General features: G+C 46.4%; 1 protein-coding gene across 1 annotated transcript; it reads left to right on the top strand.

The window, feature by feature from the left end:
• The first annotated feature begins 19,697 nt into the window (after positions 1-19,697).
• Positions 19,698-115,431, top strand: grip2b (glutamate receptor interacting protein 2b). The gene is made up of 20 exons (XM_069942410.1): positions 19,698-19,856; positions 20,424-20,461; positions 20,711-20,895; positions 21,018-21,098; positions 24,592-24,727; positions 26,121-26,266; positions 29,962-30,048; positions 38,607-38,682; positions 44,096-44,241; positions 55,352-55,499; positions 59,307-59,476; positions 64,820-64,954; positions 70,555-70,707; positions 82,190-82,376; positions 89,601-89,746; positions 92,152-92,232; positions 104,624-104,693; positions 110,415-110,560; positions 112,803-112,947; positions 115,124-115,431. The coding sequence occupies exons 1-20, from the start codon at positions 19,698-19,700 to the stop codon at positions 115,326-115,328; spliced, it is 2,640 nt and encodes an 879-aa protein (XP_069798511.1). The 3' UTR covers positions 115,329-115,431.
• The last annotated feature ends 28,748 nt before the right edge of the window (positions 115,432-144,179 follow it).

Below are 144,179 nucleotides of genomic sequence, written 5' to 3' on the forward strand. Positions count from 1 at the left end.
TTCCCCTTCACTGTGTATGCACCATCCAGCACTATTTAGGACCACGCCCATAGGCCAACTGGCACTGTTTAGGGCCCCTTTAAAATAAATGCTACAGGCCCTGCAATACCTTAAACTGGAAACATCAAGAAATTATTTTGTGTTTCAGTGATTGCCTCCTTCAGTGAAATGCTGAACTGCTTGCGGCTAATATCTTTGAGAGTCTAAATGGTTAAACACATATAAAGTCATCCAGCATGCTTTTGTGCAAGGAAAGATGTGGCCCATTTGCTTCATTTCCTAATTGATTCATTGCAATGTTCCAGAAATAAAAGGCTTTACAACACCCAAATTTTAAGCCTTGATCCCCTGATGAAATAGTTTCTTGTAGAGTCCAGTTTTCCATAAAGAAGAAAAAAAGCCCTTCAGCATTAAAATCCTGTAAAGAATAAAACCCATTTGCAATTAATTAAGTGTGCACATTACAGCATTGGGGCATCACGAAGCAATTCACAGCCAATGTAGTACTTTTGAAGTTGGAATGCAAGACACTCAATGAGCAGTTTGTGCACATCAAGTTCCGGGGCAGTGGGTCTACTGCTTTGGTAATGAATGCCAAAGAGCACATCACCAATACTTCTTCACTCTTTTTCCATGTAATCCATCGAGCCGAGGGGTCTGGCACATTGAGCAGTGCTTGGGTTTCTCAAAAGCCCATATTCTGAAGTGACAAAAGTGTTACCAACCACGTGATAACTGATATACTATGGCATGGACATTATGGGTAGGTCGGGCTGGAGGGCCTGTTTGACTCTAGTGATTCAATGTCACACAATATACTACAACGATTAGTTGAGGACCGAGATTTCGATTATACGGTTTGTCAGAATCGGAATTTATTGTCATAAACATTAGGCACAAAATGGGTTGTTTTATGGCAGAAGTGTTGTGCAATAGATGTGCAAAAATTGCTGTTATATTTCTTGAAATAGACAATTTAAATAAACTATTAGTGAAAAAGAGAAAAAGTAGAGGTGGTTTGGTGAACGGAGGTGGTTAGGGTGGAGGTGGTTCAGTTGACAGAGGTGGTTAGGGTAGGGATGGTTTGGTGAATGGATGTAGTTACGGTGAAGGTGGTTCGGTGAATGGAGATGATTAGGATGGAGGTGGTTCAGTGAAGGAGATTGTTAGGATGGAGGTGGGTCAGTGGACGGAGGTGGTTAGAATGGAGGTGGTTCGATGAACGGAGATGATTAGGATGGAGGTCGTTCAGTGAACGGAGGTGGTTAGAATGGAGGTGGTTCAGTGACAGAGATGGTTTGGATGGAGGTGGTTGGGTGACAGAGATGGTTAGGATGGAGGAGGTTAGGTGACAGGGATGGTTATGATGGAGGAGGTTGGGTGACAGAGATGGTTAGGATGGAGGTGGTTGGGTGACAGAGATGGTTAGGATGGAGGTGGGTGGGTGACAGAGATGTTTAGGATGGAGGTTGTTCAGTGAGGGAGATGTTTAGAATGGAGGAGATTCAGTGACGGACATGGCTAGGATGGAGGTGGTTCGTGAACGGAGATGGTTTGGATGGAGGTGGCTCGGTGGCAGAGATATTAAGGGTAGAGGTGGTTCAGTGATGCAGATGGTTAGGATGGAGGTAGTTTGGTGAATGGAGTTGGTTAAGATAGAGGTCGTTTGGAGAATGGAGATGGTTAGAAGGAAGTGGTTCATTGAACGGAGATTGTTTGGATGGAGGTGGTTCGGTGAACGTGTGGTTAGGATGGAGGTGGTTCGGTGAATGGAGTTAGGATGGATGTCATTTGGTGAACGGAGATGGTAAGGATAGAGGTGTTTCAGTGACGGAGTTGGTTAAAATGGAGGTGGTTCGGTGACGGAGATCATTAGGATGGAAGTGGTTCAGCAAACAGGTGGTTAGGATGGAGGTGGTTCGCTGAACAAGTGGTTGGGATGGAGGTGGTTCGTGGAACAGGTGGTTAGGATGGAGGTGGTTTGATGAATAGAGATGGTTAGGATGGAGTGGTTTGATTAATGGAGATGGTTTGGATGGAGGTGTTTCGGTGAACAGAGATGGTTAGGATGAAGGTGTTTTGGTGAATGGAGATGGTTAGGATGGAGGTGTTTCGGTGAACAGAGGAGGTTAGGGTGGAGGTGGTTCAGTGACGGAAATGGTTAGGATGGAGGTGCTTCAGTGACGGATATGGTTAGGATGGAGGAGGTTCAGTGAATGGAGGTGGTTAGTTATGGATGTGGTTAAGTGAATGGAGATGGTTAGGATGGAGGTCTTTCGGTGAACGGAGGTGGTTAGGATGGAAGTGGTTCAGTGACAAGATGGTTAGGATGGAGGAGGTAAGGTGACGGAGAGGGTTAGGATGGAGGTGGTTCAGTGACGGAGAGGGTTAGGATGGAGGTGGTTCAGTGACGGAGAGGGTTAGAATGGAGGTGGTTCAGTGACGGAGATGGTTAGGATGGAGGAGGTTCAGTGAACAGAGATGGTTAGAATGGAGGTCGCTCGGTGAACAAAGGTGGTTAGGATGGATGTGGTTTGGTGACGAGATGATTAGGATGGAGGTGGTTCAGTGACAGGTGGTTAAAATGGTGGTGGTTCGGTGAACGGAGATATTTAGAATGTAGGTCGTTCGGTGAACAGAGGTGGTTAGGATGGAGGTGGTTCAGTGAATGGAGATGGTTAGGATGGAGGTTGTCTGGTGACGAGATGGTTAGGATGGCGGTGGTTCGGTGACGGAGATGGTTAGAATGGTGGTTCGGTGAATGCTGGTGTTTAGGATGGAGGTGGTTCAGTGAATGGAAATGGTTAGATTGGAGGTGGTTCAGTGACGAGATGGTTAGGATGGAGGAGGTAAGTTGACGGAGATGGTTACGATGGAGGTGGTTAGGCTGGAGGTGGTTCGGTACGGAGATGGTTAGGATGGAGGTGGTTCGGTACGCAGATGGTTACGATGCAGGTGCTTCAGTGACGGAGATGGTTAGGATGGAAGTCATTCGGTAAACAGAGGTGGTTAAGATGGAAGTCGTTCGGTGAACGAAGATCGTTAGAAGGAAGTGGTTTGGTGAACATGTTGTTAGGATGGAGGTGGTTCGGTTAACATGTGTTTATGATGGAGGTGGTTCGGTGAACGGAGATGGTTCGGGGGTGGGCGTGGCAAGATGACATAGAAGAAAGACGTGTATTCCACCTTTCCCCAGCTGGATTACTGAATACCTGGTATTTAAAAAGCATAAAAGTTTTAAATAAATAATATTTATAGCTGTTTAAATAACAGTGATTTATGATGGCATGAAATGTAAAAAGAATTAAGCCTCAACTTCAGAAAAAATTACCATACAAAAGTGTGGAAGAATTGAGGCCTACCTGCATAGCTGAATCCATGGAATCGTCATTGGGAGTCTCGAAGCCTCAGAGGACTCCAGTCCGTTCGATTTTGACCTCGGCACCGATCTTGCCTCCACAAGATGGCGCAGGCACCTTGATGAGCTTGGCCATTGCCGACCTGCGTTCATGTGAAGCCGTGTGTGCAGGCGGCATGGCCAACAAGGGGACTTACGAACCCGTGATCTCGTTGGGTGGCCCGGGGGCACACAGTGTAGCATTGGAGGATGCTCCTGCGTGTCCAGCAGCTTTGCTTGGCTTGCGTGGGGCATCCTGGGTCCGAGAATTCCTGGACAAAGTATGGGCTGTAGGGGAGCCCAAACGCCGATGTCCCGATGAGGTAGGGGTGCCAGCATTGGGTGTCCAGACCCACAGCCGTTCAGCTAAAGGAGCTATGATGACTGAGGAAGAAGAGGAACTTACCTTATTGGAATTTGTCCAGGAGGAGGAGTCTGTAGTTAAAGGAGGTAGACCTCAAAAAGTGGAGGTGGAATCTGGAATTCAGTGTTTATCGTTTTGGAAGGGATTGCTTGTCAAATGCACAATATGTCCAAACAAATATCAACTCAAGTGAATCAAGGATTTATGGAGATGAAAATAAAAATGAATACCCTGTGTGATGAAATGTCAACTGTGAAACAGGAAAAGACTAGTTAAGAGTGATATTAATAGATGTATAAAATCAGTTGATACTGTGCAAGATAATTTTAAGAAAATTGAAACAGCTTTTTCTGAGTGTCAAACTCAGGTCGAATATAATAGAGAAAAAGTGGAAGGTTCTTTTGTAGATTGGGGGATTCAAAAAAGAGATTTATTGAAGAAGATTGATTTGTTGGAAAATCAAAGCCGAAGGAATAATATGAAAATAGTTAGTCTTCCAGAGGACATTGAAGGTTCTGATCCTTTAAAATTTTTTAAGCATTGGATTCCAGAGGTGTTGGGTAAAGAGTTTTTTCCTCAAGGCTTGGAATTGGATCAGGCTCATAGAGCTCTGAGAAGAAAACCACTTCCAGGACAAACACCGAGAGCAGTCTTGGTTCATTGTTTAAAATACCAAGATAGAGAAAAGATTCTACGTATGGTGGTACAGAAAGCACGGCAGAATCAGTCTCCATTAATGGTTCAAGATAACAGAGTGTTTTTTAATGCCGATTTGAGCCAAGAGGTTATTAGAAGACGACGAGAATTTAATATGGCCAAAGATGTTTTGTGGTGAAAAGGCTTTTCATTATCCTGCAATTTTGAAGGTTTTTTATGGAAACTTTCAATCTCAATTCTTTGAGAATGATCACGATGCTTTGGGTTTTGCTAATTCTTTGCCGGAATTGCAAAGAAATGGATCTTCTCCTCCGTTGTCTCCTAAGAGGAGGGGAAATGGAAATGGACATGGATATGGAAAGAATGGAAAATATGGAAAGAAAGAAGACAAAGTCTTCTTGATGTTGAAGATCCGGAGCAGTCATTGGGCTGAATATATGGACTATGTTTTATTGTGTTTAACTATATTATGTACCTATATTAAGACAGATTAAAGCGGATTTGATTAAGTGGAAAGATCTTCTATTAACTTTGATTGGTCAGGTTAATTGTATGAAATGAATATTTTTCCTCGAATTCAATATTTATTTCAGTCAATACCTTGTTTACTTCCTCAGGGTTTTTTTCAAGATTTGAATAAAGCAGTGCGAGAGTTTTTATGGAAAGGTAAATTAGCTCGAGTGGCATTGCATAGACTTACATGGAAGTATGCACTGGGCGAACTACAATTACCACATTTTCAAAACTATTATGAAGCGGCGCAGTTGAAGTTTATTCGTAGATTGATGGATTTAGACCAGCCTCCTAGCTGGGCTAAAGTGATGGTGTGTATTTCTAGGGTTGAGATACATGAATTTATATTTCATTGGAATTTGATTTTGTTACAGCAATATGATATGCCGATATTGAAATATCTGTTAAAGATTTGGATTAAAAAAACAGGGTGTTAGGGTCGAAAGATAAATGATCAATTTTAACTCCATTGTATAATAATCAGCTTATTCTTTTTTCAATGTTTAATAATCATTTAAAGATTTGGGATTCTAAAGGTATAAAGACAATACAAGATTGTTTTGTAGAGTGGCAATTTTTTTCTTTTAATCAATTGAGAGAAAGATTTTATATACCTGTAAATTCTTTGTTTGTGTATTATCAACTTAGAGCTTTGATAAAAGATAATTATGGTAGAGAAATAATTTTACTTACTTTGTCGAGATTTGAATCTTTGATTTCCTCTATGTCGATAAAGGGTTATGTTTCTGTTATGTATAATTTGTTACAAGATAGTATGGATAAGTCAGATTGGGAGAAATCTAAACTTAAATGGGAGAGTGATTTAGTATTTATTTTTCCCAAAGATGATTGGATGAATATGTGTCGGGACAATGTAATTAAATTGATTAATGTAAGATATGGAATGGTTAATTATAATTTTTTACATCAATTATATTTGACCCCGGAAAAGCTGAAAAAAATGGATTTAGTAATTTGGATTCTTGGTTTAGATGTGGCTCATGTATTGGAACTTTTTTACATGTCGCTTGGACTTGTGTTAAAATTCAATCATTTTGGGAAGGAATTAAAGTAGTTTTGGAAAAATTATATAATTTTATATTACCGTTCGATCCAACAATTTTTTTTGTTGGGAAATTTGTATTCATTAAGGGGAATGGGATTGGACAAATTCAAATTGTTTTTGTATGGTTGGTGTTATCAGTAGCGCATAAATGTTTTGCTAGTACCTGGAAAGATGATACTGAGATTAATATAGCATGTTGGCACAATGAATTGAAAGTATGTATTGTTATGGAAAAAATTACTTATAATTTATGTGATAATTCTTCTTTTGTTAGTAAGTGGTCTCCGTATTAGAAATATATGCATTTAGATATACTTTGAAATGTTACTAACATTCGTAATATTTTCTTTTTAAATATATAATCTATATATTTTTTGGTTCCGTTAAGGGAGTTGGCTGTAGGCATGGGAGGTGGGTGTGGTGTTAAAGTAAAATCTTTTCTTGATTATTTCTATACTTTATGTTATGTTTTTTATTATCTTTTAAATAACATTTGAAAAGAAAAAGAAAGGAGGTGGTTTGGTGAATGGAGATGGTTAGGATGGAGGTGGTTCAGTGAATAGAGATGGTTAGGATAGAGGAGGTTCAGTGACGGAGATGGTTCAGATGGAGGTGGTTCAGTGAACGGTGATGGTTAGGATGAAGGTGGTCTGGTGAATGGCAATGGTTAGGATGGAGGTGGTTCGGTGTTGAAGGTTAGGATGGAGGTGGTTCAGTGACGGAGATGGTTAGGATGGAGAAGGTTTGGTGACGGAGATGGTTAAGATGGAGATAGTTCAGTGAACGGAGGTGGTTAGGATGGAGGTGGTTTGGTGAATGGAGATGACTAGGATGGAGATGGTTCAGTGAACGGAGGTGGTTAGATGGAGGTGGTTCAGTGAGAGATGGTTAGGATGGAGGTGGTTTGGAGAACGGAGATGGTTTGGTGGCAGTGATGGTCAGGATGGGGTTGGTTTGTTGACACACATTGGTAGGATGCAGTTGGTTTGGTTATGAGATGAGTAGGATGGAGGTTGTTCGGTGATCGGTGGTGGTTAGGATGGAGGTGGTTCGGGAACGGAGATGGTTAGGATGGATGTGATTCAGTGAATGGAGGTGGTTAGGATGGAGCTGGTTTATGACAGAGATGGTTAGGATGGTGGTAGTTCACTGAATGTATATGGTTTGAATGGAGATGGTTCGGTGATGGAGATGGTTAGGACGGAGATGGTTCGGTGACTGAGATGGTTAGGATGGAAGTCATTCAGTGAATGCAGGTGGTTATGATGGAGGTGGTTCAGTGAAGGAGATGGTTAGGATGGAGATGGTTCAGTTAATGGAGTTTGTTAGAAGGAAGTGGTTCGATGAACGGAGATGGTTAGGATGGAGCAGGTTCAGTGAAAGTGATGGTTAAGATGGAGTTGGCATGGTGAATGGAGATGGTTAGAATGGAGGTGGTTCAATGAAAGAACGTGGTTAGCATGGAGGTAGTTCAGTGAATGGAGTTGGTTAGGATGGAGGTAGTTAGGTAAACTAAGGTGGTTAAATGGAGGTTGTTTGGTGAACGGAGCTGGTTAGGATGGAGGTGTTTCAGTAAATGTAGGTGGTTCGGGTTGAGTTTGTTCGGAACGGAGATGGTTCAGATGGAGGTGTTTCGGTGACAGAGATGGTTAGGATGTAGGTGGTTTGTTGAAAGAAGATGGTTAGTATGGGTGTGCTTCGGTGAACAGAGATTGTTCCAATAGAGGTGCTTCGGTGAAAGTAAGTGGTTAAGATGGTCATGGTTTGGTGAATGGAGATGGTTAAGCTTGATGTGGTTCAGTGACGAGATGGTTAGGATGGAGGTGGTTGAATGACGAGATGCTTAGGATGAATGTGGTTTGGTAACGGAGATGGTTAGGATGGAGGTGGCTGGGTGACGGAGATAGTTAGCATAGAGGCAGTTCGGTGATGGAGGTGGTTTAGCGACAAATGGTTGAGGAGGTGGTTTAGTGAATGGAGATGGTTAGAATGGAGGTGGTTCAGTGAACAGAGGTGGTTAGAATGGAGATCGTTCGGTGAATGAAGGTGGTTAGGATAGAGGTGGCTCAGTGACTGGACTTGTTCAGGAAGGAGGTTGTTCAGTGACAGATGGTTAGGATTCAGGTGGTTTTGTGTCGGAGATGGTTAGGATGGAGGTGATTCAGTGATAGATGGTTAGGATGGACGTGGTTCGGTGATGGAGATGGTTAGGATGGGGTTGATTTGGTGTTGGAGATGTTTAGGATGTAGGTGGTTCAGTGAAGGAGATTGTTAAGATGGAGGTGGTTCAGTGAATGAGATGGTTAAGATGGAGGTGGTTTGGTGAATAGAGATGTTTAGAATGGAGGTGGTTAGGTGAACGGAGGTCGTTCGGTGAATGGAGATGGTTAGGATGCAGGTGGGTTGTGACAGAGATGGTTCGGATTGAGGTAATTTGGTAAACAAAGGTAATTAGGATGGAGGATTGTTCAGTGAATTGAGGTGGTTAGGAAAGAGGTGGTTTAGTGACGAGATGGTTAGGATGGAGGTGGTTCGGTGAATGGAGATGTGAAGGATGGAGTTTGTTTCGTGACGGAGATGTTTAGGATGGAGGTGGTTCAGTGACAGATGGTTAGGATGGAGATGGTTCAGTGAAGGAGATAGTTAAGATGGAGGTGGTTTGGTGAATGGAAATGGTCAAAATGGAGGTGGTTCGATGAATGGAGGTGGTTAGCATGCAGGTGGTTGTGTGAATGGAGATGGTTAGGATGCAGGTGGGTTGTGATGGAGATTGTTAGGATGGAGGTCATTTGGTAAATGAAGGTTGTTGGGATGGAGGATTGTTCAGTGAATAGAAGTGGTTAGGATAGAGGTGGTTCAGTGATGAGATGGTTAGGATGGAGATGTTTCGGTGAACATGTGTTTAGGATGGAGGTGCTTTGGTGAACTGGTGGTTAGGATGGATGTGGTTTGGTGAAAGGAGATGGTTAGGAAGTAGGTGGTTCAGTGAATGGAAATGGTTAGGATGGAGGTGGTTCAGTGACTGAGAGGGTTAGGATGGATGTGGTTCAGTGAATGGAGATGGTCAGGATTGGGTTGATTTGGTGTCGAAGATGTTTAGGATGTAGGTGGTTCAGTGACGGAGATGGTTAGGATGGAGGTGGTTCAGTGAAGGAGATGGTTAAGATGGAGGTGGTTTGGTGAATGGAGATGGTTAGGATGGATGTGGTTCCCTCAACGGTGATGGTTAGGATGGAGGTGGTTCAGTGAAGGAGATGGTTAAGATGGAGGTGGTTTGGTGAATGGAGATGGTTAGGATGGATGTGGTTCCCTCAAAGGTGATGGTTAGGTTGGAGGTGTTTCGATGAAGGAGATGGTGAGGATGGAGTTGTTTTGGTGACAGAGACGTTTAGGATGGAGGTGGTTCAGTGATGGAGATGGTTAATATGGAGGTGGTTTGGTGAATGGAGATGGTTAGAATGGAGGTGGTTCGGTGAACAGGTGGTTAGGATGGAGGTGTTTCAGTGATGGAGGTGGTTACAGTGGAGGTGGTTTGGTGATGGAGATGGTTTGGATGGAGGTGGGTTAGTGAACGGAGATGATTTGGCGGGGTGGATATATAAAGGGTGGGTTGTGAGCATAGTGGCGACGAATGGCTGAGTGGTGGGTCTGGTAGGTTAGGTGTGTACTTTGTTGTTTGGGTGAGGATGTGCAGTTAACTGGCTAGGGTGTATTTGGGAATAGATGAGCTGATTGGGCATGGAGATTTGGGTGGGGATGTGGTTGGTTGAGTGGGTGCGTGGATAGTTATGCGTAAGGATAGGTCGTGGTGAGAGTCGTGTGGTGAGATTGACGGAAATTGATTAGGGTGAGGTGAGTAGGTTGTAGTTAGGGTGAGGTTGGGGGCTGTGGTTAGAGTGGTGGACAATACGTAGCGTTGAGTTTTGATTAGACTGAGAGTGAGATGTGATTAGGGTAGGGTGGGATGTAATTAGGGTGGGGTGAGCTGTTGGTAGAGATGGGTTGTCATTTGGGTGGGGGTTGGTGAGCGTGGGGTGGATTGTGATCAGGATGGAAGTTGTGGCCACGTTCAGAATGAGTTGTGGTTAGGGTGTGGCTGGGTGCCATTCCTCAAGTCCATGGCTGATATTGTTTCTCAGCGCCACTATCCCCCTCAATGTCCCCACAGCAATCCATCTCTTTCTCTGCAGTTCAGAGGCCAGGGAAACCTGAAGGATTCACCATGATGTGAGAGAAGAAATTTCTCATTATCGCAATCCAGGAGGGGTTTAACCTCTCTGCTCCCTGGTCCCAGGATCCTCAAATAGGGGAAACAACTCCCTGCTTCCGACCTCCTAATTCTTCATGACTCTTGTTGAAATTTCTCATCTAAACATTGTCTGAAGGGACTGTTATCAATGCAACCAGGGGTCATGATTGAAAACCCAGGAACCTGTATTTGCTTTGGCAACTTCTGAAGGGTTCTTCACTGCAATTCTTGCATATGCCATTGTAGAGCAAGCAAACAGCGAGGTGCTGTAGGAACTTTGGAAGACAGCTTCCAGGGGACTGAAATTTCGGGTCAGGGCCCTTTCTATATTGTTACAGCAATATTAGCAGTGACCAGTGGCAGGGGAATGCTCCGATTGTCCAATGTGGGAAATCTGGGACAGCCCAGCAAGAGATGCATCCAACTCCAGCTCCTGGAAGACTGAGTTAGGGGAGCTGGAGCTGGATGAACTCTGGATCATTCGGGAGGCAGAGAGGGTGATAGAAGCTTCAGGGAGACAGTCACCCCTGGATGTCAGGAGGCATTTTGGGTGTCTGTTAGGCAGTCAGTGCAGAGCACCCCTGTGGCCGTTCCCCTTAACTATAAGTATACTGTTTTGGTTACTGTTGTGGCGGGGGGGGGGGGGGCAAGAAACGACATACCAGAGACCAGTCATGGTGGTCACAACTCTGGCCCCTCGGTCAGAAGGGAAAGTGGGGAGAAGAGGAGAGCACATGGGAACTCTTGATTAGGCGAATGGATAGGAAGCTCTGTGAATTAGATCGAGGTTCCAGGATAGTATGTTGTCTCCCAGGTGCCAGATTGAATTCATAGCATTCTGGAGGGCAAGGGTGAGGGTGGACCACATGGGGACCAATGACTATAGATAGTAGGGATGAGGTTCGGGAAGAGGGAATATAGGGGAGTTAGGTAAGAAATTAAAAGCAGGACCTCAATGGATTGTAATCTCGGGATTGCTGCCTGTGCTACTTGCCAGAGAAGGTAGGAATAGGAAATTGTGGCTGAAGAGTTGGTGCAAGGGCTCAGGTTTGTGGATCATTGGGATCTCTTCTGGGGAAGCTCTGACCTGTTTTTTTAAAAAAACGGGCAGGCTGCACCTATACTGGAGAGGACCATTATCCTGGCCGGCAGGTTTGTTAGATCTATTGGGGAGACTTTAAACTAGTTTGGCAGGGGGTGGCAATCAGAATGTGAGGGCAGGGAAAGGACTGAAGGTCAAAAGTGCAATGCTATCTGTTCTGAATTTGTGAGCCAGGGGACAAAACATAAATGTAGCCATTTAGAGGGGTTGAAATGTGGCTTTCAACAGTTGGAGTATTTGGAATAGAGGGGATGAATTTAGAGCATGGATTAGCACATGGAACTACGATGTTGTGGCTGTTTCAGAGACTTGGCTGGAGGAAGGGCAGGATGGAGGTACTAGGGTTTCAGTGTTTGAAGAGGAATGGGCAAGGCTCCCTCTCGACTGGGCGCATGTGTGCGCGCACAAACCTTTTGCCACACAAAGAAAACTAATGTGTGCCCAAAGAGTGAGTTAGGTACTTATTAGTCTAGATAAAATTTATAAAGAATGGGTAAGTACCCAAGACAGGAAAGGGAGAAAAAAATAACTGAGTGACTTTAAATGCCTGTTATTCTGCTGTTATTCTGTGGAGTTTTCAGTCAAATATGTTGTAAACCTACATAAACTGCGCTATGTGTAAAGATTTTCACATTAAGCATCTGGATAGTTTGTCATCTAGCTTTGTAATTGAATGAGTTTTGATTTAACCATTTCCAGCAACTGTAATAATAATAATCTGGATGTGTTTAATTTATTTAGATATTGCGTCACATAAAAGTAAGAAATACTCATTGATGTTTTATTTAACGGAACAGCAAAATGAACAAAGTAGTTCGAAGTATAGAATAAAATCTTAACTAAATGTGTTATTTCATAGAATGCAATCCTACTTGTATTAAAACATGCCAATACAGGTTTATTAGCCATGAGAGCTAGGCTGTGCCAAAATGATCTTGAAACAGTTTCAAGTTTACATTTGCAGAAGCATTCAGGGAGCACAGGAAAAAAATTGCACAGCGTAAGATTTTTTTGCGCACACTGACTGCTAAAAATGAGAGGGAACATTGGATGGGAGGTAAGAGAGGAGGGGGGAGGGAGTAGCATTAATGGTCAGGGTTAGTATCACAGCTATAGAAAGAGGATGCTGCAGAGGGGGTGTTGACTGCGATGGGGCGGGTGGAAATCAGAAACAGGAAGGGAGCAACTACTGTGCTGGGACTAATCTACAGGCGCCTAAATAGCCTTGGGATACCGAGGAGCAGAGAAGTAGGCAGATGTTGGAAAGGTGCAGGAAACTTCCCTAATATTGACTGGCAGTTGCTAACAGCAAGAGGGATAGATGGGGCAGAATTAGTCAGGTGAGTTCAAGAAGGATTGCTGACACAGTATGTGGACCGGCCGACGAAAGGAGGGGCCACTCTGGATCTAATTCTGGGTAATGAACCTGGTCAGGTGGTGGACCTCTTGGTGGGGAGCATTTTGGTGAGAGTGACCACAGCTCCCTGATCTTTAGCATCAGATTAAAAAGCAGACATGAGGAGGATGTACAAACTCTTTACAGACAGCACCTGATTCGAACCCAGGTCACTGGCACTGGAACAGTGTTGCGCTAACTGCACCGCCCTAAACATCACCAATGGTGGGGGCTAACCTCAGCCGCCAGATGGGAGATGATGGGTACAGGCCCCCGGCGGATGTTACATACTGCATCTGTATGGTCAGGAGCAATAAAGCAGGGTTTAATCATTATGCACAAAGCTCTCTGGAATATTCTTTCGAAGGTACCATGAAGTGGATGCAATACATTCCTTTGTTCCGTAGCTGAGATTTGCTTCTGGTTGCAATTTGTCTTAATTTATAGGAATAAATTAATAGTGGCATCAGCACATCTTTTTGTTCCTCTGAGGCTATGCCATTGTGCAAGGGGCCAAGAATGGGAGGGAGAGGGGTTTTATTAACAGAAACAATAGATCAGCTCTGCCAATTTACCATCCTCTGAATCCGTCTCTTTTCAGTGCCTCAGTCTTTCTGCAGAAGAATTCCGATTCATTGTTATAATTACACGCCATCCTAGTGGGACAATAAATGAATCTTGAAGATTTATCAGCTAAGTTTTTTTTCCCACAGATTGGTAGATTCCTGGGACGTGCTGCCACGGGAGTTGGTAGAAATAGATATGATGGCAATGTTCAATGGGCATTTAGATGGAACACGAGAACAGCACGGAGTGGAGGGTGTGGACCATGTGCAGGCAAATATGCAGTTTAAATTAACATTCGGGTTGGCACCGACAGTGTGACCCTTTGATGTTCTCTGTGGCTCCCGTCAGAGACAAGAACACCTTGGAATGGAATTTCAGACCTCCGTCTCCCGCCTCAATCCCAACTCTTGCCATTGGTCTGGGCTCCAGGCTCCTGTCTCAGATATGACCCTATCTCAGATCCTGTTGAGAAAATTAGAACCTGGGGATGTAGCAGGAAAACAGTATGCATTCCCCAACCCCTCCCCCATTTGTGACAAGGGTTACAGGTGCTGGTAACAGAACATGACTGCACAATGTTAATGTGTCAAGACGCAGCAGCATTTTGTACTCTGGGTATCTATGTCGCCCATTCTCAGCCTTTTGTTGCTATGGCCCCCTTAAGACTCTGTTCAAAGTTTATGGGCCCCCTTCCCTTTGAAGCAATAAAGTTTAGCTAGTTTCTACCATACTTCTCTCCAACCAACTGCAGAAAAAACATCAAAATTATTTTATGATTTCAGTCCGTGGGCCCCCTGAAATGTGGCCCACAGTGGGGCCTGTATAACCCCCTTTGAGAATGGCTGATCGATATCACTAGCTGAATGACATAGAGATTGCATGATGGACACTTGGATCCCTCTCATTTCCCATTCTTTTCCACCTTTCATGTTCCTTCCCCCCACCTCATTGTCAGAGATTAGACACTCTGTGTCAGACTCGAGTATCAAGCTACTTTGCAGAACGTGGTAAATTAGCAATCTTCTTATGAACCTCTTTAGAGGCTAATCCACAGGTGGCCAACCTTTTAATTTTTCATTTAGTGTTACAGGTTATATTAATATGGTTATGAATAAATATGTCCTTAAAAAAGATAGATTGTGTGGCGGGGGGGTGGGTTTAGTGTAGGTCACCACAAACACAGTAATACTTCACAAAAGGCATCTCATTTAAAATGCAAGAGCTTTGCTGAAGCTTGATGTTGAGGCTCTGGTTGGCTTTGCAAAAGACAATGGAACTGCTTTAGAAAGAATTTCCAAAGCAGGTGCAAATGGAAAAGTCTGGCCTCAAGTGCTGATAAGATCTTTTAAGGATTGGGTCTGGAGCCTTGGGAGAGGTTTCGGTTTGTACAAGCAGAGAGAGGAAAGAACAAACAGGATTCTTCTCTGTGTGAGAGAATTCAGTTCTACAGCAACAGTTGAGGCCGCAACATGACATGCTGCCAGCTTGTTGAAAAACCCCATTTTGAAGATGGGTTGTGAGTTCTGAGTTCAACCTGTTCAAAACCCTTGTAGCCCTTACAAGAGGAAATGTCTGGCTAGAGTATTTCTCCTGAAATAAGGGAAACAAGGGGAACTCTGGTGACCTGGAAGAAGAGGTTATCATTTGGAAAACCCATGATGGGGTAAGTTTCTTCGGCAAGACACTGAAGTGACTGATTGGAGGAAATCAGTTTGTGTGTGTCCAACAAGCAACCAATATCTCTCTGAAACCAATGAGAACCTTCCTGAGTGATAACCATTTAACTTTAAGCACCAGAACCTGGTGGAGATTCATAAATGTTGAATTCTGTGCATAATATAAGAATTGCCTGATACCGGTGAACTTGGAGAAGTGAGAAGCTAATGAGTGGACTGTGAAACAAAGACCTTTCCTGAACATATATGCATTACATACATGTATTTTTAGAATTAGAAGGGGTTAAATTAAGTTAATGCCAATAGGTTAAAGTTTGATCTTGATTTTATGCTTTAAAGAAAAGCAACCTTTGTGTAAGCAAACCATTGTCTTGGTGAATTTCTATTGCTGCTGGGTTTTGGAGTCCTTTGGACTCGTAACATTAGACATACAGCACGGTAACAGGCCATTTTGGCCCATGAGTCCCAGCCGCCCAATTAACCTACAGCCTACAGTATGTACTCGTGGGCCAAAATGGCCTTTTACCGTGCTGTATCTTTAAATGAAAAATTAAAAGGTTGGCCACCCCTGGCTAATCCATCCAAAGGAACATTAACAAACACACAGAAGAGAATCCATCACGTCTCCAGGGAGAAGGGATAAAGGGATCTGATAACAAATAGACTTGATCAATGGAAATAGGGCTGGTTACTTGAGCGCAATGACCTTTTCCTACTCCAAAGTATTGTTGGATTGACACATGTTTATGAGAATATTCTAATTGCAATTCTGTTAGGAAACTATGGTGAATTTCATCAGACACCTGGGTGGAATGCAGATAAGTAGAAATGAAAGGCTGCCACTTTTATTTAACACTTCTCACGTCCTGAAGACCTGACAACTTTACTGTTGATGTATTAAGTGTGGCAATTGTTATTCTCCTACTTTACACAAAGAGTAGTGACAGAACCTATCTATTTATTATGAAATGAGTGTATTCTGCCCTGTTTTGTGTTTACTCTTGATAGAACAACCACATCCCCCTCTGGTGCCAGACCTTCTTATCTGTCGCCTATCCATCCATCCGCTTGCTTCCCGCCCCCATCCCCAATCCCTTTTTTATCGTTAGGCTCGCTCTTTCCTTTCCCCTCTGTCTTTTTTTCTCCAACTCTGCATTCACAGATCTACCCCCTCCCCGATCAGTTCTCATCTTTCCTCTCCTGTCCTTCTCTCCATATCCACCTTTTGTCAGTTGGCCTGTGCCTTTTCTCCCCAGCTTTTTAATTCCGGTGACTACGTGCCTTTTACTCATACCTTGAAGAAGGGCTCAGGCCCAAAATGTTTTTTTTTCATCTCCTATGGATGCTGCACATCTGGCTGAGTTCAGAGCATCTGCAGTCCTACACATTTTTCCCCACTTGCCTACACTGAGGGGTCACTTACACAAAACATTTAACATACCTTGGTGCAGAAGGAAACTGGTGCACCTGGGGGAAAGACACTTGGGGTGGCCCGGTTAGAGCAACACTATTCCTGCCTGTCCCGCATCGGACTGGTCAGCCACAAACGAGCCTGCAGCTGACGTGGACTTTTTTTACCCCCTCCATAAATCTTCGTCCGCGAAGCCAAGCCAAAGAAGAAAAAGATTCCTGCATCAGTGACCCAGGTTCGCATCTGGTGCTACCTGTGAGGAATTTGTACGGGGATAGACAGAGTGAGTATAGATAGACTTTTCCACTGAGGGTAGATGAGATACAAATCTTAGGAATGAGGAAACGTTTAGGGGAAACATGAGGGGGAATTTCTTCATGCAGAGAGCAGTGGGGGTGTGGAACGAGCTGCCAGCTGAAGTTGTGAATGCGGGCTCTGTTTTTATGTTTAAGAAAAATCATGGATTGGAGGAGTATGGAGGGATGTGGACTGGGTGCAGGTCAGTGGGCCTAGGGCAGAATAATAGTTCAGGACACTCTAGAAGGGCCAAAGAGGCCTGTTTCTGTGCTGTAATGTTCTATGGTTCTAATACTCTATGACACGTGTTCATGACAATAAACCTAATTCTGATACTGAAATTAAACAAAAACATACTTCAGCACTTCAATAAATTGCTACATTTTAGTTTATTTTTACAAACTGTAAATTACCTTGAAGATAGTTTCCTCAAATACTGAGAAGCAGCTGCTCTAGTCACAGTCATACAGCACGGAACAGGCCCTTCAATTCATCTTTTCTTTTTTTCATAATTCTTTATTTAATATCACTGTGAACCACGTTAGTAACAATATATACAAATAATCTGCGTTAAAATATGCACAGTGACATTTTAACTCAACTTATCTATGCTGTCCATGTTGGCATTCTCTGCCAATCCTATTTGATCAGTCCCCCTAACTCTCACCCCTCTAGTTTGAGCACCGTTCATCCCTGGAGTAGGACTCCCAGCACACCATGCACACAGTCCAGAGCAAGTTCCTCCAATCACACTGATTCCCAATCCAACGCCACTCAAGCATGGAATCCCACTGTCCCCACTGTGTTGCATTTTGGTGGCTCCAGAGCCACAAGGTCACATTTCAGCCTAACTCGTCCATGCCGACCAAGTGGGCCCTCTGAGTGAGCCGTATTTGCCTGTGTTCGGACAATATCCCTCCAAGCCCTTCCTATCCACAAATCTGTCCACCTGCTTCCTCTGGCGGATCATTCCAGGTGCAGATTACTGCAGGGTTATTTTTAAATTCAAAATCGACTCTGTTCACAATTAAAAAAAAACATACTGTGCAAGGTTTTTACACATTGCAGTGTCATATATACACAAAAGGAAAACTGCACAGTTTTTTTTAACATTCATAATGTCCAATTTTCAGATTGTTACTGTTTACTGCACCATTGCCACTACAGATTCAAGATTTCTTTGTTGTCATGTAATAGTACAGCGCATGTAATATTACACAAAATAGCCTTCTGCCTGCCTTAATGCAGACAAAGTGTCACCATCAGTGTTGCCCGGCGCCCCTTACAGTAAGAGAGAAAGAGAAGCAAAAGGGAGTCCCTTCAGAGTCACTGAGTGTCCATGGATTCGCCTCCAGCCCTCCCGCAGCCTCTGCAGTCTGTTCGATCCATCAGTCCAAGTGTTATCCATTTATAGGACTGTTGCCTCTATGAACTACTGTGCTGGTTCCATGTGGATGAAGCTTGTTGCCCCTGCACAACCTGGTTCGTCTCCTCTTCACCCAGGTTCACAGCAGGCGCGTCCTTTCTGTGCAATGCGCAAATATGCTGGAAAAACTCAGTGGGTCTCCAGCACTTTGGCAAATTGCACTACATTAACAGCATCTGCAACTTTCATGTTTGACAGTATCCTTTCTGTCATGTGAAGGGGTGGTGGGGGTGTAAGCGGAGCTGCATGGTGCACACCAAAGATGGGGTAACTCATGTTTCATATCCCTGCTCTTATATTCTGTGAATGAGCTAATGAAGGCAAGTGTCCTGGATTTCTGTTTATATTTAATGGTGAATTCAGTGGCCTTTTATACCCTGGTTGTAATTCAACCCAGATAATGTTTCATGGGTTGGGACCATTAGTATTGCGCTGTTACTGGCATTCCCAGAAAAGAGATGGCTGAAGAATTCCTGTAAAATTCCCACGGGGACATGATCCCATTGTCAGTAGTGAATTATAGCCAGGTTCATATTGTCAAGCATCATTGTAAATTGTTGACTACTAACCTCATCGTGTTCTTTCCCCAACGAAGCACTAGAGGCTGTTTAATTAAATCTATTTAAGACCCAAATAGATAAGATACAGTAAGTCAGTCACAGAACCCAATAGAGTTGCACAGACCCAGTGGCCACCTCTTGCAATTCCCCATCCCATTCCCTTGATGGCCTCATGCACCATGAGATCAAATTGGAGGAACAGCACCTCATCTTCTAACTGGACATCCTCTGACCAGATGGCATTAACATCAAATTTTCTGGCTTTTGTTAATTCCCCCGTTACCCTTCTCCGCCCCCCCCCCCCCCGCCCCCACCACCACTCTGTCTCTTACCTCCGTCTCCTTTAGCGCAGACATAATAAATTCTCCCCTCTTCCCTTATATTTCCAATGAACACCTTTTGTTGGTCTGAATTCACAAACCCCGCCCCAGTCCGCATTATCTGAATTCTGAGATTTTCTGCTTCTTGCTCATTTCACTTATTCCTTGAAGGAGGGTTCAGGCCTGAAACATCTGCAATATATCTTTGCTTTTTATGGACGCTGAAAGACTGACAAAGTTCCTTCATCATTTCTGTGTATTTTTACATTGTCTAAGGCACATTTTATTTATTTACCCTTTATGAGGATGTACTTGGTTTCAGCTCTATTTCATAATGACCCTTCAGGAGCCAGATCAGTGTTGAGGCTCCACAGTGGGAGTGTTGGAGATTTTGTGCCATGCCTTTTCTGAGCTCCAGCACTGCTGGCCAACACTGATCCCCCGATCCCCACATGTATGAAGTTCGAGACAGCATGGCTCATGGGGCAGCCCCTGGGATCAGAACACTGAGTCCGTGCTCCATCTAGTGGTTGCAAAGATTTTGTGCGGCCCAAGCTCCTGTTGCATCCCTTAATATTCCCACACATTCCTGCTCCACTCTTAGGGTGAGGCCAACACCAACTGCAGGGACAGCACCTCATATTCCACCTGGCAGTCTGAAACATAATGGCTTTTTATTTTCTGGTCATCGACTAGATGACACCTCCTGTGTCCCCATCCCTCTCTCCTGTCCTATTTTGTCCCGTTTCCCATATTCCACCTCTCTCCCCCATCCAGGCCCTCATCACCCACTTCCATCCCTCTCCCCTTACGAGTTCCATCCATCACCCTAGCCAGTTCCTGTTGTCACCCTCTGTATTTATCACATTTTAGTTTTTATCACCCTCCAGCTTGACCCCCACCATCACATTCCCCCACCTGACTCCATCTGCCCCCCCCTTTTCTCTCCCTTTATTTTCTCTCTCATTTTATGCCCCTTCTGTCTGTCATCCTTCCCCAGTCCACCAATCACTGACTGGCCCCTGTGTCATTTTTTTCCCCCTCCCATCTTTATACTGGCAATCTCTCTCAACATTCAGTCCAGATGAAGGTTCTTGACTTCCTATTTCCTTCTGCACGTGCTGCCTGACGCGCTGAGATCCTACTGCAACTCTATGCGTAGAGATATTTACACTATGTATGCCTCTCCGATGCAAAGCCTCCTCTGTTGAGGCAGATATTGTCTCGTACCATGCAGAAATATGTTCCTTTGCATTCTTTGGTTCATGAAAAATAATAAAATTTAGTTGTATATTCATTAAGGCTGTATAGATTAAGCCATCTCAATACAGGTAATATTCCTTGGTATAGATGCCTTCATTAGAAAGTATGACTTCCAGTATGGGTAATATCCTGCAATACATATACTGTCCCTCAATATAGATAACTTTCCTCAATACTGGGGACATCCCTCAGTCCAGGTAACGCCCCTCAGTCCAGGTAACGCCCCTCAGTCCAGGTAACGCCCCTCAGTCCAGGTAACGCCCCTCAGTCCAGGTAACGCCCCTCAGTCCAGGTAACGCCCCTCAGTCCAGGTAACGCCCCTCAGTCCAGGTAATGTCCTTCAATGACCTACCATATAAGAGACGGTGGGCCTTTTTGGAAGAACTGTGTTCCTGTCTCCCCTCTGAGGTTCAGAAATGATCAGGAGAACTCTCCTATTGTCCTAGCCAGTGTTGGTTCCACAATGATATCAGGCGAAGCATTTCTTTCACAGGGCCTGAAATGAGTGTCCCATCCACCATATCGGGCTGGGACCGTGGGCTAGCAGACTTGCTGCCCTCTTTGCTGGGGAACCTGTGCCTTCCAGCTCAGAGACCAGGCCATGCCCTATCGGCAGTCAGCTGGCCGTGCAGTGAATGGCAGGCAGCTGGGCTGCACATCTACTTGAATCACATCTACTGCCCCAATGAAGAGGTACAAAGCATGGAGACCGCTTACACCATTTAAACCCTCTGCCCTGTGCTTCCCTTGCAGATGATGTCCCTTACACCAAGGGGAGAAAAGAAACAGCAGCTACGGAGACGGCAGTGTGCACGAGGAGGCAAAGCATACCAGGTACTGCCTGAACCCCCCCTCCCATCCTTCTCATGGCTCCTGCCCAACCATGGAGCAGTTGCTACAGCCTGCAGATGAGCTGGCATGGGAACTGGGCTATAGGCAGAATTATCTGGGCACAAACTGGAGGCTGAGATGCAGTGCGGAGCATGGAACGCCGCAGACTGTGGGTGGGAGCTGGTGCCTCCAGTTCCTCGGAGTGGATTGGGCACGGGGTCCTGGCCTGTATCATGCCGGCAACTGGGAATTGCATCACTCTCTGCCCCACTTCCTGTGGCATGTGCAGGGTGAAGTCAAATGGCCAGTTATTGGCTAGTTCTCAGTCCGGCTACCGCCCCTCAGTCCGGCTACCGCCCCTCAGTCCGGCTACCGCCCCTCAGTCCGGCTACCGCCCCTCAGTCCGGCTACCGCCCCTCAGTCCGGCTACCGCCCCTCAGTCCGGCTACCGCCCCTCAGTCCGGCTACCGCCCCTCAGTCCGGGTAACCGCCCCTCAGTCCGGGTAAACGCCCCTCAGTCCGGGTAACCGCCCCTCAGTCCGGGTAACCGCCCCTCAGTCCGGGTAACCGCCCCTCAGTCCGGGTAACCGCCCCTCAGTCCGGGTAACCGCCCCTCAGTCCGGGTAACCGCCCCTCAGTCCGGGTAACCCCCCCCCTCAGTCCGGGTAACCCCCCCCCCTCAGTCCGGGTAACCCCCCCCCCCTCAGTCCGGGTTAACCCCCCCCTCTCAGTCCGGGTAAACCCCCCCCACCTCAGTCTGGGTAACCGCCCCTCAGTCTGGGTAACCGCCCCTCAGTCCGGGTAACCGCCCCTCAGTCCGGGTAACCGCCCCTCAGTCCGGGTAACCGCCCCTCAGTCCGGGTAACCGCCCCTCAGTCCGGGTAACCGCCCCTCAGTCCGGGTAACCGCCCCTCAGTCCGGGTAACCGCCCCTCAGTCCGGGTAACCGCCCCTCAGTTCGGGTAACCGCCCCTCAGTCCGGGTAACGGTCCCTCAGTCCAGGTAACGGTCCCTCAGTCCAGGTAACGGCCCCTCAGTCCAGGTAACGGCCCCTCAGTCCAGGTAACGGCCCCTCAGTCCAGGTAACGGCCCTCATTACAGGTGACGCCCGATGTGATAGTAAGGACACTCCAGTGGCCAACCACTGCAGGCACTCCATTGCCTCACTGACCTGTCTATACAAGACCTTGTGTCCTGCCAAGTCGAGGTTACCCACAGATTGGAGGAACAACACCTTAAATTCCATCTCTACAGCCTCCAGCCAGGGCATCAATATTGACTTCTATAATTCCCATTAGCACCTTCCCCTCTGCCTATCTCTCTCTCCTCCTCTGCCTTTCTTCCTCCAGCTCCCCCACCTCCTTCCTTTCCTACTCCATCTTAGCTATCCCTCTGCCTTTTCCCATCATTTCGCAGATTCTATCCTCCCACCTGTATCTGTTTATTCCTCCCCCTCTCCCCACCTTTTCATTTGCCAGCTGCCTGATTTTGGCACTTCTGATGAAGGGCTCAGGCCCGAAGCTTGACTGGCCTCTTATTTCATGACCTGCTGAGTTTCTCCAGCAAGCGTGTGCACTGCACTAAACCCCAGCACACCACAAATTTCCCTGTCAAGATGCTTTTCATGTATTTTTAAAAATATTTTATTAAAAAACAAAGTAATAAACCATAAGTACAGAATTAATATTAACAAATTATCAAAAAGCAATTTACATGGTTACATAGAAAAAAAACTATAGAATCTAACATTTAAAAAAAAATCTACAACCTAACCCCCCCTCCCAACCGCCCCTCTACCCCACCCTTTAACCTAAATCCACCCCCCTATTCCCCATATAAAAAGAAAAAAGAAAAGAGATAAGGAGAACAACTTCAATCATTTATTTAATATTCAATGTGGAGATCCAGCCAGACACAACCAGTTTCAGATTTTCAAATTAAAATCATCCAAATATAGGCTCCAAATCTTTTTAAATCTATAATATTGATCTCTGAAATTATAAGTGATCTTCTCCATTGGAATGCATGACCTCATTTTTGAAAACAGCTCGACATTTCCTTGCTGCAGCTTAAGCCAATCTCAAAATTGCCATTTGAAATTTATATACTTTATGTAATAAAGCCATTTCAGTAAGGTCCCCAATTAAAAAAAGCTTTGAGTCTAGTGAAAAATATATTTTCAAAAATTCCTGCAAACGGTCTTTTAATTTAGCCCAAAAACCTTTAATCTTATCACATGCCCAAACTGAATGCAAAAATGTACCCTTCTGCTCATTGCATCGAAAAGACAAATCTGCAGCACTCAATTTATATTGTTTCAAGGGTTCAGGAGTTAAATATAATTGATGTATAAAGTTCTAAGTTACCAACCTATACCTAACATTAACTAACCTTGTCACAGTATCTTTATTAATCTTAATCTTCCTCCAATTATCTATATCAAACTGAATCCCCAAATCTTCCTCCCATTTAAGTGGTTGATTTATGCACTAAACCCCAGCACACCACAGATTTCCCTGACAGATGCTTCTCATGTTCACCATTTTCAAAATTCTGAAGTTCATATTGATTGTCAGAGTACATACATGGCATCACATACAACCCTGAGATTCTTTATCCTGTGGGATAGACAGATTTTCTAATCTCTAGTAACTAAACCGTGCTCAAGAAGAAAGAAATGTTAAACTGACTGTGCAAATACAGGAAATAATAATGAGCAAAATATGAGTCCTTAAATGAGTCTTTGAGTTGTTGTTTAGAAGTCTGATGGTAGAGAGGTAGTAACTATTCCTGAACCTGTAGATGCAAATCCTGTGGCACCTAGACCTCTTTCCTGATGGCAGTGTGTGCTGGGTGGTGTGGATCCTTGATGATTGTCGCTGCTCTCCAGCATGACATATAGATGTTTTTGGCGGTGGGGCAAGTATTGCACGTGATGTACTAGGCTGTGTCAATGACCCTTTGCAGGGCTTTCTGCCCCCATAGCAGGCTGTGATGCAGCCGGTCAGCACATTTCCAGTTACACATCTGCAGAGGTTTGCCAAGGTTTTCGATGTCGTACTGAACGTCCACAACTCCCAATGAAGAGGAGGCACTGACGTGCTTTCTTCACGACGACATTTGTATGACGGGTACAGGAAAGCTCGCCCGAGATAGTGACTCCCAAGAACTTAAGCTTACTAACTCTCCCCACCTCTGATCCCCCCAATGATCACTGGATCGTACACCTCTGGTTTTCCACATTCAGCTTCAGGTTTTAGAGACAATGAATGAGAGATTGTTGCTCATACTCCATTTAGCCAAGTTTTCAGTCTCCCTCCTGTCCTGCTGACTCATCGCCTCCTTATTATACAGCCCACCACTGTGGTGTCATCAGCAAATTTGTAGATGTGTGGTTTGTCGTATCAAGCTACACAGCACATCATACTGCACTGCTGGTGCTTTTGATGGTCCGGTTGTGAATGGTGCAGCCTTTCACCATTGTGTCTCTGTGACAGAGGAGCTGAGGGGACTTACTGTGGTGGAACTCATCAAGAAGGAAGGCTGCACACTTGGCCTGACGATCTCTGGTGGGACCGACAAAGACGGGAGGCCACGGGTCTCGAACCTACGACCTGGAGGGCTGGCTGCCAGGTAAGATCTGATCTCCGCCATTCTCCATGTCTGTGCGGACTCCATCCTGCATTGTGAGGAATCCGCCTCTCACTCTGCCACTGCCGATAGCCAAAACATTCTGAGTTCACTCCAAGCTCGGGAGGGGACTCTCTGCCTCTCCAAAGTCGGAGAGGAAGAGGGAAGGTGTGGGTGCACCAATCAGCCATAAAATTCCAACCACACCAGTTGCATCCTGGGAGAAATGGCCAACTTGCATATAGCAAGTTCCCAAATCAAGAATGAGACAATAATGAGATAGCGTGCTCGTCAGGAGTGACTAGATTTAAAGTTTAAGGCTCCGTTTCTTGTCATGTACATAAATCCGCAAAATGTATTCCTTATTCTTGCCTGTACAGGCACACAAAGAGGCACCACTAGTCCTGACCCTCTATTCAGAGAAAGGTTAGGACTTTGGTAGAAAGAATAAAAGAGCAGACTATTATTTGGATGGGGAGAAAATCCAAAATTTGGAGGTGCAAAGGGATCTGGGGGTCCTCGTGCAGGATACCTTAAAGGTTAACCTCCAGGTTAAGTCGGTGGTGAAGAAAGCAAAAGCAATGTTGGCATTCATATTGAAAGGAATAGGATGAAAGAGCAGGGATGTAATATTATGGCTTTATAAGGCACTGGTGAGGCCTCACGGAGTAAGGGGACAATTTTGGGCTCCTCATTTAAGAAAGGATCTGCTGTCATTGATTGGAGAGGAGGAGGCTCACAAAGATGATTCTGGGAATGAAGGGATTAGTGTATGAGAAAGGTTTGACAGCTTTTGGGCTGTTCTCCTTGGAGTTGCCATTAGTGTTGCCTGCTGCCCCTTACTGTAAGAGAGAAAGAGAAGCAAAAGAGTGCCCCTTCAGAGACACTGAGTGTCCATGGGTTCACCCACTGCACACCCGCTGTCCCTGCAGCCGCACAAACTCCTGCTCGATTCATCGGCAGCCTGAGCTCCAAATCCAAACCTCCGAATCGATCAGGAAGCCTTCAGTGCCCAAGACCCTTAGGGAGCTCCTGCCCTCAGCACCTTCTCGAATCCAGGCTCTGATGCCCGCTTCCCATGAGAATGAAGGTACCATGATGGGAACCCTCGGGGAGCTTGCACGGATTTTGTGGGCGGAAGTTTCTCTTTGTGAAACCTGAGATTGTAGGGGCTTTCTCTGCAAGAAGCCCACAGGTCCACAAGAAGTGGATTGGTAGAAGATGGAATTTAGGACAGATTGAAGATCTGCAGAGGACCACCCTTGGTGAGAAAGTTAAATAGATGATGCCTCAGCACCCAAAGAGAATGCAATCACAAATGGGTCTGCATCTTCTGATTCTTTCTTTCAACCACCTTAGTAAATCTAATAATGATTGGTCCACTTGGTTCTTGCAGGAGTGACCAATTAAATATCGGTGATTACATCAAGTCAGTCAATGGGATCAACCTGACTAAACTGCGGCACGATGAGATTATCAGCTTACTGAAGAACGTGGGAGAGCGAGTGGTCCTTGAGGTGGAGTACGAGCTTCCCCCTGTCGGTGAGAACAGCTTCAAACATTCTCTTACAGGACAGAGTGGGTCAGACCAGGCCGGGAGTGTTTGAGGCACCCTTTTCTAATGGGTTTGCAATGATAGTAGAGGAACGAACATTCCCTGGCTTTCAGGCATTAGCGTCAGACCTTTATGCTTCCTCTAATGTGAATTGATTTGCTGACAAGATCCAATCATGTGTTGTGTGTGCAGAATCAACCATGACACATCTGAACTTGAAGGATGACCCCTGGCAGAGGATTATCTCTCGCTGGGAGAGACCTCTTTGAGATAAATGTGAAAGAATTCATTGCCTCTGGGGCTTCTCTGAAATTGGTAATGCCCTTTTCCTTGTTGCTGAAGGAAGCCAGACGCACCTATTCTGCAACATGGGGGAAGTAATTTTACAGGAACCTGAAGGGTAACTTTTTTTTTTGCACAGAGGGTGGTGGGTGTATGGAACAGGCTGCTGGATGAGATGGCTAAGACAGGGACTAATGCAACATTTAAGAAAGAAAAGGATAGATGGTTAGGATGGGTTTAGATGGGAAAAATTCAAAGTTCAGAATTATTGTCAGACATCACATAGAACCCTGAGATTCTATTTTTCTGTTGGCAAAGCAGAATTTCTCCATATCGATCGTGCAAAAATCTGTAGGCCAAATGCAAGTAGTTGGGACTAGTGTGGGTAGGACCTTTGGGTTGTCATGAGCAAGTTGGCCCAAAGGGCTTGTTTCCACGCTAGGTGGCTGTCCGACTCTATGACTGTGAAGAAATGTTGGAGACACAGAGGAGACTGCAGGTGTGAAATCTGAAGCTAAAGTCAACCTGCTGGAGGATCTCAGTGGGCCAGGCAGCATCTGTGGGAGAGGAAGTCTGGGCAGTGTTGTGGGCCGGAACCCTTCATCAGAACGGAGAGTTTTGAGGAGAAAGAGCTGGCAGAGTGAAGTCAGGGTGGGAGGGCTAGGACTGGGGCCAGCGGGGCATGGGTGGGCAAGAAGAGGTAAAGGATGCCTGATAAAGGGAAAGGGAAGCAAGGCAGAGAGGTGGAGGAAGGTGAGTTATACAGGGTAGGGGAGGGATGGGAGAAATGCTGCCATTGCCTCTACACTCTCAGTCCTGAAGAAGTGTTATGGCCCACAGCGCTGACTGGTTTTCTCTCTCCACTGATGCTATTTGATCTGTGAGTCCCCCCCAGCAGATTGTTTAGATTGTATGCCAGTTGTTCTGGGCCCAGGACAGGCCTCTACAAACTGAATATGTTCAAGCCCACCAAAGGTCAAACTGCTAGGAGGACATAAACAGTTGGTCCAAGAATATCCTGTCACAGGGTGACATTGAAGCCCAGCAACCAAACGTTTGTGGTTTCATCAAACTTTCTTTTGAGTAAGAAAGAAGTTTCCGGAGAAATTCAGCAGGTCAAGCAGCATCTGTGGAGGGAAAAGGATTTCAGGCCAGGACCCTTCATCTGGTCTGAAATGACAGAGGGGTCTGGATCTGAAATATGAAAGAGGGGCTTACGAAGCTTGCATCAAAGTTGAATTCCTTTGGGAGAAACTTCCCAGTGGGGCAGGAACTGGAGACACAGGAGACCTGGGATCTGCATTGAAACACCTCTTTGGGCCTGTCAAAACAGTTTCTCCAGCACACTTGCGTGCCATTGTGCCTCGAGGTATCTCCCAACAGTGCATCAGGTCTGGACCTTTGGACCTCCAGTGCCATTCTCATCTCCACCTCTACCTTCTTGCTTCCCCTCCTATCACCATGAGGTCAGGAAGCTTCAGAGCGGGTACTTTGCCTGAGGAGCCTTCTTTTTGCAGGTAGATCACCCCAAAGCAATCACTAGGGACAACTGGGAAAGGCGATCCAAATGTCCCTTGCACTGAAAAGTTGCCATCACTGTGCGTCCAAAGGGCAATGGTTCCACAATAAAACAAGAAACTCCCATTGTTAATGAGAAACCCCAGAAATGAATTCAGAAACAGACTCCATGAATGCATTGACCTTACGAGCACAAGAGCAGAAGTAGGCCAATCCATCCTGAGCTGATCCATTCTTCCACTCAGTCCCATTCCCTTGCTTTCTCTCCATAATCGTTGATACTCTGATTGCTTAGATACCTATCTGCCTTTAATACACCCAACAATGTGTCCTCCACAGCTGCCCGTGTCTCCAGAGGTTCACTACTCTCTGGCTAAAAATATTTGAAACGTACTGGGATGGAGGTTAATTGGGTGTAAATTTGGGTGGCACGGTCTAGTGGGCCAAAATAGCCTGTGCTGTATGTTTAAATTTAAATTCAAATTCCTCATCTCTGTTATAAATGGGCATCTTTCAATAGTGAAATTGTGTCCTCTTGTCCTGGACTCTGCTACCATGGGAAATAACTTTGCCACATCTACTCTGTCTAGGCCTTTTAACATTCAAAATGCTTCCATGAGGTTCCCCCTCATTCTTCTGAAACATTGAAGTTTAACTCATCAATAAAAGCAGTAATCAGTGATTGTAAATGACAAACAACTACCTTATCAGATGTGGTTGTTAAAGTGTATTTTCATAGTCCCAAAAGCAGTTTATATCCATGTGGCCCATTCATCGATATGATACTTGCGAGTAAGATCCATACTGGAAAGGTTCTACGGCTCTGATTAATGGAGTGCAGCACCAGGCAGTAGGAATTGGATTCACAGCTTTTAATTATTCATTATATGTTACAGGAGAGAGATTTATCTTTACAACATTCTTAATTCACCAAGACGCTGCCTCGTAGAAGAAAATATAAATATGGTTATTTAAAAATGGGGTCTTTTTACAATAGATCAATGCAGGAATGCCTGAGAGAGGAATTATTGATAGCATGAGTAGACAAAGCCAACGTGTTTCTGTGGGCTAAGCTGTCTCATAAGAGAGGTTATTGATGTAAGGTTGAAATGAAAAGCGAGTCAGACACCGTGGGGAGGGCTTTGGAGAGGTGCACTTCACTTCCTAGGCAAATGCTCAAACCAGAGATTCTGTTGGTCGCATAACTGATCCCCTGTGTTACACTCCAACTTCAGAATTCAATGGCAGCAAACTTTGTAAGTGGAGTTGATTTCAGAGCATTGCTTTGGCTGGGAAACCTACTTTTTGGCTGGCAGCTTTCCAAGTTAGGTTGAGTGAATGTGGCTTGAAAGGGTGAGGACTGCAGGAAGCAATGTGGGCAAGTGCTTGGGACCACGGCAGGCACCAAGATCGACAGCTTGAACAGAATAGGCCTTGACGTAACGACGCGTGGAGCTGGTGACTCACTGCTCCGGGGACCCAGGCTCGATTCCAAGGCGATGAGTTTACACATCTCCCCATGACCGTGTGGGGTTTCTCCAACTTCTCTGCTTTCCTCACATATGGATGGACTGGTAGATATTTGGCTATTGTAGAGAGTGTCCCGAGGGTGTTGGCGAGTTTTTGATTCTGTGCAGTGGAGGGCAGGAGCACTTGGAGAATAAAATGGGATTAGTGTAAATGGGAGGTTGTCAGTCAGGGAGAGCGCCATGAGCTTTCCTTGCTGCATGACTCTATAACTCTTCCCTCTTCAGCCTCCTTGGGCGGGTTGGACTGGAAGCTGGGACCATTCCTTGGGTACTGACTATTCTGTGGACACCTCACTCTTTATGTTCTTAGCCTGGGGCCGTGAGGGAAGTCATCTCAAGTGTTTTCATTTTAGTTCCAGAAAACAGCTCAAAAATTATTCCAAAGACCGTGGAAATCTCACTCCATAGAGAAGGCAACAGCTTTGGATTTGTGATGAGGGGTGAGTCTTTTGGTTGTCTCCTCCTTTAGATTCTCATTGTTTTGGGCATGGTCTAATTCAGAGTGCTGGGATACTGTAAATTGCTGTTCATTGAATGTTACGATAGCTTTCAAGATTCATTTATTGTCATTTAATAGTACAGAACATGTAATGTTACACAAAATTGACTTCTGCCTGTCATGAGGCAGACAAAGAGTCACCATTGAACAATTACAGCACAGAAACAGGCCACTTCAGCCCCTCTAATCTGTGGGTGTTTCCCTGAATAACAAGTATACCTTTCTGGACACCGTTGAGAGCAACGTCCTACCAGGCACATGCCACAGTAATCGGCTCTCTGGCATGGAATCTGATCCCGTGGCTAAGAAGGGAAGGGATGGGGGAGAAGAGGCAAGCTGTAGTGGGGGGATAGATAAGAGACCCTGTGGAGGAGATTGAGTATCCCGGATGGTATGTTGCCTGGTACCAGGGTCCGAGATAACTCCGATCAAGTTCACGGTATTCTCACGAGGGAGGGTGAGCAGGCAGAGGTTGTGGTCCATGTAGGGACCAATGATGTTGGTAGGAAGGGTAAGGAGGTCCTGCAAGGAGAGTTCAAGTTGAAGGAAAGGACCACAGAGCCAGCAATCAGTCCATATCCCTCCATTCCATCCATATACCTGTCCAAATTTCCCTTAAGGGTTAAAATCGAGCCTGCATCCATCACTACAGCTGGAACCTCATTCCACACTCCCACTACTCTCTGAGTGAAGAAGTTCCCCTAAATCTTTCCCTTTTCACCTTTAACCCATGTCATCTTGTTTGAATCTCACTGACCCTCATTGGAAAAAGCCTATCTACATTTACTCAGTATATCCCCCTCATAATTTTAAATATCTCTATCAAATATCCTTTCATTCTTATACGCTTCAGGGAGTAAAAAAAAAAAGTCCAACCTGCTTATCCTTTCCCTGTAACTCAGTCCTTGAAGTCCGGGTAACATCTGAGTAAATCTTCTCTGCACCCTCTCTATCTTATTGATATCCTTCCTGTAGTTAGGTGACCAAAACTGCACACAATACTCCAAAATTGGTCTCACCAAAGTCTTATACGACTATAACATAACATTCCAACTTCTGAACTTAATACTTTGATTTATGAAGGCCAATATACCAAATGCTCTCTTTACAACCCTGTCCACCTGTGACACCACTTTCAGGGAATTCTGTGTCTGTATTCCCAGATTTCTCTGTTCTACCGCACTCCTCAATGCCCTAACATTCACCATGTATGTCTTTTCTTGGTTTGTCCTTCCAAAATGCAACACTTCACACTTGTCTGCTTTAAATTCTATCTGCCATTGTTCAGCCCACTTTACCAGCTGCTCCAGATCCTTCTGCAAGCTTTGAAAATCTTCTTCATTGTCCACAACACCTCCAATCTTAGTGTCAACAGCAAACTTGCTGATCCAATATACCACATTACTATCCATTACAAACAACAACTGTCCCAGTACTGATCCCTGAGGCACACCACTCGTCACAGGACTCTAGACTAATGAGCAATCATCCACCACTACTCTTTGGCTTCTCCCGTTCAAACATTGTCAAATCCAGTCCATTACTTCACCATTACCTTGCATCTGAACCTTCCTGACTAATGTCAAATGTGGAATCTTGTCAAAGGCCTTACTAAAGTTCACGTACACAATATCCACAGCCTTTCCTCAATTTTTCTGGTAACCTCCTCAAAAAACTCTCTAAGATTGGTTAAACATGACCTACCATGCACAAAGCCATGTTGACTATCTCTAATGAGTTTTTGACTATCCAAATAATTGTATATTGATCTCTTAGAATATCTTCCAATAATTTACTTACTACTGACGTCAGGCTCACCAGCCTACAATTTCCAGGGTTAGTTTGGAGCCTTTTTTAAACAATGGAACAACATGAGCTACCCTCCAATCCTCTGATTTGACACCCATGGAGAAGGACATTTTAAATATTTCTGCCAGAGTCCCTGCAATTTCTGCACTAGCCTCCCTCAAGTTCCAAGGGAGTATCTGGTCAGGCCCTGAGGATTTATCTACGCTTATTTGCTTTAAGACAGCAAGCACTTCCTCCTCTTTGATTTGTACCACTGCTTCCCTTTCTTACTTCCCATGACTTTATGCCCATTTCCTTAGTGAATACTGAGGGGTTAAAAAAAAAATTAAGATCTTCATCTCCTTTGGCTCCATACAAAGCCGAATGCTGTGATCTTCAAGGGGATCAATTTTGTCCCTTACTATCCTTTGCTCTTAATATACCTGTAGAATTCCTTTGGATTTTCCTTCACATTGTCTGCCAAAACAACCTCATGCCTTCTTTTTGCCTTCCTGATTTCTTTCTTGAGGTTTCTCTTGCATTTTTTTTTACACTCAAATACCTCATTTGCTCCACGTTGCCTACACCTGTTAAACACCTCTCTTTTCTTCTGAACCAGATCCCCAATATCCCTAAAAAACCAAGGTTCCTTATGCCTTCTAACCTTGACTTTGATCCTAACTGGAACATACAGACTCTGTACTCTCAAAATTTCACCTTTGGAGGTTCTCCACTTAACTCGCACGTCCTTGCCCAATAACAGCTTATCCCAATCCATGCATTCTAAATCCTTTCTCATTTGATCAAAATTAGCCTTTCTCCAATTTAGAATCTCAACCCAAGGCCCAGACCTATCCTTCTCCACAATTAATTTGAAACTAATGGCATTATGATCACTGGACCCAAAATGTTCCCTACACATACCTCTGCCACCTGTCCTGTCTTGTTCCCAAACAGGAGATGAGGAGATCTAGTAGTGCACTCTCTCTAGTTGGTACACCTATATATTGGATTAGAAAACTTTCCTGAACACATATGACAAACTCCAAGCCATCCAACCCTTTTGCAGTAAGGGAGTCCCAGTCAATATGTGGAAAGGTAAAATCTCCTATTAACAAAACTTTGTTTCCTGCAACTGTCTGCTATATCTCTACAGATCTGAACCTCCAAATCTTGCTGACAATTGGGTGATCTATAATCGACCCCATGAATGTTGTCATTACTTTTCCCATTCCTCATCTCCACCCATATAGTCTCAGTAGACAAGCTCTCTGCTCTGTCCTGCCTGAGCACCGCTGCAATTTTCCCTGACAGGTAATGCCACTCCTCCCACTTTCATCCCCCCCCCCCATTCTATCGTATCTAAAGCAACGGAATCCCAGAACATTGAGCTACCAGTCCTGTCCCTCCTGCAACCAAATTTCACTAACGGCCACAATATCAATACTCCATGTGCCAATCCGTGCTCTAAGCTTGTCTGCCTTTCCTACAATACTCCTTGCATTGAAATAGATGTACCTGAGAATATTTCCACCACGTTCAACCCATTGACTTCTAATAATGCATGCAATTTAACATCATCTTTTCCCTTCTCCACCTCTCTGTCTTTTCTAACACTCTGGTTCCTCTCCCCCTGCTAATCTGGTTTAAATCCTTCAGAGCAGCCCGAGCAAACCTGCCCGCAAGGATATTTGTCCCCCTTCAGTTCAGATGCAAACCATCCCATCGGAATGGGTTCCACCTTCCCTGGAAGAGAGCTCAATGATCTAGAAACCTGAAACTCTCCCTCCTACATCATGTCTTTAGTCATGTGTTAAGCTGCATTATCCTCCTATTTCTAGCCTCACCAGCTCATTAGTGTTGCCTGGAGCCCCTTACAGTAAGAGAGAAAAAGAAACAAAAGAGTGTCCATGGATTGGGCTCCTGCAGTCTCTGCCACCGCATGGTTTCTTGTTCGATTCATCAGCGACCCAAGCATGGGATACAAACCTCCAACATGATCAGGAAGCCTTCAGTGGCCTTCAGGAGCCCTTCTTTCCCTTAGTGGCCTCTTGAATCCTGGCTCCGATACCTGGTTCCCATGAACCAGTCTCCAGCAGCCTGCATCCCATGTTGATCCAGCAACCACAAGCTGCCCGCAGCCTATGTGGATCCCTCAGATGTCGAGTCCCTCACTGGTCTGCTGCAGCGGTCACTGTCCTGTACAGTGGTCAGGCTTCTCCTGTCATCAGGTGGGATGGGGGTGTTTTCCCCATTTCTGGTGCCCAGTTGAGGTCAGCTGGTCCCCAGAGTCGGCAAACCCTTGTGGCTGCAGCCGACCACATGCACCGCCATCTTGGTCGCAGACGCCATGGTTGCAGAATTTTAGTTTAAAAACACTGACAGCTCCTCTAATAGGCTGTTTAATGCCTGTACGGAGCTGCTGACATTGGAACTGGGCGGATAAGCCCTGCCATGGAGTGCTGTGACTCCGCTTTCCATTTTCCCGAGTCCGCGTGGCTGATACAGCAGCTCCAGCAGTGCTGCCATTTTTAGGACCCGCTTTATTTACAAAAAGCCTTCCACCAAGCAGCAGTTGCAATTTTAAAAAAGTGCTTTGCTAACACAGTGTGATGCGGTATTAAATTCATTATCCAGCAACTTTACTCGCCTTGGGACATTTCCAAAGGGTTTGCTTCTGCACTGTGTCTGCTGTTTGAATGTGGGAAATGCAGAATAGCAAGTTCACTAACTAGGAAATCAAGGCTTCTTGCAGTGAATATTGACAGGGCACAAGATGAAAAGGCAGTAGTGGGCCAGCAGTACCTCAGTATAACACTGGTCTGAGAGATTACACGCTGATTATTGAGGGACTTGAACTCACAGTTTTCTGCCCATGCAACACCTCTAAAAGCAGAATGAGAATATCCCAAATGCGAGACTTAAGCCCCAATGTTATGAATGGGGGGTCCACTCTGTGTACTTTTGTGTAACCTGCCCTTGGTCTCTGACTCTGAGTTGGGCCAAAAGGCCTGGTTTTGCACTGTATAAATCTATGGTTCTCTACCTCCAGTTCCAACAGAAGACGTGGGAATAAGGCGACATGGTTGGTGTCGTGGTGAGCGCAATGCTATGATGGTGCGGGTGACCTTAGTTCGTATACACCATTGTCTGTAACGAGATAGTATGTTCTCCTTGTCTCTGCTCGGGTTTCCTCCCACCTTCCACAACATATGGGGTTTGTAGGTTAATTGGGGAATCTGGGAGTATGGGCTCGTGGGCCAGAAGGGCCTGTTACGGTGCTGTATTTCGAAATTTAATAAGCCTTGTTCAACAGTCCAAGCAAACGCAGAGAGTTCCCACCTGTGGCTATTGGAGCAAAAACCTTCGTAGGATACAAGAGTTTGCAAACACTGGAAAGACTATTTTGTACACCATCCCTGTGAATTTATCTTGCTTACAGAGCTAGCTGATTTTGTCATCACTTCATAATAATTTCTTCATGTATTGCAGTAATAGGTACAAAGTAAAAGTTACAGTGTTGGTGCAACAATTCAAGGTATAGTGTTAGTGGAACAGTACAGGGAATACTATTAGTGGAACAGTACAGGGTATACTGTTAGTGGAACAGTACAATCTGAGGCGCCTGCAGGCTCACACCAAGACACAAGAGCAACTTGTCCGTGAACTACTCTTTGCAGACGATGCCGCTTTAGTTGCCCATTCAGAGCCAGCTCTTCAGCGCTTGACGTCCTGTTTTGCGGAAACTGCCAAAATGTTTGGCCTGGAAGTCAGCCTGAAGAAAACTGAGGTCCTCCATCAGCCAGCTCCCCACCATGACTACCAGCCCCCCCCCTCCCACATCTCCATCGGGCACACAAAACTCAAAACGCTCAACCAGTTTACCTATCTCAGCTGCACCATCGAATGCAAGGATCGACGAGATAGACAACAGACTCGCCAAGGCAAATAGTGCCTTTGGAAGACTACACAAAAGAGTCTGGAAAAACAACCAACTGAAAAACCTCACAAAGATTAGCGTATACAGAGCCGTTGTCATACCCACACTCCTGTTCGGCTCCGAATCATGGGTCCTCTACCGGCATCACCTACGGCTCCTAGAACGCTTCCACCAGCGTTGTCTCCGCTCCATCCTCAACATTCATTGGTGCGACTTCATCCCTAACATCGAAGTACTCGAGATGGTAGAGGCCGACAGCATCGAATCCATGCTGCTGAAGATCCAACTGCGCTGGGTAGGTCACGTCTCCAGAATGGAGGACCATCGCCTTCCCAAGATCGTGTTATATGGCGATCTCTCCACTGGCCACCGTGACAGAGGTGCACCAAAGAAGAGGTACAAGGACTGCCTAAAGAAATCTCTTGGTGCCTGCCACATTGACCACCGCCAGTGGGCTGATATCACCTCAAACCGTGCATCTTGGCGCCTCAGTTCGGCGGGCAGCAACCTCCTTTGAAGAAGACCGCAGAGCCCACCTCACTGACAAAAGACAAAGGAGGAAAAACCCAACATCCAACCCCAACCAACCAATTTTCCCCTGCAACCGTGACTGCCTGTCCCGCATCGGACTTGTCAGCCACAAACGAGTCTGCAGCTGATGTGGACATTTACCCCTCCATAAATCTTCATCTGAGAAGCCAAGCCAAAGAAGAAAGAAACAGGGTATAGTGTTGGTGGAACAGTACAGGGTATAGTGTTGGTGGAACAGTACAGGGTATAGTGCTGGTGGAACAGTCCAGGGTATAGTGCTGGTGGAACAGTACAGGGTATAGTGTTGGTGGAACAGTACTGGGTATAGTGTTATTGGAACAGTACAGGGTATAGTGCTGGTGGAACAGTACAGGGTATACTGTTAGTGGAACAGTACAGGGTATAGTGTTGGTAGAACAGTGCAGGGTATAGTGTTGGTGGAACAGTACAGGATATAGTGTTGGTGGAACAGTACAGGGTATAGTGTTGGTGGAACAGTACAGGGTATAGGTCGGTGGAACTGTACAGGGCATAGTGTCGGTGCAACAGTACAGGGTATGGTGTCGGTGCAACAGTACAGGGTATGGTGTCGGTGCAACAGTACAGGGTATGGTGTCGGTGCAACAGTACAGGGTATGGTGTCGGTGCAACAGTACAGGGTATGGTGTCGGTGCAACAGTACAGGGTATGGTGTCGGTGCAACAGTACAGGGTATGGTGTCGGTGCAACAGTACAGGGTATGGTGTCGGTGCAACAGTACAGGGTATGGTGTCGGTGCAACAGTACAGGGTATGGTGTCGGTGCAACAGTACAGGGTATGGTGTCGGTGCAACAGTACAGGGTATGGTGTCGGTGCAACAGTACAGGGTATGGTGTCGGTGCAACAGTACAGGGTATGGTGTCGGTGCAACAGTACAGGGTATGGTGTCGGTGCAACAGTACAGGGTATGGTGTCGGTGCAACAGTACAGGGTATGGTGTCGGTGCAACAGTACAGGGTATGGTGTCGGTGCAACAGTACAGGGTATGGTGTCGGTGCAACAGTACAGGGTATGGTGTCGGTGCAACAGTACAGGGTATGGTGTCGGTGCAACAGTACAGGGTATGGTGTCGGTGCAACAGTACAGGGTATGGTGTCGGTGCAACAGTACAGGGTATGGTGTCGGTGCAACAGTACAGGGTATGGTGTCGGTGCAACAGTACAGGGTATGGTGTCGGTGCAACAGTACAGGGTATGGTGTCGGTGCAACAGTACAGGGTATGGTGTCGGTGCAACAGTACAGGGTATGGTGTCGGTGCAACAGTACAGGGTATGGTGTCGGTGCAACAGTACAGGGTATGGTGTCGGTGCAACAGTACAGGGTATGGTGTCGGTGCAACAGTACAGGGTATGGTGTCGGTGCAACAGTACAGGGTATGGTGTCGGTGCAACAGGACAGGGTATGGTGTCGGTGCAACAGGACAGGGTATGGTGTCGGTGCAACAGGACAGGGTATGGTGTCGGTGCAACAGGACAGGGTATGGTGTCGGTGCAACAGGACAGGGTATGGTGTCGGTGGAACAGGACAGGGTATGGTGTCGGTGGAACAGGACAGGGTATGGTGTCGGTGGAACAGGACAGGGTATGGTGTCGGTGGAACAGGACAGGGTATGGTGTCGGTGGAACAGGACAGGGTATAGTGTCGGAGGAACAGGACAGGGTTTATTGTCAGTGGAACAGGACAAGGTTTAGTATAGAGTATAGAGAAAAGTTCAGTTAAACAGTTCAAGAGCATCATCTTTTACAAACAAGAGGTAATTTCAAGAGTCAGATAACAACAAAAAAGAAACTGTCCTTGAATTTGTTGGCCTGCGTTTGGAGAAGACCTTCATCAAAATGCTTGAAAGCCAGTTCATGATAAATGTTCAAAGGTAGACTCAGTCACCACTAAAAATCGCAACAGGGAATCTGCAGTTTCAAGAGAGTTGGCGGGAGGGGTTTGCCCTCTGATATTGTCGCCATGTGGTAGACTACGCTTTATGTTTTTCTCATGGTTTCTCTGTTGAGTCTTTTTCCTTCCTATGAGGGACTGACCATCTACATGACTCTTTGCCGGAAGTGTTTTGACAGGGGTCTCGAGCAGCTGACCTTCCCGTACACCTGCTCAGCCCGGTGGCTCAACTGCTAGTTGAGGTCACCGCTGGTGCGGGAGAAGGAGGGTACCTCATTCAGGATATGAACTGAGGAAATTATTGTTGCAGGTGGAGCCCATGAAGATTGGAACAAGTCCCGCGCACTGGTAGTGACTCATGTGCGGCTCGGCGGACCAGCAGACAGGTAAGCGTGTTTGTTGACAAATCCCCCAGCGTTAGGGATGCAAACTGCTGGCATAGCCCAATTTGCCTTTTGGATATCATTTTTTCAGGTTGTTGTTGTTCTGTGGTGTTTTTGAGGAGCATGTAATTAGTCACGATACGTGGCAGAAGGATATGCTGCCCTTAACACCACGAATATACAGAAGATTCAACAGTCAAGGTGCCTTTTTGTCATGCAATGTGTAGTGTTGATAAAAGCTCACATTCGACTGGAGGGAGCACTAACGCTTTTATTAGCTTACAACACAGATAGGATTCATGAACAGGCTTCAGTGGGGGATCTAGGTTTAGGCAGGAAACCAGGGTTATATACGGGCCCCCAGGGGAGGATCTGGGAGGCGGGACCAGTCGTCAATACAGGACACTTCTAGTGAATCCCAGTTCACTACATTCACCCCTTCTTTCAGAATTAAGGGTCTGTGGATGAAGAGAACAAGGATCAGAAGCCGGGAATAGACACAGAAGAGAAATATTTACAATACTATTCACAGATTCAGGCAGTCCGGGGGTCTGGAGATCCTGGTGGAGCGCCTTAGCACCGGGGGACCTTTGGCTCCTTGAGTCTGCTGGTCCACCTGTGATGGAAGGATAATGGGCTCCGGCTCAAGGATAGAGGGGGGGGTTCACTCTCCTGAATGGGATCCCCTGAGGCCCTGAGTGGGAGTGGGGAGAAAAAGCTCTGTAGCTTGTGGCAGATCCCTGATGGAGACGGTGTCCTCCCTGCCATCCGGGTTCTCCACGTAGGGGTTGGCATGGAGCAGTTTCACCCTCTCCACCAGGGGTGGGTCTTGCTTCTTCTCACGTGCCGGACCAGGACTAGTGAGCCAGTCTGGGAGTGTAGTCCCTGATGCTGACCTTCTGTCGAATGTACACATGAGCTCATGAGGAGTAGCAATGGTTGCAGTGCAGAGTAGTGACTGAATTGAGTGGAGCACGATGGGGAGGACATCGTGCCAGTGTGAGTCTGGAAGGCCTTTTTGCTTCAGGGCAATTTTGACATCCTTCAGATCGTGGCGTTCTCTTTTTCAACCTGCCTGTTCTCCCAGCAGTTGTAACTGGTTGTCCTGCTGGACGCAATGCCCCTCACCAGCAGGTACTGATGCAGCTCGTCGCTCATGAAGGTTGAGCCCCGGTCGCTATGAATATAGCCAGGATACCCGAACAGGGTAAAAATAGAGTCTAGGGCCTTCATAACGGACGAGGCGGACATGTCTGGGCAAGGGATGGCAAACGGGAAGCGGGAGTACTCATTGATGACCGAGAGAAAGTAGATGTTCCCGTTCGTGGAGGGGAGAGGTCCCTTAAAATTGATGCTGAACTGTTTGAAAGGCCTGGATGATTTAATCATGTGCATTTTCACGGGGCAATAAAGTGTGGCTTGCACTCAGCGCAGACCTGGCAAGACCTGGTCATTTCCCTGATGTCTTCTATTGAGTTCAGCAAATTGCGGGACTAGGCAAAATGAGCCATGCGGGTGACCCCTGGATGGCAGAGCTCATTGTGAATGGTCCACTGTTGACTGGTGTGTGCAGAGGCACAGCATCCCTTGGCCAGTAGGCAATGTCAAAACTATAGGTGAAGAGTTCGATCCTCCACCTAGCAATTTTGTCATTCTTGATTTTGTCCCTCTTGGCGTTGCTGAACGTGAATGTGACAGAGCACTGGTCTGTGAGGAGCATAAATCTTCTACCAGCCAGGTAGTGCCTCCAGTGGCTTACAGGTTCAATAGTGCCTGAGCCTCCTTTTCCACAGATGGGTTCCAGAGCTCGTGGCCTTGAAGCGTTCATGAGAAAAAGGCAACAGGCCTGCCTGCCTGATTGAGAGTAGCGGCCAGGGCTGTGTCCAAAGCATCGCTTTCCACTTGGAAAGGTACATTCTCGTCCACCGCATGCATGGTAGCTTTCGCAATGTAACTTTGGAGGTAATTAAAAGGTGTCTGGGCTTTGGTCAAAAGGGGAAAAGTGGTGGCCTTTAAGAGGGGATGAACCTTGTCGGCGTATTGAAGGACCCACTGGGGATAATATGAGAAAAACCCCAGGCATCTCCTCAAAGCCTTTGTGGTTCCAGGGAGGGGAAGCTGTAACAGAGGGTGCATCCTTTCAGGGTCTGGGCCAATGACGCCATTCTCCACCACGTAGCCAAGGATAGCCGGTCGTGTAGTCCTGAATACACACTTGTTAGAATTGTAAGTGAGATTCAGGGCTCTCGCCACTTGAAGAAAGCTCTGGAGATTGGCGTCATGGTCTCCATGGTGTGGCCACAGATAGTAACATTGTCGAGGTAGGGGATGGTAACTTTCAACCTGTACTCATCTACCATCCTGTCCATCTGCCGCTGGAAATAGACACCCCAATGGTGATACCAAAAGGGACCCTCCGGAACTGATAAGAGACTAATGTTAGCCTCAAATGCCATGCATGGGCAGTCCTCAGAATGGATTGGCAGCTGGTGATAGGCAGCTTTCAGGTCGATGGTTAAATAGATCTGATACTACACGATATTGTTCATCATATCTGAAATGCGAGGGAGGGGTTATGCGTCCATGAGTGTGTATCTGGTAATTGTTTGGCTATAGTCAATCACTAACCTGGACTTGTTTTCCCTCTTTACTAACACCACTTACGCTCTCCACGAGCTGGTGCTGGATTCAATGATCCCCTCCTCCAGCAGGCGCTGGGTCTCCATCTTTATAAACTCCCTGTTTTCCGCGCTGTACCTCCTGCTCTTGCTGGCGATGGGTTTACAGTCGGCAGACAGGTTTGGGAACAGGGGCGGGGGGTCGATGTTCAGCGCGGAGAGGCTGCCAGTGGGTCCTGGTTTTGAGGGCCCTCTGTTCTGGACCGTTACCAGGGGAAGAGGACCAGAAAACTCCAAGGTCACACTTTTAAGGTGACACAGGAAGTCCAGACCCAACAATACTGGAGCACACAATTCATCTAAAATGTACATGCAAAACTTACAAAATTCCTCCCCTTCCAATGACTGATGAACTATACAATGTTTCTGTCCTTGCACTGAATGGGACTGGAACACTAGGAAGATTTGGTAATTAGACGTGTACATTTTTAAGTTATATTTTTGCACAGTCCGTGAGTCTATGACACTTTCCGTGAAGCCTGTGTCAATCAGGCACTTGGTCGAATGTCCGTTTACCTTCACCGACACCATCGAGTTGCTGAGCTGCTGCGGTCTGTTCTGGTCGAGGACCAGCGATGCCAGGTTGCCAGAGACACCATGTTCTTCCCTCAAGTAGCCCCCTCTATCCTGAGTCGACCTGTACGGTAAGATGGTGCTGACCTCATGGCGCGGCAAGATGGCCACCCTCCTTCCTCCTCTGACGATGATGATGGCCGCCAAGCCTTTACATGCCATTTCCATAGGTGGCAGGTTGCGCAGCAAGCGATCTCAGGCAAGTCCGGGGCAGATGGCTTGAGGCTGGAATTGGATCCAGGAACGGCACAGGCCGTGGACTTCCCGGACCTCGCTTCGCGCGACAGACCCTCGCCCAATGTCCCTTCTTCCCACAGCTGGAGCACGCCGAGTCATTGGCCAGGCAGTAGACACGGGGGTGCTGTCCCTTGCCACGGATAAAGCACTCCTGGGTTCGGGAAGTGGCAGCCATTAGAGTGGGTGCCCCTGGTCCTTGGAGGTGCTCACCCGAGTGCGCGAGTTCGCTGGCCTCGAGGTCATCGTTCTCAAGACTGGCATGTACCAGTGATCTGGCCAGCTCGATGTTGCTTGCGAGATCCTTCCTTCCTTACTCGAGCAGTCACTGCCTCACATATCTCGAGCAGGCCCTTGTGACCAGAGTGTCCCGGATCTGTTCATTTTCCCGGACGCAGCCCGAAGTGGCCTCTTACCTGCACTTCTTAGCCAGCATCCGCAGATCCAGCAGGTTGTTGTCAATTGACAGTGTAGGGCGAGCCGGTACCTTGCTAAGACCTTTTTTGGGCCTTCAACCTCGATGGCAGCCTCATATGTCGGGCAGTCTTGGAAGACTACGTACCCCTTCATCCCTATTCTTGAGATGAGCGTCGACCTCCGGAGCTCGGCTGTGTGGAAGACATCCCTGGTCGCGTTCAGGTAGGCCTGGAAGCAGTCTAGCCAATATGCGAACTCCTCAGCAACGCCTCCATCCTTGTTTGTAAGCTAATAAAATTGTGGCGTAGATAAAAGCTGACACTCGACTGGAGGGAGAACTAATGCTTTTATTAGCTTACAACACAGGTAGGGTTCATGAACAGTCTTCAGAGGAGTTCTGGGTTTAGGCAGAAAACCAGGGTTATATACAAGCCCCGGGGGGAGGAGCTGGGAGGCAGGACCAGTTGTCAGTACACCACACTTCAAATGACTCGCAGTTCACTACATAATGATAATACAGAATATGTAATATTACCCTACGACTGTCGTAAGACAGACAAAGAGTCGCCATTTGTACCTTGTACTGTTTCTAACTGCTGTACGATCCAGGTTTCAAGTTTCCTTTTATTGCCACACAACAATACATTAAAAATGTAACTTTTGCCTACCATTAGGCAGACAAAAAGTTGTCATTAGTTTTGCTGGCACCTCTTACAGTTCGAGAGAAGGAGAAGCAAAATAGAGTCCCTTCCTAGTCACTGAATGCCCATGGATTCACCTCCAGTGATCCCACAGACGCCAGTAAGATCCATCGGAACCCGAGTTCCATGTACAAACCTCCAACATGATCAGGAAGCTTTCAGGCCCCAGGCCCTTTGGGAGCCCTTCTTGGTCTCAGCACCTTCTCAAATCCTGGTTCCGATACCTGGTTCCCATGAGTCACTTGCCAGCAACTCCCAGCTCGTGTGGGTCCTTTGACCACAGGTTGCCCACAACCTGTGTGGGCCCCTCAGCCATTGTGCCCCTCACTGGTCCACTGCCGCGGTCACCCTTCTGAAGGGATGTCTCCTCTCCTCCTCCTTCTCAACAGGGGATTTTCTCCCCATTTCTGGTACCCTGTGCTTGTCTGAAGAGTCTGCTAACCCCTCGTGCCTGCTGCCCAGGACAGATGCTGCCATCTTGGGCACAGACCCTGCAGTTGCAGAATTTCAAAATAGAACCCTGTTAGCTCCCTTAAAGCCTATATGGAACTATTGGCAGTAGGATGGGAAGGTTGAACCCTTTGGTGCAGCGCTGTGAATCCATTCCCCACTCTCCTGGGTCTGCACCAGTGGCGATGCTGCCATTTCTTTTTCGAACTCACGAGCAGAGCGGACAGGCTCCAATGTCTGTGGTAGTCCCAGCACTGGGGTGTTAAGGCTCCAGGCACCAGTGACCCAGTCCATGCTCAGTCAGAAAAAGCAGAAAGCAATGGCAAAAAAAAGACACGTTATTTCCTTTCTGTTTGTCTACAGGGAGGGGACATTGAAGGTCGGCGACAGATTGCTGAGTGTGGACGGGATTCCACTTCACAACGTCAGTCACGGAGAGGCCATCAGCATCCTCCGACAGTGTGGCCAGGAAGCGGTCTATCAGATCGAGTATGACGTGAATATGATAGGTGAGGAGCACGGAACCTGCTGGTGGGGACCACCTTTTAATTCAGGGGGATGGGGGGGGGAGTGGTTTTGGAACAGTGCGCTCTCCGCTGGCAGAGGCTCTGTGCAGAGAACTTTGGCTAAACTGCAACCAACATCATCCAGAGAAGGTACATCGGTCTAACCAACTGTGGGCCAAGACAAGGTGGTGATGAGCTTACACCAGAGAATTCGGGGGCAAGGGGAGACCAGTGGCCAGTCACTGCTCATCCTCCAAAACATCCAGTGGAGTGCAAACAAAGGATTTGCCCCAGTGGAGCAGTGAATAGCCTCCCCTTCGTCTGGAGAGCACAGAGCACAAATGTGCCAGAGGAACTTAGTAGGTCACGTAGCATCCACAAAAAGTCAAAGGCAATCAATATATTGGGCCTGAGCCCTTCCTTCGAAGTGCCTGGATATAAAGGTAAAGGGGGAGGGGGCAGAAAGGAAAAAGGGGAGGACAAGAGGGAGGAGCACAGGTAAGAGGTAACAGGTGATAAGTTCTAGGGGGAGAGGGCAGAGGACTAAGATAGGAGAAGGAAAGGAAAGGGTGGGGACAACCTGATACAGAACCTGTAATACAGTAGGCCAACATGAAGCCTGTGATATTGTGCTTCAAGAAAGAGCCTGTAATACATACCCTCTAATACCATTCTCCCAGGAAGGAGCCGATGAGATAGAACCCCAGCAAAGTGATGCAGTATTGTAACAAGGAGTCCATAAAGAAGGATGTGACGTTGCATCCCATCAAGGTTCTCTGGTGCAATAACACAGCAGGATGCTTGTGATGCAGTGTTTTAAGAGTTTGTGATATGGCTCTCAAACAGGAAGCCTGATAATGGGGTCCCAGCAAGGAGCTGTGAATGAGCATTCCACACAGGCTTGTAGTTAGAATGATTTCTTTGGGCATGAAAGCAGCACTTGATGGTGCATAATATCAACCAGACCTTAGTGAATGGAAACTAACTTTCTGGAGTCATACTGGGGATGCAATGCAGACCCTATAATACAGTACCTCAAGACAGAACCTGTAATACCCAATGTTCTGGCTTCTTCAATGGTTTCCATCCATTGAGCCAAAAGGAGGCATTCCATTCCATTCATATCTGCGCACTGACGGAATCCATGTCAGTAAGCAGCAAGGTTGAGACAACATTCAGGTATATGCTGATGTAGCACTGTAATATTTGTGTCCCACACGTGCTAGGCAATTAACTTGTCCCATAAAATCTAACCACTTACTCTTGATGCTTGATGGGAATCCATCGCAGAACATTCCTGATGGCCACCTTTCTCCTGAGCATCCATTCTCCAGCAACATTTAGGCATTTAGTTTTGGTCAGAGGGTGGGGTATCCTGTGGGATGATCTCAACCCCTGAAGCTGATTCACCAATCAGTGGGTGGCATCGTTAGTGCAGCCATAAATGCCACATTACTACAGAGCCACCAACCCGTGTTCGAATCTGCGCTACCTATAAGGAGTCTGCATGTTCTCCCTGTGTCTGCATGGGTTTCTCCAGTTTTATCTCACCCTTCAAAACAGACAGGTGTTGTAGGATAATTGGGGTATTTGGGTGGCACAGGCTCAAATACCCAGGCCCATAAGGGCCTGTTACCATGCTGTATGTGTAAATTTAAATTTAATATAAGATGGAGTATTCTCCAGTAGCCTGAAATGGCATCAAGAAGATAACATGATCCAGGAAAAGGCTCCTCCCTTCCATGGTACAACTAAGACCTTCCATTACCTGTCCCTCCCTCACCAGTGCACTCGGGGTGCAACTTACCGAGGCTACTTTGACAAAACCATGAGAGGAATAAATCAGCGTCTTTTGCCTAGAGTAGGGGAACCAGTAACTTGGGGATACAGGTAGAAGGTGAGAGGGGAAGAGATTCAGTAGAACCTGAGGGGCTACTATTTTTACACAGAGGCTGCTGGACGAAGTGGTCGAGGCAGGGACTTTCGCAGCATTTAAGAAACAATTGAACAGATACGTGGATAGGATGGATTTTGAGGGATACAGGCCAAATGCAGGATTAATCTCCCATTCCCACATTGCTTGGGAAATCCCAGTGAATTTAAGAGTTGGGAAGTAGGTGAAAAGGCCTGGGTATTGAAGGAAATAAATCACTGGATGTGGGGCCACAGAGAAAGTTGGTGAGTGTGTCCTTCAGGTGGAATTGGGAGCAATGAGAAGGAGTAAAAAGGCTGAAAACACTCTGCAAGGCAGACGGTCTCTGTGGAAGGCAGAAACGGGGAAACACGGTGTCTGAATTGTCAGTGATTTTCATCACAGGGAAGCTTTTGAAGAGTTTATTGTCATATACACAAGAACAATGAATAAATGCAATTAAAGTCTTATTGCTGTAGCTTCCCAGGGGACATAAAACACACAACACATAATAGAAAAGAATAGCAACAGAAAAGGAAGATAATGGTACCTATGAACATTATTGGTTGTCCTTCTGTTCGAAGAAGACACGTTGTCGGGCAGTTCATCTGTGGACACGAAGGTCACTTTACCGTCCCAGTCTGGAAGCGCAAAGTCGAGCTTAATGGGGGCACTGAAATCCGTTTTTGTAATAATCGTGGCTGCTGCTTTGTGACGCCTTTCACAGTTTTCCATCAGTTTTTGGCAGCGCCTGTCTCCAAAACTGGTGTAGGCTTCATGCACAGGGCTCACCAACGGGGTCTGTCAGCAGCTGCAGCTTCTAGTTCTCTTGGCTGGATGCCATAGAGGTGTAGGGTTTCCTTCACAGTGTCTTTATAGCGCCTGCGTGGATGACCTTGAGGTCTCCTTCCAGTTTCCAGTTCACCATAGAGCATCTGGCAAGGCATACGGTAGTCATCCATTCTGATGATGTGTCCCTCTCACTGTTTCTTGGTTCTGATGATCAAGGACTCAATGCTGGTGGATTTCGTGTGACCCAAGAACTCCAGGTTGGAGACACGGTCTTGCCAAGGATGGAACAGAGAGCGCGCATGTGGAATTTCTCCAGTTGTTTGATGTGACGTCGGTACAGAGTCCAGGTCTCACATCCATATAGGAGAGAAGGGAAGACTACAGCTCTGTCATTGTGTTGATTGAGCACTCTGTACACAGCCTCCCCAGAGGCTGGCTGGCCTTGTGGATCCTGGAGTCAATTTCTTTGTTCAAAGAGTCATCACTCGAGATGATGCTCCCCAAGTATGTGAAGCTGTTTACATTTGTCAGCTGGGTGTTGTCAGCAGTGATTTTTGGTTCTATGGTGTTTGGCATGGACTGATGGAGTACTTCAGCGCTGTTCGAGTTAGTGGTCAGGCCAAAGAGCATAGCAGTGTCTAAGAATTTGTTCAGCATTAACTGCAGATCACTATCTTTGTGTGCCAAGAGCGCACAGTCATCAGCAAAAAGGGTTTCTATCAACTAAGAATATTTATCATCTATCTCGTATATTTATTATCTCCTTTAATTTAATTGAACAAAAACTATTAATATTAATATTTTTTACAAAGTACCTGTTTGGCTGCAGCAATTAAGAATTTTGGTGCATGTGTACAGTGTACAAGTTCACGTTTATTAACATCCACTTGTACCAGTACAACCCGATGAAACAGTGTTCTCGGTACAAAAGCAGTAAAAACACACATCCAGACAAATAATACAGATGCACAGTACTTATACACAAATACTAAAATAAATAAACATTGTTTAATAAATAATGGCGTTTGTCTGAGCAGTCTCACTGCCCATTGGGAAGGAACTGTTTCTCAGCTTGGTGGTTCTAAGCTTATCGAGCAGGCGATAAACTAATGATCATCTGTGGTGAATGTCTGCCAAGCTGCCTGTCTCCCCTCTGGCGAGCCTTGCTGAACTAACATTGGCTGTGCATTATCTCGACTGTTAAGGACATTCCCCTTGGATATAACTGTATATGCACCTATTATATAGTCATGCCCAGCGCGGAATGCCACACTGACCACCGGCTGGTTCTCTGCAAGCTCAACCTTCACTTCAAGCCAAAGTCCAGGAACAGTAAAGCCCCCAGAAAGAGGTTCAATGTTGGAAACCTGCAGTCAGACGAAGTGAGAGGAAACTTCCAGGCAAACCTCAAAGCAAAGCTCGAGGATGCAATCCGCCTCACAGACTCGTCCCCTGAAACCCTCTGGGAATAGCTGAAGGCTACCATACTGCAATCCACTGAAGAGGTACTGGGCTTCTCCTCCAGGAAAAACAAGGACTGGTTCGACGAAAACAGCCAGGAAATCCAGGAGCTGCTGGCAAAGAAGCGAGCTGCCCACCAGGCTCATCTTGCAAAGCCGTCCTGGCCAGAGAAGAAACAAGCCTTCCGTCGCGCATGCAACCATCTTCAGCGCAAACTCCGGGAGATCCAAAATGAGTGGTGGACTAGCCTCGCCAAACGAACCCTGCTCAGCGCGGATATTGGTGACTTCAGGGGTTTTTACGAGGCTCTAAAGGCTGTGTACGGCCCCTCACCCCAAGACCAAAGCCCGCTGCGCAGCTCAGACGGCAAAGTCCTCCTCAGCGACAAGATCTCCATCCTCAACCGATGGTCAGAACACTTCCAATCTCTTTTCAGTGCCAACCGCTCAGTCCAAGAATCGGCGCTGCTCCAGCTCCCTCAACAGCCCCTAAGGCTAGAGCTGGATGAGGTCCTCACCCGGGAAGAGACATATTAGGCAAATGAACAACTGAAAAGTGGCAAAGCATCAGGTATGGATGGAATCCCCCAGAGGTCAGGAAGGCTGGCGGCAAAACTCTGCATGCCAAACTGCATGAGTTTTTCAAGCTCTGCTGAGACCAAGGAAAGCTGCCTCCGGACCTTCGTGATGCCATCATCATCACCCTGTACAAAAACAAAGGCGAGAAATCAGACTGCTCAAACTACAGGGGAATCACGCTGCTCTCCATTGCAAGCAAAATCTTCGCTAGGATTCTCCTTAATAGACTAATACCTAGTGTCGCTGAAAATATTCTCCCAGAATCACAGTGCAGCTTTCACGCAAACAGAGGAACTACTGACATGGTCTTTGCCCTCAGACAGCTCCAAGAAAAGTGCAGAGAACAAAACAAAGGACTCTACATCACCTTTGTTGACCTCACCAAAGCCTTTGACACGGTGAGCAGGAAAGGGCTTTGGCAAATATTAGAGTGCCTCGGATGCCTCCCAAAGTTCCTCAACATGGTTATCCAACTGCACGAAAACCAACAAGGTCGGGTCAGATACAGCAATGAGCTCTCTGAACCCTTCTCTATTTACAATAGCGTGAAGCAAGGCTGCGTTCTCGCACCAACCCTCTTTTCAATCTTCTTCAGCATGATGCTGAACCAAGCCATGAAAGATCTCAACAATGAAGATGCTGTTTACATCCAGTACTGCACGGATGGCAGTCTCTTCAATCTGAGGCACCTGCAAGCTCACGCCAAGACACAAGAGCAACTTGTCCGTGAACTACTCTTTGCAGATGATGCCGCTTTAGTTGTCCATTCAGAACCAGCTCTTCAGCGCTTGACGTCCTGTTTTGCGGAAACTGCCAAAATGTTTGGCCTGGAAGTCAGCCTGAAGAAAACTGAGGTCCTCCATCAGCTAGCTCTCCACCATGACTACCAGCACCCCCCCCCCCCGCCCCACATCTCCATCGGGCACACAAAACTCAAAACGGTCAACCAGTTTACCTATCTCGGCTGCACCATTTCATCAGATGCAAGGATCAACAACGAGATAGACAACAGACTCGCCAAGGCAAATAGCGCCTTTGGAAGACTACACAAAAGAGTCTGGAAAAACAACCAACTGAAAAACCTCACAAAGATTAGCGTATACAGAGCTGTTGTCATACCCACACTCCTGTTCGGCTCCGAATCATGGGTCCTCTACCTTCATCACCTACGGCTCCTAGAACGCTTCCACCAGCATTGTCTCCGCTCCATCCTCAACATTCATTGGAGAAACTTCATCCTTAACATCAAAGTACTCGAGATGGCAGAGGCCGACAGCATCGAATCCATGCTGCTGAAGATCCAACTGCGCTGGGTAGGTCACGTCTCCAGAATGGAGGACCATCGCCTTCCCAAGATCGTGCTCTCCACTGGCCACCGTGACAGAGGTGCACCAAAGAAGAGGTACAAGGACTGCCTAAAGAAATCTCTTGGTGCCTGCCACATTGACCACTGCCAGTGGGCTGATCTCGCCTCCAACCGTGCATCTTGGCGCCTCACAGTTCGGCGGGCAGCAACCTCCTTTGAAGAAGACCGCAGAGCCCACCTCACTGACAAAAGACAAAGGAGGAAAAACCCAACACCCAACCCCAACCCACCAATTTTCCCCTGCAACCGCTGCAACCGTGTCTGCCTGTCCCACATCGGACTTGTCAGCCACGAACGAGCCTGCAGCTGACGTGGACATTCACCCCTCCATAAATCTTCATCTGCGAAGCCAAGCCAAAGAAAGAAATTGTACCATGAGTTTCTGCTAATAAAAGCCATGATTATTGTTTGACCACTTCGACTTTGTCTACTTCATCAACTGGCACCTCAATTTTATTAGCCGAAATGGATGCAGCACTCGAGCCAGAGCGGCTGATAATCGACCAGTCTGCCCCGAAGGCCAGAGAAATCTTCAACCACTGGATTGCTTGTTTCGATTACTACATGGCCTGAAACAACGTGGTCGATGAGGCGATACAGTGGGGCCACCTGAACTCTCTGCTGGGTGAGGTCCCTTTCGCCGTAACGCAAGGAGCTACCGCTCTGACTATAGCCCGGGCACGTCTGACTGCTTACTATACAGCGCCATGGAATGTGGTGCTTGCTCGACACCAGTTGCTGACTAGACGCCAGAAACCCGGGGAAAGTGATGCTGCCTATGCATTGGGCCTCGACTCACTGGCAAACAAATGTGATGTCAGGGCAGTCAATGTGCAACAACACTGCAATGCCTTGAAGCTGGATGCTTTTGTCAACGGGATTGACTCCAGTTACATCCGACAGAGGCTGCTGGAGACGGAGCCCTTAACCTACGACCGGACAGTCACTCTACCCAAAACACTGAGGAGTGCCATGCGGTCCACTGAAATGCTCGAAATTGAAGAGGAAACATCCAGGAGTGTTGGAACTCCGAAGGAAAGAAAAGGGCAAACTCCTGAAAAATGCTATTTCTGTGATAAGAGCTGGCACCCCAGACAGAAGGTCCCGGTTCAATTTGCTACCTGTAGCTATTGTGGGAAACTTGGCCACTTCGCTAAAGCGTGTAAAGCGAAAAGTACTCCCACTGATAAGAAGAGAAGCACCAAGAAAATGCATCCTGGAGTTGCAGGAACGGAAGACAACTGTGAAAAGGGGGAATCTTCAGATGAGCAGGTTGAATCGACTTCAAGTGACGGCGAGGTGAGATCCCCTGTGATAGCTCAATTCACTGTAAAGCTTGGGGGATGTTACAGACTGGAACGGTCGACTATGAAGGAGGAGGTGAATGGTGAGACTCTTGATTGTCCAATAGACTTGGGGAGTACTGACAGCTACATACATGAGAAAATTGCCAGAGCCTTAAATTTGTGGAGGTATCCAGCGAACTGAAAGATACCGATGGCTTGTAGTGAACTTACAATAACTGTACGGGACAAGTGGAAAGTTACTTTAAATTTGCAGGGACTTTGCCTTGCTGATGTGTGACTCTTTATTATGCCGGAGCTCTGCGCCCCTGTGTTACTGGGGTTAGATATTCAATCTCAGATGAATAGTGCAATGTTAAATTTCGGTAGGCCACTACCCACACTTACCATCCCCCGCGCTAGTTACTGCGGTCTGACCGCATTAAAGATCAAAGCTCCTTCCCTTTTCAGTGAATTATCCCCTGAGTGTCAGCCGATTGCCACTAAGAGCCATTCTTACAGTAAAGAGGATCGTGAGTTTATCAAAGTGGAGACCCAGAGACTGCTTAAAGAGGGAGTAATTGAACCTAGTAAGAGTCTGTGGTGGGCCCAAGTGGTAGTCGTGAAAAATCACACTAAGAGATGACTGGCTATTGACTACAGCCAGACAATCACCCGTTACACTAACCTGGATGCCTACCCCCTGCCATGCATCAATGAAATGATTAATCAGATAGCGCAATATAAAGTGTACTCCACTATCGACCTCAAAGCAGCTTGTCACCAAATCACCATTAAGAAAAGGGAATGGCCCTATATGGCTATATGTTTCAGAGGGAAATGGATAAGATTGTTAAGACGTATGAGTTACAGGGTACGTTTCCCTATCTGGATAATGTCACAATCTGTGGGAAAACACAGACTGAGCCTGACAACAACTTAAAGAAATTTTTAGCACCAGCTAAAGAACTCAACCTTGCATTTAATGAGGGCAAATGAGTGTTCAACACGTCAGAGCTACCCATTCTGGGCTACATTGTCTGCAAGGGCAAAATCCGGCCTGACCCGGAAAGAATGGCCCCCCCCTTAAGAAGTTACCACCCCCAGACTCAGCAAAAGCCCTTAAAAGGTGTATGGGATTCTTTTCCTACTACTGCAAATGGGTTCGGGACTACGCCACAAAGACACACCCTCGTTTGAAACTAAATCTATTCCTCTCTCTCCAACAGCCTTGAAGGCTTTCGAGAGAATTAAAGCTGATATTGCCAAAGCTGCACTCTCGTCCATTGACAAGGATGTCCCATTCCAAGTGGAAACTAATGCCTCAGATTGTGCCTTGGCAGGAACCCTTAATCAAAAGGGCAGACCTGTGGCATTCTTCTCCCGCACGTTACGCAGACCTAAACATAAACATCCTGCCATTGAAAAAGAGGCCCAGGCTATTATTGAAGCTGTTCGCTATTGGAGACACTTTCTAGCCGGCAGAAAATTTACTCTTGTTACTGATCAGAAATCTGTAGCCTAATCTTCGTCCGCGAAGCCAAGCCAAAGAAGAGACATGTTCAGTACTAAACACAAAAGTAAAATCAAGATCGATAAGATGGCACGCTGGTGAATAGAACTCTCAACTTATAATTATGAGATCGAATACAGACCGGACAGGATAAATGATCCCTCTGACGCATTGTCACAATCTGCTGCTGGTGCTCAGCTGGAGGGGCTAAAAGAGATCCATAGCAGATTGTGCCAGCCAGGAGTCATGAGATTCTTCCACTACACAAGGGCTAACAACCTTTCTTACTCTCTGGAAGAAGTTAGGAAACTGACTAAAAGCTGTCCTGTTTGCGCAGAATGCAAACTGCAATACTTCAAAGCTCCGGAGGCCACTCTCATCAAGGCAACCCGACCTTTTGAGAGGATTAGCTTAGATTTTAAAGGACCGTTACCTTCCAACAACAAAAATGTATATTTCCTCACTGTAATTGATGAATATTCCAGATTTCCCTTTGCGATACCCTGCTCTGACGTCTCATCAGCCTCTGTCATTAAGTTACTTGACAGAATTTTCGGCATTTTTGGTTTTCCCAGTTACATTCATACTGATAGGGGCTCAGCATTCATGAGAGCTGAACTGCGGCGAGCCCTGCTACGGAAGGGGATTACCACCAGCCGTACCATGAGCTACAACCCGTAGGGCAATGGGCAGGTCGAAAGGGCTAATGCTACAGTCTGGAAGACTGTTAATCTTGCTTAAACACACATGGTTACCCTGTTACCCGGTGGCAGGAGGTGCTGCCTGAGGCACTACATTCTTTTCAGTCTTTATTGTGTACTGCAACAAATCAAACACCTCATGAAAGTATGTTTGCCTTTCTTAGGAAATCAGGAACTGTGATGGACTGGCCAGCCTGTTAATCTGAGCCTGGAACCGTGCTGCTGAAGAGCCACACTCGGGCGCGTAAAACAGACCCCCTAGTCCAACCAATTCAGCTACTGCATACTAACCCCAACTACACTCATGTTAAATTCCCAGATGGGAGTACTGACACTGTACCCCTAAGAGATCTGGCCTCACCTGGTTTGCCCCTTCCTCACACCCCTACTCAAAGTGAGCCTGAGAGGTTGGACTCACCCCCCACCACCAAGTAAGCTTTCAGATGGCCATGCTGAGGCTCCACTGCCTCACGCTGGCGATTCTGGAGCGGGTCCAGAAGTCAGTCCTTCCCACACTACAGACCCAGGACCTGTACCAGTTCCCAAGGTTGCAAAGGAGCCACCTGTTTTGAGATGAAGCAACCTGATAGGCTGACATGTTCATAAAGCATCTCATTATATTTCGATTGCTTGCTAGATACTGGCATATATTGGCTATTAGAGTATTCTCAATGCCAAACATGGTATCCATGTATTGCTTGCTTCAGTCTTTCCTAGCAGCTGTCCTTTTGATTTTAACCCTTTTTCTGCCAGGGGGAGACTGTGGTGAATGTCTGCCAAGCTGCCAGTCTCCCCTCTGGCAAGCCTTGCTGTACTAACATTAGCTGTGCATTATCTTCTACTGTTAAGGACACTCCCCTTGGATATAACTGTATATGCATCTATTGTCTTTCATTATTGTACCATGAGTTTCTGCTAATAAAAGCCATGATTATTGTTTGATCACATCGTCTTTGTCGACTTCATCAACTGGCACTTAATCATCACATTACATCATACATAAATAAATTATTCATATTTGATTGTAGTGCCAAAATAATGTCTTTATCAACAGAGCAGATCAATGGACTGTTGATGGTCCTGGACCAGAATTCTGGTTAGGGTGGTGTAGGAAGGTTCAAGAACCTGATAGCAGTCGGACAAAGAAAACTGTTCTTGAACCGAGATGTGTCCGACTTGAGGCTTCTGTACCTTCTACAGTACACCAAAGTTTTTCAGAAACTCAGCAGGTCCTGCAGCATCCGTAGGAAGTAAAGGGTAATTGATGTTTCAGGCCTGAGCCCTTCGAGAGTAACCCGTGACTTCCTCTGAATTCTGGGTGACCTGCTGAGCTTCTCCAACGCGTTTGTTTAGTGCACTCAACCCCACCATCCACAAACTCTCTTCTACCTTAGGGAAGTGACGGGAAGAGGTCATGGGCGGGGTGACGGGAGGCTTTAGTTGTGGGAATCAGAGACCCAGGTTGAGACATCCCTGTGGTTAAGCCAGTAGCCGTTCTGCTTTTCAGATTCGGTGATCAATGCTTCTGGCCCTTTGCTTGTGGAAATCACCAAAACTCCAGGATGCCCACTGGGGATCTCACTGTCCAGCGGGACGCATCGCAACAAGCACGTCATCATCCTCGACAAAATCAAAGCGGCAAGCATCGTGGACAGGTATGTGCTCTCTAGTTTAAGTAAGGGCCTTGCCTCTGGTGGCTCTTGGCCCCAAGTCCTGATTGGGTCAAGTTCAGGAGTCCAGGGTACATCACCTCCACTGACTGCAGAGAGGACTGGCCATCAAAGGTGAATCAAGGAATCTGAGCTCTGCACCAGGTGAGACTACTTTGGAGATCTCTCTGGAGATGAGAAAACAGCAATTCTCATTTTAGTGAGAATAAACCTAACCTCTCCAATACTGAACATACTGAAGCACTCAGCAGTCATTCACACCTGCAGAGAGAGAAAGCAAAATTCATCTCCCAGAATCATAAATGTCACAAAATGGATTGTTTTGCAGTGGCATTGATTTCTATAAATTACATTTTTTTTTTAATGAAGTGAGCAAGAAAGAGAAAATGAGGGAGTGCCTGGGGTTCATTGTCCATTCAGAAATCTGATGGCTGAGGGGGAAGAAGTTGTTATTGTTCCCCTGAGTGTTTATCTTCAGGCTCCTCTCCTGATGGTAGCTGTGTGAAGAGGGCATGGCCTGGGTGGTGAAGGTCCTTGAGGATAGAGGCTGCCTCTTGATGGAGTGAAGACTGATCCACATGATGGCGCTGGCTGAGTTCACAACTCTGTAGCCATTTTCCGTCCATTGCATTGGCACCGGTCAGAATACTCTCCATGGTCCACCTGTAGAAAGTTGCAAGAATCTTTGGTGACATGCTAAATTTCCTCAAATAGGAGATGGCAAACCGCCTTCTTCACTGCGTTAATATGGAGGCCCCAGGACATATCTTCAGAGAGGATGACACCCTGGAATTTGAAATTCTTAACCATTTCCACTGCTGACCTCTCGATGAGGAATGACTCATTTCCCCCTCCTGAAGTCCACAATCACAAATCCCTTCCTCATAAGTCGTGGGACCTGAGGTGTTGTAGAGTCCAGAGAGATCCTGAGGCTCAAATAGGTGGATCGAGGAGTGATGAAGGCATTTGATATTGCAGGCCTTCATAGGCTGAAGCATTGAGAGAGAGCGATGACGTCATTCTGTGGTCGTACATTTAGTTGGATCACATTATGTCGAGAGGAATAGGATATAAGAGCAGGGATGTGATATTGTGGTTTTATGAGGCATTGGTGAGGCCTCTCTTGGAGAACAGGGTTCAGTTTTTGGCTCCTCCTTAAAGAAAGGATGTGCTGGCATTGGAGAGAGTTTAGAGAAGGTTCACAAAGATGATTCCAGGAATGGTGTTACTGCACTAGGTCACCAGGGGTCATCCCGGTGATCTTGTATATAAAGCAGTCCAGAACTACAGTCTAGCCTTCCAGGTTTGTCTTGCAGAGAGACAAAACCTCTTAGTGTCCATATTAGTTTATACTCACACTGCTGGTGTGGTTATTGTCAGTACAGAAGGAATGAGCATATGAGGAAGGCTTTCCGGCTCTTAGATTACACCTTGGAGTTGCCATGAGTCTCAGCCGGCAGCACTTATAGTAAGAGAGAAAGCAAAAGAGATGACCTTCAGAGACACCAAGTGTCCGTGGATTCACCCCCTGTGCTCCCGTAGCTTTTGCGGCTGCGCAGACCCCTGTTCAATCCGTTGGCGACCTGGGCTCCAGGTCCAATCCTCTGACACAATCCGGAAGCCTTCAATGCCTGAGGAACTTTTGGAGCCCTTCTTTCCCGAGGATCCTCTTGAGTCCTGGTTCCGATACCTGGTTCCCGTGAGTTAGCCTCCAGCTGCCCACCGCAAGTCAAAACAACCTGCAGCCTGTGTGGGCCTTTCAGCCGCTGAAATCCTTGCTAGTCCACTGCTGTGGTCATCGCCCAATAGAGTAATCTTCGATGCTTCTCTTTCTCAACAGATTGGTGTTACTCCCTGTTTCGGGTATCCTGCATTGGCCTGCTGTCCTCCCAGAAGTCTGCAACCCCTCTAGGCTGCTGCCCAGCCCAGGCACCTCCACCTTAGGCCCAGACCCTGCAGATGCAGGATTTTAAATAAATACACTGTCAGCTCCTTTGACAGGCTGTTTAAAGCTTGTCCAGAGACATTGGCATTAGGACAAGATGGTTGGACCCTGCGAATGAGCGCTGTCCCTGCTTCCCACGCTCCCATGTCCACAGCACCGGTATTACTGCCATTACAGGCAGATGCAATTGCAAAGTTCAAAGGTCATCTGGACAGGTACTTGAATAGGAAAGGAGTAGAGGCTCAATATGGGCAAATAAGGTTAGCATGGACAGGCATCATGGTTGGCGTGGGCGAGGTGGGTCATATATTTCTACGATCCTACTCTCTAATCCTTGAGGAAAGGTACTTAACGTGAAATGGTAACTGCTTCTTTCCCCACATACCTCGCTTAACCTGCTGAGTGTTTCCAATGCTTCCTGTTTTGATGTGAGTTCTCCCTGGAGTGCCACCAATATTTGTCTCTCAACCAAAACCGAGCGAATAGATTCTTCAGCCATTGTTCTATCTCTCTTTCAGAACAGTGAACTACAAGAGTGCCTCATTTCTCTTAAAGCATTCGGCAACACTCCGAGGCCAATGCTCTACAAATCAAAGTCCCGTTGTGATTTTCTTTTGAGTTTTCAGAGCGAGGTAATGATGGCCTACAGGGGTCCTGTTGAGGGTGTTGCACTGCTCTCGTGCTTTGTTTTTAGCCCAAATGATCTGCAATTCCCGCTTCATTTCAAACTCCGGAGGTGAAATTATGATGTTTGCTTTCATTGGACTCAATCGAATATGCTTAAAAAATTAAGCATTGATACAACGATCGGGCAATAGATGAGCAAATGACAGGGTGAGAATGATCCAGGGGATGAGAAGTGTGGTGAACTGTTGAACTGTATTGTATTCCTGATGACCTGGCTCCACCCCAACCTGTGACTGTACCTGCGGCTCCTCCTCCTTTTGACCTTGTTTTAAACCCTCCATCACCCTTCCCCTTCCCCAGAAAGCCTGGGTCACAAGATGAGGCCCTTGTCCATTGTGAACAGAAGCCTGTAGATCAGGGACTCAGTCTCAGCCTCTCGAGTTATTTACTCTGCGTCAAGAAGATTAATGTATGCAGAGAGTTTGAAGGCTCTGGGCTTGGAGTACTTGAGTTTAAAAGATGCAAAGACATCTCATTGAAACCTACCAAATATTGAAAGGGTTGAATAGAGTGGACATGGAGAATATGTTGTTAGTAATGGGTCCGTCTAAGACCATAAGGTGCAGGGAGAGAAGCACACCATTGGACCATCGATTCTGCTCTGCCAATCCATCGTGAACTGATCCGTTCTCCCACTCAGTCCCACTTTGCCTTCTCCCCGTAACCTTTGATACCCTGACGATTCAGATACCTATCAATCTTTGCCAAAGGACGCAGCTTCAGAATAAAAGGGCGTCGCTTTAGAATAAACGTGAGGAGAAATTTCTTCAGCTGAGAATGTCAGCTGGAGCCAGAAGTAGTGGATATTGGAAGGGCGGTGTTCTTGTTGGAATCTAGGGTAGGAGGAGAGACATACCCTGGGAAGGTGCCGAGGCATCCGAACACATGGAGAAGAATTTTAATGAGATGGAGATGGAAACATTTCTCTGACCTTATCCAGTGCCTCCTTCAGTGACCACTGAATGCCAGGTTCAGTGACCTGGGGTTCTTTACCCGATAGCTTGGTGACAACACAGCAAAAGAAGGTGGAGTCAAAAAGAGGGGTGTAGGTTAAAAAATAAAACTTTCGTTTCAAGTTTTAAAACTGGGCATGAAAGGGTTACTGTCTTTTTTTTCTCTCTCTGTACCCTTGGCTTTAAATGACTTTATTTTTTGATCAGATGTGGGGCGTTGCACATTGGTGACCACATTTTGTCCATCGATGGAGTGAGCACGGAGCACTGCACCTTATTGGAGGCCACCCAACTCCTCAGCAACACCACGGAAAACATAAAGCTGGAGATTCTTCCTGTGCACCAGAGCCGTCTGTCACTGAAACCCATGGAGCAAGGTACTCTTTGTTCCCCTTACGAGGGTTCAGCGGGAAATCTTCTTGGAGTTACTTTATCCAATTGTACACATTTAAGAGGGAACATCATGCTAGAAAATCGAGACAAAGATCGGTAGGAGATTAAGCTGGGAAGGTGATGTTAGGAGATAGGTTAAGTGTGTGAGCAAAGGTCAGGCAAATGAATAACATGTGAAAGATGGGGAGGATAATTGAATTTACTTCTAAATTTTAACAATACAAGGACCTTCTAGCCCATGGAACCCGTGCTGTGCAATTAGACCCAATTAACCAGGAAACCTGTATGTTTTGGGACACACTGGATTCTGAGGGTCCCAGTGAACATTGACCACCTTTGATCAGTCTTCTGCAACAGCAAGGACCTCCCAATGGCCAGCCACTTTCATCCATTGAGCACCTTATTCGCCACGTGTGGTGAAGATGTTCCCGTGGTACAAGATCCTGGGGCCCAATAATGAGGAAGTCAACATGGACAATGGCTTGGAAGGGGTTCCCATGTTCTGGTTTCTTCTTGCCCTCATCACCTTTGCCAACTATGTTGAAGATAGTCACCATCAATCCCACCACCTGCAGCTCCATGACCATAGTAACAGGGAGCGCAATGCTTGGGAAATGTCTGGTGGTAGTTTCAGGGGCCATAAAGGCTGGAGCACTGACAGGAAGTACAGGCTTCAAACTCCAAGTGGCTTCCTGGGGATTATGAGCTGGGCTAGCTGCCCAAAACTGATAAGGGCAGGGGAATAGACTATGGACTTCAGCAAGATCTTTGACAAGGCCTGGAAGATCAGATCACCTGGATGAAGCATGAACTGGCCAACAATACAGAATTAGCTTCATGGTAGGATGCAGAAGGTGGCCTTGGAGGGTTGTTACTCATTTAGGAGGCCTGTAACCCAAAGGCCTGTTATACCAATAAACAATAAAAGGTTCCAGCTGTGAAGTCTGGAAAGTTTAGATTGCCGAATAGGTTTATTTTTTAAATAAACAAGGATCAGTGCTGAGTCTACCTCAGCCGTTCTCAATTTTTCTCAGCTATACCCCTTCACCCACCTTAGGACTCTGGTCAAAGTATATGGGTCATGTTTTGGTTTCTTCCATACTTCACTCCTACTGACCACATAAAAAACAAAAACATTGATGTTACATGAGGTGAAAAGAAAGAAAGGGCTTTTACTTAAATGTGCTGTGGCTCCAGAAAGGGAGAGGGGGTGTGAGTAGTGTCCCCATTGAGAATGGCTGTTCTATATTAAATGACTTGGATGGTTAGTAAGTTTGTGGATGGCACCAAAATCGGTGGTATAGTGGACCTGGAGAAGGTTATTGAAGATTACAACAGGATTGAGATGAAGTGTGAAAATAGATCAAGGAATGGCAGATGGAATTTAACTCAGAGTTGTTGCACTATGGTAGGTTAAACCAGGGCAGGATTTCCTTGGAGCACTGGATAGTGTATAGAACAAAAAGACTTGGGGATGCAGGTACATAGTGAACTAATGATAGAGTGCTACCACTAGGAGGAGTCAGAGGATCTGGCATCTGGGGAATGTTGCATCTTCGAATGTTTGTTGCATCTTTAGAAGATTCAAGATGGATGCCTTCCCATGTGGCTGCATGTCTATGCTCTGACCTTAGTGCTGTTTGCTTAGTCAATAAGTCTAGTTGTTTTATAAAGAACCCAAGTTTCTTTATTGTAATAAAATAAACATTGCATGGTACCAGGAGTGGAAGAAACAGCCAAGTTCTGCTGTGCACAGGAGTGAAAGAAGAAAAAAAAAACCCCACAGTGTGCATAATGAGTAACAGTTGATATCAGCAGAGAAAATAAGAAGGTTTAAAAGCTCCTCACGCTGTGACCAGATTCATGTGGAGATTCATATCTGTTTCTGTGGAACTCTCATTGTGTTGCCCTAGATAATGCATCAGCTAACACAGTAAGTTTCCCTGTGTGTACACCAATTCAAAGTCATAACGTTGTCATCTTTGCCACAGATGTTGGTAGACTGTTATGCACATAACTGCAGAATTTCTCAAGTCTATAGACCAGACATAGACACTCTTTCTCGATCTGAGCATATCAACATTTAGATGTTGTCATTGTCCTTGATGCATATGCTACTAGCCTCTAAACTTCTCCTTTAGTAGTACGGCATCTATTGCATCTTTTGAAGCATCCGTGGATATTTTCGTCTTTCTAGAAGCATCAAAGATCATCAGAGGTACTGGTTCTGTAGTTTGAATGGTCTTCAGTCATCTCCTTCCTCCTCGCGGTGGTCTATTTTGGCGTGAAGGTAATCACCTTTCTGGGACGTAAACTGTCAGAGGCAGATATAGAGCCAGACATGAGCAAGGTGAAAACAATTTTAGAGATTCCCAGACCCACTGACAAAAAAGCCATGTGGAGAGTGCTGGGAATGATCAATTTCATTGGTAAATTCGTACCAAACTTGTCTTCAAAACAATGTACATAAAGAAGTTGTTAGACAAATATGAATTCAAGTGGACAGATCTGACTTGAAATCCAAGCAGATCGCAGCTGAAATAGAAAAAGGCCGCAGTTCTACAGAAGGTCATCAAGAATCTGAATGAAGGATAGGCTAGAGATGAGTGTCAGCCATACTACAACATCAGAGCTGAGCTGAGTGTTGTCAATGGGCTTCTACTTAGACAGAGCAGAATTGTTATTCCTCAATCACTGTGACAAGAGATGCTGTAAAGGGTGCGTGAGGGGCACTTTTGAATGGAAAAATGCAAGAGTAAGGCCAGTACTGCTGTTTATTGGCCAGGGATAAACTGACAGGATGGTTTCAAGCTGTGAGACCTGTTTGAAACATCACGCAAAGCAGACAAAGGAGCCCATGGTAATAACTGATGTACTCAGTGAGAAGCTTAAGGTCACTGGCACAACATGACACAGTATCTGCACACTTTCATGTTTCTCTAGGTTTTGTCATGCAACTATAGGGAACATATTAAGCAGTTGCAGAGAAAGATGTTGATGAGGCTGATGGGCTTGAATTATAAGGAGAGGTTGGATAAGGCTGAGACATTTTTCCCTAGAGTGGAGGACGCTGACCGGTGACCTTATCGAGGTTTATATAATCATAAGGTAAATAGCCTTTTTCCCAGGGCAGGGCAATCTGAAACTAGAGGGCCTAGATTAAAAATGAAAGAGGAAAGGTTAAAGGGGGACATTTTCACACAGAGGATGGTGGGTTATAGAATGAGAAGAAAAGGGAACAATTGTAACATTCAAAAGGCATTTAGACAGGTACATGGACAAGAAAGGTTTAGAGGGTCAAGGTCATGGTTCCTTTTCTTGTCACGTATGCTACATTTTTAATGTATTCTTACATGATATTATTTAATGTTTGCCTGCTGTAAGGGAAAGAGTCACCATTAGTATTGCCCATCTTACAGTGCGAAAGAGAGAAGCAAAAGAGTGTCCCTTCAGAGTCACTGAGTGTCCATGGATTTGCCTTCAGCGCTCTCATCCTCTACAGCCACATCGACTCATGTTCCAGGTCCAAACCTCCGACACAGTCAGGATGTCTTCAGCTCCCGAGGCCCTCAGGACCCCTTCTTGCTCTCATCGCCCTCTCAAATCCCAGCTCCAATATCTGGTTCCCGTGAGCCGGTTTCCAGCAGCCCCCCCATCCCATGCAAGTCCCACGACCATTCGTTGCCCCAGCCTATGTGGGTGCCTCAGCCGCTGAACACCTTGCTGGTCCACTGCCATGGTTACCATCTGGGAGAGTTGTCTCCTTGACTTGGATAGGGGCAAAAGGCAGGCAAATGGCATTAGCTTAGTCGGCATGGGCAAGTTGGGTGGACAGACCTCTTTCCATGACTGTATAAAACCTCCACTTCCTGTTCACTGGTGAAGGTGGTGGCCAGGTGGAAGCTCTAGACATAGTTTCGGGATAAAGCTGAGCTCTGCTGCTGAGGTCATCAAATTTAAGGTCATCAAAATATGTCTTGGCAGTTTAATTTACATTGAGAAACAAGTTGTGGATTGAATAGAATTGGTGTAGAAAGGCCAGAAGTGGCTATTGAATCTGGGACTGTTTATGTTTCTTTAATTAACACACAATGTTAGTTGTAAATAAGTGCCACTGTTTGATCACAATTAGCTGTTTAGTTTACTCAGAGTGTTATAATTGTGAATGAACAACCACTTACGCCAAGGACTACAAGTAAATAAAGTCTCCCTCCAGTGCTCCCCGGCAGTGTAATTGCAGATGAATGCTTTTGAATTGATTTTTGGTAACCTCAAGAGACGTGGAAATGGAAATTGAGATCAATTTTTAAATCTAATTTCTTGATTGCTCGCTCCACTGAGAAAATTCAGTGTCAGCGAACAGTGTCCAGAATCTCAAAGGTTCCCCACGTAACCTTTAAAGGTGGTATTGTGATCTGAGGTGGTTCAGAAATTCCTGGAGGCAATTTTTCCTGCATCCTTCCATTTGTAAAGAGCTCACAAGATAGCTGAACCCTGATCTGTATCAGGGTCGAAGTCAGTGTAGTGAAGGGTTGAAAGCGATGGGTGACGGCGTGGCATGGCTCATGGCTTCACTGACCCAGGATTGATCCTGACCTCGAGTAGGGTTTGCTCTTTCTTCCTATGACCACATGGGTTTCCTTTGGGTGTTCGGGTTTTCTCCAGCATTTTGGAACTTGTCACTATTGTATAGATGAATATAGATGTAGAATAAGTGGAATTGCTGCCTTACAGCCCTGGAGACCCAGGTTTAATCTTGACCTCGGGTGCTGCCTGTGTGGGGTCTGTACATTGTGGCTGCATTGGTTGCCTCCTGCATTCCAAAGATATGCAGGCCGATTAGATTTCCACAGTAAGTTTCCCCTTGTGTGTGGGGGGGTGGGGGGGGGGGTGGGAGAATCTGAGGGGGAATGTGGGGAGAAATAGGCAAAGAAATGGTTACTCGAGCTGACATGGAACGAAAAGGCTGAAATGGCCCTCTGTGTCCGAAGGAAATATGGAGGAGAGCAGATGCTCAGAAGAATCTTTGAAGAGGGTGACTCACCTCGAGATTCTCTGGTATCTCCCACCAGGAGTTACTTATTCAGGTGGTTGGGAATCCAATTCTTATTCTTACTGTTTCCGTCTTACAAAAAAAAAATATAATCCATGTCCTGTGCTTCTTTTATAATGATCCAATGTGACGTTTGCCTGCTACTTGAGTTTAAAACCAATGACTCATTCCCACACTTGGGATTATGATAGGCCCTTAATTTGTTGGATTTATGTTTGACTCATTATCTCTTTCTCTTTTCTCCCTTCCCCAACCCTTGCTGGCTGTCGGGCAGTTAAGGTTCAGAAGAGTGACCACCATCACTGCTGGGACCCCTGTGTCAACTACTGCCACACGTACCACCCAGGGCATTGCAAGACATCCACCTGGAGTGCACCAACCTCTCTGACCACCTCGGACTATTGTAAATGTACATTAGCATCTTATCTCCAATTCAGAGTTCAGTACTGCAGTTATTTAGCACCAGCCCCGAGATCGGCAATTTATTACAAGCTAGGCTGTTCATTTTCTCATCCGATTCCCTCCTGCTCTAATTCATGGTCCCCTGTACTACCCAAGTGGATGACCTCTACTCAAGCTTTCTTCCAGCATCAAGCTTTAGAACCTCCATTCAACATTGTAAAACATGTTGGTGGTAGGATGTGTCCAAGCAGGACTCTTCCATGGTGCTGCTCTCTTGATTGTGGAAGGGGGTGGAGATGGAAGGGGAAAGGTTGCCCCAGAGATCCCAGACATACCTGGTCACCCTTCACATCTCACAGGTTAAGGTGCTCATCTGCAAGCTGATACTTAACAGGATATGTGTAGGATCTTATTAAACCTGCTTTGCTAAAATTTTATTGAGTAAACAAATTGAAACCCTTGATCCATTCATTGGATTTATCGTTGCTTTTAAAATACATATTCCCAAGTCTTTGCTAAGCAAATGATCCTATTACCTACATTCTTTATACTTCCAATCCAAATTTCTGACATTAACATTCTCAAAACCGTCACCTCCTAGTTGGCAAGCATAATTCCATCAGCATTAAGCTGTACAATGCCCACCTACCTGGTGCACCATAAGGTGGAACAATCACACAGAGATAACCCCCACCCCCACCGGTATTTCGACAATTTTGGTTTCCCTAATTCTTGAAAGTCAAATGATTCTAGCGAGAAGCGGGACTGTTGGAAATGTATTAGCCAGGCTGTTGTTATCAGACAACACGCATTCCAGTGCCTCTCGCTGTCCTTGATCAGGGTTAGGTTGAGGAATTTCAGCTTGGCTGTCGTTGCCCCCCCCTCACTGGCCATTGATATCTACAACCGCCCCAGCATAAGCATTAACCAAGTTGTACTTGTTTATTAATATTTTGGTTAATTGATTAATGCATTAATGTATTTGATGTATTAATCAACATTAATCTAAACTAAAAGGAACCCTTATGTCTACACGAACCATGTGCTTTTTTTTTAATTGAATTGGCAGCTTAGGGTCATTATCATTGATGAAATGTTTCATCCAACTTCTTGAATATAAATTTCCCGATTTCTGGAGTGTGATTCCAACCCACATTTGTCTATGGTCCAACCCTCTCAATCCTACATCTGCAACATATGACTAAATCATAAATAGAAAGGATAGAACAAGCACATTTTTCCTGAATAATTGCTGGTAAATTAATGAAAGTCAGGAGTGAGCTGAGGTGCGAGAGTAGACAGAAAACTCCAGAAGCTCTATCAGATCTCCTGCACTCTGCTGTCGAACCTGGCGCAGAATATGCCAAAGCCCCCATTCAAAGGAGGTTTCAGGAGCCGGCCAGAACATTCCCACAGGAAGAAGGGATGGGGGGGCGGGGGCACACCTTGGGTCTAGGGTGGCCATGGAGATTGAAAAGGTTATTGTTGAAAAGTCGAGGGCTGCCCATTTCAGACAGAGATAACACAAGGGCATTTGGAGTCCGTTCTGGGGATGAGGCAACCACTCAAAAGTGGTGAATTGCACTTCATCAGAGCCAGAACTACAGACCTTGCTGGGAGGTTCACCACCCTGACCAAGGGAGGTTTAAACTACATACTAAACGGGGCACCCACTTTCATATGAGAGAGAGTGTAGTGCCGTCTTAAACAGGAAGAGACTATGGAAGGTTTAGAGCACATAAGTAAATAAACAACGTAGCAAATCAGTAGCGTAATCCAAATAAGTGTGTATGATGTAGTGGTCATACCAGAAATCAGGTGTGATTAATGGTGTTCAGTAAAATAGCGAAGGGGAGAAGAGAGTTGGGTGGGAACACTGATTAGATATGGTGCCGTAGTCTTGTGGAGTAGAGAGAGGACAAGGACAGAATCCATTTGATTGGGGTTAAGAGACCAAAACTGCAAGATCATGCAACTGGGATTGAGAGAGGGGTAGAGGGGCAAATCTGCAAGGTAATTATAGAGATTTTAAAGCAGCATGGAGTGGCGATATTGTGGACCATTAGTTATCTAAATATCAATGGGAAAACATAACAGGAAAGGGAAAGGAATTGTGGATTGTATTTAGGGAGAACTTTCTTGGGGTATAAGGTGGATCAAGGGAACTCCTTGTCAGTGAGAGAATAGCCATGCCACAAGGTTTAAGTTAGAATGGAGAAGACCAAAGGACAATCTAACTCCCAGTGAGATGTGAGGAGTTGCAGTCAGGCTAAGGTGGAACCAAATTTGTCATGGACGCTCTTTAGGGGAGAAGATATTTCAGTTGGAGATCAGGTATATTCCCACATGAGGAAAGGGTGCAGTAACCGAACCCAGAGCTCGAGGACTGCGAGGGAGATGGGGAAGGTCACCGTTTACGGGGTCGCTTCTGAGAGAGAGGAATAAAACAAATTCTTTTTCTCTCAGAGTGATGAGTTGTTGAGATGGTTATTGTCATGCGCGTAAAGTACAATAGACATACATACAGCACAGTAACACAGTCTCTTTTGGCCCATGCTGCCCACTTACACCTGATTAACCTACACCCCCAGTATGGGAGGAAACTGGAACCCCTGGGGAAAACCCATGCAGACACGAGGAGAACATGCCAACTCCTTATAGACACCGGTGGGTTTTATCCCCAGGCCTGATTGGTGGCACGATAACAGCGTTCCTCTAAGAGCTATGTTAACTGTGCCAGCCTATGTGTAAGTGCAGATAAATTTTTGATGCTGCAGCATCACAGGTGTGTAAAATACACAGAGGTGAAACACAAAAGTGTGCAGATCATAATAAAAATACAGAAATACTGGAGGAAACCGGCAGGTTTTACACTGTCCATAGGAGGTAAAGGTATTTAACCGATGTTTCAGATGCTGTGAGACCAGTTGAGTTCCTCCAGTAGTTTTGTGCTTTACCCGTAAAATACACACCCTTCCTCCAATGGGGTTGGAAGCTGATGCTGCGCGCAGGAATTCTTAAAGGGAGAACCAAAGAAAATGCAAAATGGAGACGTGATCTGGAAAATAAAGTTGATTAGAAGTTGATAAAAGAACAGCAATAGTTAGTAGGGTGGTAAGGTTGTCGTAGTGGTTAGCGCAATGCCTTTCCTGCGCCAGTGATCGACACCGGGGCTCGAATCCTGCGCTCTCTGTAAGGAGTTTGCATAGTCTCCCCGCGTCTGTGTGGGTTTTCTCTGGAGGCTCTGGTGTCCTTCCACTGTTCAAAACGTACCAGGGATGTAGGTAATGGGGTGCAAATTGGACGGTACGGACTCGTGGGTTGAAATGGCCTGTTACCGTGCTGTATAATTTTAATTTAAAAATTAACATCAAAGGGATGAACACATTAAATGGGTAGTTATAGTGAGGCAACCAAAAAGATATGACTATGGAAAAAAACTGTAAGATGTAGGAGCAGTAATAGGCTATTCAGCCCATCGAGTCTGCCCCACCATTTAATCATGAGCTGATCCATTTCCCCACTCAGTCCCACTGCCCGGCCTACTCCCCATAACCTTTGATGCGCTGGCTAACCAAGAGCCAATCAATCTCTCCCTTAAAAACTCTCAATGGCATGACCTCCACAAACCCCTGTGGCAACAAATGCCTCCATATCTTTATTCTAAGCGGACACACTTCTATCCTGAAGTTGTTCCCTCCTGTCCAAGACTCTCCCACCATGGGAAGCAACCTTAGAGATGCAAGGCTAGAATACTTAATATCATGTGTGCTTAGGAAGAGATGACATATTGATAGATCTAAAGATCAATGGTGATGATGGATGGGCTGAAGATCGATTTGCTTCGATGTGCTTTAAAAGCCAGCTCTAACTAGAATAGTGTGGGTCCCCTGGTGCAGAGCCCTTGTGTCCCAGCTGACGAAGTGGAAGTGGAGTGCCAATATTTAATCTTCCCCACATGAGAGTGGGAGGTGCCAGAGGATTGCAAGTGGCAAATGTGGTATGATTGTTCAAGGACAGGTGAAAAAGCATTCCTGGTTAGTGATGGGCTCAGTGGCAAGAAAACTTAACAGACTCTTGAAGTGAACTAATTAAGGCCACATATTGGTTTGACACAGCTAACTAAATTTTTGGATGACAAGGTTAATGAAAATAATGCAGTGGGTGCCAACTTGACGGACAACCATATAAAAGGCAGGTTTACAAATTTGAATGCAATATGTTGGTTTAGAAACACAGGCCAATTGTCTTACAGATTGGATGATGGTAAATATTGGAATTCAGAGTATATTTTCCAAGGTGAACACATAACAGCGAACTTGAGGCCAGGTAAGTGATGTTCCAGACACCAAAGAGGATCAACAGGATCATTAGACCGGCAGGATGGGCAGACAATGGGAGATGGAGTTTAGCATAGAGAACCATGAAGTGAAATTGAAGGCAGAAGTTGGGAAGTTAGCAAAATTTTAGCATTCAGTTCCAGTCAGCATGCCTTGGGAAGGATATGATGGTCCTTGATGGAGTGCAGAGGAGACATTGGTGTGAAGAGGGATTTTAGGCACAAGATAAGATCAGAAGAGCAGGGTTGCTCTTGTAGCAAAGGAAATCGTGGGAAAAACACAAAAGCTACAGCTGCTGGAAGCTTGAGAAAACACAATGGACAGAGAGTATTCGTGGGTCGAAATGGTATCAGTCAACATTTGGGGTCTGGGCCATTTATCGGGATTAAAGGGAAAAGGGAGTGAATATTATGTAGGTAAAGGGGGAAAGCACCTGAGTGAGAGATTAAGAGATGATAAGGAAGAGGACAGGATATGTATGAGATAGATAGAGAGAGAGAGAGAGAGAGCACTGGAGGAAGGAGTAAAGTTAGAATAAAAGAAAAGAAAAAGATACAGGAGTAAGGAAAGAAGAGATGGAAACTGGGACCAAAATTGAAAAAATTTATGTTCGTGCTTTTGGGTTTAAGGCTTACCAGGAGGTGCTGTTGCTCAAGCTTGCATTTGACCTCACCCCAACAATGGATGAGACTGAGGACAGACATAGCCATGCAGGAATGGTTGGGAGGATTGGAATAGTTGGCTACAGGAAGGTCTGCTTAGACCACACTCATCCCACCCTCACCCCCAAAACAGAGCTTAGGTGATAAGCAAAGGGAATTGTGGGATGGTTTGACAGAGGTGGACAAGATTTAGACAAAAGGAACCTTTCCCCATTTGCTGATGAGAGCAAGGTTTTTGGCAACACATGCAGAGATGATGTGAGAAGGAACTATTTAAAGCCACACATGGGATTGGCCTGGAACTTGTGCTGCCCTTGAGTGTGGTCAAACAGAGGTGATCAGTGATGTTAAAAGGAAATTGGATCAACCCCCGAGGTAAGGAAATGAAACAGGTGAGTTCAACTGAATGAATTTCTTTGAAGACACCCAACAGGAGTCAATGGGGTGAATGGCTTCTTTCTGGGACATAATGTCTCTATGACCTTGCTCTCTGATGCCCTGGAGATCAGGTCCTGTAGACCCGAATCAAATCCTCAGCCACTGTGCTTTATGTCTGTTACTTTCAAAACTGAAGCTTACCCTCTCACACCCTTTCTCTCCCACAGCACTGGTCCCTGTCAGCTGTTCCCCACCTTCCTCTGGAACCTCAGGTTTCAGTTCACAGAACACAAGCACTCTTTCCTGGACGGCCCATCCAATGAGTCCGCGGGCAACCATGATGAGGCGGAGAGTGAAAAGGAAAGAATACAAGAGTTCACGTGAGTCTATCGCTTTATCTCTTGATTTGTTATCAGTCTTCGAAAATGCATCAGCTAAAGCCCAGGAAAATGACTGCACCCTCTCCAGTGGAATCGTGGAACTGTAGAACACTGCAGCACAGAGGCAGGCCTTTTAATCAATTTAGTCTGTGCCAAACAATTTACTAGTCCCATCGACAAGCACTGAGACCTTCCATCCAAGTGCCTATCAAATCTCAAGTTTTGAACTTGAACCTGCATTCACCACTTAAGCTGACAGCTCATTCCGCACTCCCACCTCTCTGTTTGAAGAGGTTTCCCTGAAAGTTCCCTTTAAACATCCCACATTTCATTCTTAACCCTCTTGTCTCCCCCTCATAATCTTGAATACCTCTATCAAATCTTCCCTCATTCTGTGATGCTCCAGGGAATAAAGTCCAACCCTACTCATACTTGCCCTGTAACTCGGCTCCAAGTCCGGGAAATGTCCTTGTAATTTTTCTTAATCTTTCTGATGTATGGCAATTAAAACTGAAGCACATCTGTTACAGTGGTTGTGGAGCAGACGTCTGAATAAAGTTGTTGAGTAGCAAACGTCTGGAGAATGCAGGGGAACAGTTGGTGTGAAGTAGACGTCTGGAGAATGCTTGGAGACAGTTGGTGTGGAGCAGACGTCTGGATAAAGTTGTTGAGTAGCAGACATCTGGAGAGAGCTTGGATACAGTTGGTGTGGAACAGACATGTGGAAAATACATAGAGACAGTTGGTGTGGAGCAGACGTTTGGAGAGTGATTGGATACAGTTAGTCTGGAGCAGACGTCTGGAGAGCGCATGGACATAGTTGATGTGGAGCAGATGTCTGGAGAGTGCACGGAGATCGTTGGTGTAGAGCAGATGTCGGGATAGAGCTTGGAGACAGTTAGTCTGGAGCAGATGTCTGGAGAGTGCATGGAGACAGTTAGTGTACAACAGACATCCGGAGTGTGCTTGGAGACTGTTGGTGTGGAACAGACATCTCAAGAGTGCATGAAGGCAGATGGTGTGGATCAGACGTCTGGTGAGCACTTGGAGACCGTTGGTGTGGAGCAGATGTCTGGAGAGTGCATGGAGACAGTTGGTGTGGAGCAGATGTCTGGAGAGTGCATGGAGACAGTTAGTGTGCAGCAGACATCTAGAGTGTGCTTGGAGACTGTTGGTGTGGAACAGACATCTCAAGAGTGCATGGAGACAGTTGGTGTAGAGCAGATGTCTGGAGAGTACTTGGAGACCGCTGGTGTGGAGCAGATGTCGGGAGAGTGCGTGGAGACAGTTGGTGTGGAGCAGATGTCTGGAGAGTGCGTGGAGACAGTTGGTGTGGAGCAGATGTCTGGAGAGTGCATGGAGACAGTTAGTGTGCAGCAGACATCTAGAGTGTGCTTGGAGACTGTTGGTGTGGAACAGACATCTCAAGAGTGCATGGAGACAGTTGGTGTAGAGCAGATGTCTGGAGAGTACTTGGAGACCGCTGGTGTGGAGCAGATGTCGGGAGAGTGCGTGGAGACAGTTGGTGTGGAGCAGACGTCCGGCTAGTGCTTGGAGACAGTTGGTGTGGAACAGACATCTGGAGAGAGCTTGGAGACAGTTGGTGTGGAGCAGATGTCTGGAGAGTACTTGCAGACCGTTTGTGTGGAGCAGACGTCTGGAGAGTGCATGGAGACAGTTTGTGTAGAACAGATGTCTGGAAAGTGCTTGGAGAACAGTTGGAGCAGTTGTCTGGAGAGTGCTTGGAGACAGTTGGAGAGGTCGTCTCGAGAGAGCATGATTACAGTTGGAGTGGTCGTCTGGAGAGAGCATGGAGACAGTTGGTGTGGAGTAGACATCTGGAGAGTGCATGGAGACAGTTGGTGTGGAGCAGACGTCTGGCTAGTGCTTGGAGACAGTTGGTGTGGAACAGACATCTGGAGAGAGCTTGGAGACAGTTGGTGTGGAGCAGATGTCTGGAGAGTGCTTGGAGACCATTTGTGTGGAGCAGACATCTGGAGAGTGCTTGGAGGCCGTTTGTGGTGAAGCAGATGTCTGGAGAATGCATGGAGACAGTTTGTGTAGAACAGACGTCTGGATAATGATTGGATACAGTTAGTCTGGAGCAGATGTCTGGAGAGTGCATGGAGACCGTTGGTGTGGAGCAGAAGTCTGGAGAGTGCTTGGAGACAGTTGGAGCGGTTGTCTGGAGAGTGCTTTGAGACAGTTGGAGAGGTCGTCTGGAGAGAGCATGGTGACAGTTGGAGCGGTCGTCTCGAGAGAGCATGATTACAGTTGGAGTGGTCGTCTGGAGAGAGCATGGAGACAGTTGGTGTGGAGTAGACATCTGGAGAGTGCATGGAGACTGTTGGTGTGGAGCAGATGTCTGGAGATTCCGTGGAGACAATTGGTATGGAGCAGATATCTGGAGAGTGCATGGAGACAGTTAGTGTGCAGCAGACATCCGGAGTGTGCTTGGAGACTGTTGGTGTGGAACAGACATCTCAAGAGTGCATGGGGACAGTTGGTGTAGAGCAGATGTCTGGAGAGTGCTTGGAGACCGCTGGTGTGGAGCAGATGTCGGGAGAGTGCGTGGAGACAGTTGGTGTGGAGCAGATATCTGACTAGTGCTTGGAGACAGTTGGTGTGGAACAGACATCTGGAGAGAGCTTGGAGACAGTTGGTGTGGAGCAGATGTCTGGAGAGTACTTGGAGACCGTTTGTGTGGAGCAGACGTCTGGAGAGTGCTTGGAGGCCGTTTGTGGTGAAGCAGATGTCTGGAGAGTGCATGGAGACAGTTTGTGTAGAACAGATGTTAGGAGAGTGCTTGGAGAACAGTTGGAGCGGTTGTCTGGAGAGTGCTTGGAGACAGTTGGAGAGGTTGCCTGGAGAGAGCATGGTGACAGTTGGAGCAGTCGTCTCGAGAGAGCATGATTACAGTTGGAGTGGTCATCTGGAGAGAGCATGGAGACAGTTGGTGTGGAGCAGATGTCTGGAGAGTACTTGGAGACCGTTTGTGTGGAGCAGACGTCTGGAGAGGGCTTGGAGGCCGTTTGTGGTGAAGCAGATGTCTGGAGAGTGCATGGAGACAGTTTGTGTAGAACAGATGTCTGGAGAGAGCTTGGAGACAGTTGGTGTGGAGCAGATGTCTGGAGAGTACTTGGAGATCATTTGTGTGGAGCAGACGTCTGGAGAGTGCTTGGAGGCCGTTTGTGGTGAAGCAGATGTCTGGAGAGTACTTGGAGTCCGTTTGTGTGGAGCAGACATCTGGAGAGAGCTTGGAGACAGTTGGTGTGGAGCAGATGTCTGGAGAGTACTTGGAGACCGTTTGTGTGGAGCAGACGTCTGGAGAGTGCTTGGAGGCCGTTTGTGGTGAAGCAGATATCTGGAGAGGGCATGGAGACAGTTTGTGTAGAACAGATGTCTGGAGAGTGAACAGTTGGAGCGGTTGTCTGGAGAGTGCTTGGAGACAGTTGGAGAGGTCATCTGGAGAGAGCATGGTGACAGTTTGAGCGGTTGTCTGGAGAGTGCTTTGAGACAGTTGGAGAGGTCGTCTGGAGAGAGCATGGTGACTGTTGGAGCGGTCGTCTCGAGAGAGCATGATTACAGTTGGAGTGGTCGTCTGGAGAGAGCATGGAGACAGTTGTTGTGGAGCAGACATCTGGAGAGTGCATGGGGACTGTTGGTGTGGAGCAGATGTCTGAAGAGAGCATGGAGACCGTTGGTGTGGAGCAGACGTAGGAGACTGCATAGAGACTGTTGGTGTGGAGCAGACATCTGGTGAGTGCTTGGAGACCGTTGGTGTGGAGCAGATATATGGAGAGTGCATGGAGACAGAATGGAGCAGACCTCTGGAGAGTGTTTGGAGACAGTTGGTGTGGAACAGATGACTGGAGAGAGCATGGAGACATTTGGTGTGGAGCAGACGTCTGGTGAGTGCTTGGAGATAGTTGGTGTGGACCAGACATCTGGCGAGTGCATGGATATAGTTGATGCAGAGCAGATGTCTGGAGAGTGCTTGGAGACCGTTGGTGTAGAGCAGACAACTGGCGACTGCTTGGAGACCTTTGGTGTGGAGCAGATGTGTGGAGCGGTTGTTAGGCAGACATCAGCAGAGTGTGTGGAGACAGTGTGGGGCAGATGTCTGGACAGTGCTTGGAGACAGTTAGTGTGGAGCAGACATCTGGAGAGTGGAGACAGTTGGTGTGGTGCATATGTCTGGTGAATGCTTGAAGACAGTTGGTGTGGAGTGGTCGTCCGCAGAGAGCATGGAGATAGTTGGTGTGGAGCAGACGTCTGGAGAGAGCTTGGATACAGTTGGTGTGGAGCAGACGTCTGGAGTGAGCTTGGAGACAGTTAGTGTGGAGCAGACGTTTGGGGAGAGCTTGGAGACAGTTTGCATATAGTAGACGTCTGGGGAGAGCTTGGAGACCGTTGGACCAGACGTCTAGAGAATGCTTGGAGACTGTTGGTGTGGAGCAGATGTTTGGATAGAGCTTGGAGACAGTTGGAGTGGTTGTTTGCGAATGCTTGAAGTACGGTAGTTCGTTTTGATTAATCGTAATTACCTTTAATTCTGTTGCAAAATCGTGATTACGACAGAGGTAAGTGAATAATTTGAGATGGGATGTGCTGTCATCAGCCATTTGGTACCCTTGGGCACGTATAGCACAGGAACCAGCCCTTGAGTCTGCACCAACCATCAAGCACCCAGTCACACTGATCCTGTTTGATTCTCCCTCCAGCCCAATCAGCTCTCCCCAAATTCACTCATGTAATTAGGGAATTCTGCATGGTCAATTTACCCGTCAACATCATGGCAATGGGATGTGGAAGGAAGCCAGATGTACCCAGAAGATACTCATGCAGGGAGAGTGTTCAAAGTTCACACAGACAGGGCTGGTTTGGGGTGGGGGGGTGGGTTGGGGGAGTGGTGGTAGTCAGGATGGAACCTGGGAGCGTATCATCGCTGCAATGCCACCTTTTGTAGACAAATTGCTGAGATCGGAGAACCACCAGGAAGTTTATCAGGGTGGACTTTAGACCGTTTTAGTTCATGCTTTCAAATGATCAGACTATTGTGTTCCGGTTTGATCACCTAACTACCGGAAAGATATTAATAAAATTAAGAAGGTACAAAGAAGATTTACTGGGATGTTGGCGAGATTTCAGGAACTGAGTCACAGGGAAAGGTTAAACAGGTTAGGACTTTATTCCCTGGAGGGCAGAAGAACAAGGGGAGATGTGATGGAGGTATTTAAAATTATGATGGGTACAGAGTAAATGTAGATAGGCTTTTTCCACTGAGGTTGGGATGAGACAAGAGCTAGAGTTCATGGGATATAGGTGGAAGGAGAGAAGTTTAGGGGGAACATTAGGGGGAATTTCTTCATGCGGAGTGTGGTGAGCACATGGACCAAGCTGACAGCTGAAGTGGAGAATGCGGGCTCAACTTTAACATTTAAGAAAATTTTAGACGGGTACATGGATGGGAGGGGTATAGAAGGATATGGAGTGGGTGCAGGTCAGTGGGGCAGAATAATAGTTCGACACAGGCTAGAAGGACTAAATGGCTTGTTTTCTGTGCTGTAATGATCTGTGGTTCTAACATTTTAGATAAGGAGTACAAAATCCCTTCAATAGCCTCACAAAATTAATTGCTTTTGAAAACTATTAAATGTATATTGACAGGTACTCCTGTCCCTGTGACGTTAGCAGCATCAATGAGTTAAATAGTTCATGGTCCTCTTTCAGTGGAGGGGGTACGCTCTCCAGGTAGCTGCTGGTCTCCTTCCTCTCTGGGAGAGTGCCTGATATTCATCGCAATGACATGAACCACAAAAAGATGAAATCCCCTTTTGGTTAAGTTAAAATTCTATGACTCAGCAAGTATTCACAGGTTTGAGGATGGCACATAATCCAGAAGAAAATGTTCTAGAATGTAGAACATTACAGCCCTTCGGCCCATGATGTTATGCTGACCATCTAAAAAAAACCTAAACCTTCCCTCCCTCATAACCCTTTATTTTCCTTCCATCCATGCACCTGTCTAAGAGACTTTTAAATGTCCCTATTGTTACAGCCACCTCCACCTCCACCTCTGGCAAAGCATTCCAGGCACCCTCAACTCTCTGTGTATAAAAAAAAAACTTACCCCTGACTTATTCCCTACTGCCTTCCTCCCTTCACTTCGGTCAGATATCCTCTGGTTTGCTACACTTGCCCTGCGATAAAATGGTGCTGGCTCTCATTCTCTTGTAAACATAAATATAAATGATAATAAAACATTTCAAAAATAAACTGTTTCTCTTCCACTAAATTTACAATTTGACAAAACTACATTAAAGTGTACAAGAAACATTACTTTTCAAAGGTTAGGCAATGGGTACAGTAAAGACAGGATGCAGTATCAATAAACTTTCGATGTTAAAATGTCCATTCACCCATTATGGAAAGGTTACTGCCACGCCACCGTCTTAAGTCTGCTGCATGTTAAATGTCCACCAGCTTTTTAGGGGAAACCAACTCACAGTTTGCAGTCTCTCCACCCAAATCCTCAGCACTGCCCACCATGAACCCCCGTGATCCTAGATGACGCAACCTCAGGGCCCCCGAACCGGGCACTGTTCCTGAACACCTCCTCCGACTATGTTGTGCTGTCTTTTCTACCATCAGCAACAGGCAACGCTAACATTGGCACCGAAGTTAGAAGGCCACATCACCCCAACAGAGGCCTCGATTCGCAAGGTTGCAAGGTTGCAATGGAAGCTCTGTAATTCAGCTGTCGAGTCTGCACAACTTCACAGCCTCTTCTTGGGGGTCTTGCTCGGCAATTCCCAAATTTCAGCACCTGACTCCCTGTGATTCAACATCCATCCTCGTGCCTACTTGTGGAATTTCTGTAGAACCTGGTCTGGAGAAGCTGCACCCACATCGCCATCCTGTATTCTCCAAGACTTCCCGTTGCCCAGAAACCCAATTTCCCCCGTCCCTTTTCTCCAAAGCCCTATCCCCAGAGCCACCCCATTCCTCAACCCCCCTTGTTCTCTACCCCAAAATCTCTTGAACCCCTCTATTCCCCAAATCTTCCTATTTTCTAGAACCCCCACCCCCATTCTCCAAATTCTCCCATTCCCCAGAACTGCCATTCCCCAACCCCCCCATCCTCAGTTCACTCATCCCTGTTCCTCAACCTCCTTGTTCCCCTACCCCATTCCATCAGACATCAACATTCCCTAATGCTTCCATTTTATGGGACCCCATTTTCAATGAACCCCCCATTCTCCAAATCCCCCATCCCATTCCCCAGGACCACCCCCATTCCTGACCCAAGACAGACCAGACAAATAGTGCAAAGGCCCAATGCAGCCACAGTCAGTAACTGGCAGGACATTGGGATCCCACGCAAGGAATGGGCCAATCAGGCTTTTGCTGTGTGGGTGGGGATGGAGTGGACCTCAAGCCAGGAATGAGTTCAGGGTCAGTAGGTGTGGTAAATGGAGGAGCGGTTTGGTGAGGCCCTTACAATATGTGCAGTCTGCCAAGTGCTGTGAGTTAGAGGCAATGTGTTTGGGATATTGTGTGGAGGACAGTGTGTTGGGGTCAGTGTGTCAAGGCAGTATTTAAAGGGCCATTGTATTAGTGGCAGCATGTTGGGCTGTGTTTTGGGGTGGGGTTCAGTGTTTCGGGACAGCGTCTTGGGTACAATTAGTTGGGGGACTGTGGCTTTGCACTGATTGAGGGATCAGTTTGTGGTCAGACAGAATTGGGGAGGAGAAGGGGTCACTATGTTTGTGGACAACGAGTCTGCAGGGAGTAAAGTGAAACACAAAAGAATACAGATGGTGTGAATGTAATAAAAACAGAAACGCCAGAGAAACTCAGTAGGTCTCGCAGCATCTGTGTAGAGCTCGTCGAAAGAACCAAAGACGTTGATCCAAACCAAGGCTTTTATTAGCAACAGACAAGAGCCCTTCACAGGTGGCCGACCAGTCCGGAATGATCCGACCTGGCTAGGGACACAACCCTTTAAGGCCCAGACAATAGGCGTGGCTAAGCTCTCAGCCAATCGCTGTAAGCACAGTCATTACACTCTAGGTACTGTAACTATATACATTGGTGCTAGGTCTGTACTATCACAGTCTGTAGGAGGTAAAGATACATTACTGACATTTCAGGTCTGAGCCCTTATTCAAGGTATGAGCAAAAAGTAGGCAGGTGCCTGAATTAAAAGGAGGAGGGATGAAAGGGCAGAGACCATGGACAGACAGGTCAGCAGGGGAATTGGGTGGGGATTTGAAATGGGAGGTCCCCGTTATTGCAGTGGGAAGAGGCGAGGTGCTCAGCAAAGCAGTCCCAATCTATGTCCAGTCTCTCCAAGGGAGAGGAGACCCCAGCGGGTGCACCAGATTCAGTAGGTGACCCCTGCAGATTCACAAGTGAAGTGTTGCTTCATTTGGAAGGTCTGTTTGAGGCCCCAAATGGTGATGAGGTAGAAGGTTTTGGCGCAAGTGGACCATTGCCTGTGGTCACAGAGGTTAAACCCCACAAACTGCAATCTGATCATATGATAGCCTGTCCTGAATGGTGAATAAATAACTGACCAGATTGTGTGGCTGTTCTCAGAGCAGTGCCTTGAGATATCCTTGTTCCATCTTGAGAGGAAAGAAGATATCTTCAGTGACGTCACTAGGGTTGGTGTCACCCAGTGTGGTAACTCAAAGTGTCACCATCCTCTCTCCCACATGGACCCCCACACATGGACCATTGTAAGGTAAAACATCATGAGATGGGAATGTGTAAGGAGTTACCCTGTACAGGGCTGTAACAAGATGTGAATGCATCCTTGTACTTACAAGATAAGAGAGACATTGATGGATTGAGAGGCAGGAAGCTAGCAGGGAAAGGATAGCAACAGTTTTAGTCATTGGACAAGTAATGATATGATGATGTTCTAAGCACGTATCCAAGGGTATAAAAAATCACCATTTTGCTGATAACGGCAGAATGCATTCTCCGGCTAACATTGTTAGTCGCAAGTGTTACAATCCGGTAATAAAGAACAAAGAACCCTGATTTCGACTCAGTCTGGTGTTTGTCTCACTCATTCATGAACAAAGCAGACCTAACACCATACAGAATCTTTAGTAATTCTTTTTGTACTAATGTCACTTGTAAATCATAATTCCCATTTATCACTGAATGTAATGGCCAGAGTAGTGAGATAAACAACTAGCAAAATTAAAGTTACACCTTTAAATTACAAGGGGTAAAACACAGAATTCTGTGGACACCATGGTTGAAGAGCTGAGTCTCTCCAGCATTGTATGCCTTTAAATCCCCAAACCCAGTAGAAACAGATATTCACCAAGACAAATGGTTACTTAAACTAAAGTTGCTTTTAATTATCTTTAAATATGAAAACAGGATCGAACTCCAATTTAATACTATTAACTTACTTAACCCCCTTCTAATTCTAAGCACACATGGATATAATGTGTAAGTTCAGAAAAGTTTTTTGATTCACAGTCCAATCTCACTTCTCATTCCTCCAAGTTCACTGGTTGCAGGCAATTCTGTGCACAGAATTTAACATTTATGAAGTTCACCAGGCTTTGATGCATGAAAGGTAAATGGTTACTGGTCAGGAAGGTTCTTGTTGGTGTTCAGAGAGAGATTTGTTGATCGCTAGACACAAACTGATGCCTTCTAATCAGCCACATCAGTGTCTTGCCGAAGAAACTTTCCCCATCAGGGTTTTCCAGATGATGACCTCTTTCTGTCAGGTCACCACAGAGTTCCTTTTTGTTTCTCTTATTCCAAGTGAAACATAAGACAGCCAGTCCTCTCCTCTTGCATGAACTGCAAGGGTTTTGACCAGGCTGAACTAAGCATTCACAACCCATTTTCCAAATGGGTTTTTCCACAAACTTACCAGCTTGTCCTGTTCCAGTCCCAGCTGCTGCTGCTAAACTGAATTCTCTCTCTCTCTCTCTCTCTCTCTCTCTCTCTCTCTCTCTCTCTCTCTCTCTCTCTCTCTCCCTCCCCCCCCGCCCCAGAGAAAAGCCTGTTTGACTCCCTCTCTAATTGCAAAGCCACATGACACCCTTAGAACAGCAAGCAGCACCCAGACAGCCTGTGGCTCCGGACCTAATCCTTTGAGTTCTTTCATCTATTATTTTTCAAAACAACAATCTATTAGTGAAGACCCTTGGGCACTCCCCAAAGTTTTTGCAAAGACTCTCGGAACTGGCCTGTCTGGCTTGAGCAGAGCTCTAGTATTTTAAATGAGTTCTATTCTGAAGTGTTTGTATGTGACCTACACTTTAAAAAAAACACCCACACTTTATCTCCCAAAATCATATCTATATTCAGTATAAAACACAACATTTTCTGTCACAATATGCACAGCTGATTTACATTTACATAGTTTCATGTGGTTAAAGTGAAAATTTGGTAGGAAAACAATAGAATTTGAAATAAATACTAATTACAACAATATTGTAGCTAAAACACCAGCAAATTTGACAAAAACAGCGACTATAAAAACACCAACTGCACAAAAACAGCAGCGTGCGCTTGTACTGCATGGAGGTGAAACCACGTGATTCAAATCATTATTGTATTTGGGTAATAATGACAGTGCATTAGAAGGTTAAAAAGTAAATGAGCATCGAGTTTTAGCCTTCTAGGTATATTGATACATGTAAGCTGGGCTTATGGAAAATGTTTTTGTTATAACTAACTATAGGGATATTTTTATAAAAAATAATAAATTTCTGCGACAACACTGCATTAACGTTTTTGGTCATTTTGGTGTCATCCCCTCTGATGGTGTCACCCGGTGCGGTCCACTGGCATCTAGTCCTGCATCACTCACCTCTGGCTCTCTCCACTGGATGAAGCACACTAACTAGGGATGCTGACAGCGCCATTTGGGAGCCTTAGAGTGAGACCTATTACTGCTGGTATTCAGTAACCATGTTCAGCGGCCTCAGGTTTGCTTATCGGAATGAGGCCGAGAGTAAAAGAACGAAGTGGTTTACTACTCATAGTGTGATCGGGCAATGACTTTGTGACTCCTTCATGAACACACGGGGGCAACAGTAGAGCTGAAGACGACCCAGCCTGCCGTACCCTCTTCTACCTCCTTGCATCGGGAAGAAAGTGCGTGTTTGAAAATACAAACCTCCAATTGATGATAGTTTCTTTCCTGCTTTTATCAAAGTCCTAAACAAACATCTCATTGATAAAAGATGACACCTCTGCACTATTTAACTGTACTTTTTGTATTTTGGATTTTCCCACTGTTGCACTGTACCCTTTGCATGTACTGCAACACCATGCCTTGCACTTCCCTTTATCATTGCTGTACTTAAGTATGGGTTGTCTTGCAGGCAACGTATTTTTTTCACTATATTTTAGCTTGTGTGACAATTTAGTTCAATTTAAAAACTTGCTCCCACTTTCCTTGGTCCTTAATACCGATCTTCTTGCTCTCCAGTGTCACTGGCCTCGAGCACCATCGGTCCAGGAGGACAAATCGTCCACACAGAGACCACAGAAATTTTGCTGAAGGGTGACCCTTTGACCGGATTTGGATTGCAACTTCAAGGAGGAATCTTTGCCACCGAGCCTCTCTCATCTCCGCCGCTCGTACGATTTATCGATCCGGATAGCCCTGCAGAGAGGTTAGGCCCCCTTGTGTTATCGCCTGTTAAAAATGAATGAGAGACGTACCAACGACCAAAGGAAAACTCAACCCTTTCTTGGTAACTTGTCCACAGAAAGAGAGTCTGAAGTGGGAGGTGAGGAGAACAAGAGACTCATTGTCAGGTAGAAATAAATTTGATCATTCCATGGTTGGAAAGAGACATGTCAGTGACAGAAGGAAGATTCCACCTGGTGAATGCTGAAGGTGGTGGAGCAAAGCTTGTGAGATTGAAATGAAGTCAACTTCTGACGAATAGCAATTGACTTCATTATATAATTATCTGCTGGAGAATGGTGATTACTTGTAATCAGCTGTATCACAATCTTGTGTGAGACCTAATCAAGTTTCTGTGTAATGTTGGGGCAGGGGGAGGGCCAAATCAACCCGAGATTTTAGACCTGGGGTGGGGCTGTTTCTCAAACTGCATGGAACACCATTGAATCTGCTGGGCTCCTTCACTCATATCCTGCCCGCATTTAGAATTATCACTCCCCAAGAGTGTCAGATGAGCACCCGAGGAGGCCCATTTGGTCAGTGGCAGAACATGCAAACTCCATACAGAGAGGAGCTGAGATCAGAAGTAAGCCTCTACTGCTGGAGCTGTGGAACAATGACTCCTTCTGCCACGTCACTCAAGATGGAACCTGGGGAAGTGACCAAAAAGGTAGATTTTCTGGGGGATGTTAAAGGGAGAAGTAGAGGGGGAAATTCCAGAGCCTAGCACCTCTACAGAAATAAGGTGATGGAAGAGTTAATATCATGGGTTCTACAATGGCTGGAATCAGGGCTCTCAGAGGCTTTTAGGGCATTAAAAAGATGCCACAGAAGGATCAGAACCCTATCCCAAGGGAAAAATACTGTTAGGATTAAAGAAAAAATGTTTTAAATTAATATTAATTTTCTGTTTCAACAGTGCCATTAACCTTTGGTGCAACAGTGCAAAGTCAGGGAAATTGCATTGAAATGTAACTCTGTGGAGTAAATAAGGTGCAATATTTTCCTCAGTAATTATTTTGATGTGCTAATTATTATGGTTACAAATCTGTATACTCTTTATGATCCATTCAATGGCAGAGTAAAATTACTGTCTGACATTAAAAGAACTGGGAAATATAAGCTCTTGGAATTGATTTGGAGTTACACAACACATTCAAATAATTTATCTAGAGTAGCCTTTGTAATCGGCAATCAAGAATACGGTCATCTCCTGTGTTAGGTTGCCTGTTGTAGTAGGTTCCTCATGTTTCAAGGCACACTCTGGGGATGTGAGCCGTGCGAGAAAGGTGTGGTAAGCCACTGTATGTGTTTGTCTGTTTGGGCACACCCATTGACCGACTGTGCCTATAGCTCCTCCCACAGGCTCCAGAATGTTCCACAGCGCCAGCCCAGTGCAGAACAGTCAAGCAGCATTCATGTGCTCTTGTTCTAATGCTAATAAAAGCCTCTCAGTTCGTTCAACTTCAGTGTTTTGGAGTTATTGATGGCCCAACACAGTAATGTGGCAGAAGGAGTCATTGTTCCACAGCTCCAGCAGTAGAGGCTTACTTCTGATCTCAGCTCCTCTCTGTATGGAGTTTGCATGTTCTGCCTCTGACCAAATGGGCCTCCTCGGGCGCTCCGGCTTCTTCCCTCGTTCTGAAGATGCACTGGTTAGTGGGCTGAATATTAGTGTGAATTACTCTTTGTGTTGGTGAGTGGCAGGAGAATCAGTGGGAGTTGAGGGCCATTGGAATCAGTGGGAGTTGAGGGCCATTGGAATCAGTGGGAGTTGAGGGCCATTGGAATCAGTGGGAGTTGAGGGCCATTGGAATCAGTGGGAGTTGAGGGCCATTGGAATCAGTGGGAGTTGAGGGCCATTGGAATCAGTGGGAGTTGAGGGCCATTGGAATCAGTGGGAGTTGAGGGCCATTGGAATCAGTGGGAGTTGAGGGCCATTGGAATCAGTGGGAGTTGAGGGCCATTGGAATCAGTGGGAGTTGAGGGTTATTGGAATCAGTGGGAGTTGAGGACCATTGGAGAGAACATAGACCGGAGAGTAACACAGGTTGCTAAATTAAACAAAATCTTAAAATCCAAAACTAAGGTGTCTAGGAAACATCAGGGAATTGGACAAAAGGAATTTTCTGAAAGATGGTACTGACGTCGGCCCATGTGCCCATGTTATTTGTGACGATGAGGTACTGACTTTCTGATAAGTAATTGCACTCGGGCCTTCCACCCTCTCAGAAGGATATAAAAGAGTTCACAATTCTGTTTTATCATTCTAAAAACTCTCCAGGAGTTCTTCCAAATATTCTGGATCCTTTTATCGTCATGTAATCGTACAGAACAAGCAATATTACACAAAATTGCCTAAGGCAGATAAAGAGTCACCATAAGAGAGTTGCCCGACACTACCTGGGAGAACGAGAAAAAGAGAGTCCCTCCTGAGCATTTGCCTCCCACAGCCTCTGCAGCACCATAGACCCCTGTTAGACCCTTCAGGAACCCGATATCCAGACCCAAACCCTCGACACAATCAGGAAGCCTTTAGTGCCAGAGGCCCATTGGGAGCCCTTCTTGCCCTCAGCACCCTCTTGAATCCAATTGCAATACCTGATTCCCACGAGCCAGTCTCCAGTCGCCCGCAGTGCCTGCTGGTCCCCTGACCACAAGTTGCCTGCAGCCTGTGTCTCAGCTGCTGAGTCCTGCGTTGGTCCACTGCTGTGGTTACCTCCTCTTTCCTTCTCAATGTGCCCTGCATTGGTCCACTTGCTCCCTCAGAGACTGCAACCCTCATGGCCGCAGCCAAGAACAGGTGCCACCATCTTGGGCATTAAACACCGTCAGATCATCTATCAGGCTGTTTAAAGCATGTACGGAACCACTGGCCTTAGCACCATGTGGCTGAACCCTTCCGAGCAGCGCTGTGTCTCCACTCTCTTGAGTCCATACCAATGGCAGTGCGGTCACTACTACAGCTCTGGGAAGCCATTTTGATCCATTAGCACAATTACATTAACTCAATCTCAAACCAACCTCAAATCATTCAAAATATTATTTATAGGACAACTATGTTAAAATATTGCCATCCCATCAAGCATGCAATGTACTCCCCACGCCACCCAATGTTCCAGGAACCACTCCATGCTTCCCATGGTCACCACTTGCTCTCATTCTAAGGATGCCCAGGCTCGAACATAAACCCGGAAGATGGCCAATGTGCGATTTTGGGAGGAGTTCTGAGCTGCTCACTTTCAGGATGACATTTTGTTAGGCCCAGGACCAAGGCTACCAGCAGATCTCTCCCCCCCCCCACCCCCCGCCCCATACCTCCGCCCCATACCTCCCCTCCATACTGGATGGCCAAAGATAGAGTTATTTTGGTGCTAAAATACAATCAGAATGCCAGGCGAAGCCTCGTCAGAAAAGCAAAGCGGGGCTGCAACCTTGCACACTCCGTGGGCACATGGTACATGGTCTCCTCCAGCCTGCAGAAGTAGTCTGGGAATGCACATCATTAGCCACACAGAACATTCTGAGGTGGTGAAAGGAACCGAATCAGAATTTATAGTCCTGAACATGTCATGACATTCATTGTTTTGTGACAGCGTCACAGTGTAAATATTTATTAGAATCACCATACCAAATAAATACAAATAGTGCATGGAAAAGAAAAATACAAGGTAAGGCAGAGTCTACGGTTCATTGTTCATTCAGGAATCTGATGGCGGAGGGAAGAAGCTGTCCTTGTGCCAGTGAGTGCTCATCTACAGGGTCCTGTACCTTTTCCCCCAATGTTAGCAGAGTGAAGAGGGCATGGCCTGGGTGGTGGGGGCCCTTGAAGAAAGAAACGTTCTAAATTTAATTAAACAAGGCAATCTGCAGATGCCAGAGAGGCTCAGGAGGTCACGCAGCGTCCACAGGAAGTAAAATGCAGTCGACATTTTGGGCCTGGGTCCTTCATCAGGAAAGCCTTCCTGTCTTTAGAATCTGCAGACTGGACAAATGATTAGCAGAATGTGCCTGATTAGAAGAATGTGAATTCAAATCTTGTTAGTTCAACCTCAAAATTTGAGCTCAATATACACAGATGCACAACCAATCCGTGAAATGTCATGGTGCCTTTGGGCTGGGAATCAAACACAGCAGATTCATGGGCTTTCCTTGGAGAAGGAAAGCTCTGGCCCACATTGTTCTCCCCCACGCTCACTCCTGCTGGCAGTGAAGGCCTTGTAATTGGTTTACAAGGGATAGGTCACAGATTCTGTTCATCCAGGGATGCTAGCAATGATTTCTTAAAGTTGCTGTCCTTGTGCATAAGACGGTTTGTGTAACTGTTCGTAGAAACTAAGGAATAAGCAAAAGCCCTAGGCTTCTTTGTTTCATATGGACTCTGAGAAGGCCAGATGAGTTCCTCCAGGATTTTGGATTGTTTTCACTACAATCAGAAACTAAGGAATAAGCAGAAGCCCTAGGCTTCTTTGTTTCATATGGACTCTGAGAAGGCCAGCTGAGTTCCTCCAGGATTTTGGATTGTTTTCACTACAATCAGACTTTCATGTTTCACTCCAGCAGAGGGTTGGTAAATGTGAGGTTATCCACTTGGAAAAGAAAAATGGAAGAGCAGATCAGATTATTATTTAAATGGTGAATGGTTGCAGCATGCAAAGTGAACCTGGGGAGTTCAAATCTCACTGGGATGTAATAAAATGTGAACATCAATGTAAGTGATGGTGAGTTTCGATATTGCTGCAAAATTCCGATGGGATTCAATGATGTCCTCAGGAAACACGCCAATCCTTAATCATTCTGGAAATGTATTTTTAATCAATCCGAACTTCCTCATTCAAATGAATTTTGGAGTTGATCTGTGGTGAGATCATAAAGCTGAGAAAATGTTTCTGGATGTTCAAAGCAATGGTGCAAAATGCTGCAGATGCTGGAAAACTGAAATAAAAGCAGCAGATGATGATCAGGCAGCATCTCTAGAGGGTGAAATGTAAGGATTCGTCAGGACATCAGATAAGACCATGAGATCATAAACATAGGAGCTCTTCAGTCCAAGTCAGCCCCACCATTCAATCACGAGCTGATCCATTTTCCTACTCAGTCCCACTGCCCGGTTTTCACCCCATAATCTTTGATGCCCTGGCTAATCAATCTCTACCTAAAATATACCAAATGGCCTGGTCTCCACAACTGCTTGTGGTAACAAATTCCACAGATTGACCACTCTCTAGCTCAGGGGTGTCAAACTCAAATTCACAGAGAGCCAAAATTAAAAACTTGGACTAAGTCGTGGGCCAAACTAAATATTGATTGAAAATTTTCAACAACATCTGCATGTTTTCTCTTCTTTCAACATGTGTAATGTTAATCTTTTTCTTATTAAAATAAATGTTTAATAATAGTTTTGGTTAAACTCTTTCCAGAAGAAGCATTAACAAATGAGAAATAAAATATTCAATAAATAATATTTCTCTATAGCCTTTAAGCTCCTTTTAAATGTTTTTTTTTCACAAGCCAACAAGTTAAAAAAAATAACAACTTGCTTCAATCTTTCAACTATGAACAGTCCAAAGTTAACCAAAGAAAATATGAATCCAAGCTTAGCTTGCTACACTGTGATTTACTCTGATGCACCTGGGTCTAAACCAGAAGCTTGACATCTCTTCTTAGATGCAAGTTCATCAAACTCTGGGGTCAGAGTTTGCCTCCCACCTGTCTTGAAAGGTCCTGTTTTCTGTCTTTGGTTTGGCCATTTTTCGTAAGGGGTTTATTACATGTGAGTTAGGCGACAGGTCGCAGATCCTAATGAAAGTAAAGAGAGGAGGTGGGGGCGATTAGCGGGCTGAGGGGCTGGTGCCAACGCATTTGCAAAGCATTCTGGGATTTGTAGTATTAGCTGTGCATGCGCTATACTGGCGCGGCGGCCAGCGGGCCAGCTCTAATACATATTTGATATGAACTTGCAGGCCAAATATAATTATATTATGGGCCAAATTTGGCCCGTGGGCCTGAGTTTGACATGTGTGCTCTAGCTGAAGAAATTCCTCCACATCCCTGTTCTAAGTGGATGCCCTTCAGCCCTATAGTTGTTCCCTCGTCATCTTGACTCTCCCATCGTGGGAAACAATCTGTACCAAGGTACAGAAGCTCAGAACCAAGAGATGGCATGTTCAAGTAACCGAATGACCTGTTTCTATTACCGACTCCTCAGTGGTGATAAACTACAGGAACGTTCATCAAAGTGTTGTAAATTTATTTCTTTATTGTTTTCTTTAGCAGATTCCTTTATTGTCATGTAGCAACACACAAATCATAATAATACACAAATTATGTCAATGTTTTCCTGCCATAAAGGCACACAAAGAGGCTCCACTAGCATTTCCTGGTGAACGAACAATGAGAAAAAATGAAGCAAAAGAGAGTCCCTTCAGAATCACTGAGTGTCCATAGATTCATCTTCAGCAGAGTTCCTTAGACTCTGAAGCTGTACAGCCTTCTACATGATCCTCTGGCAAACCTGAGCTCCAGATACAAACCTCTGAAATGATCAGGAAGCTCTTCTTGCTTGAGGCCCCTTCAGAAACCCTTCTTGCCCTCAACACCCCTTTGAATCCCAGTTACTCTACCTGGTTCCCAATCTGTATCAGCCCATGGCCTGGTGTGAGTCACTCAGTCACCAGTGTCCAGCAGCCACGGTCAGGTGTGAGTCCCCTAGTCTTCAGCAACCATGGTCTAGTGTGAGTCCCTCAGTCTCCAGCAGCCCACGGCCTGGTATGAGTCCTTCAGCTGCATTTAACCTCTTTCAAATAAACAAATAATTTCTTACTGTGTATGTTTTCCTCATGTATGGTATTGTCTTGATGGAGACAGGGAAGTTCTCCTAATCATCATGTCAATTTATTCCTTAATAGATACTTTTGACATCTACTGCATTCAAGGTCAATGAATGTTATTCTTATTTGGGATTGAACTGTGAATGAATTGTCTTCTGTACTTTCCATCTTAAAACACTGACCATATTTCCTTGGCAATAAAAAAGCTTTGTGATATAGTTGAAGGTGCATGATGGGACCAGATTGTTTAATAATGGCAAGACACAATGTCTGAGATGCTCAATAATACCTGGTGTACATGGATCAAATAGGCATCTTTCTTTCATTTTTCATCTTCCTTCCCTGGAATTTTCCGGTCGGACACCTCCTGGATCCAGATGTGGTCTCGTGCAGGTGGGCGATCGTGTCCTCTCCATTAATGGCATGGCATCTGAGGAAGGGACGCTGGAGGAAGCAAATCAGTTGCTACGGGATGCAGCTCTTGCAAACAAAGTTTCACTGGAGATAGAGTTCGACGTTGCAGGTATGTTCTGATCAAGGGGAGTGGTTTGAGATATGCATGCACCTGGGGGAAAACCAGGCCATGAATGGGAGTCCCATCAGAACAACGTATCTAGTTTCTTGTGCCTGCCAAGTTTTTCCATCTGTACAACGCAGTAAGTGGAGAGGAGGTTGCAGAGCATTTCGAGGATGAGGGAAGTTGGACACAAGTAACTGTCATTGAAGCAAATCTGGTGTGAAAACAAGGCTGGATGTAAGGGTTAAGGTAGAAAACTTGGCACCCTGAACCAATGCACTTTGAGGTTCTCAAAGCCCAAATGACTGGGCATACATTTATCTGTCCATTTGAGTGTTGTGGAGGGCAGCTCTATAACACTCTGGTGAAACCAAACTTGGAATATTGTGTTAATTTCTGGTTGCCTCAAAGATGTGGAAGCCATGGAGAGGGTACAGAGGACATTTACTAGGATTTTGCTTAGATTGGAGAATGTGTCTTCTGAAGCAAGAGTTAGGGTTTTCTATTGGGAGTGAAGAAGGATGAGAGTTAATAGATGTCTACAAGACCTTGAGAGGCATTGATAGAGTGGTTAGCCAAAACCCTTTTTTCACAGGATGAAAATAGCATACACCAGAGGACATCTGCACAAAGTGAGGGGAGGAAAGTTTTGGGGAGACTCAGATATGAGGTTTTTTTTACAGAGTATAGTGGGTTCCTGGAATACATTATGGTGGTAGAGGCTGGAACAATAGGGACATTTGAAAAAGCTCTTAGACATGCACACGGATACAAGAAATATAAAGTTAGGGAAGGTTTAGTTTATTGAGTAGGTTTCTATCAGTCGGTAAACATTTTAGGTCAACGGACTGCATAATGCTGTAATGGTCTATGTTCGAGAAGTGAACATTCCATTCATTGGCCAATTAGTGAATTAAGTCCTGATTTCAGTCATCATATATCAGGCACCTGAGCTATCTACAAATTCTGACTGAGATTCTCGCCTGCTGTGCATGAGAATTCTACAGCATTTCTACTGGTGTATGAAGGTGAACATCTCAAACATCTTACTGGAGGTCAAGGTTGTTCTGGAGTCTGGTCCCACCATCAGTGGGTGGACCGAGACCATCTATCTGCATAGATTCTGATCAGGATCCAGTTAATGCCAAGAGGCTGGGTGCAGACTTCACTGACACACACTGCTTGTTCACCTGTTCGGGCTATCCCAGTGGCATCCTGACTTGGTGGAACAGCTGTGATGAGGGCCAGCATTGAAATACACTCTCTCTGACACCCCTCATCTGCTCTGGAAGATGGTGATGATTTCAGTAGTTCTACTGAGGTCATAACTCTTCAACAAAAGAAATGTGCATGAGCATGTGTGCATCTGTCTACACAAAAGCATGTGTTATTGTCTACCTCTGCTTGTGTGTGTGGTGTAAAGTAGCCGTACTGTAAACCTGAACTAAAAATAAGTGGTCTTAGAGAGGTGGTAAGAATGAACCTTCCTGGGGTTGAGACTTCAATGATGTATAGTTGGAAGAGAGAAAATTGAAGAGACTTAGAGGAAAGATGGATGTAATAAATTGAGGCACTGTTGGTGATTCCAGAAGAGGAAGAATATTTGAGCCAAAGAGGTGCTGGATCTTGAAAGCTCTGCTGCTACGGATGACAGGTGCACCTTCACCAGTAATTTTCCAACAGGAATTGAATATATCCTCGACGAGGACCATAAGGAAATGAAACTAAATGATTTTTTCTTTCAAAGATATGACGGACTGAATGGCTCTTTTGATTGGTGATTTCCAAGCTTCACTGCTTCCATTGCTGGAGATACATGCAGAGTTACATGACAGAAACCCAGCTAGTTATTTTGCCATTTTAACATTTGGACTCAGCACTTGACCTGAATGATTATGTTGGAGTATTTAAGGGAAGTGAACTGAAGCTTTTTTACAGTGGACATGAATACAATACAGATTCACTGAACACTAAGGATTTTGTCAGACCTCTCCAGATGATTTGTGCAAGATACAGAAAGATACAAAGCAACAGCATTACGAATGCACAACGTTAGGGCTTTAGTAGGACGCCTCAGTTTGCGTAGCAGAAAATGCAACACTATTACAGTGCCAGCGATGTGGGTTCGAATCCACCACTGTCTGAAAGGAGTTTATACGTTCTCTGCATGTCTGCGTGGGGTTTCCCCGGGTGCTTCCATTTCCTTCCCTTGTTCTGAAGATACATGGGGTTATAAGGTTCATTGGTTACGCGGAGTATTTGGGTGACGCAGGCTCATGGCCAAGAAGGGCCTGTTACTGTGCTGTTTGTCTAAATTAAATAAATTAAGACTAAGGCCTAGTACCTTCTGAATCCAAGATAAAGTTCCATTGTTTCAGTCTACATTTTCTGTCTTTGCTTCCTTTCCATAGAATCTGTTATTCCCAGCAGTGGGACATTTCAAGTAAAACTTCCCAAGAAGAGAGGCGTTGAACTTGGCATTACCATCAGCTGTGAGTAGTTTCCTTCACACTCTGCTCTCGCATAATGAATCATGTTGTGAATTGATCTGTTCCTCCAGGAATTACTTGTCACCTCAGGGTGTGGGAGATGACTTCTCTCGTAAATTCCGCCCTCCCCCTCCCCCCAAGTCCACCTTTCAACCAAACAATAATCATCGTGTATATCCCTTTGCTCATTATGGGAGCTTCCTCTATGCAAATACTCACTGTGCGGTTGTAATAATCATAGCAAGAATGTTCCACTGAGCTACTGTGAAGGTATTGAGACTTGTAGCAATTGTAAAGGTGTTATGTAATCAGAGAGATTAATGCCAAGAGGCTGGGTGCAGACTTCACTGACACACACTGCTTGTTCACCTGTTCGGGCTATCCCAGTGGCATCCTGACTTGGTGGAACAGCTGTGATGAGGGCCAGCTGACAGAGTCACAGAGAGATATAGTATAGAAACAGGCTGTTTGGGCCGAATTCTCGCCCACCATTAAGGTCAAGTTCATTGTCGGTATCAGAATCAGGTTCATGAGCGTGTCATGAAATTTGTTGTTTTGCGGCTGCAGCATGGCGCAGAACGAGGTGCAAAATCACTATAAATTACAATTCCATCGATACAAGATTTAAAACAAATAAATAATTAATGCAAGAGAAGAAAAAAACTGAGGTAGTCTCTTTAGGTTTATTGTCCCTTCAGAAATCTAATAGCGGAGGGGAAGAAGCTGTTTTTGTGCTGTTGGGTGATCACCCTCAGGCTCCTGTACCTCCTTCCTGATGGTAGCGGTTAGAAGAGGGCATGGCCTGGGTGGTGAGTGTCCTTGAAGATAGAGGCTGCTTTCTTGGGACACTCCCTCTTGTAAATGTGCTTAATGGAGTTAAGACTGATGCCCATGATGGCGCTGGCTGAGTTCACAACCCTCTGTAGCCTGTTCCTGTCCCGTGTATTGGCACTGATGCATTCAGTCAGAATGCTCTCCACGGTAAACCTGAAGATACTTGCAAGAGAAGATACTTGCTGAACTACAAAATCTTCTCAAGCTCCCAACAAAATATATCTGCTGACTTGCCTTCTTCATGATTGCATCGACATCAACGTGATGTTTCCAGGATAGGTCTTCAGAGATGTTGGCACCCAGAAGTTTGAAGTTACTTACCCTCTCCACTTCTGACCCCTCAGTGAGGACTGGTGTGAACCAAGGTGCAGCAAGAAAGTTCACGTTAGAACCATAGCACACAAAACAGGCCAATCACCCCCTCTAGTCTGTGCTGACCATCATCTCCCTAGTTGCAAGTAGTCCAGCAAGTCGACCCATACAAAGAGGGAGGTCAGTTAGAACAGAGCAAAGGCAGCAGTTCATTCAGAAGCCTGATTGCCAGAAGAGAGGAATTGGTGGTAGATTATGAATCATCCATTTACACTCATTGGGTGCTCAGAGCTATTTGTCTTGCATTGGGCCCTCAGCCGAGGAGTTAAGGCTACTTCCTAGATTTTGGGTGGTTTCTCTCCCTGGGAGTCCAGGTGAAGTCACTTGTTTCCTCTGGTTTATGGGGTACTGAGTGTAAAAGTAAGGAGGCCATGCTGCAAGAAAATAAAACTGGTTAAGCTGCACTTGGAGTACGGTGTGGAATTCTGGTTGCCCCATTACAGGAAAGATGTGGAGGCTTTGGAAAGGGTACAGGAGAGATTGAACAGGATGCTGCCTGGTTGCAAGGGCATGAATTACGGGGAGAGGCTGGATAGACTTGGGTTGTTTTCTCTGGAGCATTGGAGGCTGAGAGGAGATCTGACAGAGGCTTATAAAATCCTGAGGGGCGTTGACAGGGTGGACAGTCAGAATCTTTCCCCTGGGAAAAAGGATTACACCCGAGAGGACACGCGTGTAAAGTGATGGGAGGAAGTTTAAGGGAGATTCAGAAAGTTTGGTCAAGATGGCCTGTTGCAATGGACCATTTTCTTACCCTGGCCACCTGATGGTTTCTTTCCCATGTTTTCATGTTATAGTTTTTTTCTACAATGATAAATCAGTCCATTCATATCATCCAGTTGATGTTGGGTCTTCAGGCAATCCCACCAAGCACAATCTCCATTAATATCCCCGTAAATCTATGCCCCGTAGCGTGTCCGTAAATTCCCACTATTCCTCTGCACTCATTCCCACTGTGGCAAGTTAATAGTGACCAATGAACCCACCTACCACGCCTTTGGGAGGGTTACCTGGGGAAACTCCACGTTGACAGCATAAGACATCTGATGGTGGAGCGAGGATGCAGCTGCTCTGGCTGTGGGGCTGTGCTGAAACAGCGAAGCGAGGGAGAATCCAAACCAAAGGCACATCCATGAAAGAAATTCACAACAGCCATTCACCTTCATATGGAGCAGCCTAATAATGGCCTCAGAAAGCCAGATGCTGAGTTTACCTGCACCTTGTAAGATCATAAGACAGGAGCAGAAATCATGAGCTGATCCATTTTCCCACTCAGCCCCATTGTCCGGCCTTTGACCCATAACCTTTGACCACCCCCCCGGCTAACCAAGAAACTATCAATCTCTGCCTTAAATACCCTCAATGACCTGGCCTCTGCAACCAAACTCCATAGATTCACACTCTGGCTGAATAAATTCCTCACATCTCTGTTCAAAGCAGAGAACCTTCAATCCTGAAGGTGTGCCTTATGTCCAAGACCATGACCATGGGAAACAACACTTCTACATCTAGTCTATCCACACCTTTCAACATTTGAAATGTTTCAATCTAATCCCCCATCATTCCAACAAATACAGGCCAAGAACTGCCAAATGCTCTTTAAATCATAATCCTTTCATTATTGGAATCATCCCTGTGAACCTCTGCAAAACTCTCTCCAATGTCTGCACATCCTTTTTTAAATGAGGATCTCAAAACTGCCCACAATACTCCGTGAGGTCTCCCCAGTGCCTTATAAAGCCTCAATGTCACATCCCTGCTCTTATATTCCATTTCTCTTGAAATGAACGCCAGAATTGCATTTGCCTTCTTCACCACAGACTCAACCTACAAATTTACCTTCAGGTTGTCCTGCATGAGGACTCCCAGATCCCTTTGAATCTGGAAATTTTATATTTCTCCCCATTTGACATAGAATTTGCACAGGCCCTGGCTGGACTGATGTTGGGATAATTCCATCAGCTGGGGTGTCTAGAACTGGGTAATGAGGACTGGTCCAAGATGAGATGAACCTCCTTTAGCAGAGAGTGAAATCCTCTGACCCCAGAGCAGCAGAGAGAGAGAGAGAGAGAGAGAGAGAGAGGTCAGTAGACATCTCGGGACCATTACTGAAAGAGGAGGAGTGTGGAACTCGAAAGAGCTGGGAGTGTCAAAAACCAGCTTGAGATGAATGCCTTTAAAAAGCAAGTTGAGGGCAAGTTAAGGGTTAAGCAGAACAGTGAAGAGTAATTAAGATAAGGGGCAGTGACAAATAGCAAATAGAAAGAGCAGCAGGTCAAGCAGACTGGCCAGTGGAAAGTGGCCACAGTGTGAGTGGATTAGGGTAGGAGTGGGACTTTGAGGCTTTGGCAAGCAGAGGCTGAGGATGAGCCTCATTCCAGTAAGGTAAAATCATTGAATTTAAATTAGGAAGTGATAATGGAGTCTTCTAGGGCAGTGGAATGCTCCAATTGCAGGATGTGGGAAATCTGGGACAGCACAATTGTCCCTGATAACTACACTTGCAAGAGGTGCATCCAACTGCAGCTCCTGGGAGAAAGAGTTAGGTAACTGGAGCTGGAACTGGATGAATTCTGGACCATTCAGGAGGCAGAGGTAGTGATAGAGAGAAGCTTCAGGGAGACATTCACCCCTAAAAGTCAGGAGGCAGGTAACTGGATGACTGTTAGGAGAGGGAAGGGGACTAGGCAAACAGTGCAGAGCACCCCTGTGGCTGTTCCCCTCAACAACAAGTATAGTGTTTTGGATTGTTGGTGGGGGGGGGGGGGGGGGGAAACAATGGACAAGCCTTGGTGGTCACATCTCGGCCATAGAGGCTGGCCCCTCAGCTCATAAGGGAATGGCAGAAAATTGGAGAGCAATGGTAATTGGTGTTGGTCAGGCAAACAGATAGGAGGTTCTGTGATCACGATTGAGGCTCCTGGATGGTGTGTTGCCTCCCAGGTGCCAGGGTCAGTGATGTCTCTGATCAAGGGGGAGGGTGAGCAGCCAGATGTCATGGTCCACGTGGAGACCAATGACATAGATAGGAGTAGGGATGAGGTCCTGAAAAGGGATATGGGGAGTTAGGAAAAAAAGTTAAAAAGCAGGACCTCAAGGATGGCAATCTTGGGATTACTGCATGTGCCACGCATCAAAGAGGGTAGGAATTGGAAAGTGTGGCAGATGAAGTTGGGGCAGGGGTTCAGATTGTGGATCATTGGGATCTCTTCCAGAGAAGGTCTGACCTGTACAAAAAGGATAGTCTGCACCTGAACTGGAAAGGGACCAATATCCTGGCAGCCAGGTTTGCTGAAGCCATTAGAAAGGGTTTAGATTAGTTTGGCAGGGGTTAGAGGGCAGAGATTAGGGTAGAAGGTCAAAAGCACCATGCCATGTTCTGAGTTGATGAGGAACGACAGACAGGGTACAAAACATAAATGCAGCCAGTTAGAGGGGTTGAAATGTGTTTATTTCAACAATAGGTATATTAGGAATAAAGGAGATGAATTTAGAGCATAGATCAATATGTGGAATTATAATGTTCTGGCCGATACAGAAACTTGGCTGGAGGAAGGGCAGGATTAGCTGATGCAGGTACCGGGATGTAGGTTTTTAAAAGGAATAGGATGGGAGGTAGGAGGACGAGGCTATAGAAAGGGAGGGAATGTCCATTGAATCTGTGGACACCGAGGAGCAGATAAGCAGATGGATTTTGGAATGATGCGGAAAATACAGGGTTGTAGTTATGGGTGATTTCAGCTTCCCTGATATTGACTGGCACCTCCTGACTGCAAGAGGGATAGATGGGGCTGAATTTGTGAGGTGTGTACAAGAAAGATTCCTGACGCAGTATGTGGACCGGCCGATGAGGGGAGAGGCCACACTGGATCTAGTTCTGGGAAATGAACCTGGTCAGGTGGCGGATCTCTCGGTGGGGGGAGCATTTTGGTAAGAGTGACCACAACTCCCTTAACTTCAGTGTAGCTATGGAAAAAGAGATAAACAGACAGAATGGGAAAGTGTTTAATTGGGAAAAGGCTAATTATGATGGGATGAGGCAGGAACTAGTGAGAGTAAATTGGAAACAGATGTTCAACAGTGAAAGCACAGAACTAATGTAGAAGAAGTTTAGGGACCACGTGCTGGGTTCAGGATAGGTTTGTCCCACTGGGACAGGGAAATTATGGTAGGAAAAGAGGACTATGGTTGATGAAGCAATTGAGGCAGCTGGTGAAGAGGAAGGAAGCATACACTAGATATAGGAAGCAGGAAACAGGAAGGGATCATGAGAAGTATATAGTGGCCAGAAAGGAGCTTAAAAAAGAGCTAGAAGAGCTTGGGGGGGTGGGGGCATGAGAAGGCGTGTAGAATTAAGGAGAACCCCAAGGTATTCTATGTGAAGAACAGAAGGATGATGAGAATGAAGGTGGGCCAGTAAAGGATAAAGGAGGCAACATGTGCCTGGAGGTTGAGGAGGTTGGGGAGGTCCTAAATGAATACTTTGCGTCAGTACTCACAAGAGAAAAGGACCTTTATCAGGATGAGGTTGGAATAGAACAGCCTGTGTGGTGGACAATGTGGAGATTAGGGAAGTGGAAGTGTTGGAACTTCTTAAAAACATCAAGATTGATAGGTCCCCTGGGATGGACATGATATTCCCCAAGTTGCTGTGGGAAGTGAGGGAAGAGATATCTGGGGCAGTAGTTATGATCTTGGAGTCCTCTTTGGCTGCAGGGAGGTGCCAAAGGATTGGAGAATGACAAATGTAGTCCCCTTGTTTAAAAAAGGTAATAGGGAGAATCCTGGGAATTATAGACTGGTGAGTCTTACATCAGTGCTGAGCAAACTATTGGAGAGGATTCTTAAGGATAGGATCTATGAGCATTTGGAGATGTCCAGTCTACTCAGGAATATAGGGGTTGGCACAACATCAAGGGCCAAAGGACCTGTACTGTGCTCTAGTGTTCTATTTGTATTAATGTTATGGATATCAAACTAATGCAGGAAAATAGCTCTGAGGTACAAGATCAGCCATAATCTGATTAAATGTTGAAGCATGCAAGAGGGCCTGAATAATCTTCAGTTTCTCAAGTTCCAGGTGCTTCTTCCCCTTTCCAGCAATGAGACTGAAAACTCCATTGTTTCTTTGATGGTCACAGGCCCTCAAAGTGAGCTCCTTCACATGACAAGGTTCTCCTGGGTTTGACCCAGAGGGAATGAGTGGAGAGGAATTGTGGAAGTTTATGGGCACTTAATGGGGGATAGATTTATGGGGATATTAATGGGAATTGCCTGAAGACCCAACATCAACTGAATGATATGAATGGCCTGATTTTAGTATTGTTCAAAAAAACCATAACAGGAGAAGAAAATGGTCCATTGCGACATGCCTTTCTCACCAGTCTTTCTGCATCTCCCTTAAAACCTCCTCCCATCACCTTACACACTTGTCCTCTTGTGTGTGATGCTTTTGTCCTGGGGAAGGATTCTGACTGTGTGATTTCATTCACACAGAGAACTTCAGACAACCAACCTCTCAACACCTTGGCTTTGAGGTTGATGCTGAGATTGTGTGAAGCACCATTGAAGTGAACATTGTGGAAATGATCTTGGGAGGGAATGGCGTCCCTGTGGAAATGATCTCGGGAGGAATGAAGTCCCTTTGTAACCAGTGTACATTAAAATCGTCCGAGCAAAAGGCTTTATGTCAGACCAGACCTGCATTTCGCTTTGTTCTCCTCGTGTTCTTTTATTGTGCAAGTTTCTTTAACCCTCCCTGATGCAAATGTGCATAATGGATTCAAGCTCTTGAGTTGCACTGCACCAACTTGAAACCTGAGCTTACATTGACTCTTTCCCTTCTTTCAATGCTTCTTTCAGACTGAAGCTGGTTGTCATTCAAGATTCCTTTATTGTAATGTAAAGCTTGTCATAGCTGAAGGGTGGTTGTGGGGACGAGCTCCCACTGCTGCACAAATGCTCTTCGTGGCGTGCCCCTCAAATGGCCTGTGACAACCAAGTCCAACTCCTGGACTTCACGTGTGCTACAGTTCTTATGCCCAGTGGAGCTGTTCTCACTGACAGGAGAAGGGGCAAAGGCGGGCCTCTCACACCTTGAAACCAGTTGCTTCGGGCTGGTGGGGCTCGTTAACCACAGACGGTAACTCATCTAGCAGAGGGAAAACTCTGACTTCAAGCCTCCGCTGCCTTGTGGCTACACCTGCTCACAGGAAAGACTTTGGGAGTGAACCCCCGAGGAAAAATCTGGAGTCAGACACCCAAAGGTGGCTGATGGCTGTACCCAGAACCAGCACAGAAACTCCTGCGATGCTGCTGACACCGAACTGCATTGATCTTCATCGTTCCTTTGGACCTGTCATTAGCATGGTGGGGTGGGTGGGGGGGCTCCTACTGCATGGGCAACAGACAGATCTCCATATCAACTCTGCCCTGGCTTGCGACCCAGAGAGCCCCTCCACTGGGACTACCAGAGGAGCAGTACCCATGGTTACCGACGGAGGCCAAAAAAGTACAGGACGTGTAATATTACAGGAAATTGCCTTCTGTCTGTTATAAGGCAGACAAAGACTTGCCATTAGTGTTGCCCAGAGCCCCTTACAGTAACCGGCACAGTTGGCATGGCGGTTAGCGCAATGCCTTTACAGTGCTAATGATCAGGACTGGGTTTCGAATCCAGTACTACCTGTAAGGAGTTTGCATGTTCTCCCCGTGTCTATGTGGGTTTTCCCCAGGGGGTCTAGTTCAAAACAAGCCAGGGGTGTAGATTAATTGGTGTAAATTGGGTGGCATGGACTTGTAGGCCGAAATGGCCTAAATTTAAAATTTAAAAGAAATAAAGTCCCTTCAGAGCCACCGAGTGTCCGTGGATTCGCCTCCAGTGCTCCTGCAGCCTCTGTAGCTGCACCGACTCCTGCTCGATTCATTGGTGACCTGAGCCCCAGATTCAAACCTCTGACCTGATCAGGAAGCCTTCAGGACCCGTTGTGTAGCCAGCGTTATTTCTGGCTTTTATGCACCAGCTCATGAATTAATTGGGTCAGAGGAGAACATCATCCCAAGTCCAATTGTGGGCCAACAGAAATGTAACAGTACAATGGATCTAAAGCATTAGAGGAGCAGGTATTGCAGGAGGCACCATCGCAAAGTTGGTAGTACTCTACCCCAAGTCAGAAGGTTGTGGGTTTAAGTCCCCCAGTGGAGTCTTGGACACAAAATCCAGGGTGCCTGTGTTAAGGAGGGTGCACAGTTGGGGGCACTTAAAAAGTTCCAACAATGCGCCTTTGAAACATCTTAAATATCAGCTGGGAAGATAGAAGAACTAATGTCAGTGTGCTAAATGAAGCAAAAACAAGCATTGAAGCTGACCTCATCAAGAACCAGCTAAGATGGAGTGGTCGTTCTATTTGGATGAAAAACCAATGTCTGCTGAAACAAATCCTATTCTCCCATCTTAATGAAGGCAAACATAAAAGAGGTGGACAACAGAAAAGATTTAAAGACAACTTAAAAGCCAACATGAAGAAATGTAACATTGACATCAACAATTGGGAAACTCTGGTCAAAGTTTATGAACCCCCTTCCCTGTGAAGTAGTCAAGTTTAGTTGTTTTTTTGTACTTCTCTCCAGTCAACTACATTAAAAAGAATATCTGGCAAACTGTCGTCTGAGAAGGAATAGGATCTTTTGAAGCCAATTGATGAGCAGAACTAGAAGAAAAGAGAAGTAAATGGAAAGAGAGGCAGCAACAACCAAAGCCCGATTTGTCACCTGGAGTGACCTGACCTGAATACGAAAGGACTTTTAAAGCCAAGAATTAGACTTAAAGCCACCTGAGACCCCATAATTAGACCTACGGCAAGAAGACAGTCATCCTTGACCTCAAGGGATAGTCAATGCAACAACTGTTGGAGGGGGTCACCTTTCAAGTGCAATGCTCAAGGAGCTATGGTCTCTGAGCTGAACAGGGATTCTTGGGAATGAGAGAAGAAAAAGCAGCAGAGTTCGCATCTTAATCCTCACTATCTCCATCAGCTTCAAGTAGATATTCTCTTTGCTACTGGTATAAAAGTGTTTCTTTGGTGTCACGAAGTTGTGGTGCTGCAGGAACACAACATTGAGAAGATGATGGAGGAGGAACAATGTGACGAGTTTCATCCAGAGGGTGATTGGGATTTGGAGCGCACTCCCCGAGGGGCTTGGTGGCTGCAGATTCTCTCGCAACGGTTAGAAAGGATCTGAACGAGCACCTGAGTCACTGGTTTGGAAGTTTATGGGTCCAGTGCTGGTAAATAGGATTAGTATGGATCGGAAATGTGCTGGAGAAACTAAGCACCCACAGAAAGAAAAGGCGGCCAACATTTTAGGTCTGGCCTCATTTCAGGTTAGCTCACACCTGATGAAGAACCCAGGCCCGAAACGTTGGCTTACTTCCTGTGGGTACTGTATAAAGTGTTGAGTTTCTCCAGGTTGCACTCAACCTCGGAATCTGCAGATTTTCTTATTTAACTAGGTATAAATGGTCAGTATGTTCACAATGGGTTGAAGGGCCAGTTTGTGCGACATCTATATGAGGTGCTGCCTCATGAAGGTAGGCACATTGCCCACATCACCCTGGTCACACTCTCTCCTCACTGCCCCCTTTGGGCAGAAGGTACAGAATCCTGAAGTCCAACACCTCTAGGTTCAGGAATGTTTTTTTTTAATTTCTAACCGCTCCCAGACTCTTAAAGATTCAAGATTCCTTTATTGTCATGTAATAATACAGGACATGTAATGTAACATGAAATAGCCTTCTTCCTGCCATAAGGCAGGCAAAGAATCGCCATTAGTGTCGCCCGGTGCCCCGTACAGTAAGAGAGAAATAGAAGCAAAAGAGGGTCACTGAGTGTCCGTGGATTCGCCTCCGGCGTTCCTGCAGCCTCTGCAGCCGCACAGACTCCTGTTCAATTCATCGGCCTCTCGAACTCCCAATCCATACCTCTAAAACAATCAGGAAGCTTTCAGTGCCCAAGTCTCTTTGGAAACTCTTCTTGCCTTCAGTACATTCCTGAATCCTAGCTCCAATATCAGGTCCCCATGAGCTAGTCTCCACCAGCCTGCAGCCTATGTGGGTCCTGGGATGTAAGTCACCTGCAGCCTATGTGGAAGGCTTCAATCGCTGAGCCTCTTGCTGGTTTGCTGCCATGGTCACCAACCTGTAGGGTCGGCTCCTCTGCTTCTCCTTCTCAATGGGGGGGAGTTTTCTTCTCAGTTCTGGTGTCCTGCACTGGTCCGCTTCTCCCCAGAGCCTGCAACCCCTCACGGCAGTTGCTGGGCACAGGTTCTGGCATCTTGGGAACAAACTACCGCGGATGCTGGATTTTAATATGAAAACATTGTCGGGTCCTCCGACAGACCATTTAAAGCCTGTATGGAGGCATCAGCGTTGGGTTTGGGCAGTTGAACCCTTTGGAGCAGTGCTGTGTCTCCTTTCTCCATTCTCCCTTCCACCTCCCTGGATCACCCTGAACTATAACACTGCTCCTGGGCCATTACTGTCACAGCGCATTTTTTTGAACTACTGACCAACTATGAATATTTATTATTTATCTTACGATAATGAGAATGAGTTTATTGTCATATACATGCGCTACCGCGAAGTGCGGGAAGAATGACACACACCCAAGAAGTCGGAGACTGGTTTATTGCATTGGAAACCTGGCTTATATTCTCTCCTCGCTGCTGACGACAGGAGTGAGGTCACGGCAGTGCTAGCCTCGGATTGGTCAGGGTTCCCACCGTTGCTTGTCGCTTCCTGCTCTGCGCGTTGTTACCTGGGACAAAGGGCGTTGCCCCCCGCGGGATCTGCATGGTCACCGCATTTGTTGGCTATAATGATAGTGATCATGTTTGCATGGCCACTAGCAAGGCCTTGATTATAATTCCTGTTTGATTAGACTTGGTTGCCAGGAGGGGGGTGACACAGAGCAAGAGGGCATGCAAGATCTGTAATGGAGGCTTGCAGCCTCATGGTGCTGTTTACAATAACTTTAAAGTAAAGAAACTTTTCCTTCATCCATGTGTTGTCTAAGAACTCACACATATGAATACAAGATGAAACATTGGCCATCATGTGTACTGGGACATGTCACAGTTAGTGGGCGGCCACAGTGCAATGTACATATGCACCAAAATTCTTCCTTTTCCTTTTATATTTATCATCTTTTTTCTCATGTGTCAATTACATATAAATTATTGTTAGTTAATACAGTAGAAAAACTCAGGAGGTCCCAAAGTGTTTATCGGGGTCAAAGATATATCACCAACATTTTGGGCCTGAGCCCTTCGTCAAGGTATGGAGTTCCTCCTGTGCTTTTGTGTATTAACTACATTCACAGCATCTGCAGCCACTCTTGTTTCACGGAATTATTGTTGGTGTGTTTTATGTACCTGTGTGGCTGCAGCAAGACTTTCAATACCTCTGTACATTTTGCCTCATATTGAAGACCTTCCCCATAAGGTCTTTTCCGTAGCTGCACCAAGCATCAGTGTGCCCCTCAGCACATAGACTCACAGCCAGAGATGTGCATGGCGACAATCACCAATTGATCTATGGAAAGAGCTCACTCGTTAAGTTTATTGCCACACGTTCAGAATACAGTGAAGCTCTTGCATGCTTTCATAGGTTTCATAGGATCATGGACAATAGGGGTCAGAGAAGGACATTCAGCCCTCCCAGCCTGCACCACCGTTCAATGGGATCTTGGCTACCAAGCAGCATGCCAAAAAGTTGCCACTCTCTGTTGCCATTTTGAATTTTTTTAAATCTCAGGAAACCTCGATGGTGCACAAACAGCAGGTAAAAAGATTCATTCCAACAATTTACAATGGCGTTTTGAGCATTTTAACAGATAGGTAAATCCAAATCATCATCTTGTCAAAGTGACGTCCATAGTCATCATAACTTGTATCTCCTGGAACCCCCAGAGTAAACAACTTGCTCTCCCTGCTAAATACCACTTCCCCTTGTCCTCTCATTCCCCCAATAACCGCCACTGCCTCTGTGGTTGCTGTGATCCCACCCCTCCAACTACTTGGCGTGGGGGAAGGGGTGTGGATTCTGCCCTACCTACCGAGGGTGGGTGGGATGGACAGTCGCTCGTCGTGCCGGAAGCGCTGTGGGTTGATGGTGTGTTTTTCCATTCAGCAGCTGTAAGTCGGAAGCCTGGAGAACCACTGATCATATCCGACATTAAAAAGGGGAGTGTGGCCCACAGGTAGGTGTGACTTCCTTTATGTGTCGAATGAGGTGACCTCCAACAGGAGGCAACCTTGGCAGTTTAACATCATAGTTTAAGGTTAATCCTGTACAAAATGTTACTAAAATACTCTGTAACAATCTTACCGGCATGTTATAATAAATAGGATCATGTGAATTTATTGGGAATAATTCACTTTTATGAACATTTCATTTATTTCCAGAAAAACTCTCAAAATCTGATAGTAAAGAGACCATCACAGGGATAGAATCAGCCGAATCTGAAATCTAGACTAAAAGATCACCTGCATATAGAGAGACTTTACTTCATCTCCTTGATTAATAACCTTGAATCTCATTTGAATTACGGAGTACAATTGCAAGGAGTTCTGATGCTGAGAGGACGGCCTTGTCTAGTACCTTGGATCAATTTGAATGTGGAAGATTTTTGATTATTAGTAATAACTACTGCAGTTACAAAGCCATGTGACTATGATTAATCAGTCCTCAAAGTACTTGTATATCCTATCTCTCAGAACCCCCTCCAATAATTTACCCACTACTGACGCCAGGCTCTCCAGCCTGTGATTTCCTGGTTTACTTTTGGAGACTTTTTTAAATAATGGAGCAATATGATCCACCCTCCAGTCCTCTGGCACCTCACCAATGGCGAAGGGCATTTTAAATACATCTGCCAGAGCCCCTGTAATTTCTACACTAGCCTCCCTCAAGGTCCGAGAGAATATCAAGTCAGGGCCGGGGGATTTATCTACCTTTATTCACTGTAAGGCAGCAAGCACCTCCTCCCCTTTAATCTCTATCTGTTCCATGCCACTGCTGCTCATTTCCCTTCCTTCCTTATACACAATGCAAGTTTCCTTGAGTAAATAATGGGCAAAAAAAACAGTAAGATCTCCCGCATCTCATTAGTCTCCACACATAGACAACCACTCTGATCTTCTCGGGGACCAATTTTGTCCCTTACTATCCTTTTACTCTTAACATACTTGTAGAAACCCTTCGAGTTTACCTTCACATTATCTTCCTCTTCACCTGATCACCAATATAACTTGAAAACCAAAGTTCCTGGTGCCTGTTAAATTTGCCTTTAATCCTGATGGGAACATGCAAACTCTGCTCTCTCAAAATGTTGCCTTTTGAAGGCCTTCCACTTACTGAACACATCCTTCCTAGAAAAACAACTTATCCCTATCCATTCTTCCTAGATACTTTCTCATTTCCACAAAATTGGCCTTTCTCCAATTTAGAATCTCAGACCAGACCTATCCTTATCCATAATTAACTTGAAACTAATGATATTAATGGTCACTGGACCCAAAATGTTGCCTCCACATACATCTGTCATTTGACCTGTATGGTTCCCTAATAGGAGGTCAGTTTGGAGATTTGCATTATTCATATGACGAACAGACCCACTGCAGCGCTAGTCCAGTGATATCATTCAATGGATGGAGCCCTTCAATTCTCACCTGTTTGTGACTCCATGCACACCTGGATCTGTAGCCTTTCCAAACCAAAATCAGTGTCAAAATTCAGTGACTAGTTTCTTGTGACAAGATCATAGAATATAAGAGCAGAAGTAGGCTATTTGGCCCATTGAGTTTGGCCCACCATTCCATCATGAGTTGATCTATTTTCCCACTCAGCCCCTCTCTCCTGCCTTCTCCCCATAACCTTTGATACCTATCAATCTCTGAAAATCAAGGCACCTTCCATATGTCCTCCTTCCTTCTCTTTTAAATCCATGGACTCTGGCCTGCGACCTCTCACCTCAGTTTCTCAGCAGGAACAGGAACCGTTTCCTTTACCCAAAACTTTCATTGCTGTGGATTCATAGATATCCAACGAGTTCAGAGTAACTCCTAGAGCAGGCATTCACAACCTTTTTTTGGCTATGGCCTTAGGACTCTGGTCAAAGTTTATGAATCCCCTTCCCTGTGAAGTAGTCAAGTTTAGTTGGGTTTTTTTCTGTACTTCTCTCCAGTCAACTACATTAAAAAGAAATGAAAGATATGCTGTTAGTCCTTAAATAGGCTGTGGCCCTCGGGAAGTCACCTATAGCCCTCGTTGAGAATGGCTGCTCGAGAGGGAGATGGCTTGGGATTGACAAATGGGGTCAACAATCTAGAATGTCCAACAAACACTTGGGCTACTCCGAGGTAGTGTAAGGACCTATTTAAATAAAACTCGAGAAGTAGATTCAGTCACCAAGCAGGTAGAACCCACCATGTGAGATTGTAGTAGTAATTTCCCCTTCCCATAATAAGGCCAATTTGTTTTAATGATGACTCATCATTTGAAACTGACAAACAAAGCTCTTTGCTGCACTGTAGTCATGGGTAAAATGGCAATGAATCATTCTGAGGTGTTCTCAGGGAGGTAACGGCATCCTGGATGCAGTTGGGATTCTTCTCCTGTTGAGAAACAGAGGTGAACACTTCAAACCAGACTGCAGAGACAATGCTGAAATTGAACTGAGTACAAGAGAGCTTGATTACAAGTAGAGTGTTGACAAAATTAACTGATTGGAGACCTCAAGTATCGTTCCACAGGCTTTATCTCACATGATATATCATGAAGATTACCAATTGAGATCCTACTTGAAGGATAAATTAGGAAGCAGTTTGAGTTTGCCAGAGGCAAGTAACCTTGAATATGTGATTACAGATACAATGATAATCAAAAGATTTATAACAAATATGTATATTAAACTGCAAGAAAAGGAGAATGAGGAAACAAATGGTAAAACTAAACAAAAATGGGAACAAGATTTAAATATAATGATAAAAAAGGAAACATGGGAGAAATTATGTTCTGGAACGATGAGAAATACAATAAATACGAGGCTATGTATGATACAATATAACTGGATACACAGACTATACATCACACCTCAAAAGTTAAATAAATGGGACCCAACAGTATCTGATAGATGTTTTCGATGTAAAAAAGAAATGGGAACAACAATTCATGCAATCTGGACATGTGAGAAAGTAGAAAAATTTTGGGAAGATCTCAATCAGATATTAAATAAAATAACAGAAAACAATATACCAAAGAATCCAGAGATCTTTCTCCTAAGTAACATAAAAAACAAAGAATTTGGAATTGATTTGGAGGAGGCACAAAAAAGATTTGTTAAGATAGCTCTAGCCGTAGCAAAAAAATGTATTATGTCAACCTGGAAATTGGAAGATAATTTGAAAATACAACAATGGTATATAGAAATGAATAAATGTATTCCATTAGAAAAAATAACATATAGTTTAAGAAATAATATTGAAATATTCGAACACATATGGGAGCCTTACATCAAATACAATAGCGAAAACCTACCGGGGACAATCATTACCTAAGTTGATGGAAGGAGAAGGAAAGAAAAGAATGGACTCAGTAGAATTTCTGGTGTATTTTTGTTGAGTGACAACATTGTCTGACTGGTTTAATGTATCCTAGATTGTATACCTTAAATGGATGGGAGGGGGGGGTGGGGGGGTGGGTTGGGAGGAGGGAGGTGGGGGGGAGAAAATGTCACTGTATATGTGTGAAAAGGAAAAAGTGTGTATCATGGCTAATGTGATTTATGGTGTGAAAAAAAAAAATTTAGAAAAAAAAGAAACAATGGAAAAAAAAAAGAACAGGCAGGAGTCTCCAATGCTATCCAACTCTGAAATCTAATTCGACAAGCATACAGAGAGACAAACAAACTATTACAGAAATTAGGATTACTGCATTACAGCCTTTGTTCCATTTTGTTCTTTTGAAATCTTAGTTTTGTCTAATTTGAACAACTGTTAGTGCATTTGACTCCAGCTAAGGCTACAAGTTAGCTTTAAAATAATATCTCGCTGAACAGATGCTGTGTTAAAATGGGCTGTTTGACAGTTATGTTAGTGACAGTGTCATTCTTTCTTCATAAAATTCCTTCCACAAAGGGGCAGTGATTGCAATTTTGGGTTTTGAAAGGCAGTAGATGGTTGGCTGTGAAGGAATGTGGATGTTCAATCATTCTGAGGCATTGTGAAATAATGCGACTGAATGGAATAGGAAATGTTGAGATGAATGTTAATTTTGGTGCAGGAAGAGGGAATAACAGGTGTAATTGGTATAAAAGAAGCGGAAGATGTTGGAAATACTCCACGTCAACCTGCTTCTTTGGAGAGAGAAAAAACAGAAGTTAAGATTTCAGGTGAGAGAAATATAGCTTACAGCAGATGTTGGGATCTTGAAAAAACAAAGAGAATGTGGAGGGATTCAGTGGGTCAGACTTCATCCATGGAGACGAATGGTCATCAATGTTTTGGGTCGGGACCCTTTTTGAGAAGGGGAGATGATATCAAGGGTAAAAGGAGATGGCAGCAGATGAAGCTGAGGTTTGACAAAAAGAGTGAGAGCAGTTGGAAAGAGTTCTGGATAGGATTTACCTAAACTTGGTAAAGCCAATATTCTTGGCCTTGAGCTCTAATCTACCCAGGAGGAATGTAATGTGCTGCTCCTCAAGTTTACATTTGGCCTCACCTGGCAGTAGATGATAGATGCCCATGTGGGAATAGTGAAGGGAATTAAAATGAATGGCAACTGGGAGTTCCAGCTGACACCACTTTTTAAATTTGTCCTTTGCCTGCTCCTGCTCCCACTTTTCTCTCAACCCCCTTTTCCAGTGGTCTCCCCACCCCCGTCCTTCTGCCTCTCCCCTGCCTTCAGTTGTCCAGTATCCTATCACCTCTTGGCTCCTCACCACCATCCGCTCCCTCTTCATACTTGGTATTTCCCATTCTCACTTCAGTTACAATGAAGGGCCCCAGCCAGAAACATTGACTGACCATTTCTCTCCACAGACCCTGCTTGACCCACTGACGTTTCGGATCATCAGAAAAAGGTCAAGCGTGTTTAAAGAGAGATGGCAGAGAGAACAAAGGGAAAATGATGGGGGGGGGGACCAGGATGGACAGAATGACAAATGGTTCAAGTTTATTATGTTGCGCTGCTGGCTGAGAGGGGGCTTGTTAATTGCTGGTCTGATCGAGAGAGTTGAATGAAAGCAGAGAGGAATGAAGGGTGAGGGGAGAATGCAGCAGTTGCTGGAAATCTGAAACTAAATGTCCATCCGCAGCTGGAGGAGGATCAAGTTAATGCTTCAGAGTAATGTGACAGCTGGCCAGCTCTGAGCCTGGCAAGTTCAAGTCTTGAAGTTGGTAATGTGGCATGGCCGAAGGAAAGATGCTGTTCTTGGGTTTCAATGGAGTAAGGTAGGAGGCCAAGGACAGAGGTGGGAGGGGCAGTAGGATGGAGCATTAAAATCACAGGCTCAGACCTGCAGACTCAATGTGGCTCTGAAAGTGGCCCACCCAACCTGCAATGAGCTTCTCCAGAGAGGCACTGGGCTGGGAAGGGGAATGTGACGGGGGATTCCCCTTGGAGTATCCTTAGGTGGGTTGAGGAGAGGTGCCAGGAGTGAAGGGGAAATCCCCTCCTTGGGAAAGGGAATGGAGGGGATGAGCAAGGCAGGGGAATCAGCCTTCAGGGGATGGAATTCAAAGTTCAAGTTTATTGTCGGCGTACACAGACGACATCGCATTCTTCTTCCTGCGGGCTGGGCAAAATTTCTACTTATCGGTAGTGCGTCAAGCATTTCTCTGTACTCTGGAAGGTGCCCCCTTGCTTATTATCCCTACAGCCTGACATTCTGATCTGCTGTCTTTCCTCTTCCCATCAATAGAACTGGCACGCTGGAACCTGGAGACAAACTTTTAGCCATCGACAACATCCGGTTGGAGAACTGCTCGATGGAGGATGCTGCGCAAATCTTACAACAGTGTGACGAACTGGTCAAATTGAAGATCCGTAAAGATGAAGATAACTCAGGTAGTCAGAATGCAAGGGAGTCTGAATCTCACATGGGGTTCTCCACTTCTACTCAAAATGGATCCTTGTTGCTTAAACAAAACTGTTCATTGCAGACAAATTAAATATCGATATCTGTCCCGTAGAAGAGTTGAACCTGCACTGCCCGTTCAAACCCTCCCGGGACTCTTCCACCATTGGTTAGATACAAGCATAGCTCCCTAACCACAGACATATCAATTAATCCCAGGTTAAACACAGCAGAACTCCCTTGACACTGTCAAGGGATGGTGCAGAATGTATGCAGAGTAAAACTCCCTCCGTACCATTCCCGCAAACTCTCCCAGACAGAGATGTTGCAGATTATATGCAAAGTAAAATTCCCTCAACACTGTTCCATCAGTCACTCCCGGGTCAGGAATTCATGGATCAGGCACAGAATAAAGGTTCTACACTGACCAATCAATCACAGAACCATAGAGCCATAGCACACCACAGCACAGAAACAGGCCCTTCAGCCCACCTAGTTTGTTCCAAACTATTGTTTTGTTTCATCCCACTTACCTGAACCCAGTCCATATCCCTCCCATCCACGAACCTGTCCAAATTTTCCTTAAATGTCAACATCAAGCCCACATTCACCACTTCAGCTGGTAGCTTATTCCATACTCTCACCATTCTCTGTGATGAGGTTCCCCTGATGTTCCCTTTCACCCTTAACCCATGTCCTCTAGTTGCCTACTCACCTAACCTTAGTGGAAAAGGCCTGCCTGCATTTACTCTAGCTAAACCTTTCATAATTTTGTATACCTCCAAGGAGATGGACAGTACAGTTTTCTGCAATGTAAAGAACCCACTACCCACTATACAGCACATTGCACAGTTCCAGGACAGGCTAGTCCAGATTAGACACAGTGTAAAGCTCCGTCTATGCTCCACTCTCAGGACAATTTGGTAACCAAGTTGTACTATGGACTCCAGAAAAGCTTTATTTTAAGCCCAGTGTACAGTGCCTCAAACAGTCTCTTGGTAAGGCTTTGGTAGTATTAGGGCAGAGAAACCATTCTCCCCCAAGAACTGGCTCTGTTTTTTGAAAGTGTTACCTGGAGCTAAGCTGAGCTGAATAAAACTCCACACCTAGCAAGAACTTGCCAAGCAAGACTCATATGTGGCCTTTGTTGGATCCTAAAGTTGGAGATTGATCAGGAATGTTTACGCCATTGGCTGAGATCCACCAGAGTGCTCAGATTCAAATTATTTCCATACACACAATATAGATTTAATAGTCAATATTCCTTTATTATCATGTAATACAGCAGAACATGTAATATTACATGAAATCTCCTTCTGTCTGCCGTAAGAGTCGCCTTAAGTATCATTACAATAAAAGAGGAAGATAAACCAAGTAGAGTCCCTTCTGAGACATTAAGTGTCTGTGGATTTGCCTCCAGCCCTCCCATAACCTCTGCAGATGCACAAACTCCTGTTTGATTCATCGGCAACCCGAGCTCCAGATCCAAACCTCCAACAGGATCAGGAAGCCTTCAGCACCTAAGCCTTTCTTGCCCTCAGCACCCTCTCGAAGCCCAGCTCCGATACCAGGTTCCCATGAGCCAGTCTCCAGCAGCCCACAGTCCATGCCGGGCCTCCGTAGCATCGCCCATAGCCTGTGAGGGTCCCTTAGGAGATGAGCCCCTTGCTGGTCCACTGCCATGGTTGCTGTCCTACAGGGTTGTCTCCTCTGCCTCTCCTTCTCAGCAGAGGTTTTCTTCCCATTTTTGGTCTCCTGCGTCAGTCTGCTGCTACCCTTGCGGCCACTGCTGAGCGCAGGTGCCACTATCTTGGTCACAGAGCTCTGCAGTTGCATTATTTTATTTACAATCACCATCGGCTCCTTTAACAGGCGGTTTAAAGCCTGTATGGAGCCACCAGCATTTGGAGTGAGTGGTTAAACCCTTCAGAGCATAAAAGGCTTTCCAAAGGCAATCTTCTAAAGGCAAACAATGAGTTTCCATGATTCAAACAAGAATGAGAAGCAAAAGAGCATCCCTTCAGCAACAGCCTGCTGCAGGATACCCCCTCTGACACATCTGTATCTGCACAGCTCGTTGTTCCGCGGTCAACCCTGGCCATTTATAATGCCAGACAAAATACTGAGAGTTCTAAATGCAAACCACTGAGTAATACAATTCGCCTACTGCTTGGATCAGTTGTTCATCCTGCTGTTTTGGACAATGTGGCTCCATCTCTTTGTGTCCATCAGATGAGCAGGAGAAGACGGGTGCCATAATATACAGCGTGGAGCTGAAGAGATATGGAGGGCCACTGGGAATCACCATCTCTGGCACCGAGGAGCCCTTCGACCCCATTGTGATCAGCGGGCTCACCAAGAAAGGACTGGCGGAAAGGTCAGACAATCCCCACCAAACCTTTTTTGTGTCTGGGATTGGGAAGTCGCGGAAACAGCTCCTCGCCACAACCTTAAGAAGCATATAGACAAGCATAGGAGTCACCGTGCAGGGAAACAGGATAAGTTAAGACCATAGGAGCAGAAATAGGCTGTTCAGCCCATTGAGTCTGCCCCGCCATTTAATAATCGAGTTGATTCATTTTTCCACTCAGCCCCATTTCCCGTCCTTCTCCCCATAACCTTTGATCCCCTGGCTAATCAATCCCTGCCTTAAATACGTCCAATGACTTGGCCTCCACAACTGTCTGTTGTGAATAGATAAGTATTCAAGAGGAGTGCTCCTGGAATTGGTAATCTTGAATTCTAAGGAGAGGCTGGATCGGCGGGGACATTTCTCACTGGATCATAGGAGGTTTAGGGAAATACAATCATGCGGGGATTGTCTCTTCCCAGGTTAGGAGAATCTAGCTCTAGGCGGCACAGATTTAAGGTGAAGGGAGAGAATTTAAAAGGGAGCTGAGGGGCACCTTCTTCACACAGTGAGTAGCAGGCGCACAGAATTATAGTTGGCTAGAGAAATCAGCAGACAGGGACCATCGTAATATTCAAAACACATTTGACGAGGTATCTGGATAGAAAAGGTCTGGGGAGGGGGGGATATGAGTCGAATGCATGCAGAAGGAACAAGATTAGTTGGCATAGACAAGTTGGGCCAAAGACCTTGTTTCCATGCTGTACAATGACTTTACAATGGTCACTATGGACTCGTTGGGTCAAAGGACCTGTGCTGAGTGGCAAACAAGCCCGCAAGTGCAAAGTCAGCCTTGTTTTTATTGAATGGGGCAGTTAAGCCACCTCCTGCTTGAATCTTCTACCTTCCTATCTGAAGTGAATACTGACGCTTACCTGCCACCTACTTCCTGGAGTACCGCCAGAGTGAAGAGGGGTGATAAGGCCACGCTTTGATTTTCAACTGTGATAGTCTTCCCTCTCCTCACAATTATGGGTTTAGAAATAAATCGCCTGCGGTGCCAAAGCTCGGGAGCAGTGTGTGAACTACTGTCAGATACACAACTACAATCTACAAATGGAGTGAAATTGTTGCTGGCTGCACCTCACAGATTAAACAAAAGAGTGGGGCAGACTCGATGGGCTGAATGGCCTATTTCTGCTCCTATGTCTAATACAGGGGTGTCAAACTCAAATTCACAGAGGGCCAAAATTAAAAACTTGGACTAAGTCGTGGGCGAAACTAAATATTGATTGAAAATTTTCAACAACGTCTGCATGTTTTCTCTTCTTTCAACATATGTAATGTTAAACTTTTTCTTATTAAAATAAATGTTTAATGATAGTTTTGGTTAAACTCTTTCCAGAAGAAGCATTAACAAATGAGAAATAAAATATTCAATAAATAATATTTCTATAGCCCTTAAGCTCCTTTTAAATGTTTTTTTTTCACAAGCCAACAAGTTAAAAAAACAACAACTTGCTTCAATCTTTCAACTATGAACAGTCCAAAGTTAACCAAAGAAAATATGAATCCAAGCTTAGCTTGCTACACTGTGATTTACTCTGATGCACCTGGGTCTAAACCAGATACTTGGCATCTCTTCTTAGATGCAAGTTCATCAAACTCTGGGGTCAGAGTTTGCCTCCCACCTGTCTTGAAAGGTTCTGTTTTCTGTCTTTCGTTTGGCCATTTTTCATAAGGAGTTTATTACATGCGAGTTAGGCGACAGGTCGCAGATGTTAATGAAAGTAAAGAGAGGAGGTGGGGGCGATTAGCAGGCTGAGGGGCCGCCGCCAATGCATTTGCAAAGCATTCTGGGATTTGTAATATTAGCTGTGCATGCGCTATACTGGCGCGGCGGCCAGCGGGCCAGCTCTAATACATATTTGATATGATCTTGCAGGCCAAATATAATTATACTACGGCCCAAATTTGGCCCGCGGGCCTGAGTTTGACATGTGTGGTCTAATAGTATAAATTTAATGGCCACAATGCACCAAGAGACAGAAAAAAGTGAATAAATATAAAAGGATAGACAGCTAAATACTCTCAGTCGCAGAAGGAAGAGGTGGTAATCTATGGGGAACTTGAGAGAGGGGAGAGGATGTTGGGACTGGATGTGAACTGGGCTGATTTTGCACAGCTGTCTCTTTCCTTTCAGGACCGGCGCCATTCATGTGGGGGACAGAATACTGGCTATTAATAATGTGAGCCTCAAGGGCAAACCACTGAGTGAGGCCATTCACCTGCTGCAGATGGCTGGAGAGACAGTGACCCTGAAGATCAAGAAGCAAGCAGATCGTGAGTTCTGTCCACTGAAGCTCTGTAGGGATTTCAAGCCGTTACAACACAGGCACTTCACGTAAACTAGGCTGGGCCGATTATGGGCAAGATCCTTTAATCATTGGAAGGGTTTTGATGCAGACAGATTCTGGTGTGAAAATCAGGAAAGCATAGTTTTAAATTAGATCAGGGCATTCAGGAGTGAACTTGGACACTTTCCTTTCCACACTCCTTCTCCCTCGAGGCTGTTTAATTTGTAAATTGTCAATAATTTTGCTCTCTATTAAAACAAGAGACCCACATTCTATGGATACTATTTATAAGCTAGGGAGTGAAGGAGCCAACATTTTATCTCTCAACCCCCACTGCTCTGATAGATCCAACTGCTTTGATACTACACCCAAATGAAGCAACTGAAGAGATATTGAACACTGATGGTTTCACAGCAGTCTCAAGACCAAGACTGAGAAATCTTGGGGGGGGATTGATGGACCGAGGGGTGTACATAGTTGTAGATCAATCATGCTCAAATTGAAGGATATGGAGGTCTCAAGAGGAAACATCCCCTGTTCCTTCAGGTGTATCTCAAGTAGTCCAGTAGGCCTAATTTATCATGTGCCATGTTACTGGCCACACAGCCATGTCCTAAAGGGTACAATATCCATGAGTTGGATTGCGAAACTCTGGCTCCATAAGACATAGAGCAGAAATAGGCTATTCAGTCCATCGACTCTGCCCCACCATTCAATCGTGAACTGATCCATTTTTCCGCTCAGCCTTCTCCCCATAACCTTTGATGCCTTAGTTAATCAATAAATATTAATATCTGCCTTAAATATACCCAATGGCTTGACCTCCACAACTGTCACAAATTCCACAGATTCACCACCCTCTGGCAAAAGAAGTTGCTCTGTCTAAGTGAATGTCTGGTTAAGTTGTAATTAGTTGCGTGTGTTTGTGTGCACGTGCATTTGTGTGTGGGCACTTTTTTGTGAGTTTGAGTGTATGCCTTCATGTAAGAATGTGTATTTGTGTGTGCGGGTGAACGTGTGTGAGCTTTTGTGTGAGTTTGTGTGTGCGTGCATGTGGGAATGGGTGTGTGTGTGTGTGTTTAATGACTTCAAGACAGACTGCTGTGTGTTGGCCGCAATAAATATTCCATTGACTGGTGAATTTTGATGGTGGGATGTATCAATTTATACAGAACAGAGAGTGAGGGGGTAAATGGTTGGATAATTCACTTGCTCAAGTCAAATCAATTCAAGTTTATCGTCATCTGATTGCACAAATATAACTTGACAAAAGAGCGTTCTCCCGTCCTCGGTGCAGAACACTCAGACACACTACCAGACATAGAGACAAACAATTCATATCCAGGACAAATATTCATCTATACAAACAGACAAATATTGTTTGTACAAATGAGAGTCTTGGACGGTCAGGGTGAGCCGTTCATTCGGTCGTTCAGCATTCTCACTGCCATTGGGAAGAAGCTGTTCCTCAGCCTGGTGGTGCTGGCTCTAATATTCATGTATCTCTTCCCCCAAGTGAGCAGCTGAAATGTGCTGTGTGGAAGGGGACCGCAATGGTTTTGCTTGCACTCTATAGACAATGTTCACGATAGATCACATCGATAGGGGGAGAGGGGGGAGAGGGAGACTCCAGTGATCCTCTCTGCCCCTCTTATGGACCTGTGGATTGACCTCCATCCATTTCTCCACACATCGTGATGCATCCAGCCAGGACGCTCTTGATAGAGCTCCTAAAGAAGGTTGACATAATGCTGTCCAATACATAAGGATCGACTTCTATTTTATTCTTTTTAAATGTGGTTCAGATTCATTGTCAAAATATATACACGACATCATATAAAACCCTGAGATTCTTTTTTCCTGCAGACTTTTACTTGCCATTCGTTCAAAAAAACTGTACGTATTCAAAAGAGAGAAATGTAAACAAACTGTCTGTAATACAGAAAAAAAATATTCAGTAATAAATAATGCACAAAGTAAGAGTCCTTAAATGAGTCTCTGATTGAGTTTGTTGTTGGAGTCCGATGGTGGGGGTGAGGGGAGCAGCTGTTCCTGAACTCGGTGATGTGCATCTTAATACCTCTTGCCTCATGGCAGCAGTGAGAACAGAAACATGTCCTGGGTGATAGGGATTCTTGATGATTGCTGCTGCTCTCTGATGGCAGTGTCTTGAAGGTGGAGGCAGGTTTTCCCTGAAATGCACTGAGCTGTGTCAACAACCTTTTGCAGGGCTTTCCGTTCTGTTCAGAAGTATTGGTGGCCCATAACCAGGCTGTGATGCAGCCAGTTTCCACTACACATCTGAAGGAGTCTGCCAAAGTTTCCAATGTCATACCGATTCTCTGCCAACTCCAGTGGAAGTAAAGGTGATAACATGCTTCCTTCATGATGACATTAGTATACTGAGTCCAGGAAAGATAGTGTTCGAGATAGTGAATCCCAGGAATTTAAATTTGCTCACCTTCTCCACCTCTGATCCCCCATTGATCACTGAATCTGGTTTTCCCTTCCTGAAGTCCTCAATCAGCTCCTTGATTTTGGTGGCGTTGAGTGCGAGGTTGTGGTTGGCACAGCTAAGATTTTTGTCTCCCTCCTGTGTGCTGACTCATCATCCCTTTTTATGTAGCTCACTTCTGTGATCTACAAATCAGCAAATTTGTCGATGATGTTGTCAAACCGAGCCACGCCATCGTAGGTGAGTAGAAGAGGGGGCTATGTTCGCAGCCCTGATGACAATTGTGGAGGAGAGATTCTTATCAATCCACACTGATTGGGGTTTGTACAACTGGAAGCAGCTTTACTGAGGAAACATCTAAACCAACCATATAAAATAACATGATGTGTTCTATCCAAAACTTACTGTGCGGAATTAATATAAAATGTTTCAGATAACTTTTCATATGTCCTTGTTGAGGCACAAACATGGCTCTGGAGCCACTTGTGGAGTTTTCATTTGATAGATCAGTTTCTGTTAGATACAATTTTGTCCCGTGGTCTAATTCAGCCATTCTCAGCCTTTCTTTTTGGTAATGCCCTCTTAGGACTTTGCTAAAAGTTTATGGGCCCCCTTCCCTATGAAGCAGTCAAGTTTAATTTTTTTTTCTGTACTTCTTTCATAACAACTGCATAACAGATCAAAAATTTTTTATGGTTTCAATCTGTGCCCACCCCCACCCCCCCAAATGTGCTGTGACCCCAGGATGGGGGGTGGGGGAAGGGATATAGGTCCTATTGAGAATGCCTGCTCTAATTGGTTCTGATAGTTTGCCAGAGTTAAGGTCCCCCCATGCCCTTCACAGGCAGACCCTCTTCCTGCTCCTGCTCCCTGAACCCTTGTCAGAAGCATCTTTCTGGATGCATGCACTCTTTCTATTTCTTTCTGAATCAGAAACAGAATTTATTGATGTGAACAAGTCACAAAGTTCTGTTTCTAACCCTAACCCTAACCCTAACCCTAACCCTGCTGTTTCTAAGCCATCCTTCTCAGTCCTGTGAAGGTGGGCCTTTGAGAACAAAAATGAGATCAATCCCTCCCTCATTACTTTTGATTTTAGAAAAGCCATCATAAAGAGCTGATGGAGGGACTCAGTGGGGTCAGGCGGCATCCATGGGTAGAAATGGTTCATCAGCATTTCTGGTTGGGACCTTTTATCGAGATCAAAGTGGGACAAGTCAATATCAAGGGGGAAGGAAGCTGAGGAGGGGCGAAGAGATGATAGAGCATTGGACAGAAGATAAGAGAGGTGGAGAGGCAGGAGGTGGAAGGGGCAGAGAATAAGAGATAAAAGTAAGAAGATGAGTAGGTAACAGGCAGGGGATACCTAAAATTAAGAAAAAAAATAGATGTTGATTCTATTGGGTTTAAGACCTCTGCTACTTGGCTAAATTTTCACTCATTTTGGTAGGGGTGGTCTACTCAAACATGTAACTCATCAGTCAGCTCTTCTCAGGTGGCCACAACCCTTAAAAAGTATGAGATGCTAGCACAGCTCCTACCAGCAATTCTTCAAGACTAAGCAGTCCATTTACTTTGTTCCCAATAAACTGTGCTGAGAGTCGACCCCCCAACAGCAGTGGTGGACAGGAGCTGCTATCTGTCTCATACATTCACTCAACCGAGCAACCTCGAAAGCACCTCCCAAACTCCAATGAAGAAGAACAGAGGGCAACTGGTCCATAGGAGCACCACCACCCACAGGTTCGCTCTGACCCACAGCATCCTGAGTTGGAAATGTATCAGGGGTCGTTCAGTGTCACTTGGTCAAGCTAGTGTTACCCATTGCCCAACAGAACCATGGAAATACCTTTATCAGAAAGATGCCTTGGTTCAAGAGAGTGGTGACAAGGTATTGTAAGTGCTTACTGGTAATGAAGAGTTTACAAACAAAAGGGTTTAATTAGATTTCAAACTTTTTTCTAGGTTATTTTTCAAAGAAAGCCAGTGCTACATGCGAGCTGAGTGATGCAGAGGACGAGGTCCCTGATTTACAGGACACCAGCAAACTCTCCAAAGTCTACTCAAACGCAATTCCGAGCATGGAGAGTGTCGTAGAGTGTTGGGATGGCTCAGGAATGGAAAGGGCGTTTGGAAGTCAAAGTGAGATACATTTAAATTTTTTTTTCAGTTTGATTTACAACATGGTAGAAGCCGATTCCGGTCATTTAAACTCATGCCACCCAATTAACCTACAGCCCTGTACCTTTTGGAGGGTGTAGGAAACCAGAGCGCCCAGGGAAAAGGTATGCAGACATGGCAAGAATGCACAAACTCCTTACGGAGAATGCCAAATTCTAACCCAGGTCACTGGCTCTGTAATAGCATTGCACTAGACACTGCACTCACCGTGCCTCCCATAGTGCACCTGTGCTGCGGGTCCAGGGTATGGCTGGCTCAATCTGGTGCCTGTGTTCAGAACAAGGGGTTTGATGGAGTATTTAGGGGCAATTATGCATTCTGTTCATTGCTTTGTACGCATGGAACAAGTTCCAAGTCTCAGCTACATACGTGGTCAAAGTCATTACAAATTATGTCCTTCAGAGATAAAGTAGAGGGAGAGGGAATGATGCAGAAGTCCCCTCTGCCAGCCTCTAGGGGGAGAGGCTGCTCAGTTGGTGAGAACCAGGAACCAAGAGCAGCCATCTACCATGCTGGGCCTGGATAGTGAAGAGACACAATAGACACATTGATCAATCAAAACTGCTGGTGGAAATCAACCAGTCAGGCAGCATCCACGGGGAAAAGTGGCCGGCTTTTCCTTGCTATTGGGCCCCAATGAGTGACACATGTTCATGATGATAACCCTGATTCCACCTGAAATGTTGACCGGTCATGGATGCTGCCTGACCCGTTGAGATTTTTTATTGTACAAAACAGATCTTCACTCTGAAAGGGATGGTGCTGGTGTGAACTCAGTGGAGGCATTCCCTGGTCTGATGCTTCTCATGAGATGAAGAATGGCCAGTCTTGTAATCTGGGAAATAGGGTAAACAATGTGTGAATGAGCATTCCACCATACAATATAGGATCAGAAATAGGCTATTCAGCCCTTTGAGTCTGCCCCACCATTTAATCATGAGCTGATCCATTTTCCCACTCAGCTCCACTGCCTGAACTTCTCCTCATAACCTTCAATGCCCTGGCTAATCGATATAATGTAGGGTGTAATCTCCACTTCAGTGCCATTGATATGAACAGGGGAGTGGCTTTCCCCCTTCTGAGGTCTATGATCATCTCCTTCCTCTTACGAAGAGATAGGTTGTTATCTTGGCACCAAGAGTTGACCACACAGCTGTGGGTTTAGAGCAGGTATGGTGGGGGGCTGAGAACACATCCTGTTGAGTGTCATTTTGCAGGAGATGTTGCTTCTCACCTTCACTGATTTACACTCTGTTCAGCAGGAAATCAAGGATTCAGTAGTGGGGATGGGGTGGGTGCTGAGGCCCGGCTCACGATGTCTGGGGACTATAGGATTGGAGGCAGGGCCCGCCATCAATAGGCAGTTGATGGTGACGTGGATATCTGGGGATGTCCAGTGTAATGCCTGGATTATGACAATACACTTTGTGGTGATATGTAATTACACCACTAGGTCACCAGGGGTCATCCCGGTGACCTTGTATATAAAGCAGTCCAGAGCTACAGTCTAGCCTTCCAGGTTCGTCTTGCAGAGAGACAAGACCTCTTAGTGTCCATATTAGTTTATTAAAGCTGTCTTATACTCACACTGCTGTTGTGGTTATTGACAGTACACTCTTCATTACCCTTTAGGTTCCTACCACCGCCAGGCCAGTGTGAGTATGGGGGAGGAGGAGATGAGGCAAAGGAGCAGCATGCAAATGCAAGGAAGTCGTCGGAAGAGCTACCCTTGCACAGACGGTCACGGTCCCTTCAGCAAGGGCGAGTGGGACCAGGCAGCCAGGTAAGAGATTGACCTCCGACCCCACCATTTTTCCCAATCCCGGCTTCCCTGCCCACCATTGAGTACATCAGTTCAACTGAGGGTGTTTATTCTTAATTTCAATCGGTGGGGTTTTTTTTGCTTCCCCAGAGTTGCTTGCTGTGTGTCCACTATTGAACTGTGCAATGCAAATCCAAGTCCGACCACAGGAACCTGATGTCCTAGTGGCTTAGTGTGGCCTAGACCCTATCAGGCCCACTGTTAAAGTAGCCAATCATTGCCTGCATTGTTGTGGACCTACATTAACTTACAAAAATACTCAGAGCCAGTTTCAAATAAACTACTGGGAAAACAAAATTAAAACTCACAAAACAATTGAAAATGAACAATGAAATCCAATGGAAAGCTTTAGCTCTTGTCAGACATCCCTACTGAAAGAGCCGTACATTCCTCGTTCCCCAGGACAGTCAGTGAAGCAACACCTCTGACGTTCACAGGGAGAAAGGAATCCTGGTCGGATTAATCACTGCAGCCAAGTGAAAGCACTGCAGGTGATGAGTCCACCCTCACTGAAGATCCCAAGGGCAAGATCCGCATGCTCTCACTGAGCAGGAAGGTCCTGCAAGTTGATCCAGTTGCATGCAAACTGAACCCATCAAAACAGACACCGTGCGCATACGAGTTAGAATGCAAAGAATTGATCCCACCTGTGTTTTAGACAGAATTTTTTCAAAAAAGCTTTGCATTTTATACTTTTTAAATTATTTTTGGATTTTTTAAATGTTTCCTGTATATAACTTGATAAAAGATATATACAAGAAATACTATGTCTTTCCTTACATTCACTGTGCCGTCGTCAATGCATTATAGTGTCATCAGGCGAACATGTTCACTGTACAAAGCATCACAGAACTCATATAGCCTCTTGGATCAGCTCACCATTCAAGTGTCTGTGGAATGATTGTATAGGGTCTCCTTCCCTCACTGTCCAATGGCAGTAGATCCTTAGATTGCAGTCCTTCCTGACAAAGTAAGTCCCTTACTTTAACACCAACCACTGCGGTCTGGAGTTTGCCAGCAGGCAGCATTCCCTCATGAACACCTAAATTTAGTCCTCATCAAGTTTATTGTCACGTGTACTGAGAGCTTATTTTGGCGTGCTATTCAGGTGAGTCTGCGCAAAAAGGAAATTGCCACTCTGCCACATTGCCTTGATTTTAAAAGTTCACAGGAAACCTCATGGTTAGTTGGGGTGGCACAGTCACCGTAGAGATTAGTGCAATGCTATCACAGTGCCAGTGACCCAGGTTTGAATCCCCCCGCTATCTGTACGCTCTCCCTGTGGGCATGCGCGGGTGCTCCACTTTCCATCCTACCCTCAAAAGTGTGTGGGGTGAGTAGGTTCAAATCGCCAATGTGCTGGAGAGATGCAGCATCGATAGGAAGTGAAGGGTCACCAATGTTTCAAACCTGAGCCCTTCAACAGGTGTAAGAAAGAAAAAAAAAAACAGTAGCCAGATGTCCGAATAAAAAGGTGAGGTTAATTGGGGTAATTGAGCAGCACAGATTTCAAAAAGATTAATCACAGCAATGTTCGAACTGTGCTTTGAGCATTTTAACAGACAGTCAAATCAAAATCATACACCCAGTAATAGCGATGTCCTTAACTGCCTGTCTCCTGGTAAATATCTTCCCCTCACCCACTCCCGCAGTAGGCATTTAGTTTTGGACAGAGCAAAGTGGGTCTTCCAACCAGTTGATGAATTTCTGGCAGTGCCTAATGTCTGTCTGGGTCCCCTGACTTGAGCCCCTGAGTGCAATGCGTAGCTCTGAAGCTCCCTCCCTGATCTTCAGGTCATGGTGCATGTATGTGTGAATGTAATGCCTCAGGGTCTCCTCATTGTGTCTCCCCTACTCTCCATGTTGTCTGTTACATTGTCTTTGTTTCTCTCTCTCTGTGTCTCTCCTCAGGTTGTCTGTATCTCAACTCTGAATTCTATTCTCATAAACCTCCTTACTGACGAGGATATTCCCTGCCCCCCCTCCATCCTTTACACTCTCAAGCGTCTCCTATGTTTCACCAGTGCTGGAGGGTTATCCTGCCATTTTTTTTTGGGGGGGGGGGGGCGGTCAATCAGTTGACCTTTCTTCTTTGAATTTTCCTTGCTGCAGTCCTGCTCCCCATTTTGTTCCCTCTGTTCCAGGTGCCTGTGCTGCTGTCTTGGCACCGTCGGAACTGCTTTCCATCTGCAGATCTCAGCACTGCCTGCCCCTAAGTGACAGCACTGGAAAACAGGAGTAAGAGCTGGCTACTTGGTCCTTCAAGCCTACCCCACCATTCAAGGGATAATGGCTGATCTGACCCAAACTTCAACCACCCCCTTTAGCCAGATCACTCTAGCCCTCAATTCCCCAGTCTCTCCAAAGCGTATCCACCTCTTCATTAATTTTCCCTGCAGTTCTTACTCCACAATACTCAAAAGTTGCCCCACCAGAATGCTGGCAGAATTGCAACTCTCCATCAGACCTCCCCTTCTCCCCCACCCCATCTCCTGCCCTTCCACCCCCCCTACCCCCAGGCCTCTCCTAGATTCAGTTCAGACAGGAAGCCTGGACCTATGTCCCACAGTGCTGAGGGCATGGAGTTGAAGATACTGACACTTTGGTTCGTACATTAAACAGATACCTTAGCAATCACACCGGATCTGACCAAGACCAGGAAGACAAGTTTTGGTCTCAGGCCCTGGAAGATTTAGAAACTTGCGGACAATCAGAACTGTTGAGAGAAATTGAGGTAACTCTGCTCTTGTTTTACTGTCTTTGTGTCCTGTCAGGTTCCACAATGCCCAGACTGGGTAAACGTCCTCTTCTCATCCTGTTTGGAGGCTGGGGTGAAGGGGGTAACCTCTGTGCATGCTCAGTGCATTACCCTGATGACAGGAGGACTCCCTGGAATGGGGATGGTGGTGTGTTGGCCCCCACCTGGTTTCACTGCCTGGAGGGAGACCTGCAGGAGAAGCACACTCTGGTGTCCATTGTGTGATTAAAGAAAGGATTGACATGCAGGTGAAAGAAGCCTTATTGAAGCTCAATAACTGTGTCAAATACACTGCCTTGTCGCCCCCCTCCTCAAATAATTCAATGATGTTGATCAGACACGACCCACAACTTCTTTAAAACATCATGCTGACTACCCCCTGATTAATCTGCCCCTTTCTAAATGAGGTTTATGTTGCTCCTTAGAATGGATTCCAATTATGTATGTACAACCACTAAAGTCTAACGAACTGGCCTGAATTCACTTGATGTACACCTGCTCCTCCCCTTTGTAAACAATGGTACAATATTAGCAAGTCTTCAAACTTCTCAGAGTACTTCCCTTAAAACACCTGCAGAAGTTTGAGACAATATTTAGCAACGTACCAAGACTCCTCAGACCCACTTGAAAGTCGAGGCCTTGGTGTGCCTTCTTCATGTTGACTGAACATTCATGGTCACATCAAGTCTGTATATTTATAGTGTTCTCAGGTCTGTACCTTCTCAGTGCGGTCAGGTCTGTACCTTCTCAGTACGGTCAGGTCTGTACCTTCTCAGTACGGTCAGGTCTGTACCTTCTCAGTACGGTCAGGTCTGTACCTTCTCAGTACGGTCAGGTCTGTACCTGCTCAGTACGGTCAGGTCTGTACCTTCTCAGTACGGTCAGGTCTGTACCTTCTCAGTACGGTCAGGTCTGTACCTTCTCAGTACGGTCAGGTCTGTACCTTCTCAGTACGGTCAGGTCTGTACCTTCTCAGTACGGTCAGGTCTGTACCTTCTCAGTACGGTCAGGTCTGTACCTTCTCAGTACGGTCAGGTCTGTACCTTCTCAGTACGGTCAGGTCTGTACCTGCTCAGTACGGTCAGGTCTGTACCTTCTCAGTACGGTCAGGTCTGTACCTTCTCAGTACGGTCAGGTCTGTACCTTCTCAGTACGGTCAGGTCTGTACCTGCTCAGTACGGTCAGGTCTGTACCTTCTCAGTACGGTCAGGTCTGTACCTTCTCAGTACGGTCAGGTCTGTACCTTCTCAGTACGGTCAGGTCTGTACCTTCTCAGTACGGTCAGGTCTGTACCTTCTCAGTACGGTCAGGTCTGTACCTTCTCAGTACGGTCAGGTCTGTACCTTCTCAGTACGGTCAGGTCTGTACCTTCTCAGTACGGTCAGGTCTGTACCTTCTCAGTACGGTCAGGTCTGTACCTTCTCAGTACGGTCAGGTCTGTACCTTCTCAGTACGGTCAGGTCTGTACCTTCTCAGTACGGTCAGGTCTGTGCCTTCTCAGTACGGTCAGGTCTGTGCCTTCTCAGTACGGTCAGGTCTGTACCTTCTCAGTACGGTCAGGTCTGTACCTTCTCAGTACGGTCAGGTCTGTACCTTCTCAGTACGGTCAGGTCTGTACCTTCTCAGTACGGTCAGGTCTGAACCTTCTCAGTACGGTCAGGTCTCTACCTTCTCAGTACGGTCAGGTCTGTACCTTCTCAGTACGGTCAGGTCTCTACCTTCTCAGTACGGTCAGGTCTCTACCTTCTCAGTACGGTCAAGTCTGGACCTTCTCAGTACGGTCAGGTCTGTACCTTCTCAGTACGGTCAGGTCTGGACCTTCTCAGTACGGTCAGGTCTGGACCTTCTCAGTACGGTCAGGTCTGTACCTTCTCAGTACGGTCAGGTCGGTACCTTCTCAGTACGGTCAGGTCTGTACCTTCTCAGTACGGTCAGGTCGGTACCTTCTCAGTACGGTCAGGTCTGGACCTTCTCAGTACGGTCAGGTCTGTACCTTCTCAGTACGGTCAGGTCTGTACCTTCTCAGTACGGTCAGGTCTGTACCTTCTCAGTACGGTCAGGTCTGTACCTTCTCAGTACGGTCAGGTCTGTACCTTCTCAGTACGGTCAGGTCTGTACCTTCTCAGTACGGTCAGGTCTGTACCTTCACAGTACGGTCAGGTCTGTACCTTCTCAGTACGGTCAGGTCTGTACCTTCTCAGTACGGTCAGGTCTGTACCTTCTCAGTACGGTCAGGTCTGTACCTTCTCAGTACGGTCAGGTCTGTACCTTCTCAGTACGGTCAGGTCTGTACCTTCTCAGTACGGTCAGGTCTGTACCTTCTCAGTACGGTCAGGTCTGTACCTTCTCAGTACGGTCAGGTCTGTACCTTCTCAGTACGGTCAGGTCTGTACCTTCTCAGTACGGTCAGGTCTGTACCTTCTCAGTACGGTCAGGTCTGTACCTTCTCAGTACGGTCAGGTCTGTACCTTCTCAGTACGGTCAGGTCTGTACCTTCTCAGTACGGTCAGGTCTGTACCTTCTCAGTACGGTCAGGTCTGTACCTTCTCAGTACGGTCAGGTCTGTACCTTCTCAGTACGGTCAGGTCTGTACCTTCTCAGTACGGTCAGGTCTGTACCTTCTCAGTACGGTCAGGTCTGTACCTTCTCAGTACGGTCAGGTCTGTACCTTCTCAGTACGGTCAGGTCTGTACCTTCTCAGTACGGTCAGGTCTGTACCTTCTCAGTACGGTCAGGTCTGTACCTTCTCAGTACGGACAGGTCTGTACCTTCTCAGTACGGTCAGGTCTGTACCTTCTCAGAACGGTCAGGTCTGTACCTTCTCAGTACGGTCAGGTCTGTACCTTCTCAGTACGGTCAGGTCTGTACCTTCTCAGTACGGTCAGGTCTGTACCTTCTCAGTACGGTCAGGTCTGTACATTCTCAGTACGGTCAGGTCTGAACCTTCTCAGTACGGTCAGGTCTGTACCTTCTCAGTGCGGTCAGGCCTGTACCTTCGTAGTACGGTCAGGTCTGTACCTTCTCAGTGCGGTCAGGTCTGTACCTTCTCAGTACGGTCAGGTCTCTACCTTCTCAGTGCGGTCAGGTCTGTAGCTTCTCAGTACGGTCAGGTCTGTAGCTTCTCAGTACGGTCAGGTCTGTACCTTCTCAGTACGGTCAGGTCTGTACCTTCTCAGTACGGTCAGGTCTGTACCTTCTCAGTACGGTCAGGTCTGTACCTTCTCAGTACGGTCAGGTCTGTACCTTCTCAGTACGGTCAGGTCTGTACCTTCTCAGTACGGTCAGGTCTGTACCTTCTCAGTACGGTCAGGTCTGTACCTTCTCAGTACGGTCAGGTCTGTACCTTCTCAGTACGGTCAGGTCTGTACCTGCTCAGTACTGTCACGTCTGTACCTTCTCAGTACGGTCAGGTCTGTACATTCGTAGTATGGTAAGCTCTGTAAATTCGTAGTGTGGCCAGGTCTGTACATTCTCAGTACGGTCAGGTCTGTACATTCGTAGTGTGGTCAGGTCTGTACATTCGTAGTGTGGTCAGGTCTGTACATTCTCAGTGCGGTCAGGTCTGTACCTTCTCAGTGCGGTCAGGTCTGTACCTTCTCAGTACGGTCAGGTCTGTACATTCATAGTACGGTCAGGTCTGTACCTTCTCAGTGCGGTCAGGTCTGTACATTCGTAGTATGGTCAGGTCTGTACCTTATCAGTACGGTCAGGTCTGTACATTCGTAGTACGGTCAGGTCTGTACCTTCTCAGTGCGGTCAGGTCTGTACCTTCTCAGTACGGTCAGGTCTGTACCTTCTCAGTACGGTCAGGTCTGTACCTTCTCAGTACGGACAGGTCTCTACCTTCTCAGTACGGTCAGGTCTCTACCTTCTCAGTACGGTCAGGTCTGTACCTTCTCAGTACGGTCAGGTCTGTACCTTCTCAGTACGGTCAGGTCTGTACCTTCTCAGTACGGTCAGGTCTGTACCTTCTCAGTACGGTCAGGTCTGTACCTTCTCAGTACGGTCAGGTCTGTACCTTCTCAGTACGGTCAGGTCTGTACCTTCTCAGTACGGTCAGGTCTGTACCTTCTCAGTACGGTCAGGTCTGTACCTTCTCAGTACGGTCAGGTCTGTACCTTCTCAGTACGGTCAGGTCTGTACCTTCTCAGTACGGTCAGGTCTGTACCTTCTCAGTGCGGTCAGGTCTGTACCTTCTCAGTACGGTCAGGTCTGTACATTCATAGTACGGTAAGGTCTGTACCTTCTCAGTGCGGTCAGGTCTGTACCTTCGTAGTACGGTCAGGTCTGTACCTTCTCAGTGCGGTCAGGTCTGTACCTTCTCAGTGCGGTCAGGTCTGTACCTTCTCAGTACGGTCAGGTCTGTACTTTCCCAGTACGGTCAGGTCTGTACCTTCTCAGTACGGTCAGGACTGTACCTTCTCAGTACGGTCAGGTCTGTACCTTCTCAGTACGGTCAGGTCTGTACCTTCTCAGTACGGTCAGGTTTGTACCTTCTCAGTACGGTCAGGTCTGTACCTTCTCAGTACGGTCAGGTCTGTACCTTCTCAGTACGGTCAGGTCTGTACCTTCTCAGTACGGTCAGGTCTGTACCTTCTCAGTACGGTCAGGTCTGTACCTTCTCAGTACGGTCAGGTCTGTACCTTCTCAGTACGGTCAGGTCTGTACCTTCTCAGTACGGTCAGGTCTGTACCTGCTCAGTACTGTCACGTCTGTACCTTCTCAGTACGGTCAGGTCTGTACATTCGTAGTATGGTAAGCTCTGTAAATTCGTAGTGTGGCCAGGTCTGTACATTCTCAGTACGGTCAGGTCTGTACATTCGTAGTGTGGTCAGGTCTGTACATTCGTAGTGTGGTCAGGTCTGTACATTCTCAGTGCGGTCAGGTCTGTACCTTCTCAGTGCGGTCAGGTCTGTACCTTCTCAGTACGGTCAGGTCTGTACATTCATAGTACGGTCAGGTCTGTACCTTCTCAGTACGGTCAGGTCTGTACCTTCTCAGTACGGTCAGGTCTGTACCTTCTCAGTACGGTCAGGTCTGTACCTTCTCAGTACGGTCAGGTCTGTACCTTCTCAGTACGGTCAGGTCTGTACCTTCTCAGTACGGTCAGGTCTGTACCTTCTCAGTACGGTCAGGTCTGTACCTTCTCAGTACGGTCAGGTCTGTACCTTCTCAGTACGGTCAGGTCTGTACATTCATAGTACGGTCAGGTCTGTACCTTCTCAGTACGGTCAGGTCTGTACCTTCTCAGTGCGGTCAGGTCTGTACCTTCTCAGTACGGTCAGGTCTGTACATTCATAGTACGGTAAGGTCTGTACCTTCTCAGTGCGGTCAGGTCTGTACCTTCGTAGTACGGTCAGGTCTGTACCTTCTCAGTGCGGTCAGGTCTGTACCTTCTCAGTGCGGTCAGGTCTGTACCTTCTCAGTACGGTCAGGTCTGTACTTTCCCAGTACGGTCAGGTCTGTACCTTCTCAGTACGGTCAGGACTGTACCTTCTCAGTACGGTCAGGTCTGTACCTTCTCAGTACGGTCAGGTCTGTACCTTCTCAGTACGGTCAGGTTTGTACCTTCTCAGTACGGTCAGGTCTGTACCTTCTCAGTACGGTCAGGTCTGTACCTTCTCAGTACGGTCAGGTCTGTACCTTCTCAGTACGGTCAGGTCTGTACCTTCTCAGTACGGTCAGGTCTGTACCTTCTCAGTACGGTCAGGTCTGTACCTTCTCAGTACGGTCAGGTCTGTACCTTCTCAGTACGGTCAGGTCTGTACCTGCTCAGTACTGTCACGTCTGTACCTTCTCAGTACGGTCAGGTCTGTACATTCGTAGTATGGTAAGCTCTGTAAATTCGTAGTGTGGCCAGGTCTGTACATTCTCAGTACGGTCAGGTCTGTACATTCGTAGTGTGGTCAGGTCTGTACATTCGTAGTGTGGTCAGGTCTGTACATTCTCAGTGCGGTCAGGTCTGTACCTTCTCAGTGCGGTCAGGTCTGTACCTTCTCAGTACGGTCAGGTCTGTACATTCATAGTACGGTCAGGTCTGTACCTTCTCAGTACGGTCAGGTCTGTACCTTCTCAGTACGGTCAGGTCTGTACCTTCTCAGTACGGTCAGGTCTGTACCTTCTCAGTACGGTCAGGTCTGTACCTTCTCAGTACGGTCAGGTCTGTACCTTCTCAGTACGGTCAGGTCTGTACCTTCTCAGTACGGTCAGGTCTGTACCTTCTCAGTACGGTCAGGTCTGTACCTTCTCAGTACGGTCAGGTCTGTACATTCATAGTACGGTCAGGTCTGTACCTTCTCAGTACGGTCAGGTCTGTACCTTCTCAGTGCGGTCAGGTCTGTACCTTCTCAGTACGGTCAGGTCTGTACATTCATAGTACGGTAAGGTCTGTACCTTCTCAGTGCGGTCAGGTCTGTACCTTCGTAGTACGGTCAGGTCTGTACCTTCTCAGTGCGGTCAGGTCTGTACCTTCTCAGTGCGGTCAGGTCTGTACCTTCTCAGTACGGTCAGGTCTGTACTTTCCCAGTACGGTCAGGTCTGTACCTTCTCAGTACGGTCAGGACTGTACCTTCTCAGTACGGTCAGGTCTGTACCTTCTCAGTACGGTCAGGTCTGTACCTTCTCAGTACGGTCAGGTCTGTACCTTCTCAGTACGGTCAGGTCTGTACCTTCTCAGTACGGTCAGGTCTGTACCTTCTCAGTACGGTCAGGTCTGTACCTTCTCAGTACGGTCAGGTCTGTACCTTCTCAGTACGGTCAGGTCTGTACCTTCTCAGTACGGTCAGGTCTGTACCTTCTCAGTACGGTCAGGTCTGTACCTTCTCAGTACGGTCAGGTCTGTACCTGCTCAGTACGGTCACGTCTGTACCTTCTCAGTACGGTCAGGTCTGTACATTCGTAGTATGGTAAGCTCTGTAAATTCGTAGTGTGGCCAGGTCTGTACATTCTCAGTACGGTCAGGTCTGTACATTCGTAGTGTGGTCAGGTCTGTACATTCGTAGTGTGGTCAGGTCTGTACATTCTCAGTGCGGTCAGGTCTGTACCTTCTCAGTACGGTCAGGTTTGTACCTTCTCAGTACGGTCAGGTCTGTACCTTCTCAGTACGGTCAGGTCTGTACCTTCTCAGTACGGTCAGGTCTGTACCTTCTCAGTACGGTCAGGTCTGTACCTTCTCAGTACGGTCAGGTCTGTACCTTCTCAGTACGGTCAGGTCTGTACCTTCTCAGTACGGTCAGGTCTGTACCTTCTCAGTACGGTCAGGTCTGTACCTGCTCAGTACTGTCACGTCTGTACCTTCTCAGTACGGTCAGGTCTGTACATTCGTAGTATGGTAAGCTCTGTAAATTCGTAGTGTGGCCAGGTCTGTACATTCTCAGTACGGTCAGGTCTGTACATTCGTAGTGTGGTCAGGTCTGTACATTCGTAGTGTGGTCAGGTCTGTACATTCTCAGTGCGGTCAGGTCTGTACCTTCTCAGTGCGGTCAGGTCTGTACCTTCTCAGTACGGTCAGGTCTGTACATTCATAGTACGGTCAGGTCTGTACCTTCTCAGTGCGGTCAGGTCTGTACATTCGTAGTATGGTCAGGTCTGTACCTTATCAGTACGGTCAGGTCTGTACATTCGTAGTACGGTCAGGTCTGTACCTTCTCAGTGCGGTCAGGTCTGTACCTTCTCAGTACGGTCAGGTCTGTACCTTCTCAGTACGGTCAGGTCTGTACCTTCTCAGTACGGTCAGGTCTGTACCTACTCAGTACGGTCAGGTCTGTACCTTCTCAGTACGGTCAGGTCTGTACCTTCTCAGTACGGTCAGGTCTGTACCTTCTCAGTACGGTCAGGTCTGTACCTTCTCAGTACGGTCAGGTCTGTACCTTCTCAGTACGGTCAGGTCTGTACCTTCTCAGTACGGTCAGGTCTGTACCTTCTCAGTACGGTCAGGTCTGTACCTTCTCAGTACGGTCAGGTCTGTACCTTCTCAGTACGGTCAGGTCTGTACCTTCTCAGTACGGTCAGGTCTGTACCTTCTCAGTACGGTCAGGTCTGTACCTTCTCAGTACGGTCAGGTCTGTACATTCTCAGTACGGTCAGGTCTCTACCTTCTCAGTACGGTCAGGTCTGTACCTTCTCAGTACGGTCAGGTCTGTACCTTCTCAGTACGGTCAGGTCTGTACCTTCTCAGTACGGTCAGGTCTGTACCTTCTCAGTACGGTCAGGTCTGTACATTCATAGTACGGTAAGGTCTGTACCTTCTCAGTACGGTCAGGTCTGTACCTTCTCAGTGCGGTCAGGTCTGTACCTTCTCAGTACGGTCAGGTCTGTACATTCATAGTACGGTAAGGTCTGTACCTTCTCAGTGCGGTCAGGTGTGTACCTTCGTAGTACGGTCAGGTCTGTACCTTGTCAGTACGGTCAGGTCTGTACATTCGTAGTACGGTCAGGTCTGTACCTTCTCAGTGCGGTCAGGTCTGTACCTTCTCACTACGGTCAGGTCTGTACCTTCTCAGTACGGTCAGGTCTGTACCTTCTCAGTACGGTCAGGTCTGTACCTTCTCAGTACGGTCAGGTCTGTACCTTCTCAGTACGGTCAGGTCTGTACCTTCTCAGTACGGTCAGGTCTGTACCTGTTCAGTACTGTCACATCTGTACCTTCTCAGTACGGTCAGGTCTGTACATTCGTAGTATGGTAAGCTCTGTAAATTCGTAGTGTGGCCAGGTCTGTACCTTCTCAGTGCGGTCAGGTCTGTACATTCTAAGTGTGGCCAGGTCTGTACCTTCTCAGTGTGGTCAGGTCTGTACATTCTCAGTACAGACAGGTCTGTACCTTCTCAGTACGGTCAGGTCTGTACCTTCTCAGTGCGGTCAAGTCTGTACCTTCTCAGTACGGTCAGGTCTGTACATTCTCAGAACGGTCAGGTCTGTACCTTCTCAATACGGTCAGGTCTGTACCTTCTCAGTACGGTCAGGTCTGTACCTTCTCAGTACGGTCAGGTCTGTACCTTCTCAGTACGGTCAGGTCTGTACCTTCTCAGTACGGTCAGGTCTGTACCTTCTCAGTACGGTCAGGTCTGTACCTTCTCAGTACGGTCAGGTCTGGACCTTCTCAGTACGGTCAGGTCTGTACCTGCTCAGTACTGTCACGTCTGTACCTTCTCAGTACGGTCAGGTCTGTACATTCGTAGTATGGTAAGCTCTGTAAATTCGTAGTGTGGCCAGGTCTGTACATTCTCAGTACGGTCAGGTCTGTACATTCGTAGTGTGGTCAGGTCTGTACATTCGTAGTGTGGTCAGGTCTGTACATTCTCAGTGCGGTCAGGTCTGTACCTTCTCAGTGCGGTCAGGTCTGTACCTTCTCAGTACGGTCAGGTCTGTACATTCATAGTACGGTCAGGTCTGTACCTTCTCAGTGCGGTCAGGTCTGTACATTCGTAGTATGGTCAGGTCTGTACCTTATCAGTACGGTCAGGTCTGTACATTCGTAGTACGGTCAGGTCTGTACCTTCTCAGTGCGGTCAGGTCTGTACCTTCTCAGTACGGTCAGGTCTGTACCTTCTCAGTACGGTCAGGTCTGTACCTTCTCAGTACGGTCAGGTCTGTACCTACTCAGTACGGTCAGGTCTGTACCTTCTCAGTACGGTCAGGTCTGTACCTTCTCAGTACGGTCAGGTCTGTACCTTCTCAGTACGGTCAGGTCTGTACCTTCTCAGTACGGTCAGGTCTGTACCTTCTCAGTACGGTCAGGTCTGTACCTTCTCAGTACGGTCAGGTCTGTACCTTCTCAGTACGGTCAGGTCTGTACCTTCTCAGTACGGTCAGGTCTGTACCTTCTCAGTACGGTCAGGTCTGTACCTTCTCAGTACGGTCAGGTCTGTACCTTCTCAGTACGGTCAGGTCTGTACCTTCTCAGTACGGTCAGGTCTGTACATTCTCAGTACGGTCAGGTCTCTACCTTCTCAGTACGGTCAGGTCTGTACCTTCTCAGTACGGTCAGGTCTGTACCTTCTCAGTACGGTCAGGTCTGTACCTTCTCAGTACGGTCAGGTCTGTACCTTCTCAGTACGGTCAGGTCTGTACATTCATAGTACGGTAAGGTCTGTACCTTCTCAGTACGGTCAGGTCTGTACCTTCTCAGTGCGGTCAGGTCTGTACCTTCTCAGTACGGTCAGGTCTGTACATTCATAGTACGGTAAGGTCTGTACCTTCTCAGTGCGGTCAGGTCTGTACCTTCGTAGTACGGTCAGGTCTGTACCTTGTCAGTACGGTCAGGTCTGTACATTCGTAGTACGGTCAGGTCTGTACCTTCTCAGTGCGGTCAGGTCTGTACCTTCTCACTACGGTCAGGTCTGTACCTTCTCAGTACGGTCAGGTCTGTACCTTCTCAGTACGGTCAGGTCTGTACCTTCTCAGTACGGTCAGGTCTGTACCTTCTCAGTACGGTCAGGTCTGTACCTTCTCAGTACGGTCAGGTCTGTACCTTCTCAGTACGGTCAGGTCTGTACCTTCTCAGTACGGTCAGGTCTGTACCTGTTCAGTACTGTCACATCTGTACCTTCTCAGTACGGTCAGGTCTGTACATTCGTAGTATGGTAAGCTCTGTAAATTCGTAGTGTGGCCAGGTCTGTACATTCTCAGTACGGTCAGGTCTGTACATTCGTAGTGTGGTCAGGTCTGTACATTCGTAGTGTGGTCAGGTCTGTACATTCTCAGTGCGGTCAGGTCTGTACCTTCTCATTGCTGTCAGGTCTGTACCTTCTCAGTACGGTCAGGTCTGTACATTCATAGTACGGTAAGGTCTGTACCTTCTCAGTGCGGTCAGGTCTGTACATTCGTAGTATGGTCAGGTCTGTACCTTATAAGTACGGTCAGGTCTGTACATTCGTAGTACGGTCAGGTCTGTATCTTCTCAGTGCGGTCAGGTCTGTACCTTCTTAGTACGGTCAGGTCTGTACCTTCTCAGTACAGTCAGGTTTGTACATTCTCAGTGTGGTGAGGTCTGTACATTCTCAGTACGGTCAGGTCTGTACCTTCTCAGTGCGGTCAGGTCTGTACCTTCTCAGTACGGTCAGGTCTGTACCTTCTCAGTACGGTCAGGTCTGTACATTCGTAGTACGGTAAGCTGTGTAAATTCTCAGTGCGGTAAGGTCTGTACATTCGTAGTGTGGTCAGGTCTGTACATTCGTAGTGTGGTCAGGTCTGTACATTCTCAGTGCAGTCAGGTCTGTACCTTCTCAGTGCGGTCAGGTCTGTACCTTCTCAGTGAGGTCAGGTCTGTACATTCATAGTACGGTAAGGTCTGTACCTTCTCAGTGCGGTCAGGTCTGTACATTCGTAGAATGGTCAGGTCTGTACCTTATCAGTACGGTCAGGTCTGTACATTCGTAGTACGGTCAGGTCTGTACCTTCTCAGTGCGGTCAGGTCTGTACCTTCTCAGTACGGTCAGGTCTGTACCTTCTCAGTACAGTCAGGTTTGTACATTCTCAGTGTGGTGAGGTCTGTACATTCTCAGTACGGTCAGGTCTGTACCTTCTCAGTGCGGTCAGGTCTGTACCTTCTCAGTACGGTCAGGTCTGTACCTTCTCAGTACGGTCAGGTCTGTACATTCGTAGTATGGTAAGCTCTGTAAATTCGTAGTGTGGCCAGGTCTGTACATTCTCAGTACGGTCAGGTCTGTACATTCGTAGTGTGGTCAGGTCTGTACATTCGTAGTGTGGTCAGGTCTGTACATTCTCAGTGCGGTCAGGTCTGTACCTTCTCATTGCTGTCAGGTCTGTACCTTCTCAGTACGGTCAGGTCTGTACCTTCTCAGTACGGTCAGGTCTGTACCTTCTCAGTACGGTCAGGTCTGTACATTCATAGTACGGTAAGGTCTGTACCTTCTCAGTACGGTCAGGTCTGTACCTTCTCAGTGCGGTCAGGTCTGTACCTTCTCAGTACGGTCAGGTCTGTACATTCATAGTACGGTAAGGTCTGTACCTTCTCAGTGCGGTCAGGTCTGTACCTTCGTAGTACGGTCAGGTCTGTACCTTGTCAGTACGGTCAGGTCTGTACATTCGTAGTACGGTCAGGTCTGTACCTTCTCAGTGCGGTCAGGTCTGTACCTTCTCACTACGGTCAGGTCTGTACCTTCTCAGTACGGTCAGGTCTGTACATTCGTAGTACGGTCAGGTCTGTACCTTCTCAGTGCGGTCAGGTCTGTACCTTCTCAGTACGGTCAGGTCTGTACCTTCTCAGTACAGTCAGGTTTGTACATTCTCAGTGTGGTGAGGTCTGTACATTCTCAGTACGGTCAGGTCTGTACCTTCTCAGTGCGGTCAGGTCTGTACCTTCTCAGTACGGTCAGGTCTGTACCTTCTCAGTACGGTCAGGTCTGTACATTCGTAGTACGGTAAGCTGTGTAAATTCTCAGTGCGGTAAGGTCTGTACATTCGTAGTGTGGTCAGGTCTGTACATTCGTATTGTGGTCAGGTCTGTACATTCTCAGTGCAGTCAGGTCTGTACCTTCTCAGTGCGGTCAGGTCTGTACCTTCTCAGTGCGGTCAGGTCTGTACATTCATAGTACGGTAAGGTCTGTACCTTCTCAGTGCGGTCAGGTCTGTACATTCGTAGTATGGTCAGGTCTGTACCTTATCAGTACGGTCAGGTCTGTACATTCGTAGTACGGTCAGGTCTGTACCTTCTCAGTGCGGTCAGGTCTGTACCTTCTCAGTACGGTCAGGTCTGTACCTTCTCAGTACAGTCAGGTTTGTACATTCTCAGTGTGGTGAGGTCTGTACATTCTCAGTACGGTCAGGTCTGTACCTTCTCAGTGCGGTCAGGTCTGTACCTTCTCAGTGCGGTCAGGTCTGTACCTTCTCAGTACGGTCAGGTCTGTACATTCGGATGTGATCAGGTCTGCACCTTCTCAGTGCGGTCAGGACTGTACATTCGCAATGTGGCCAGGTCTGTACATTCTCAGTACGGTCAGGTCTGTACATTCTCAGTATGGTCAGGTCTGTACATTCGTAGTGTGGTCAAGTCTGTACATTCGTAGTATGGTCACGTCTGCACATTCGTAGTGTGGCCAGGTCTGTACATTCTCAGTACGGTCAGGTCTGTACATTCGTAGTGTGGTCAGGTCTGTACATTCGTAGTGTGGTCAGGTCTGTACATTCGTAGTGTGGTCAGGTCTGTACATTCTCAGTGCGGTCAGGTCTGTACCTTCTCAGTGCGGTCAGGTCTGTACCTTCTCAGTACGGTCAGGTGTGTACATTCTCAGTACGGTCAGGTCTGTACATTCTCAGTGCAGTCAGGTCTGTACGTTCATAGTGTGGTCAGGTCTGTACATTCGTAGTGTGGTCAGGTCTGTACATTCGTAGTGTGGTCAGGTCTGTACATTCGTAGTGTGGTCAGGTCTGTACATTCGTAGTGTGGTCAGGTCTGTACATTCGTAGTGTCGTCAGGTCTGTACATTCGTAGTGTGGTCAGGTCTGTAAATTCTCAGTGCGGACAAGACTGTACATTCGTAGTGTGGTCAGGTCTGTACCTTCTCAGTGCGGTCAGGTCTGTACCTTCTCAGTGCGGTCAGGTCTGTATATTCATAGTGTGGCCAGGTCTGTACATTCGTAGTGAGGACAGGTCTGTACATTCGTAGTGCGGTCAGGTCTGTACATTCGTAGTGCGGTCATGTCAGTACATTCGTAGTGTGGTCAGGTCTGTACATTCGCAATGTGGCCAGGTCTGTACATTCTCAGTGTGGTCAAGTCTGTACATTCTCAGTGCGGTCAGGTCTGTACATTCGTAGTGTGGCAAGGTCTGTACCTTCTCAGTGCGGCCAGATCTGTACATTCGTAGTGCGGTTAGGTCTGTACCTTCTCAGTACGGTCAGGTCTGTACCTTCTCAGTGCGGTCAGGTCTGTACCTTCTCAGTGCGGTCAGGTCTGTACATTCGTAGTGTGGCCAGGTCTGTACATTCGTAGTGCGGTCATGCCTGTACATTCGTAGTGCGGTCAGGTCTGTAAATTCGTAGTGCGGTCATGTCAGTACATTCGTAGTGCGGCCAGGTCTGTACATTCGTAGTGCGGTCAGGTCTGTACATTCGTAGTGCGGTCAGGTCTGTACATTCGTAGTGCGGTCAGGTCTGTACATTCGTAGTGCGGTCATGTCAGTACATTCGTAGTGTGGCCAGGTCTGTACATTCGTAGTGCGGTCAGGTCTGTACATTCGTAGTGCGGTCAGGTCTGTACATTCTCAGTGCGGTCAGGTCTGTACATTCTCAGTGCGGTCAGGTCTGAACATTCGTAGTGCGGTCAGGTCTGCACATTCTCAGTGCGGTCAGGTCTGTAAATTCTCAGTGTGGTCAGGTCTGTACATTCTCAGTGCGGTCAGGTCTGTACATTCTAAGTGTGGCCAGGTCTGTACCTTCTCAGTGTGGTCAGGTCTGTACATTCTCAGTACAGACAGGTCTGTACCTTCTCAGTACGGTCAGGTCTGTACCTTCTCAGTGCGGTCAAGTCTGTACCTTCTCAGTACGGTCAGGTCTGTACATTCTCAGAACGGTCAGGTCTGTACCTTCTCAATACGGTCAGGTCTGTACCTTCTCAGTACGGTCAGGTCTGTACCTTCTCAGTACGGTCAGGTCTGTACCTTCTCAGTACGGTCAGGTCTGTACCTTCTCAGTACGGTCAGGTCTGTACCTTCTCAGTACGGTCATGTCTGTACCTTCTCAGTACGGTCAGGTCTGTACCTTCTCAGTACGGTCAGGTCTCTACCTTCTCAGTACGGTCAGGTCTGTACCTTCTCAGTACGGTCAGGTCTGTACATTCGTAGTACGGTAAGCTCTGTAAATTCGTAGTTTGACCAGGTCTGTACATTCTCAGTACGGTCAGGTCTGTACATTCGTAGTGTGGTCAGGTCTGTACATTCGTAGTGTGGTCAGGTCTGTACATTCTCAGTGCGGTCAGGTCTGTACATTCTCAGTGCGGTCAGGTCTGTACCTTCTCAGTGCGGTCAGGTCTGTACCTTCTCAATACGGTCAGGTCTGTACATTCGTAGTACGGTCAGGTCTGTACCTTCTCAGTGCGGTCAGGTCTGTACATTCGTAGTATGGTCAGGTCTGTACCTTATCAGTACGGTCAGGTCTGTACATTCGTAGTACGGTCAGGTCTGTACCTTCTCAGTGCGGTCAGGTCTGTACCTTCTCTATACGGTCCGGTCTGTACATTCTCAGTACGTCAGGTCTGTACATTCTCATTGTGGTCAGGTCTGTACATTCTCAGTACGGTCAGGTCTGTACCTTCTCAGTGCGGTCAGGTCTGTACCTTCTCAGTACGGTCAGGTCTGTACCTTCTCAGTACGGTCAGGTCTGTACATTCGTAGTACGGTAAGCTCTGTAAATTCTCAGTGCGGTCAGGTCTGTACATTCGTAGTGTGGTCAGGTCTGTACATTCGTAGTGTGGTCAGGTCTGTACATTCGTAGTGTGGTCAGGTCTGTACATTCTCAGTGCAGTCAGGTCTGTACCTTCTCAGTGCGGTCAGGTCTGTACCTTCTCAGTGCGGTCAGTTCTGTACCTTCTCAGTACGGTCAGGTCTGTACATTCGTAGTACGGTAAGGTCTGTACCTTCTCAGTGCGGTCAGATCTGTACATTCGTAGTATGGTCAGGTCTGTACCTTATCAGTACGGTCAGTTCTGTACATTCGTAGTACGGTCAGGTCTGTACCTTCTCGGTGCGGTCAGGTCTGTACCTTCTCAGTACGGTCAGGTCTGTACCTTCTCAGTGCGGTCAGGTCTGTACCTTCTCAGTGCGGTCAGGTCTGTACATTTGTAGTGTGGCCAAGTCTGTACGTTTGTAGTGTGGTCAGGTCTGTACATTCGTAGTGTGGTCAGGTCTGTACATTCGTAGTGCGGTCATGTCTGTACATTCGTAGTGTGGTCAGGTCTGTACATTCGCAATGTTTCCAGGTCTGTACATTCTCAGTGTGGTCAGGTCTGTACATTCTCAGTACGGTCAGGTCTTTACATTCGTAGTGTGGTCAGGTCTGTACCTTCTCAGTGCGGTCAGGTCTGTACCTTCTCAGTGCGGTCAGGTCTGTACCTTCTCAGTACGGTCAGGTCTGTACATTCGTAGTACGGTCAGGTCTGTACCTTCTCAGTACGGTTAGGTCTGTACCTTCTCAGTACGGTCAGTTCTGTACCTTCTCAGTACGGTCAGGTCTGTACCTTCTCAGTACGGTCAGGTCTGTACCTGCTCAGTACGGTCAGGTCTGTACCTTCTCAGTACGGTCAGGTCTGTACGTTCGTAGTATGGTAAGCTCTGTAAATTCGTAGTGTGGCAAGGTCTGTACATTCTCAGTACGGTCAGGTCTGTACATTCGTAGTGTGGTCAGGTCTGTACATTCGTAGTGTGGTCAGGTCTGTACATTCTCAGTGCGGTCAGGTCTGTACCTTCTCAGTGCGGTTAGGTCTGTAGCTTCTCAGTACGGTCAGGTCTGTACATTCATAGTACGGTAAGGTCTGTACCTTCTCAGTGCGGTCAGGTCTGTACATTCGCAGTATGGTCAGGTCTGTACCTTATCAGTACGGTCAGGTCTGTACATTCGTAGTACGGTCAGCTCTGTACCTTCTCATTGCGGTCAGGTCTGTACCTTCTCAGTACGGTCAGGTCTGTACATTCTCAGTACGGTAGGGTCTGTACCTTCTCAGTGCGGTCAGGTCTGTACCTTCTCACTACGGTCAGGTCTGTACCTTCTCAGTACGGTCAGGTCTGTACATTCGTAGTACGGTAAGCTCTGTAAATTCTCAGTGCGGTCAGGTCTGTACATTCGTAGTGTGGTCAGGTCTGTACATTCGTAGTGTGGTCAGGCCTGTACATTCGTAGTGCGGTCAGGTCTGTACATTCTCAGTGCAGTCAGGTCTGTACCTTCTCAGTGCGGTCAGGTCTGTACCTTCTCAGTGCGGTCAGGTCTGTACCTTCTCAGTACGGTCAGGTCTGTACATTCGTAGTACGGTAAGGTCTGTACCTTCTCAGTGCGGTCAGATTTGTACATTCGTAGTATGGTCAGGTCTGTACCTTATCAGTACGGTCAGGTCTGTACATTCGTAGTACGGTCAGGTCTGTACCTTCTCGGTGCGGTCAGGTCTGTACCTTCTCAGTACGGTCAGGTCTGTACCTTCTCAGTGCGGTCAGGTCTGTACCTTCTCAGTGCGGTCAGGTCTGTACATTTGTAGTGTGGCCAGGTCTGTACATTTGTAGTGTGGTCAGGTCTGTACATTCGTAGTGTAGTCAGGTCTGTACATTCGTAGTGCGGTCATGTCAGTACATTCGTAGTGTGGTCAGGTCTGTACATTCGCAATGTGGCCAGGTCTGTACATTCTCAGTGTGGTCAGGTCTGTACATTCTCAGTACGGTCAGGTCTGTACATTCGTAGTGTGGTCAGGTCTGTACATTCTCAGTGCGGTCAGGTCTGTACCTTCTCAGTGCGGTCAGGTCTGTACCTTCTCAGTACGGTCAGGTCTGTACATTCGTAGTACGGTAAGCTCTGTAAATTCTCAGTGCGGTCAGGTTTGTACATTCGTAGTGTGGTCAGGTCTGTACATTCTTAGTGTGGTCAGGTCTGTACATTCGTAGTGTGGTTAGGTCTGTACCTTCTCAGTGCGGTCAGGTCTGTACTTTCTCAGTGCGGTCAGGTCTGTACCTTCTCAGTACGGTCAGGTCTGTACATTCGTAGTACGGTAAGGTCTGTACCTTCTCAGTGCGGTCAGGTCTGTACATTCGTAGTATGGTCAGGTCTGTACCTTATCAGTACGGTCAGGTCTGTACCTTCTCAGTGCGGTCAGGTCTGTACCTTCTCAGTGCGGTCAGGTCTGTACATTTGTAGTGTGGCCAGGTCTGTACATTTGTAGTGTGGTCAGGTCTGTACATTCGTAGTGTAGTCAGGTCTGTACATTCGTAGTGCGGTCATGTCAGTACATTCGTAGTGCGGTCAGGTCTGTACATTTGTAGTGTGGCCAGGTCTGTACATTTGTAGTGTGGCCAGGTCTGTACATTTGTAGTGTGGTCAGGTCTGTACATTCGTAGTGTGGTCAGGTCTGTACATTCGTAGTGCGGTCATGTCAGTACATTCGTAGTGTGGTCAGGTCTGTACCTTCGCAATGTGGCCAGGTCTGTACATTCTCAGTGTGGTCAGATCTGTACATTCTCAGTACGGTCAGGTCTGTACATTCGTAGTGTGGCCAGGTCTGTACCTTCTCATTGCAGCCAGGTCTGTACATTCGTAGTGCGGTCAGATCTGTACCTTCTCAGTGCGGTCAGGTCTGTACCTTCTCAGTGCGGTCAGGTCTCTACCTTCTCAGTGCGGTCAGGTCTGTACATTCGTAGTGTCGCCAGGTCTGTACATTCGTAGTGTGGACAGGTCTATACCTTTTCAGTGCGGTCAGGTCTGTAAATTCTCAGTGCGGCCAGGTCTCTACCTTCTCAGTGTGGTCAGGTCTGTAAATTCTCAGTGCGGTCAGGTCTGTACATTCGTAGTGCGGTCATGTCTGTACCTTCTCAGTGCGGTCAGGTCTGTACCTTCTCAGTGCGGTCAGGTCTGTAAATTCTCAGTGTGGTCAGGTCTGTACATTCTCAGTGCGGACAGGTCTGCACATTCTCAGTGTGGCCAGGTCTGTTCCTTCTCAGTGTGGTCAGGTCTGTACATTCTCAGTGCGGTCAGGTCTGTACATTCTCAGTGCGGCCAGGTCTGTACCTTCTCAGTGCGGTCAGGTCTGTACCTTCTCACTGCGGTCAGATCTGTACCTTCTCAGTGCGGTCAGGTCTGTACCTTCTAAGTGCGGTCAGGTCTGTACATTCTCAGTACGGTCAGGTCTGTACATTCGCAATGTGATCAGGTCTGCACCTTCTCAGTGCGGTCAGGACTGTCCATTCGCAATGTGGCCAGGTCTGTACATTCTCAGTATGGTCAGGTCTGTAGATTCTCAGTGTGATCAGGTCTGTACATTCGAAATGTGGCCAGGTCTGTACATTCTCAGTACGGTCAGGACTGTACATTCTCAGTATGGTCAGGTCTGTACATTCGTAGTGTGGTCAAGTCTGTACATTCGTAGTGTGGTCACGTCTGCACATTCGTAGTGTGGCCAGGTCTGTACATTCTCAGTACGGTCAGGTCTGTACATTCGTAGTGTGGTCAGGTCTGTACATTCGTAGTGTGGTCAGGTCTGTACATTCTCAGTGCGGTCAGGTCTGTACCTTCTCATTGCGGTCAGGTCTGTACCTTCTTCGTGCTGTCAGGTCTGTACCATCTAAGTGCGGTCAGGTCTGTACATTCTCAGTACGGTCAGGTCTGTACATTCGCAATGTGCTCAGGTCTGCACCTCTCAGTGCGGTCAGGTCTGTACATTCGCAATGTGGCCAGGTCTGTACAATCTCAGTACGGTCAGGTCTGTACATTCTCAATGCGGTCAGGTCTGTACATTCGTAGTGCGGTCAGGTCTGTACATTCGTAGTGCGGTCAGGTCTGTACATTCTCAGTACGGCCAGGTCTGTACATTCTCAGTACGGTCTGGTCTATACATTCGTAGTGCGGTCAGGTCTGTACATTCGTAGTGCGGTCAGGTCTGTACCTTCTCAGTGCGGTCAGGTCTGTACCTTCTCAGTGCGGTTAGGTGTGTAAATTCTCAGTGTGGTCAAGTCTGTAAATTCTCAGTGCAGTCAGTTCT

This window comes from Narcine bancroftii, chromosome 5 (assembly GCF_036971445.1).
Source record: "Narcine bancroftii isolate sNarBan1 chromosome 5, sNarBan1.hap1, whole genome shotgun sequence".
Classification (NCBI taxonomy): domain Eukaryota; kingdom Metazoa; phylum Chordata; class Chondrichthyes; order Torpediniformes; family Narcinidae; genus Narcine; species Narcine bancroftii.

Coding starts and splice junctions, on each gene's coding strand:
- grip2b (XM_069942410.1), top strand. CDS start 19,698: ATGACACCTCCTGTGTCCCCATCCCTCTCTCCTGTCCTATTTTGTCCC. Junction 21,099..24,591: donor GAGGAGGCAAAGCATACCAG/GTACTGCCTGAA, acceptor TCTCTGTGACAG/AGGAGCTGAGGGGACTTACT. Junction 112,948..115,123: donor AAGAAAGGACTGGCGGAAAG/GTCAGACAATCC, acceptor CTTTCCTTTCAG/GACCGGCGCCATTCATGTGG.